Source organism: Malaclemys terrapin, chromosome 14 (genome assembly GCF_027887155.1).
Source record: "Malaclemys terrapin pileata isolate rMalTer1 chromosome 14, rMalTer1.hap1, whole genome shotgun sequence".
In the NCBI taxonomy this organism is placed as follows: Eukaryota; Metazoa; Chordata; order Testudines; family Emydidae; genus Malaclemys; species Malaclemys terrapin.
The window spans coordinates 13,478,050-13,622,228 of NC_071518.1; the positions used below are offsets into that span (position 1 = coordinate 13,478,050).

General features: G+C 41.4%; 1 protein-coding gene across 2 annotated transcripts; it reads left to right on the forward strand.

Annotated features, from left to right (window-relative positions):
- The first annotated feature begins 12,916 nt into the window (after nt 1–12,916).
- ADAMTS18 (ADAM metallopeptidase with thrombospondin type 1 motif 18) lies at nt 12,917–120,075 on the forward strand. Of its 2 annotated transcripts, XM_054048559.1 has the most exons (23): nt 12,917–13,178; nt 13,323–13,410; nt 15,242–15,558; nt 54,398–54,680; nt 60,118–60,317; nt 61,337–61,420; nt 62,272–62,431; nt 63,451–63,556; nt 68,644–68,781; nt 70,142–70,295; nt 71,371–71,466; nt 72,430–72,578; nt 79,160–79,332; nt 84,824–84,954; nt 85,087–85,210; nt 86,915–87,159; nt 101,148–101,289; nt 102,689–102,815; nt 106,639–106,843; nt 110,467–110,658; nt 111,263–111,475; nt 113,396–113,543; nt 118,038–120,075. In XM_054048559.1, the coding sequence occupies exons 1-23, from the start codon at nt 13,056–13,058 to the stop codon at nt 118,151–118,153; spliced, it is 3,714 nt and encodes a 1,237-aa protein (XP_053904534.1). In that variant the 5' UTR covers nt 12,917–13,055; the 3' UTR covers nt 118,154–120,075. The 2 variants fall into 2 exon arrangements, with proteins under 2 accessions (XP_053904534.1, XP_053904535.1); XM_054048560.1 differs by lacking the exons at nt 12,917–13,178; nt 13,323–13,410; nt 15,242–15,558 and having other exon boundaries at nt 54,612–54,684.
- Nucleotides 120,076–144,179: the final 24,104 nt, after the last annotated feature.

A 144,179-nucleotide genomic window follows, 5' to 3' on the forward strand; every position in this document is an offset into this window, starting at 1 on the left:
TGAATCAACAAAAATGTATGTTAATTTCAGTGTAGGGTCTTGGCATCTGACTCCTTATTGAAAGCAACTTTCTCAAAACTGGGCACAGATTTCCCATTCTAATACTCTGTCAACTTTTGTAGGAAATTTGCTTTGGTGTAAGAAAGTCTTAAACATACAGTATTTAAATGAATCTAACACTTGTTCAGCAGTTTCAGATCACCACATGTGAGAGAATAGATCCAAAGGGAATTTTCTTTTGTCATATGTTGTAATAAATATTGGTCAGTTCATTCTTTTCTGGTCTATTTTAATTATACAATGTTTGCAGTCACAATGAGGCTACAGGACTCAAAGAAAGTTTTTTTTCTTTTTTTGTGGCACCTTGGGTGCCACAAGTACTCCTGTTCTTTTTGCGGATACAGACTAACACGGCTGCTACTCTGAAACCTGTCAATTTTTCTTTTTTGCATTTGAAGCTTTGGTCTGTAAGTATGTCTGACATGGTATTCTGAAAAGGCCAGCAGTCTTGAAGTCCTGTAATAGTTTAGTTTCTGGGCAGCCCATAGGCAATAGATTAGAATAATCTGACTTAAATATGAAAGCCTGAACTTTAATAAGCATTATGATAATTCAGGGGCTAGCATATACAAGCCATATTTTTTACTTAATAAAAAAGCAAGTTTTAGCCATTACTACCTGGTTGCTCCCTTTACATCTATAAAGATAGTTGCCTTAAAAGTTTAGTGTTACAGACACTTTATGAAATCTTTGAATCCACAGAAAATGTATCCTGATGTGTTTTGTCAGCAACAAAAAAGCTATTACAAAAAACCTCTGAAGAACAACAAAACTCACATACTAATAAAGAGTTAAGCTCTACGTAGTGAATTGTTCTAGCAGGTTTTTCCTCAACCTAACAGGGCAAGTGTCTGCAGCTCCAAAATAAAGTGGGAAACCGAAGAAAGCTTTGGATTTCAAACATCTTTCAGTAAGGAATTAGTTTAAAAAGACATGCAACAATAAGCCATGAAATGAGTCCAGACACCATAATTCAGGGATGGAATATGCTATAAAACTGGCAGGCTTCCAGCCCAGAGCCAGGTGCCTATTTTGGATTAGATTCAAGTGGCCTTAGGCCACCTAGCGAGCTTTCAGGTAGAATCTGGAAGCTGCTCACCTCACTATGCCCTACTTTAGTTCTCTTTCAGGTAGTTGTAAAGGATTCCCAGATGGCTGGCCCCCATCCAAAATAATATGCTTTCAAATCGCATCATCTATATACTGTGATGAGGCAGGGTTGAGAAAGAATGTATCTGGAAAAGAAATACTGAACATGATGCTTTCTTTCTGCAGTTTGTAGTGTAGCTGGGAATGGTATTGTTTACACATGATTACAGTATTTGTAACTCATTATGCCTGATACACTTATCATTGAGGGATTGCAAAAGAAGTGCAGTTCCAGGGGGGAAAATATAACTAGATGGACACTGATGTTAAAAAAGTAACATTGTTTAGAAACAAGTATCTCTAATTTTGTTACTTATACTGCCATAGATTATTAAAAGGAAAAACATTTTTACAATCTAATTCACATTTTACATTTGTGCTCTTTGTTTACCTGTTGCATTTCAGTCCCCTTTGGACAATGAAATTAGGCTAGTCAGTTTCATGTTTGTATCTAGTCAATTTTAAATTTCTGGTTTTCAGAACTTTCCACAACGCTGTAATGCTTGCATTGTCAATGCTACAGAGAAAGGTTTTTTGCTTAGTTTTAATCCTGTCTTTGTTAAAAATAAAATGATTGAAAAGATAATGAAATCACTTCTATTAATATTAGGCTTGAACACAATTCATCAACAGAGTAGAACAGTAGTGGTTCCACTGCTTTTTGGGCTTTGCATGTTTTGCAAAGGAGAGGGGCAGGATTAGGCTATTAGGACTCCCAACCCAGCAAACATTTATGCACGTGCTTAAATTTAACCACGTGCATAAGCATTTGCACAATTAGGGTCTCATGCTGTGAGGCTGGGGTTTTCAAAGGAGCCTAAAGGAATCCATTTGAGCCTAATTCCCTTAAGCACTTTTAAAAGATAAGTGCTGAATGGAATACTTATCTTAACATGTAAGGTCCTGAACTATCACTATGCGACCCATTCTGCTCCCATTGAACTCATTTGGAGTGCTGCTGTTAATTTCAGTGTTGTAGGACTGGGCTCTTAATAGCGGAAACTAATTTTATTTCTTATTCTTCTACCCTCTGCTTCTTATGAATATTAAGATCTCAGGCTTGTTGAAATAAACATTCACCACCAAATGCCCATGCACTAAGAAATTACTAAATACACCTCTACCCCGATATAACGCTGTCCTTGGGAGCCAAAAAATCTTACTGTGTTATAGGTGAAACTGCGTTATATCGAACTTGCTTTGATCCAGCGGAATGCGCCGCCCCCCCCCGCCCCCAGAGCGCTGCTTTACCACGTTATATCCGAATTCGTGTTATATTGGGTTGCGTTATATTGGGATAGAGGTGTACTGCCATTGCACCACTGAGTTGTTAAAATAACTGCTCCAGTCATCAACATGCCAAAAAAAATCACTTTGGAAATCAGCAGTGCACAGTCAGGCGATAGTTTTGTTTGCCAATTAGGAATTTAAAGAAATGCTGTGGTAAATTAGAAGCTCTTTGGGGGCAGGGGCCATCTTTTGTTCAGTGTTTCTAAAGTAACTAGCCCAATCAGGTTCTGGTCCTTGACTTGGACTCTTAGATACTACAGTAATGCAAATAAATTAGTAATAATAAAATAATAAACAATAATTAGTACTACTAATAATAACATCCACAGCAAAACAAACGTTGGCAAGAAACTCTCCTCTCTCACGGAAACTAAAAATGAGCCTGAGCTAATGTAAGGTCACATAGCATTATTATTATTTTGATGGAAAAGAACCAAACTAAACATTTAAAGACTGATTCTCATTTATAGTTGGGCCCTAAAGTGAGTGTGTAGTGGGGCAAAGGGGCCGTAGTGAAAATGACAATCAGTCTTCAATTCAAAACAATTCTGCCTTTCCAATGGCCAATGCAAGTTCCTCTCCATCATAGTAGTGAAAGGGTGTGACTCTTTCGGCACATGACCAATGGAACGTCTATGCAGTTGCACCAGAAAAAACTCCCTCTCCATGTAGTAGAGGCCTAGAATCCATGTGAGCTGTTGTAACTCATGGGATATAGTAGCAATTGGGGAACAGCTCTGTGCCATGATTCATTCCCCCACCCCTTGTGAGATTAGGATTTGACTCACGATCCTTAGTTAGCCAGAACTCTTCTGAAAGGACTGGGAGTTTTTCCTGAGTAAAGAATGAGAATGGAGAGTGCAGTCAAAATCATTGTCCAAAAAGGACACACTAAGAACACATCAAGGCAGCAGAGGGGGAATCGCATTCCTATAGGAAACAGACTGCTACTTAACTGAAAAGGGATATTACAGATTATTTGTGGTTACAGCCACTAACAAGTATCTGGGCTGGCCTGAATAGACTCATGAACTTCTTTGCAATCTATGTTCCCAGCGAGAAGTCTGGAAGTAACAAAGATTCATTGATGTGAAAGAGAGGGAAATTTTTAATAGAAGAATCTCAGGAGCCAGCCAAAGAAGCATTATATTGTATTTATTAAAAAAAAATCCGCAAATGATGAAATTCAGAGGAGAGAGAGAGAAGCGAATTTTCTTCTTTGCCTGGCCTGTGAAACTAGTAACAAATAGAAGAAAAAACACATGTAAAAATGTTTGGAGATGAATCCAAATGGTGCTGCAGATTTTCAGTGCTCCTGAAAATCAAGCCGTCTCAGGACACTGAACTTTTCATCCTAGAATTCAGACACCCACACCGCTACTCAATAGATACAAGCGATCCCCTGCAAGAGAGCACATCAGGCATTCCGGTGTGATTCTAGAACTCCAGTATTTAGTGATACTAGGCACTAGACCACATGGCTGTTACAAATGGAGCAGGATTGTATAAACTTTGGACAGATCAGGTTAGCAAAAGTGGACTTTCCAATCTGGAAGTGCAATTGAATAGCAAGATAACAGCTCAGCCATGAGCAAGAAGCAACAAAAAGACTGGCAGAAATTGGTGGGAGAAGAAACACTTTGGGCTTCTGTCTGTAGGAAGCAAGTACTGTATATGGGCTACTCAGGGAGGATAGCCATGCCCCCTTCCTGCCTAGTACCACCCATTTTGGGGCCTGGGCTGGCCTCGTACATTCAGAAAGCTCCCCTGGGGTTTTCTGTCTGGGGTGTCCTTGTCCAGGGTTTATACTAGTGTAGATACTGGGTGAATGTAACTGAGACATTGTGCTTTCTTTCTAGCCACCTTACGCTGAAGCATTTTTGGAAATTATACCAGTGTCTTATAAGTAAATTGCAATGTTTGAGCTGTATCTTTGTGACTCCTGACGCTGAAGAGCCTTCTGTATATGGTGCAAATCAGTATTTAGGAAAGGTGTTTTCAAAGTGGATCTTTCAACCTGCTGGACCATGTGATTTCTCCTGTGCCATTTGGATCCATTATATAAATACGGAATTTGGCGTGTGCACGACACTATAAACCATATAATTGTTTTTATTAGAGTTCTGAGAGTTTGGAGGTACCTGTTCTTTAATTACACTTGGCAAACTTCCAAGAAAACTCTGCTAAAATGTACTACTTGCAAAGCCTTAACGTGGACCACCCACAATGACAGCTTTTATTTTCCTCCTATTAGTGATGGACATTTTTATTTAATTTTTGTCTGCATGTATGACACCGCCCGCGTGTACTGAAGCGCAGCTTCTCCCCTGTGCCTTTTCTGTCTATGGGTTGTGTCAGTATGCTACGGCAGCAACTTGTGATATTTGGCACTAGTCCAAATGAATGGTATTTGCCCACTTTCTAGGTTGTCTTTTTTGCTTCCTTGGTTTGGAATTCCCCTTTTAAAAAAAGGTGGTGACACTGGAAATGCAAGTCAGTTAATCTCTTCTAAAATCTAAGCATTAGCCTTCAGCAATCACTGAAAGAAAACTCCAGACGATTGCTTTGTGAAGATTCTGTTTATCAGCCACAAGTACCTAGAGGTACAGTCTTAGTTCTGGTCCTGAGCTCAGATCTCCTGTGTATCAGGCCATAGCAAGTACAATACTAACATATCAGCAGGATGACTGGATCTTTTCTCTCAATGCCAGAAAGTGGGATATCCAACAAGCACAAATAAATGTGTAGAACTAATCAAATTAGGATGGACATGCTGTGCAATACAGTGAAATTCATGGAAGCAGAAAATTGCTTTTAATATTTGTAATCAAAAGCTTTTATTCTGGACAGTAACAGCCGAGTGCTACGTGCTAGTTAGATGAAGGAAAAATGTAAACACAATCTCTTTGATTCCACTGGGAGTTTGGGGTGCAGTGGGAATGTGGAATCAAGTCCCTTTCCCGGTCACCATGATTCAAAAAATATGCAAAATTAATTTAGGGGTTTATTTACAGAAACTACTACAGTAAATGGTGGTGAAAGCCTATTCCACAGAGATTACTCTTTGCTGCTTGGAGTTTGTCAGGATTCATACGATGCAATCCTAGAATTGTGGGTTTAGAGCCCATTCGAGGAAATAGATTCACTTCTAACATGACGTTTTTGAGACTTCTGCAGAGTGTAGAATTTAATACAGAGACTGGGGAAACAGTGGAATTTTATTCTAGGAATCTTCTGGCCCATCAGGCTCATAAATTAATAGAGGAACCATATTAATTCAACCAGTAGATGTTTTTGTTACTTATCTGGTTTCCGTGTCAGCTGAAATATAGTTATCTGTAAACAGAATAGCCAGTGCCATATTGTAGCCCGTGCCATATGTCACTAAAGAATGCAATTAGCCATAATGCAAAAACAACATTAATACAGTGGCTCATGTTATAAATGGCACAATGGCAAGGACTCTTGAAACATGCTTTTTTTGTGCTTTTGTCAATACACCAGGCTACCTTTTCCCTTTCTCGAGATTTTCATAGATAGATTCAGACTCCATGAAAGTAAACAAACAAACTGAAAAACGCATCGCTCTCACTAAGAAGTACCTCTCTTTTAAAATTCAGGGTGGGAATACAGACTAGAAGTGGATGTGCTCATAACAAAGAGCAGTAGAACCGAGGGTAGAGGAAGGGGGTCTACTGCAACTTCTGTACTTTGGGATCATCTGGGGATCATTTGAGCTTGCCTGGTGGAAGTTAGAGCAACTTTAGTGTTAATCTGACCTTGGCTGGAGGTGTCCAAAGCCTCTGGGGATATGTCTACACTGCAGTTAAAAATCTGTGGCTGGCCTGTGCCAGCTGACTCAGGCTCGCAGGGCTCCGTCTGCGGGGCTGTTTAATTGCAGTGTAGCCGTCTGGGCTTGGGCTGGAGCCCAGGCTCTAGGACCTTGCGAGGTGGGAGGGTCTCAGGGCTTGGGCTGCAACCCGAGCCAGAATGTCTGCACCGCAATTAAATAGCCCCACAGCCCAAGCCAGCTGACACAGGCCAGCGGCAGGCATCTAATTGCAGTGTAGACATACCCACTAAAGGCCATGGCAGCCAAGAATAGCCAAAATGCAGCATGCTCCAGCCACGCTCCCCTTCATATCTAGTGTGTGCCCTCTATGTCTGGGGCTGAGAGGTAGGCCAGCATCTCTCTCTCTCTCTGCTGGTGGAGGAACCCCCTTATTTTGGGGACATTCCCCAATGGAATATGCCTTAGGCCAGATCCTCAGCGGGTATAAATCAGCACAACAATGGAGCTACATTGATTTATATCCATTGAGCATCTGGTCTCCTGCCTTTAAAGTGTGGTATGAAATGGCCTTAGGTAACACTGACTGTATTCCTGGCACTAGCGTTACATCACTGTGTAGCTTTCCTTTCACCTCTGTGCACCTCAGCTTACTCATCTGTTGCTGGAGTCGAATAATATTTACCTGCCTTGCAGCAGTTTTGTGTGAATAAACTACATAAAGTTTACAAATTGCCTTGAGATTCTTGCGTGAAGGGTGCGACAGAAGGGCAAAGGATTGTGATTAGCTGTAGTGTGTGTGACTGTGACTGTGTCTCTTCCGAGCTTGTGACACAATACTACAAGGACTCCGGAGGCAGCCCAGCAGAGGTTTATTGAGGGTGGTCATCCCTGTTGGTAGGGGAGTGGGGGGAAGAGCATTGACTGCAGTAATCCCATTCAGACCAGCAGCAAGTCTGAGGTAGAAAAAATGCCCCAGGTCAAAAAAGAAACACAATAGTCTTAGGTAACAGAGTAAACACAATAATCCCACCTTCCCTCAGGGAGGCTCTGACATCTAGCACAGTGATTCTTAATTAAGGGTCTGGGGCTACCTGGAGGGCCGCAACCAGGTTTAATGGGGTCCGTCAAGCAGGGCTGACATTAGACTTTCTGGGGCCAGAAAGTCTAATGTCAGCCCAGAAAGTCTAAAGCCAAAGCCCAAACACATGGGGCTGAAGCCCAGGGCCCAAGGTCCGCCACCCAGTGCTGAAGCCGAAGCCTGAGCAGCTTAGCTTCACGGAGCCCCCTGTGGCATGGGACCCAGGGCAATTGCTCTGCTTGCTACCCCCTAACGCTGGCCCTGGCTTTGATTTGCAGGAAAAAAGAAAAAGGTTGAGAACCCTTGATCTAGCAGTCTTTGGTTGGGTCCTGGCCCCAGCCAGGCCTTCTTTCAGTGAGCTAGCACAAGAAATCTGCTCTCCCTCACAGCCTCCTCTCAACTGAGCTGTCTTTCTTCTTTTAATGCCCCCCTCCAAGCCTGACAGCTCTTGCAGATGAAGCAGGATGGGGCTAATTGAGCCCAGAGCATCTCATTAACCCTTCCATGGCCAGTGTGGGGTTTGTACACTCTTATATCACACACTTTCCCCCTCATAAAAGTTCCCAGGGTCAGTTCTCCTCCCTGCACTCCTGGGTGAAATTCTCTGTCCTGTGTTATGCTGGAGGACAGACCAGATTATCAGAATGGTCCCTTCTGGCCTTAAAATCTATTAATCTATGAATTGATTATAAAGAGAATACTTTTCAAAGTCTTCACTTTTCAGGATGCCTAAGAGGGTCTTGACTAAGACGCTGCTCTGTGCAAAGGGCTTGATTCTGCAAGAGTCTGGAGCCAAAGAGTGCTTAGCACTTCATGAAAGCGCCCTGAGCCCTGAAGCATCAAGCCCAAAGAGCTCTTAGAGAAACAGCTGGGAGAATACCTCAAAAAATTCTCCCAGTATATTGCCCTTTTGAATACAAAGCCCACTTGCTTTATCATTGCTCATGCCCTGGTTGTGTTTGACTACCAGGAATATTCCAGCCAATGTGTTTCCTAGTAGGAAATGATCATGGAAACAGCTGATTGTAAGTAAAATTTGCAGAAAACAAATGCTGAATTAGCAAATGCCAGTCTTTGCTCTGATTCTAATAATTACAGTCCTCCATTCAGGAAACAGAAACAATACTATGTGACTTATGTGTCCAATCATAAGTAGCCATCATTGCCCCATTTTCAAATTTCATCACATCAAACTAATCACAAACAAGAAGAACAAAAATTAATGGTACAAGTAATCCAGACAGATTCTGAACAACAAATACACACATGAAAAAAATCAAACTCCTAGATAAACTGCTGAAAGAGGAAGAGGCTAAGACTGTAAAATAATGTAGTGCTATGAATTATCACTCAGCTCCACTCAGTGGCAACGCATGTGTTGTATGATAAAGAATTTGGTCTAACAAAGAAGCCAAAGCAAACACAATGGCACTTATAGTCAGGGCATATTTGTTCTGCATGCTGGTCAGTCCTGTTCCTGTTAATGTGAGCTCTGAATGTGTTTACAGCCCGTTATCATTACCCGACTGCTAGCACTCATGGATTCTTAGGGGAAGCGTTAAATAAGCAAAAAGTCAAGAAAAAGGAATATTTAAAAACGAGGAAAAAAGAACCAATCGTTTAAAACCAACCAACCAGTCCAATGGACTAGACGGTGACTTGAACTTCCTTTGTACACTAGGAAATATTTGTGAGTAAGAATCCCCTTACATCTCTGCATTGGCTACCCAAGGTATTGGGTGTGTGTGTGTGCATGCAAGAGTAGACAGAAGAGCAATTTGGAAAATTTTCATCAAAACAGTTTTCTGTGGGAAAATTCCATTTTGACAAAAACAAAACTGCGCTGATTCTGATGAAATTGCATTTAGAAAAAATGTACTTTTTGAATGTCAAAATAACCTGTTTTGACATTTTCAGAATTAAAGGTTTTTTATTTGTTTAAATGACTTTTCATGGTAAAGTTTACTATATTTTATATTAGTGTGTATACATATAGATATAAAATTAAAAAGTAAAAAGGGTCAACTTGAAACATTTCACATTTATTGAAATGAAATGTTTTAATTTACACAAAATTATTTCTTTTAACTTTTTTGCACTTTTTTTTTTAACTTCAGCTTTTAATCTGGGGCAATTGTTTTCCCCCAAATTTGATTTTTTTTTTTGGTGGGATGGAAAATCCATTATCTGCCTATCTCTAATACACATAGGTAGGCATCTTCTTGCACCTGCCCAAAGCAAATAGAGAGAGAGACCATGGGGAATTGGTGGAAGCTTGGCTCTACCTCCACAAGTTGTTGGCCAGAGCAGCTGAGGTGGGAGTGCGGTAGTCACTGACAGCTGGCATAGGCCATCAGTAAACTACTGCTCCCCAGAACCAGGGAGAATTGTGATTCACTGAACTGTGGTATGTTCCAACAACACTCTTCATTATGGGCTGTATCCTTGTGACAAAATTTACCCCAAGGACAGTGTTTAATTTGTAATGAAAGAGGTACAGGGGCTCAAGCAATTTTTTACATTCACAACTGATGCAACAAGCCTAGAGATGCTGGGGCTAAGCCCTGGCACAAATTAAGCCTGGCCCAAGGACGATATTGTTATTTGTATTATTGTAGTTCCTAGAGGTCATTGTACACACAGGCAACAAAAGATAGTTCCAGCGCCCAAAACACTTACAATCTAAATAAGAGACAAGAGACAACAGGTGAAGACAACAAATAGTCAGGGGGAAAGCAAAGTAATAACGAGACAAAACCAGGGAGCATGAAAAGTAGTGGTAACTCCAGCTGCCTAAACAGAATAACAAGTTCAATAACTGATTACATCAGTATATATATTATATACACCGCATATAATTCAGATATGGGGAGAATATGGGTTGACGATATGAATTGAAAATTACTGAATAGTCACTGCAAAAGTGTAGTGAAGTGATCATCAAGGGGTTAACTGAGTTACGAAGTGTATTACATGTTGGACACATGCGCCACCCTTTCCTTATTTGAACTTCCTGTTTAGTTAGTGGGTGTTTGTAGTTCAATAAAGCAGCATGTTCCCAACCTGCAGTAATGTGCAATTTCTGTGCATTGGGCAGTCCCTTTACAAAATGAAACTGGTATGTGTCCTTAATTTCATGATCCCAGAAAGATGTAGGTTTAGCAAGGTGCATCATTTTGCTACCTTGAGTCACAGTGTGATGTTTTTCTACTCTACCTTATTATATGGTAATTCTGTTTGCCCTAATTCCTCCTAATATTTGGGAAAATTGTACATACAGTCACACAATGATTGAATCAGTTCTCTTCTTTTATTACTATTACAAACTGAATGTGCTAAATCCCCAAGGTGAAATCCTGTCACCATTTATATAAATGGCAAAACTTCAATGGGGCAAAGATCTTGCACCTAGCACTAGTGGTTATAGGTTTTTATCAATTCCCCTGCCTGCTGCAAAAATTGTATTTTTTAACTCTGTAAATAAAATAAATAAAATTCACAGCAGCACAACCTACTGAAAACAACCAAACTCACCTGTACAGCCAGAAGACACAGTAGGTAATGGACAGTTGTACATAACTGGTCAAATGTATATCTTCTTCTATAGGCCACAATTCTGCAAGGCACTTAAGCATGTTTTTTAAGTGAATTTCTGAACTGGGGCCATGGAAAACTTGCATCCAATGATTTCTTTTGAATGTTCCCAGCGGGAATCACAGAAAGATCTTGAAGGTTCAGACAGAAGAAAAGATTGTGTGGTAATATATTTAGCAAGGTGATAATGCAAACCACTGGGAAATATAGAGAGGTGAAGGGGAAATTACATTCCCTGGCTGGGGAGTTATGTAATGTTTATAGACAGGAAACAGTCGGGGATATCCCCCTGGTCTGTGTGTCCAACCTCCTGCCCTCAACCAATTACAAAGAAAGCTCTGGTGAAGAGGTAGATAAAAGGCATGTCTTCTCAGATATAAGTTTTCTCCTTACTATGTATTAGTGGTACTGCCAACACTCACCTCAGACTCCATGTTGCTCCCTAGCCTGTGTGCCAACCTGAGCAGCTCTTCCTCTAGGAGTGGCACAAACTACCACTACTATTCTCACAATGTGATCTTTGAACAGGGCTTGAGTGAGATTTTGGATGTCCCAGTGAGATACACATTGGAAAACCATCCAGCACAAAAGGAAGGTCATGAGATGAGAGATGCTTCTCAAAGTGCAGCCAAACACATCATAAACGCGTTTTGTATCAATGAGGGAAGTCAGCTTCTTTATGGAAATCAGCATTCAACATTACAGTCCTCTCTTTCAATACTCCTGTTGTGGCTATATTTCTCTCTCCCCCTCTCCCCCCCACCATATAGTCAAATGAATGAAAAATAAGGGTATTCGCTCTCCAAATGAAGGAGACTCAGAAAGCTGTATTGTTATTACGGTGCTCTTTCTCCTAAACCAGCCAGGTTAACCGTGTGCTTGTGCACAATCCCAGCTCAATGATCTCCCCCTCCCCTGGCTTTTTTTTTTTAAATTTGGAAATAATTACAAATATTTGTGCTAATGCTGATAACGAATAGCCCAGTTACAAATCATAACTAACAATAAGGCAGAGATGGTTGTATTACCCTAGCCCAGGGGTCGGCAACGTTTGGCACGCGGCTCGCCAGGGTAAGCACCTTGGCGGGCCGGGCCAATTTATTTACTGCTGATGCAGCAGTTTCGGCCGATCGCAGCCCCTACTGGCCGTGGTTCGCCGTCCCGGGCCAATGGGGGCGGCGGGAAGCCGCGGCCAGCACATCCCTTGCCCGCACTGCTTCCCGCCGCTCCCATTGGCCTGGGACGGCGAACCGCGGGGAGTGGGGGCCGTGATCGGCCGAACCTGCCACGTCAGCAGGTAAATAAACTGGCCCGGCCCGCCAGGGTGCTTACCCTGGCGAGCCACGTGCCAAACGTTGCCGACCCCTGCCCTAGCCCCTGCGAGCCCAGTCAGGGACCCACATTGTGTTAGGTGCTGTACAAACACAGAACCAAAAGACAGTCTGGGATTTGCACTGGGTGTAGGGATAATCGTGCCTCGCGCTTGTGTAGTCTCCTCTGCCTGAGGCTCTCAGGGTGGGTTTGGTGGGGGCCCAGCGGGGTAAGCTGGCATGGCAAGGGTAAGGATCCAGGCTAGCTCCCACCCTCGGGCCCACTGAAAATCAATGGGGGGGGGGGGAGGGCTTCCTGTTTATGCCAGAGCTAAATTTTTCCACCCCCTCAGTGAGTTACCGAAAGGGTCACCCAGCAGGTCAGTGCCAGACTCCAGCGGAACCCAGGTGTCCGGGGCATCCCCCCCGCCTCTCCCCCTTTACCCCGGCAGCTCGGAGCGCACTCGGCTCCCGCAGCTGGGGAGGGAGGCTCGCGCAGCCGCTGCTGCCTCCGGATTGGCCCGCGCCCGCGCTCCCCCTCCCGCGTCCCCCAGGTCTGAGCCGAGCGGGGGAGCTGGAGCCGGGGCTGTCATTTGTCGGCAGCAATTTAAACCCTGCGCGCCGGCCGTGGCTACCCGCGAGCCTCTCCATGGGAGCCTCCGCCCCGGGGCACGCTGCGGGCGAGGCGGTGGCTCCGCAGTAAGCGATGCGGGGCTAAGAGCCCATGTGACCATGCGGGAGACCCGGCCGCTCCTGCTGGGTATCTGTGGGAGCAGGTAACATGCGAGGTGCCCGGAGGATCATGGACTGGTTCCTGCTCTTCGTGTGGACGTTACCTGTGGCGGTTCTCAACAGCAGCTCCATGCAATTCCTGACCATCCTGTGGCTTGGCGGCATTGCAAAGGCAGGTCGAGAGCACTTTCTTTTGCAGTCGCCTGGAGTGCGTACATGCCAGGTCGCGGAGCCGTTTCTGGTGCCTTCTCCCTCCCCTTGTCCAGTGACTCTCGCCCAATACCCCCTTTTCTCTTTTTTTCTCTCTCTCTTGCAGACCCTTCAGTTGTGCTGCCTCTGTTGCGTGTCTTTTGCAGCAGCTTTAACCAGTGACAGCAGCAGCAGCCTCAATGGAGTGAATCATGGTTTGTGTCTATATCTATGTCTATTTTAAAAGTGCATGCAAGCGTCTTTGTGAAACGGAACATCCAACCTAACCCACAAATGTTGGTCCTTCTTTTCAATGAATATAAACTGAACCCAGGCATGCTGCTGTAAGCCTACATGCAGATTTAGTATCTCTGGAGCATGGGCAAAATAAATAGGGCACAAGCTGAAAAATTAACAATAACAACAGAGACTATTTTTAAATGCCAGGAAAATAAAAAAGAAATGGCAAAGAAACAAAATTTCCATTCAATTATGGAAAAAAATAATAGAAAACCAGGGGGAAATAAACCATGCAACCCAGGCTAAGGGATTGTAGCAATCCAGGAAGGAAAAACAAAAACAACCACCTTGTATAAACAAGATTATTTTGTTGTTGTTGTTCCCACGTGGCAAAAAATAGTGTTTTGATGTTGTTACCTTTTGGAAGCTTGCAATATCTCTCTCTATATATTTGCACTTGCTGAGAGTGATAAGTACAGTGCAATGCGCACAGGTTTCAGGAAGGGAAAATACTGCTGCAACCCATGTCTGCTGGGGGATTCCCTTCTTCCAGCAGCTGCTTGCATTTTTGGCTACCAGCCTGCTTAGTATCCTGAGCTTCTGCCATTGATTAACACCACTTAAGGAAAGTGAAAGCCCTTGATGTATTGTTTCCACTGTCTAGAGCAAAAAGAAACCTATCACTGGCTACATTTTCAGTGTAATATGCACCCAATAAAATCAGTTCAAGGCAAGGAGATTAATAGTATGCAACATCAGCTACTATATAAGAACATATTTTTGTTCTTTATAAGGATGTATTTCAATTTAAGAAAAAAAAATTATCATCAAAGATAGGTATATCTTTAGGCATTCTGACCAAGATATACATCAAAAGGTAAGCAGTGTTAGGAAGTAGGCTACTTAATATAGTGTTTTAATGTAAGCCATGCTGTCACTTGCAGGAGTACCTGCAGTCCTGATTCAGCAAAGAACTTATGTACCCAATTTCAAGAATGTAAGTAGTCATCACCCTGTGAGGAGATCAATGGGACTACTCATGTGTTTAAAGTTAGGCGCATGCTTAAACACCTCACTGAATCAGGCTCTATATTCTTCTCTTCTCCAGATATTTTGTTGATCGTATTTTTCTTCTCCCAGATATGCACAGAATTTCTTTCACATAATTTAGCCAAAACAACTGAACGACTGAATAAAGGTTATGAGGTAGTATGTAATCTCTGTCGGCTGAAGGTCAGTTACAATTTGAAACCTAGTCTAATCATGACACTACAAAGAGATGAGGTCTGACTCTGTTAAGGAATTAATAAATTAATCCTTTAATCCAGTTGAACAAATGGAACAATTCTACATAATCTGTTAAACCAATACCAACGCTATAATATTTGCTACACTCTTGGGGGAAAAAAATAACAACATACAAAAACCCACTCTTCCCATGTGACAACAATTAATATAGGGGGAGGGGGAAAATCTGTAGACTTGCTGGTGATGACAAATGTCTTCACAAGAGTGACTGTGGGAAAGTTCACAGCTATGATAGTCTGTCCCTCTCAGTGGGGCAGAAAGAAAACAAACACTGTATTAGAGTCTGTGTGACTTTCACGGAACAGCTTGGAGTTGCTTTAGATGAATTTATGCATGCATTAGATATATGTAGCCCTTGGATCCTTGGTGCCATGCCCTAAATGAGGAAACTTCATGCCACAGTGAAAGTCTGCTGCATAAATGAGCGCTATGTTAAAAAATGACATACGCTTTATTCATTGAGTACAAAGGCTGATGGTCAACGTTTTGCCATTACAGATTACGTATTTGTGACACCTGTCGAAGTGGATTCCAGTGGATCATACATCTCACATGATGTTTTGCACAGCATTAGGAAAAAGAGATCAACTCACAATTCAAAGAGTTCCTTGCACTACAAATTTTCAGCATTTGGACAGGAACTGCACTTAGAACTTAAACCTTCTACCATATTTAGCAACAACTTTATTGTCCAGGTACTTGGAAAAGATGGCGTCACAGATTCTCAGGAACGTGAAGTCGAGCGGTGTTTCTATCAGGGATTTATAAGGAATGATAACACCTCTTCAGTAGCAATATCTACATGTGTAGGCTTGGTAAGTGTTTCGTTAAAGCAAATTTAGCATTAGATTTTCATATGCAGAAAATACTGATTTTGATTAAGTTGTCAGATTCCTGAAACATACAGCATAGTTTTCATGCCATGGACTATTTTACAGATTTTCCTAACATCATTAGCTGAACTAGCAACATCATGTTTAACAAGAGAGCTTTAATTCTAGATGATAAACTCTGTCTTTGTCTCATTACTGATGGGTTTTTTTGGGGGGAGGTCACAATTTTAAAGAAAAAAAACCCAGTTTGATGGCAGAGGTGTGTAATAAATCCAGGAGAATTTTCATCCATTCCCCTAGCATGCATGATAGCTGTATACGGTGTCTAATTGCTCTGATAAGGTAAATGCCCTTCTTGCATTTGTGAGTAGTCCGTATTCTTGCTTCTGTGTTTGGACTACTTATGCAGTAAAATTTGCAAGATCAGGCCATAAAATTATGAGAAAAAAATAAACATTGTCTAGGATTGTCAGGTGCTTGAGGGAGAAATCTGGCACCCAACTCTCATTGAAATCCAATAGGAGTTAGGTGCTTAGCTACCTTATACTACTTTTGAAAGTTTCAGCCTTCATTGATTAAAAGGTCTTAATTGGTGAACCCTGTTCTGAGTGTAAGTATTTTGCTTGCAGTATTTGCTGTTTACCACTATGTTTTCCAAAATGATGAAAAAAATCTTACTAACAGAAACTTTTTTTAGACTACATTCTACATTGTTTTATCCCTAAGGAAGTCTTCATTGATTCATTGGTACAATGCAAAAGAACATCAACAGAGTTGAATAGCTCTTGTTATGTCCTAGGATAAAGGTCTTGCTTTCCATGCAATCCTCCTAGAAAAAATGGCTGGTGTGCACCGTGGTAAATATTTGGATTGAAGCAATAACATTCATAGCATTAGAGTATCTGAGGGGATACATGGCTTATGAGGTCAGTTACGATCTGAAATCCAGATGAGGCGTTGCGTGAATCTCCAATTCCTTCATTGCAAGGATACTTGGATATATGACAGTCACTAATGTATGACAAGACAGAAGAAAGATGCATTGAAAACATTCATTTACTTTGAAAATAAATACAGTTGCATTTAGCATTTTTATATTCAGCTCCCTGGAAATGGTTGGTCCATAAGGAAGAACTGTAGGATGTTGTTGAGTGCTGCTTGAAATGGGCTGGATTATACTTTGAATGCCATGTTGCTTTTTCTTTGTTAGTAACAGCTACTAAAAGGAGTTAGCATCATCTATGTCATCCAAGCAGTTGGGACAGGGGCTTTTGCAGCAGGTGCTGGGAGTTGGAATGAAGTTTTCTTTGTTTTTTGTTATGTTTGTAGTGCTGATGATATCAATGACTGAGGTGTTGGTTTTGTTCTATTAGAGCGGCTTCATTTCTATGATCACTAACTTTCTTTATATTTGTTTGTAAACCATTTTCACTTCCCGTCATGTTTGTGGTTCCTCTGAGGTAGATACCATATCACTGACAATTCTTACATTTTGTTATTACATTGTTACATTGGGTAGGCTTTGTATTTAACAAATGCATTATTAGAACTATGCGGAATAATGTTGAAATGTGTTGATTCTTGTCTGGAGAACCAGGGCTCAAGTCTGCCTTAGGTCACAGGGAAACTGAGTTTAGCACTTTTACCTTAGTCTGAGATAGACCTTTGGTCTTGTACCACTGTCTCGCTGTACAAAGTGTCATGACTGGCAGTCTTTGCTTAGGAGACACCCAGAATTTGAACAGAAGGGAGTAAATATTGTGATTGAATTGATTTTATTTTGGCAGAGCATGAGGTGCTTTCCAGTACCAGGCTGTCTCCAGTCCTGTCCATGACTTTTCTGAATTACAAGGCTCACTAGATTTGCCCTAATAATAGATATTTTAAACTGACAATTGTAATTCATCTTCACTCATAACCTACTCCTAACATGTTATTAAAACTGCAACCATGCTTTTTTTCCAACCATATAATAACTTCTACACAACAAATGAATAGTAAAAATAATCAACAAAATTCTCAGTTCCTGAGTTTAGTGGGCTGCTTGGCTTAGAAATATGCCATCATCTGTCTGTAATGAAAACACCAAAATCTTTGATTGCAATCCAAATTCAGTAATCATACATTACGTCTGGACGCTGTGCTGTGATCAATGCTGCCTCGTGAATAGCCTCTATATCCTCTTTGCACCAACTACTTTTGTCACTTGGTTGCCCTTCTTTCCTATTTGCTTTGTTCACTGCAATTAAACCGAAAGTGGTGTTTCTTCTATATGGTTGGTAGCACTAATCTTTCCATTGTTCCTTTCATTAGCAGTAGCTTCCCTACAATAAAACTGCAGTGACCCATTCTTTCAAGCCTGGAACACCACAATGTGATTTGGAAGCAATTGCATTTCAATAGACTACAGGGACTCTTTGATCTAATTTTGTGGATGACCTACAGTATTCAGTCATTCAGTTGTCTGTTATGTGCCATTGCCTGCGGAGTGGCAATGGACTGTTAGGTTGAGTGACCCTAGTCGAACAGTAAAAAGGAGCAAGGATTTGTTGCTTTGCTGTAGACTTGCTAAGAGAAGTTTACATGGAACTATATGTACCTCAGCAAAACCTTGGCATATATCTTAGCAAGTAATAAAATAGTAGACCCACATTTTTTTCATGTTATTTGTAGACTGTGACCAAATTTTGCCTGCTGTATTAAAGTCAACTCAGGGATATGGATGTGACAGAGGGCAGAATTTGGCCGATGCCTTTAATTTGAAAAGATGGAAACTCCTATGTTCCTAATGTCTTCCTCTTTGACCTCCCTAATACCCACATTGCCCTCATCAACCTTATGCGCGCACGTGCACTCTCTCTCTCTCCAGCTTTGCCCAGCACTCTGATGACATCACCCTGTCTTTAATCCTCCCCCTTTGCTCCCCATTATGTATATACAGATTGTGTGTACTTGTCTGTAAGCTCGTTGGGACAGGGACTGTCTGCACTGTCTGAAGAACAGGGAGTTTAAGTGATTCATCTGAGGTCACCCAGTCAATCAGTGCAGAGTAGAAGAGAATCCAAGTGTTGTAACTCCCAGTCATGTCATTCTTCGTAATCAGCTATATTTGTCACATGTGGGTTTACAGAGTAGGACACATTCCCCAGCTACGCCAGTCCCCTTTTCCCCTATAAAGTCAAACCACCATAGAAAGTTTACGCTGTTGTCCAATACACGAGGCACTGAAAGTAGGGAAGGTTGTGAATGGCTTACTCATTTGTAATCACTTCTCATTTCTGTGGCTGTTACTTTCTCTGTTGGGAGATACTGTGTAAGAAATGTAACGTAAATGCCTCTGGAAGAGAAACCTGGAGAGAGAGATGATTTTTATATTGGTGTCTGACTAATAGGAGTTCTCCCACGATTGGTCATTTTGGCGGTTTCCCACAGCTAGTTTAAGTTAGTGAAAAGACTGCCTTTGACTTCAGTGGGCTTTGGATCAGGACCCTATCCTTGGGCCAAATTCAGCACTAAGCAAGTGTGACATCACTGAGGCCAGAGGAGTTGCACCTGCTTACACCAGAGCTGAATGTATGCCTTTCTCTCCCTTTTATTTACGTACCTCAATTAGGGTAGCGAAGAGCCAGCTTCATGCATTAGCCAGTGCCCTCCTTTGTTTTTGGTAAGATGTGATTGAATCTTTCATTACGAGGGGCCTCTTTCTCTTGTCTCAAGTTCTGTTGTGTTTGCTGGTGTCTAGTCAAGGGAAGAGAACAAGGAGGAAAGGATGAATCATGTTACAATCACTGAGCTGTCAGCGGAGTCTGTGAATAAAAGGGTGGTTGTAGCACTGAGAGATAAACAGGAGATGTATTAATTCAGTGGGAGTTGTGTGTGCATGTCTGAGGGCAGGACTTAGTTCACAGTATCAATGAAGCCACAAAATTAAAGCTTCTCAGTGCAGTCTGGCCACCAAAGAGGCTTGCAGGGAGAGTCATTCGCTTGTGCAACTGAATGACTGAGAAGAACCCCATATTAGCATTATTGAAGTGACTCCAACAACACCTGTTACTAGTAAAGGTTGCGTTTTACGTCCAATTAAATATACCAAGACAAATCCCATGGTACTTATTCAGTCAAACTGCCAGTGAAATCGATGGGCCAAATTCTGCTCTCACTTACACTGGTGTACATTGAAATTAACTGTTGATTGCATGAAGTTGCTTTAGGCTTATACAGGTGCAAAAGGACAGAATTTAGTCCAGTAGGAGGTTTGGATGATTAGAAACTGAGGAAGGAACTGAGGATTTGACTCCTTCCCAATAGCATTATTAGTCTATCCACGAGTCAGTAGCATATACTAGAATTATTTCTCCATTATACCAGAGCAACATGAACAATTTGAACTGCACTTGAAATGTACAATGTCCCCCTGAATTCACCCCATGCTATAATAGCATGAAAGAGGAGGAAAGAAATTTTCATTTGTCAGGGAAATCTTCCTGACATTGAATAGAAGCCGCATCCTTGGAGACATTTAAAATTGCACTGGGCAGATCACTAGACAGTGCATTGCAGGGCTGAGGGGGCTGAGCTCGATGTCTGGGCCAGTAACTGGCCTTTCCCATCTGTGTGTGCTTGACCCTGCACCCATTGATTTCAACAGTCCAGGATAAGGCACTCTGATTCTTCTACTGCTTTCACGGTGCTTATAACAAAAGTAATTGAGACTTAGGGTTTGGTAATCTGCCCTCAGTGGGGAGGAGGGAAAAATGTATACTGTACCTTCATAGTTGGGGGGCACAATGGCTGGGTTACTGCTGTCATTGTACATGAATATGGCACAATTCTACATGAAGTTCCAGTTGAGTAGGTGCAGGCTCTACATAGGGCTCTACATGGACAGAGTGGTCCTTGAATGTGGCACACATTCAGAGGACTCATGCTTATAGGAACAATTTAGCCCTCTGGGCCATATCTTTTCTTCACTACCTTTGTACTGCAGAAATGGCCCAGAGAATGGAAATCTGCTGCAGCTTCTCCTACAGGGGTGTAGAGCAGGCATAACTAACTTCTGTGCCAATTCTCCGTAAGCTCCCCAAATGTAGGAGGTGTGTTGGCAGGGAGAGGCCACAGCTGGAGTGCACTGAGCTTCCAGCAGTCCCTGATCCATTGGGGGTAACCAGTGTAATTTAGAGAAACCCTTAGGCTGTTCTGAGTTACACCAGGGACACATTATAACCAGTTTCAGGATCAGGAAGCACCACCGTTTTTGCCCACCGTCTCTCCCTTCAAGAGTCTGGCCCTCAGTCTTGATTTATCATTACTTCAGAATATGTGAAGGGGGTTTATATGGATCAGTTTCTCTGTCTAGCCACAAAAACAGTGTTTCGCTAGCTATATCAAAGACTTCCCATGCAACTTTGTTCCCACAGTTTTCCTAGCTAATTTCAAGGGAGATTACACTAAAATACCATACTAAAGGTCAGGAAAGGATGATATGTCTGGACAGAGACTTGACCTCCTAATGACGGGATGCCTTTGATGTAAATAAGGATTTTTATTTTAAACTGAATTTTTTTGACTTGGACTGTAGCATTTATTATCCATTGCTCCTGAGACTTGGGAGATGTTTTTATCTGCTCTTATTGTAAAAGATTTTCAGGAAAGAAAAAAAAAAAAAAAAAAAAGCAACAGTGTTTAATTTTAAGTGGCAATTTCTACAGCTCACACCAATAATTGACCTATACAGGATTTCATTTTTCCCACTTTCAAACAGTGAATTTAGTGCTTGAGAAGGAGCCAGATTAACAAAGCCAGAGAATAAAGCTGTCTATTTCCTCAAAACACAAAGACAGCCTGGGAAACAGTTGTTTAAGTTGCCCCTGTCACCCATTCCAACCTTGAGGGCTCTGTAAATGACACAGTGTGGTGCATTTTCTGCAGCAGCATGTTGGAATCACGACAGAGCATTGGTTCTGCTCCGTGCTCTTAATTAAACAGATTTAGTGGTGTCTCAGGCCTGGCCTTGGATGTAGCCCTTCCCAGAGCATAAGAGGGCAGTTCTTTCCCCAAAGGTATTAATTCCTTAACCTCTCTGTTAAGACAGTTCATCAATTATGATGCTAGGTTTTTGTGATTTGGACACTTAATTGAACTGAGAACATGACTTGGTTTCATATATGCCACCCAAGGGAGGGCATGTCCAGTGTGTGCTGTGATTGACAGTTCATTACCAACTCCCCGAGTCATCCAGTCCTTTTGGGGACTTATTTCTTGTAGTCTTAGTCATAGTTTATGTTTAAGAAATATATACCGTTGCCATCAAATCTTTGGATACATCATTCAAAGCTATACATTGTGTAAGCTCTTTGGGACAGAAACTGTCTTAGTGTTGTGTGGACAACACTGAACATAGTGGGGCTCTGATTCCTAATTGGGGCATCTAGACACTATCTAAATAGTGTTAAATGATTTATTATTATTTATTATTTATAAGATTTGTTTGAACTCTGCAATGTCCGGACATTGTCAGGATAAATCTTGGGACGGATGCCCAGCAGGTGTAAATCTGCATAGTCCCAAAGGTGCTGTAGATTTCCTTTTCTGTGCTGCTAGTTGCACATCTGACTAGTCAAGCTGGCAGAATTTGAAACACCGGATTGATTTGCCACGGTTTAGGCTCATTGTTTACTGCTTCCACCGCGTTCAGTAGCGAGAGTAAACAACATACTAAGTCGTTTCCACACCCTTTATATTTAATTTCACATTCTGGTTCTCATGGGTAAACTCAATGTTGCTGGCGTTTCCATTCACAACTTCTCAGGGGATTGTTTAAATTAAAAAAAATCTATTTTCAATTAATTTGTTTTTCATGATTGCAAGACAATATTTCTTTTATTTTTGGGCCACATCCTTAGTTGGTGCAAATCGATATTGCTCCACTGAAGTGGAGCTTGTGTTTGCTACAGAATTAACTTGAGTGGTGCCCCAACTTGAGTTCCATCCACACAAAGACCCTTAACTTGAGTGTAGTGGCACTTTTCACTTGCATTGGCTGGCCCATCGGGGGGCATAGGCTCAACCTCAAGTTGGCACAACTCGTCAGGCACTAACACAGCCACCCTGTGGAGCTCAAGTGAGGCCTGATGGAGCTCTGCCCATTGCCATCATATGAAGATCTGACCCATTATATTTTGGATTGGGAGAGCTCCATCTACTAGAGCCTCCCCTGGGCTAGTGCTTGGGGTGTGCTAGATCACTGGGATCCGATCTGGATATGGATAGAGACCTCTTTAATGGTTTTAATGAAGTAAATACTAATGGGAATTGTGTGATCATGGGCAGGGGTGAAAGTAACTGAGGACACTTACCAGTATGGGGGGGGGGGTCTCAGGTGGAAGGGGCAGGACTGGGGGTCAGCATCCCCCAGCCAGCCCTTGGCCCGCGCCGCCCGGGGCTCCCGTGTTGATTTAAAGGGCCCAGAGCTCCGGACGCTGCTGCTGCAGTAGTGGCATCCAGAGCCCTGGGCCCTTTTAAATCTCTGGCCCCAGGGCAGCGGCTCCCTTTGCCTCCCCCCCGCCTGTCAGCAGCTGGGGGGAGGGGGGACACAAGGGGCAGGGATGTTAAAACGCTGCAGGGTCCTGCCAACGGGGGGGGGTGCAGCAACATTAAAGTGCTGCTGCGGCAAAGGACCATCCTTAAAGCACTGCTGTGACAGCACTTTAATGTCCCTGCCCCTTTTGCCTCAGGGCCCCCGACAGGGGAGGCAAAAGGGGCAGTGCTTTAATGTGGGCTGGGTATGGTAGTAATAATAGGGATCAGATTTTCCTGGATGCGATAGCTGATGGATTCCTTCACCAAGTAGTTGCTGACCAACAAGAGGGGATGTCATTTTAGATTTGGTTTTAGTGAGGACCTCATAGAAGAAATGGTTGTAGGGGACAACCTTGGTTCGATCAATCATGAGCTAATTCAGTTCAAACTAAATGGAAAGATAAACCAAAATAGATCTGTGACTAGGGTTTTTGATTTCAAAAGGGCTAACTTTAAAAAATTAAGGATATTAGTTAGGGAAGTCAGTTGGACTGAAGAACTTGTGGATCTAAAGGCGGAGGAGGCCTGGATTTACTTCAAGCCAGGGGTCAGCAACGTTTGGCATGCAGCTCGCCAGGGTAAGCACCCTAGCAGGCCAGGCCAGTTTATTTACCTGCTGATGCGGCAGGTTCAGCTGATCGCTGCCCCCACTCGTCGCGGTTCACTGTCCTGAGCCAATGGGGGCAGCGAGAAATGGCGCAGGCAAGGGATGTGCTGGCCGTGGCTTCCCGCACCCCCATTGGCCCGGGATGGCGAACTGCAGCCAGTGGGGGCAGCGATCGGCTGAACCTGCCGCGTCAGCAGGTAAATAAACTGGCCCGGCCTGCCAGGGTGCTTACCCTGGCGAGCCGGGTGCCAAACGTTGCCGACCCCTGCTTCAAGCCAAGGTTGCAGAAACTATCAGAAGCCTGCATCCCAAGGAACGGGAAAAAACTCATAGGCAAGAGTTGTAGACCAAGCTGGATGAGCAAGCATCTTAGAGAGGTGATTAAGAAAAAGAAGGCCTACAAGGAGTGGAAGATGGGAGGGATCAGCAAGGAAAGCTACCTTATTGAGGTCAGAACATGTAGGGATAAAGTGAGAAAGGCCAAAAGCCATGTAGAGTTGGACCTTGCAAAGGGAATTAAACCAATAGTAAAAGGTTCTATAGCCATATAAATAAGAAGAAAACAAAGAAAGAAGTGGGACGCTAAACACTGAGGATGGAGTGGAGGTCCAGGATAATTTAGGCATGGCTCAATATCTAAACAAATACTTTCCCTCAGTCTTTAATGAGGAGCTATGGGATGATGGCAGGATGACAAATGGAAATGAGGATATGGAGGTAGATATTACCACACCCGAGGTAGAAGCCAAACTCGAATAGCTTAATGGGACTAAATTGGGGGGGCCCAGATAATCTTCATCCAAGAATATTAAAGGAACTGGCCTGTGAAATTGCAAGCCCATTAGCAAGAATTTTTAATGAATCTGTAAACTCAGGGGTTGTACCATATGACTCGAGAATTGCTAACGTAGTTCCTATTTTTAAGAAAGGAAAAAAACATGATCCGGGTAACTACAAGCCTGTTAGTTTGACATCTGTAGCATGCAAGGTCTTGGAAAAATTTTTGAAGGAGAAAGTAGTTAAGGACATTGAGGCCAATGGTAATTGGGACAAAAAACAAAATGGTTTTACAAAAGGTAGATCATGCCAAACCAACTTGTTCTCCTTCTTTGAGAAGGTAACCGATTTTTTTTAGTCAAAGGAAATGCAGTGGATCTAATTTACCTTGATTTCAGTAAGGCATTCGATACGGTTCCACGTGGGGAATTATTAGCTAAATTGGAAAAGATGGGGATCAATATGAAAATTGAAAGGTGGATAAGGAACTTGTTAAAGGGGAGGCTACAATGGGTCATACTGAAAGGTGAACTGTCTGGTTGCAAAACCGATCCATGAGGAACTCCACTAGTAACCTCCTTTCAGCCTATCTTTTTTAATCTTTGTATTACTGACCTTGGCACAAAAAGTGGGAATGTGCTAATAAAGTTTGCAGATGACACGAAGCTGGGAGGTATTGCCAATACAGAGAGGGACCGAGATATCCTACAGGAAGATCTGGATGACCTTGTAAAAAAACCATTTTGTTTTTTGTCCCAACTACCATCGGCCTCAATGTCCTTAACTGGAGTAATAGTAGTAGGATGAAATTTAATAGTGAAAAGTGCAAGGTCATGAATTTAGGGATTAATAACAAGAATTTTTGTTATAAACTGGGGACACATCACTTGGAAGTAAGAGGAGGAGAAGGATCTCGGAGTATTGGTTAATCACAGGATGACTATGAGCCGCCAATGTGATATGGCCGTGAAAAAAGCTAATGCGGTCTTGGGATGCATCAGGCGAGGTATTTCCAAGTAGAGATAAGGAGGTGTTAGTACCGTTATACAAGGGACTGGTGGAATATTGTGTGCAATTCTGGTCTCCCATGAATTCAAACTGGAACAGGTACAGAGAAGGGCTACTAGGGTGATCTGAGGAATGGAAAACCTGTCTTATGAAAGGAGACTCAAAGAGCTTGGCTTGTTTAGCCTAACCAAAAGAAGGCTGAGGGGAGATATAATTGCTCTTTATAAATAAATCAAAGGGATAAATATCAGGGAGGGAGAGGAATTATTTAAGCTTAGTACCAATGTGGACACAAGAACAAATGAATATAAACTGGCCATCAGGAAGTTTAGACTTGAAATTAGACGAAGGTTTCTAACCATCAGAGAGTGAAGTTCTGGAATAGCCTTCCAAGGGGAGCAGTGGAGGCAAAAGACATATCTGGCTTCAAGACTAAGCTTGATACATTTATGGAGGGGATGGTATGATGGGATAGCCTAATTTTGGCAATAAATTGATCTTTGACTATTCATGGTAAATATGCCCAATGGCCTGTGATGGGATGTTAGATGGGGATGGGATCTGAGTTATTACAGATAATTCTTTCCTGGGTGTCTGGCTGGTGAGTCTTGCCCACATGCTCAGGGTTTAGCTGATCGCCATATTTGGAGTTGAGAAGAAATTTTCCTCCAGGGCAGATTGGCAGAGGCCCTGGGGGTTTTTCGCCTTCCTCTTCAGCATGGGTCACTTGCTGGAGGATTCTCTGCACCTTGAGGTCTTCAAACCACAAGTTGAGGACTTCAATAACTCAGACATTGGTTAGGGGTTTGTTACAGGAGGGGGTGGGTGAGATTCTGTGGCCTGCGTTGTGCAGGAGGTCAGACTAGAAGATCATAATGGTCCCTTCTGCCCTTAAAGTCCATGAGTCTAGTTGACAATACTCCTTTAAATAAAACCCTGAATCTGACTTGAACTTCTTTTGATAAATACATTACAAGCAAGGTTTTCCTCTGTCTTTCTGATTATGTCACTGGGAGCAGGAGCTTAGGTTCTTTCTTGCCTTTTCTTATCCCATTTCAATCCAAATTCTGTTGCGGCAGGTCTAGCATAAATTACGATGTGCTAAAGGCATTTTCCATTGATTTGCACTGACAGTGATTTGACCAGCTATGTGATGGGCTGATGAAAGCAAAATTATTTTTGTTTCAAACAGTAGAGCCTTTTTGAAAATTTAGATGTAGAATTTAAGGAAGCTTGAAATCATAATCATAATACTTTGCATTAATAGAGTGTTTGTTAAATGGAAATCTCACAGCAATTTATAAACAAATTAATTAAGCCTCAATACATGCCTATGAATTAGATGTGTTATTTAAGAAGGTAATCCTGGCATATTGTTGTTTGGAAAAAGTCATGTAACATATTGTGTGCAGTATTGTAGCTGTGTCGGTCCCAGGATATTAGAGAGACAAGGTGGATGAAGTAATATCTTTTATTTGACCAGCTCCTGTTGGTGAGAGAAAGAAGTGTTCGAGCTTAGACAAAGCCATTCTTCAGGTCTGGGAAACATACACAGAGTGTCACAGCTAAATAGAAGATGGAACAGATTGTTTAGCACAGCAGTTCTCAAACTTTTGCACTGGTGACCCCTTTCACATAGCAAGCCTCTGAGCGCGACCCCCCCCTTATAAATTAAAAACACTTTTTTCTATATTTAACACCATTATAAATGCTGGAGGCAAAGTGGGGTTTGGGGTGGAGGCTGACAGCTCACAACCCCCACACGTAATAACCTTGAGACCAGGGCCGGCTCCAGGCACCAGCCCACCAAGCTTGTGCTTGGGGCAGCATCTGGAAGGGGGCGGCGCGGCGCTCCGGCCGCTGGGGAGAGCGGAGCCGCAGTGGGCTCGCCGCCCTCCCCCTCCCCCCGGCGCTCTGGCCACCGGGGAGAGTGGGGCCGCGACTGGGCTCGCCGCCCTCCCCGTGGCACTCCGGCCGCCAGGGAGAGCGGAGCCCCGTCCGGGCTCGCCGCTCTCCTCCTGGGGCTCCGGCTGCCAGCGGAGCCGCGGTGGGCTTGCCACCCTCCACCCTGCGCTTTGGCTGGGGACAATGACCAATGAGAATATCTGAGGTCAAGAAATATTAGTATTGACTTCTATAGAAGCCAGTATATACTTATTATAAAACAAATGGAATGCTGCAAGTCAAGTGTAGCATCTGAAATAGTCCACATCATACCAATTTTAATCAAAAAGTAGCTTGGCAACATGCCATTGGCTGCCCTTGCAGGGCTCTTGGCTATCTAAGCTGGTGGGATGTTGTTTTTTTACCCTTTTGTGGCATTAACGTTTCCTGATTCTCCATCTCTGTCGTATGCACACAATTTTAGCACATGTGGCTTTATCCTTTGAGGTGTTGGGTCTCTTTGTTCACAATGGAACCACTTTAGTGCATCTGGTTGCCCTACATCTGTTCAGTGAAGCTCTTCTGCATTGCAGCTGATTATTACTATTCATAGAAATGTATTTATAAGACTTTTCAATGGATTTACACAAAACACACTAGACCTACACTGTTTTCCTTTTGTTTTTGGAAACCACTGCACAGTATGGCATCCAACTCATTTAAGAGAGTAATAATACATTCTGTGCATAGCAGATACACAAACAAAATATGGATCACTCCTCAGACCTGTTATCTTTCTGCCATGAGAGAGAATTGTTTTATAAAACTGAAATAAAATTAGATTTTCAAAGACAAAATTAAAAACAGGTCTGATTTTTTTCTCTACATACATAATTATGTGAGTGAAAAATATGAGTTCTAGGCATTTAAAAATAACTATGTCTGGAACAGGCTTGTTTTATGTACCACATCTTCATTATTGCTGTGTGTTATTTTTGGTTTTTTTTGGTAGGAAGTAATTATCAGAACCATAAGTTTTAAATTAATCTAGTCAAAACCTCAGGAAACATTTAAAGTTAATATTGTAATCGGAAATGTAGTACTGTAGGTAAAAATGAAAATGGTCACAGTGAAGGAAATCTGTGAATGATGCAAAACTTCGAGAAAGTAGAGCGGTGGGAAAGTTTGATTTAAAGGAGCAAATTTGGGTTCGCAACACTTGTTTTCACTTTTGACATCTAGGAGTCCAGTGGCATTCACTGGTTCCAGTGAACATATGTATGGAGATTAGAGCTCCAGTTCTGGGATGTGGTGGAGCTGAGATTTCTGTAGCTTAGTGGGGGTGGTAGAGGAGACAGAGGGGACTGCATACGTTTGCACTTCCCAGACTGTACTGTCTGCAATAGCTCCCTATGTAGTCCTCCTACAGCCCAGGCTAACCAGAGCCATCTTCCGCCATCTGGCTTCTCATTGTTAGGAGGGCAACATAGTTCTGCTGTCCCTATGTCATCAGGGATATTGCCCAGTGTAGATAATTGCTGCCTTTCTAACTACTGTATGCCCACAGAGCTCATACTGGGTTGCAGAAGACCCCAGAATCAGGGCACTAAATGTATCAGTAATCATAATTGAATTCCTGCTTGAAAGCTGTGCCATAGTGCATCTTCGTCCAGCAGACAGGTCATGATTTAAGACATCAGAAGATGTGGGTTGTATTCCTGGCTCAGGCACAATCTTGATGAGTAAACGTGGGCAACGTGCTTAAAGCTTTATAAGCCTGATGTTCAGAGATTCTGAACACCCAGCTGACTCCAGCTGAAGTCAGTGGGAGAGCTGCAGACATGCTCCAAACTCAGACCCTAATCTGGCTCAGATTCTCATTTGTAACGTGGAGATAGTGATGTTTAATACTTAGTGCATTTATAAAGTGCTTTGAGAGCTACACATTCAAAACAGTCTATCATCAATGGCAATTTTTTGAAGTTTGCCATGAGATCTTGGATTCGACTAGTACTGTCAGTTTTTCCAAAAATAGGGCATTCTTATTAGGACAGTTCCTTAGATGGAAACCTCCACTAGTATGAGTTTAAGTGTAAAAATACATTAGGACACAACAAATAATTAAGCAAAGCAGTTCTATTTTCTCTGCAGAACAAGCAAGCATGAATTACATTTCCAGAGATAGTTTAATCATTCTATTTGCAGTCATACGGCAACTATGATAATTTGGAGGTGAATTTTTTTTAGCTTACTCCTGCACTGTACTTTAGGGAACAGTACTGCACTGACTATCATTTCTTGAATCTTTAGAATTCTGTTTTTCTTGAGCAAGCTAATTCACGTACCAGTCACAGTTGTAAAAATATCAGTAATAAATACATTTCCAAGTGATATTATATGCTATGAAATCAACATTAGCAGGGAAAGTGTGTTGGGGATATTCAGTAAAAGGTAACTACAGCCCAGCTAAATTCCACACATAAGCCAGATCCTCATAAATCAGTGTAGCTCCATTGGCTATCAGACTATTTGTCCATTAAATCTGATATCCTGCCTCCAGCAATAATAGCCAGTACTGATCACAAGAGAGGAAGGAAACGAAAAACAAAAAAACGCCAAACAAAAAAGTGCATCATTTTCAAAGACTAAGGTAGATACCTAAATAAGTGGTCTGATTTCTAGAGCTGCTGGACATCTACAGCTCTCATTGATGTCACCTGATCTATAGCCCTTTCAGGTCAGTAGCAAGACTCTTGTTGATGCCATTGGATTTTGGATCAGGTCCTACATAGAGAAGAGTTTTTCCTTCTGACCCTGCTGTGATCATGTTACACCTTGAAGCAAGAGATGTAGCGTTTCTGTAGCACCGATTATTACCTGTATTATTTAGTTTAGCAGAGAGACATTGTGCACAGCTGAAAAGATTGCTGACTCATCGAGAAGGTGTGGAATGCTGGTAGAAGGACCTGACACAGGAACCTCGTAAATAATCCAAGGTAGCACCTTATTCTCAAATTTCATTGAATCAGAAGTGAGACTCAGGAAGACAGCCTACTGAAGGACAGGGAAACCCATCTTGCAGGCTGACCCCGTCCTGTTCTCATGGACTGTCCTTACTGGCTAACAATAGGGAGAAGTGAAACCAAGCAGGAGGTCAGCCAGCCACCCTGAGAACCAGCTGCTGCTGCTACTATTGGTAGACTACACTGAAATGCTTGGCATTTGATATCTGGCCTTGCCAGATACACTTCAATGCATTACTGTCAATTGTATTGACAGTGCAGCCACAGTATAGCGAGAGGTTTCAGAGTAACAGCCGTGTTAGTCTGTATCCGCAAAAAAAAGAACAGGAGTACTTGTGGCACCTTAGAGACTAACAAATTTATTAGAGCATAAGCTTTCGTGGACTACAGCCCACTTCTTCGGATGCATATAGAATGGAACATATATTGAGGAGATATCCCTGATAATGTCACAGCTAACCTGGTGGCTGAACTTTGTGATTTTGTCCTCACCCACAACTATTTCACATTTGGGGACAATATATACCTTCAAGTCAGCGGCACTGCTATGGGTACCCGCATGGCCCCACAATATGCCAACATTTTTATGGCTGACTTAGAACAATGCTTCCTTAGCTCTCGTCCCCTAACGCCCCTACTCTACTTGCGCTACATTGATGACATCTTCATCATCTGGACCCATGGAAAAGAAGCCCTTGAGGAATTTCACCATGATTTCAATAATTTCCATCCCACCATCAACCTCAGCCTAGATCAATCCACACAAGCGGTCCATTTCCTGGACACTACTGTGCTAATAAGCGATGGTCACATCAATACCACTCTATACCGGAAACCTACTGACCGCTACACTTACCTACATGCCTCCAGCTTCCATCCAGGACACACCACACGATCCATTGTCTACAGCCAAGCTCTAAGATATAACCGCATTTGCTCCAATCCCTCGGATAGAGACAAGCACCTACAAGATCTCTATCAAGCATTCTTCAAACTACAATACCCACCTGCTGAAGTGAAAAAACAGATTGACAGAGCCAGACGAGTACCCAGAAGTCACCTCCTACAAGACAGGCCCAACAAAGAAAATAACGGAACACCACTAGCTGTCACCTTCAGCCCCCAACTAAAACCTCTCCAGCGCATCATCAGAGATCTACAACCTATCCTGAAAAATGATCCTTTACTCTCACAGATCTTGGGAGACAGACCTGTCCTCGCTTACAGACAACCCCCCAACCTAAAGCAAATACTCACCAGCAACCACACATCACTGAACAAAACCACTAACCCAGGAACCTATCCTTGTAACAAACCCCGATGCCAACTCTGTCCACATATCTATTCAAGTGACATCATCATAGGACCTAATCACATCAGCCATACCATCAGGGGCTCGTTCACCTGCACATCTACCAATGTGATATATGCCATCATGTGCCAGCAATGCCCCTCTGCCATGTACATTGGCCAAACCGGACAGTCTCTATGCAAAAGAATTAATGGACACAAATCTGACATCAGGAATCAAAATACTCAAAAACCAGTGGGAGAACACTTTAACCTGTCTGGTCATTCAGTGACAGACCTGCGGGTGGCTATATTACAACAGAAAAACTTCAAAAACAGACTCCAAAGAGAGACTGCTGAGCTAGAATTGATATGCAAACTAGACACAATCAACTCCGGTTTGAATAAGGACTGGGAATGGCTGAGCCATTACAAACATTGACTCTATCTCCCCTTGTAAGTATTCTCACACTTATTATCAAACTGTCTGTACTGGGCTAGCTTGATTATCACTTCAAAAGTTTTTTTTCTCTTAATTAATTGGCCTCTCAGAGTTGGTAAGACAACTCCCACCTGTTTATGCTCTCTGTATGTGTGTATATATATCTCCTCAATATATGTTCCATTCTATAAGCATCCGAAGAAGTGGGCTGTAGTCCACGAAAGCTTATGCTCTAATAAATTTGTTAGTCTCTAAGGTGCCACAAGTACTCCTGTTCTTCTTATAGCGAGAGGGGGAGTGAAAGGAAATGCACTGAGAACCGCCAGAAACCCTAGGAAGGGAAGCCAAAGAGTAAGTATAATCATTTACAGGGCCAGATTGTGCCCAGCTCCTGTTCAAATTCTACTGAAGTCAGCACTCCAATTCACTTCCTTGGCCTTTGGATCAAGCCACAAGTGTACCAGGGCAAGGAAGAGTTTTGCCTCTGGACAGTTGTACTCACATGAGTACAAGGACTGCACAAGGCTATTATGCCTAGCCAGCCTAATGGGAAAATGGAGGCTGCAGGACACAGCCTCAACATCTTCCTCACTGTGCAGGAGAGCTGGATGGCTGCAGAGGGGAGGAATGTTGCACCCTCTAAAGGAGTGCTGCAGATCTGGCATTCCATGCCAGGGAGCTCTGGATGGCTATTTTACAGTCTGAGGCACGATCGCTCCTGCAGCTTTCTGTGTCCTGGGCTATTTCCTTCAGCACAGTGCCATTCACAAAGAGTGCAGAAGCATTCTTGGCCAAGTAGCACACATTCAGTGCAAGTGTCATTGAACATCATCTTGCACCAATCAGATCGTGACAAAGGGCTGCTCTCTCCATAAGCCCGTGTGACAGAATAAATACCACTGTAAGGACAGTCTGGACTGAGTCAGCGAGAGAGGCTGACAGACTACAATGGTGCGCAGAATCTGGGGATCAATCAGACTTGGGACGTGATGAGCTTTACATTGCAACCCTTATATCAACATGTTTGTGGCCTTTGGGATGAGTCACCCTGATGACTGGTTTGGTTCTTTTTTTTTTTCATTTCCCAGCCTTTTCTTGAAACCCCGTTTTATGGTATCCAAAATAATAACTTGACAGTAAACAGGCTGGCAATGACTTTGGAGGAGTTGAATTTGGTTGTTGTGGCTGTTCAGATGTATCACTGAATAATTGTAAAGATTACCAAGTGAAAAAGTAAACATGACACTTTAATAAGTGGAGAGGAAAAACAGAAGGAAAGAGAATATTACTGCTCCCTTAACACTCAGTATATGAGTGCCCCAGAGAGAAGGACTCTGCTATATAAACCAGCATATATTCATGATATAAATCAATATACAGGGCAATATCCTTTGCCCTGTTTCCAAACTGGGTTAAGTTTGGGCACATTTGTGTGCAGACAAGCACAGGGCATTTGGCTGTGGTATTAGATTTCATAATCATCTCCATATACAAAAGCACCTAGAAGTCCTGCAAGATGCTACATCCTCTTAGTTAACCATGTAACTGCGTTAGTGCCTCTGGATATCCTACATATATTCAGTAAAGGTTTAAATGCTAGTCCCTATATACACACACACACACACACACACACACACACACACACACACACACACACACACTGTGCATCTGGTATGCTAATTAATATGAATGGAGATATATATTTAAATGGCACCTAGTATACCAGATCAATGCTAATCCTTTACTTTTGCAAACCACAGCAAAGTGGTATCCAACCCCTTTAAGACTCTAACATGGTCTGTAGATAACTCCCATGTAATGCTTCTCAGCACTGTTATCATTTTGCCATTCAACATAATTGGTATATCACCAGAATAAAATGAATAACGTTTTTAAAAATATTTTTTCTCTACACACATAATTATCTCAGTTAAAACAGTGATTTGCTGGGCATAAAGTGCTCCCTGTAGTAATTGAATTGATGCATAACCTGTGTGCATATTAAAAAAAAATTACAACTGCTATTACTACAAGGAATACTAAAAATGTATATTAAAGGAATCATAAAATGTCCATTAATTAGTCTTATAGCACAGTTAATGGAATTTATGAAGAATTAGACACATTTAGGAATGGCAAATTCATATGAATTCGTAGTGATAGAACACACTTTTAAAAAGAATGTGATTCTGTGGCCCACCCTAATCCTTTTGGTGAATTCAATGTATAAATACAAACTGGAGACAGTCAAATATGGTATCTCAGGGTGAAACTTTCAACAGGATGGGGAGTGTAGTTTAAACCCAGTCTTATCTCACTCTACTCCTACTGCATGATGGTTCTCAGCGAGGAAATTTTTGATTGATTCATAGCAACTGAAGTGCAGTTTAAAATTACACTGCTTTTAATTTCCTTGTTCCTGACAGATAAGGAGGGTGGGCATTTCCTGATTATATGGTATAAATTCAAAGCATTTCAGTTCCCCTGGGTGCTATTTGTGACTAATTTACTTCCATAGAACTTTTGCATTGCTGGTTTTATAGAGTGGGAGGAGTGTATGCTGTGAAGAGAGGAAATGTTTCACAACAAGTGGTCCTTCTGGATTTTCCTCTGTTTATGTTACCACCTGGAGAGAAGAAAAGGTGGAATAAATGACTGATGCTCCAGATGGACTGCCTGAACAGTCACATCTTTAGTCATGACACATTAAGTTGAGCAAATTCATACTGTGAAGTGGCATGATGGAACAGAATTACACTTTAACTTCTAGCAGCGCGACTAAAGATCACAGACCAAAACACACAGGGGCAAACACTGCTTTGTCTCTCACATGCCAGCAGTCCCATTGAAGTAAATGAGAATGGAATTCACTTTAGCCAGATAAAGACTGAATAATCTGCCTTTGGGTGGGTGGTGTGTTGGGTATTAGACTGAGGAGGTGAAATCCATCCAACCACCAACCTGGGCTGCAGGGCAGCTACCTTGTTGCTACTCCTTCCTTGTAGTGTGGGAGGGCCACTGACTTTGTGCAAACATGGATCCAGTGGCCTCTCTCCCACCTTGCTCCCAACCCACCTCCATTAATACCTGTTAGGCCAGTGCAAAGACCACCACTCTCCACATCCATTCTGCTGGCATATAACCCCTTCCACATAGTGCCACTGCAGGGCTTAACTGGGGCATTTTGAATCTTGACTCACAGAGCCACTGAATTAACAGGACTGCCTGTTTGTCCACAATGATTCCAGTGCCATTGAACTACAATAGAAGGCTTGACATTGTTTTGTTACCTCAGCAATGTTGTGCAGGCACAAAGGCTGGTAGTTTCAAGGGTGCCTGAGGGACTCTACTCCTAGACTATTACTATGAACACAATAGGTTAAATAGTTATGTTATAATATGTATTTGAGGTTAATCTTCAGTTTCTCCAACAAGAAATGTTACGGAAGTGTAGTATTTAGTACACATCCAAAGAAGGATGCACAAATAAAAATGCTGGGGTAAATTTTCAGCTAGGCCTCTCCGAGGTCCCCACATTTGTGAAATTAGGCGCACACATACTGGCACCCACATTTTGCAGGTGCATATACCCACTATAAAACCAAACTCTTGCACACTTTAAATATTCTAGCATTTGCACACATAGAAATGCTGGACTGACACCTGCAAAACATATGGATGGCAAAGGGTTTTGTGAGTACACATAGGTTATTAATGGACTTAAAGTACACGTGAAAGTCTTAGACCCTGTCTATATAGAGTTTCTTGCACCACAGTTTGAAACCAGAATGAGCCACACCAATGCAAGTTCTTTTTAACTCTAGTGTAGCAGTCCCACCATGGGAGTTTGCATTGAAGCAGCTGGTTATGCAGATGTGAGTACATCAGTGCACAAAGCCTATGTATGGACAGAGCCTTAGTCAATGCAGATGTTGGAACCTGTAAAGGGTGGATGCAAATATGATGTTGTTGTTCAAGTGATCTTTGCAGGTGACAAGCTGAGCAGAGCCTTTTTCACCTTTAAAGTTGGACGTGCAATGTTATGCATGCACATTTTTGACATTTTGTCTGTCATTCGTAAGGCCACTGGAGTGCTTTGGCACACTGACTTTTTTCCTTACTAGCACACCAAATACACCATGATTCACAGCTAGGTATTCCAGATGCTTCAGCAGCTAGGCCCTGCAGCACTTTTCCAACTGCCTTCAGCTCTCACACTGCTCCAAAGCCTTCCAGACCTTGACCCCCATTCCCCAGCTGCATGGAACCTTATCCCTTCTCCTGACCTATGACTGTTCAGCAGATGGAAGGTTAGACACTTTGGAAATTTGGTCTCCAAAGTGTTTCTGCTGAAGATTTTTAATTCTCAAGTGTTCTTAAAAGATACGTTTTAATACATTTTCAGGGATGAGGAAGATATTGCGTAAAGCAAAAGGTGGAATCTCTTCATAGACTTGCAGGAGAGAGGTAAAGTTACATGAATTCACATTTTCTGTGTTCCCCTCCATATTAAAGAGTGCAATCAAGATGCAGTGTTAGGATTTGTGATATTAAACAACAAATGAGGGCTTCAGAATTGGGCCCCAAATAATGACATGAAAGATGGGCCTAAACCCCGAGCCTCTGAATACCCACTGAATGTTAAGGATGTTCAGTATCTGAACCTATGTCACAACTGTACAATTGGTAGAATACTGTAGGGAGTTTGAAATCTGGATCCTTCTCCAGATTTGACTATTTTGCCCTGAACCCATCTCTTTGCTACATCGGTCCTCACTGTGTTAAACTGTCCACAAATTCCACACAAAGTATAGATGGTGAGACTTCCATATATTTGTACTGAAGTTAGAAACCTTTCCAGTAGATCTCTCTTCTTTTTCTTTAACCCAAACTGTTATTAGAGCTGGGCAAATAATGAATGTCAGCTGACAATTCTGAAAAATTGTTAACCTCCCACCCCTCAAACAACAAAAAAAAAAATAACCAAACAACTTTTCAATTGAACCCAAACCAAAAATTTTTGGTGAAGCAAAATGTCTAAAAAAAAATGTAAGTCTGTTTTGCTCCACCTGTAAATGAAACGTTTTGATTTCGTGTATTTAACATTTTAAATAAAAAAAAAAATAAAATTAAAGGAAATTTTGAAATAAAAAGTTGTTTTGAATAAAAAAAACAAAATGTTTAATTTCAAATGTGTCAACATGATTTTTCTCCCCTAAACAAACAATTTAGTGAAATTGACACAAATTTGTGAAATTTTTCAATTTCACTGAATCTGCATTAGTGTTGGTAGAAAAATGTTGCCCATTTCAACCTATTAGAGAGAGAGAGATTCCCTTGGAAAAAAATATTGCTTCCCAACCTTTTCCATATCATTCTCTTTCCATGCACTAGGAGTCTACTGCACCACTGCAGGTTCCACAGAGCACTGGTGGTCCATGTTTTGGGAACCCAATATACCAGACAATACATTTAGAAACACTTTACTGTGTAAATGTTTTCATCAAGTTTATGTGCTTGAACCAAACAATGTAACAAAGCTTTGCTAGATGCAATGGGAACTAAAGACTTTCCCTCTTGGACTGGCTTATGGACCTTTGTAGAAAAGGGGACTTTTATCTTCACCACTCAGCTTCTTTTCCATCCTCTGTTCCTCCCATCTTCAAATCTCTATAGGATTCAATGTGGCTGATCTCTTCAAGTGCGTGAAAGGAAATACATAAATGCTCCCACACAGTTTATCACACTTTTCATAACAGTCCCAGCCAAACAGCGTGTTGTAAAAGTCACAGAATGTCACAGACGTATACTCAGTACAATATGTTACACTGAACGTACCCTTTCATTACCATCTTAGTCTTGTGGGGCATTTAAAAAAATAGGCTATTATATGGGTCTGAATCACAACCACATGTCTGAAACCTGTAAACTTTGAGTGTTAGGAATCCAGAGATAGCTTTAGATCTGAATGATGTGGTTTCAACCTGTCTCTAGATACTCTGGGCCAGATTCTCAGCAGGGATAGACTCTGTGGTTCAGTTGATTTCAATGAGACTACCTTGATTTTCACCAGCTGCGAACCTGGGCAGCTGGTGAAATCTAATAATATTGTTCCAACAACACAGAGAGTTGCAGTGCAGTACTAAGCAGTTATAAATTCTTGGACAGTCACCATGTGATCAAACTTCTGCCTACTACAGAAGTTGTTCACTGGCACTTTATTGAAAATTATTTCATAGAAAGTTTTCCGGTACACTAATATTAATATTAAATACATCCTCAGAATAGGCCAAATTTACCCAGGGGGTAGCTTAATTGATTACAGCAAAATTGCACCAGGGATATATTTGGCTCATGTCATCCTGCATTTCAATTATTATGGTCAGTTTTTGCAGAGGGTGACCCGAAGTAGCATCTGTAATTTTGCACCTGTGTTTGAATTGTGGCAGCACATCTAATTACTTGCCAGTTGTAGCTACTCGATTCTGGGTTAAAATAAGGTCGAGGTGCAAGAACTCTTCTGTGTGCCCACAAATCATTTTGCTCACATAAAATCAGGAAGGCATACTTTAGGGGTGCAAATTGTTCTCTCAGAAATGTGGCTTGTTCATGACATAGAATCAAGATAAACATCTTATACATCCAGATTTTAATACAAAGCATGCACTGGAATAAGGGAGTTATTTGTTAAACTAAACTGGATACGTTTCATGTGGCTTACCATACATCTAAAAGCTACAGCTGTCATTTTACAGGTTTCTCATTTTGAAAAGCCATGAGAAAGGGATGAAATCTTATTTTAAATTAGGGGATCTTCAGCAAAATAATGGTGCTGTGCCGTGCAGATTTAGCACAACTTGAATTGCAGCCAAACAGAAATAAAGTTTTATCACTTTATCAGAATTCAAAATCAGAATGGCATTCAGCTGCATCTAGAGTTGTATGCTATTTCACATGGGTGATTACACGAAAACAGAGGGAGTGAAACTGAAGCCCCCTACGCAGATAGCAAGTAAGTAAGCTTTGTGTGGGGGTATGAAGTGGAATTACGTATCTTAGGTACATATATGGTTCCCATCATTGTAGTACAGGGGTCGGCAACGTTTGGCACGCGGCTCGCCAGGGTAAGCACCCTGGTGGGCCGGGCCAGTTTATTTACCTGCTGACGTGGCAGGTTCGGCCGATCGCGGCCCCCACTGGCCGCGGTTCGCCGTCCCGGGCCAATGGGGGCGGCAGGAAGCGGCACGGGCGAGGGATGTGCTGGCCGTGGCTTACCCTGGCGAGCCACGTGCCAAACGTTGCCGACCCCTGTTGTAGTATCTGAGCTCCTCACAATACCCCTATGAGGTAGGGAAGTGCCTTTTTACAGAGGGGGAACGGAGGTACAGATAGGCTAAGTGACAAGCCCAAGTCACATAGACTTTCTGTGGTAGAGCATGGAATTGAACGTGGTTCTCTTAAGACCCAGGCTAGTGCCCTAATTTCTGAACCATGCTTCTCTTCCACGTGTCCTCTGTTCCGGGGAGGCAGAGTGGTGGTAAACCAGGTGTGCTTGTTTTATGGGTGATACTCCAGGCCTACCTGTTCTCCACAGAGTGGCTTGTGGCCATTGTCTGGTATAACGAACTCATCGCAAGGGGTGTTTCAGCGACAACAAAAATTTAAAGGTTGGGAACCACTGATTTAACCTCTTAATAAGTAGTACACACAGACACACACATAACCTGAATTCATAGTCTGGCCTCTTTGTTAGTGGAGCTGGCTGAACTATTCATAGAAAAATAAAATTAGGTGAGTTTAGTTGGATGTGTTTCATTGCATGGAATAATTGCAGAGCAGACCCTGGCCCAGATTCTCTGACAACAGCTAGCAGAGTACCACTCTGGTGCTACACTGCCCACATCTTGCAGCCTTCAGTAAAGAGGATGTAGCTGAGGAAAAGGACACGAGGCCAAAGCACCCTTGTGCTCTGGCAATCTCAGCTGCAGGAACAGCCCCTTGGTGCCCTTGCAGCTGGTGCAGTTTAAAGCAGCCCTGGATTGAGAGCCCCCTTGTCTTCACAGACAATGCACTGCCAGAAGCCACCTTTACGTTATATCCAGGGAGATCTATTATGAGCACCTCTCCTGGTCGCATGTCATGGGAAGAGAGGCAGCCAAGTCACTTCCAGTTTTGCCAAATCTCACAATTTGATCATGAGTCTCATGACATTGGTTGTCTTTCTTAAACCCCCAACTGCTGGAATCATGTGTTTACTTGAGAATCTGAGCAGTCATTAAAAAACAAACCAAATACTAACAATAATAATAAACAAGTACATTTCTAGTCCTTCTGGTTGTAGAGAAAAACTTGAAAAAGCCCCTAAAGGCTTGGGAACCAGAAGGGAAATATAAAGAACCACTATTTTTTATTTGTAAAACATTTCGTGATTTATAAGCCATGATTCTGCAGAGCCTGACTCAGGATTTTCAGTGTCAGGGGTTGCATTTCTGATGCAGAAACACATTCCTATTTGGAAACATTAAAGCAAGCATCTGATGAATGCTAAATAGGCATTATGTAAAAGTATTTGCAACTAAGGTCTTTAACATCTGCCAGTAATTCTTTAGCCTAACTTGTTCATTTTCTATTTTATTATTTTCAAATAGTTTTTGTTACTTTTATGTCTATAACAATTATAACAGGATAAAATTCACAAAGAAAATTTAACATTCATAGCACACATCACAAAAACCATTAGGACAGATGTATTCCATCCATTTAAGAACAGTCAGCCATACACACCAAAGAAATATAATCCTAATAATACATTTTTGTTGCACCTATTCACTGGAGTGGACGGAATAATTCACAGCATATGCTTTATTGTGGGTGAAATTCAGCCCTGTTCAGAGGTCCAGCACAAGACCTACTCCTCATTTAAGTCCTGTTTGGAGGGCTTTAGTGGGACTTAAATGGTGCGCCAGCCTAGTGCTGGAACAGGGGTGAATTTTATAGTCTCTTGGAAGGTGGTGTTCTAATCATCCTGTTAGCACCACCTATAGGCCCTGATCCAGCAAACCACTCAAGCATATCCATAGCTTTAAGCACATGAATAGTCCCAGTGATTTACTAATGTACATCCTTAAATGGGCTGCTGGATCAGGGCTTTAGCTAACCTGCATCCTTATGTCTGGTTTTCTTAATGCACCATAAGAAATTAATCAGCTGTAAGACAACACATGACAAAAACTGCCTGTCTCCAGGGCCGGCTCCAGGCACCAGCCGACCAAGCACGTGCTTGGGGTGGCACCTTGTAAGGGGTGGCCAGTCTTGGTGGCAGGGGGCGCTTGGGTTTGTTTTGTTTTGGCGGGACGGTGCTGGGGGGGGGGTTGTTTTTGGTTCGGGGGGGCGGCGATCAGGGTTTTTGTTTGTTGTTTTTGGTTCAGTGCGGTGGCGCTGGGGGGGTTGTTTTTGGTTCAGTGGTGTGGTGCTTGGGTTTTTTGTTTGTTTGTTGTTTTTGGTGTGGCGGGGCGGCGCTCGGGGTTTTGTTGTTGCTGTTTTTGATTCGGTGGGGCGGTGCTCGGGGGGGGTTGTTTTTGGTTCGGCGGAGCAGTGGTGCTCGGGGGGGTGTTTTTGGTTCGGCGGGGCGGTGCTGGGTTGTTTTGTTTGCTTTGTTCTTGGTTCGGCGGGGCGGCGCTCGGGGGCGGGGAGGGTTGTTAAGGCACGGCTTTTTTTTTTTTTTTTTGCTTGGAGCAGCAAAAAAGTTAGAGCTGGCCCTGACTGTCTCCTTTCAGATAAAGTAAGTGAAGCATTAGTACATTCATATAATAATCCCACTGCTTCCTGTTTGTTTTGTGATGGGTTTCAGAACTGTCATAATGAATAGAATATCTAGATTTTATCTTGTCGTCACTGGGGCCTTGCTTAAACAGTCCATCCCCAACCACCTGCATAACTGTCAAACCTAACTTGGATCTGTTGCTCATAGCTAATTGACTTCTGGATCCATTAGATTAGAACAAGCAAGAGAAACATAGGTTTCAGCGGGCAAGTTTGCTTGTGTTCAGCCTGCTGTGTTGGGCCAACTGTGATAGATGCACTAATGATCCATATAATCTAGGATGCAACCCGTCAGACTTTTTCTCATTTACAGTACAATTTCTATAATTATATATATATATAATGTCATTTCTAATGTTTAGTCTGCTTGTAAGGCATAAGAGGTGCAGCTAGATATGAGCAGGAATCCTAATTTGCATTTGCTGCAAAGCAATAATCTTAGTATTATTTCTAGAATATGTCATCATTACCTTGCAATAAATGTCAGATTAATATATTTAAACACTGTTGCGGCAGTTCAATTACCTTAACCAGAAAAGCAAATTAGACTATTTCAGTATTTGCTACATGTTGATAGAAGCAGGATGGCACAAAGATGTTTTAAACAAGTTCAGTCAACTGCAAAAATACAAAGGCACTATTCAGAGATAACTTTGCCTTTGTTCATATAGCAATAATTAAAGGCAAGCAATTTTGTTACCTTGGTTCAACAATTGCCAAACGTTCAGAATAATACTCGTTTTGTGCAGTTTAACTGAACAGAGTAGTCTTTCATGATGAACTCAGAATGGGGGTTCTAAGGTCCCACTCTCCAGGGACCATTGATTTGTGATAGTAAAATGCTATGTTGTTAAAATATCTTAACATTTTAAAGTTTAAAAATATAGGCAGTAAGCTATGTTATGCTTGAAGAGAGAGTTCAGTATTTTTATGATTCATCTGGATTTTAAAGAAAACTTGGCTGCAGTCAACTCACAATCCAGAATCTGTGGCCAGTGGCTCTCATTTTAATTTCATGTTAAAAATATTTTAATAAGGCACGTTGGACATTAAGTTAACCTAAATATTCAGAAGGAGGGGGCAGATCCCCCAAGCTACTGGAAATTAGCATAGCTCCACTGAGGTTATTTTCACCAGCTGAGGACCTGGCCCAAGAAAGTATCTTCTGGACTTTTTAATTTCTTAATTCTGGTATCATCATCAACAAATGCTACCCACAGTGCAAAAATCTCAACACTTAGTCTGAGGGATGGGTGAATTTGTTTGCATAACATAAAAACTCGGGCAAAGTTTAGTTAACTTATACTCTCTGTTTCTGTGTTTTTCAATGCCCACATGCCTTAGCATTACCTGGTTTGGCAGGGGATCTAAATGGAAATGAAAATTCTGAGCATCACTCGTAGAATCTCTGACCTGAGTAAGACAAGTGTACTCTTGGAAATCTCATGAGAATCCACTCCTACAAAACCTCGGGCCAGATTTCTTGAATAAATTGGTTTGACTACATTCTGAAAAAGGACGTATGTGGAGAAGTCTGACTTCAGAGGGAGTTCCTGGGTGTTTGGTACTTTTAAAAGTAGCTCACTCATTTAGGAGCCTAAATATGGGTTTGGGAGCCTCACTTTAGTCGGCTATTTTTGAAAATCATGAGTTGTGTCCCTAAAATTTAAATTTGTAACCATGGTTCAAAGCCTACTGAAGTTTATCCTTCACTTCCTTTTCATGTCACTTAATTGCAAAGTTCAGTAGCAATGACTGCTTGTTATCAGCTTTGGTGAGCCACCCCTGGTGCTTTGCTCAGGCTGCTTTGCATTGGCTAAACCATGCTTCACCTAACCTACACATTCAGCAATTTAGGTTCCTACTTTCTGCTTTGCCAGATATGCTGCTTTTCATTTTCTTCCGAACCTGAATTTGCTGATTTGATTAGGCTAGCTAAAATGTTCATCTGTGGGCCCAGACCTGACAGGTGCTTAGCACCCCAGCCCTCATAATGCCATGTAAGGATTCCAGATCAGCTTCATCTATTTTTGTACTGTAATTTCATGAATTATTTCTCTTATGTCTGTAGTATCGGTTCAGTCATGCATATTTTAGAGACTACCAATTCAGCCCAACCCAAAGCATATATAGACGTGACAGTCAGCTTGATCACAAACTCTCTAAAGAGAGGAGAGTTTGTTATTGGATTGCTCACGTGGTGTTGGGCTGCTTTAAAGACCTTTGTGTTAGGATGGAGTGGCCACATGTCTGTGAGGGTCAAACCCAGAAGAGGAATGCTGGGTGACTCAGTGGGACTTAGCACCTCCCGGGGGCTTTCTGGGAGTGTGCATGCTCTAGTCATACCTTCATCTTTTAAGGGCTTGATCCAGAATCTGTTGAAGTCAATGGGAGTTTTTCCACTGATTTCAGTGAGCTTTTCAGGCCCCAAATGCATGCATAATGCAGTGCCATCTTTGCATAGTCTTATTTCCTATCCAGGGTCCTTCCCCATCTCTGTGAGGGGGATACCACCATCTGTGGCTATATCTTGAAGCAATGGCTCTCCTCCATTTCACATTATGGCTGATCCCTGCATAGAGGTACAAGTGTTATTTTGCAGAACTCTCCTTCTGTTTGCACACAGTCTAGCATATGGGGTAGGGGACAATGTTGGCCATAAGGCTAGTAAAAGTTGCTGGCAGGTAGCTTTAATTTGTGCATCTGGCTTAGGGTCCTATGGAGCTCCACCATGCCCCCATCCTGCCTCCCTCTTCCAGAGGGCAGACACAGGATCCAGACCTGTCATATCTGAGCCAGCAGGGAGTTCGCCTCTGACAAGGGAATTCTCTGATAGGCACTTGAGGCCCTTTGTGCCTTCTGAGTGTGCCAAAGGGCCAGAAACTGAGTAGAGAATCGCCGTAAAACTAGAACTTGAGTGACCAGGATGAAGTGCAGCCAATAGCATTCCCTCCAGTCTGAGTGAGAAAGCATGCGAGCATTCTGTGATGTGTCAGTGTCCAGATATTATTATGATGGGAATTCAAGGAATGCATGTACCTTCCCAGCTAGATTTCTGCTCATTTTGGATAAGAAAAGCTCTATTTTTTAGATCATCTTTCCTCTCAGGAGGTTTCTATTGCAGGGAAGTTCTTCATTTATCTTTTCCTTTTACTGTAAGCACAACAGAAAGTTGTACTTTTAAGTTCAGTCTGTTTCTGTTATGGGCAGTATCTTTTGTTATGGTTAATCTAGGTTTGTCTCGATATTGTTTTGTAGGAACTGTATGTTGTGGGAAATAGCACAACAAAAGGCACTGGACTGATGCCCATTGAAGTCAATCGAAGTCTTTAGACTGACTTCAGCTGGCTGTGGATCAAGCCCCAAGTCAACTGCTTTTGGAAATAGTGTGTGCAACATTAGAGAACATTTAATGGGTTCAAAAGAGCTCACACTTAACACTCCCTTAAGAAAGATTCTTCACGCTGATTGCATGCATCCCTATGCAATGTTAAATTGTTTATTCACTAAGTGCAGTGGTTGCTGTTAATAGATCAGGATTTGCTAACAGTTAAAACAAAGTGGTTATAGGCTTTTTAATAGCTTCAGATGTGCATGCATAACATAATATCAAATGAAGTGTTATAGGAAATAATTACTGTTGCTTAGAAAGTTTTTGTACATATATTTTAGTACTCTGGTACAGTCAAGGTGCTCATGTTATCATGCAAAGAGTAATTGTACTTGACATAAGTCTGTGCTAAGTAGTTTTATTTGCTTAGCAGATATTGCAGCTGAGATGTTTGATTGTCCTCTGTCCTTCGTTTTGAATTTCACATTGTTTCGTTTTTTACCACATTATCTGTGTCTGGATGATGAATCTGATGTAACTCTTAATGCATATGGATGAGCTGTTGCCTGTAATTTAATTAACACATAATGAAGGTGGCTTTATGGAAATATGAAATCCGTAGCCACAATGCTTTCCTCATGTGGGGAGGGGAACAGACTCCATCTCAAAATCTCAGTTTTTAAATATCGACAAGAAAACAACAGTTCTGAGAAGTCCACTCCAGGACGATGAGTCTTTCAGCTGCCACTGCAGTGCATATCAACTAAGGCCTGGCCTAAACCTAAATATTAGATGATCTAACTATATCGCTCACTGCTATGAAAAATTTTGCTCCTATGTCACATAGTTAGGATGACCTAACCTCCTCTGTGGATTCATTTCGGTCAGTGGAAGATTTCTTTTGTCAACCTAGCTACCACCTCTTGGAACGGTGGATTAGCTACATCGATGGAATCCCCCTTCTGTCCAGGAGAGCTGGCTGTATTTTAAAGAATCCTTATTGAGGTTGCAGGAACAAACCATCCCGATGTGTAGAAAGAATAGTAAATATGGCAGGCGACCAGCTTGGCTAAACAGTGAAATCCTTGCTGATCTTAAACGCAAAAAATAAGCTTACAAGAAGTGGAAGATCGGACAAATGACCAGGGAGGAGTATAAAAATATTGCTCAGGTGTGCAGGAGTGAAATCAGGAAGGCCAAATCACACTTGGAGTTGCAGTTAGCAAGAGATGTTAAGAGTAACAAGAAGGGTTTCTTCAGGTATGTTAGCAACGAGAAGAAAATCAAGGAAAGTGTGGGCCCCTTACTGAATGAGGGAGGCAACCTAGTGACCGAGGATGTGGAAAAAGCTAATGTACTCAATGATTTTTTTGCCTCTGTCTTCACGCACAAGGTCAGCTCCCAGATTGCTGCACTGGGCAGTACAGCATGGGGAGAAGGTGACCAACCCTCTGTGGAGAAAGAAGTGGTTCGGGACTATTTAGAAAAACTGGACGTGCACAAGTCCATGGGGCCGGATGCGCTGCATCCGAGGGTGCTAAAGGAGTTGGCGGGTGAGATTGCAGAGCCATTAGCCATTATTTTTGAAAACTCATGGCGATCGGGGGAGGTCCCAGATGACTGGAAAAAGGCTAATGTAGTGCCCATCTTTAAAAAAGGGAAGAAGGAGGATCCGGGGAACTACAGGTCAGTCAGCCTCACCTCAGTCCCTGGAAAAATCATGGAGCAGGTCCTCAAGGAATCAATTATGAAACATTTAGAGGAGAGGAAAGTGATCAGGAACAGTCAGCATGGATTCACGAAGGGGAAGTCGTGCCTGACTAACCTAATTGCCTTCTATGATGAGATAACTGGCTCTGTGGATGAGGGGAAAGCAGTGGATGTGTTATTCCTTGACTTTAGCAAAGCTTTTGATAGGGTCTCCCACAGTATTCTTGCTGCCAAGTTAAAGAAGTATGGGCTGGATGAATGGACTGTAAGGTGGATAGAAAGCTGGCTAGATCGTCGGGCTCAACGGGTAGTGATCAATGGCTCCATGTCTAGTTGGCAGCCGGTTTCAAACGGAGTGCCCCAAGGGTCGGTCCTGGGGCCAGTTTTGTTTAATATCTTTATTAATGATCTGGAGGATGGTGTGGACTGCACTCTCAGCAAGTTTGCAGATGACACTAAACTAGGAGGCATGGTAGATACACTAGAGGGTAGGGATCGGATACAGAGGGACCTAGACAAATTAGAGGATTGGGCCGAAAAAAACCTGATGAGGTTCAACAAGGACAAGTGCAGAGTCCTGCACTTAGGACGGAAGAATCCCATGCACTGCTACAGACTAGGGACCGAATGGCTAGGTAGCAGTTCTGCAGAAAAGGACCTAGGGGTCACAGTGGACAAGAAGCTGGATATGAGTCAACAGTGTGCTCTTGTTGCCAAGAAGGCTAACGGCATTTTGGGCTGTGTAAGTAGGGGCATTGCCAGCAGATTGAGGAACGTGATCGTTCCCCTTTATTCGACATTGGTGAGGCCTCATCTGGAATACTGTGTCCAGTTTTGGGCCCCACACTACAAGAAGGATGTGGAAAAATTGGAAAGAGTCCAGCGGAGGGCAACAAAAATGATTAGGGGTCTGGAGCACATGACTTATGAGGAGAGGCTGAGGGAACTGGGATTGTTTAGTCTCCAGAAGAGAAGAATGAGGGGGGATTTGATAGCAGCCTTCAACTACCTGAAGGGGGGTTCCAAAGAGGATGGAGCTCGGCTGTTCTCAGTGGTGGCAGATGACAGAACAAGGAGCAATGGTCTCAAGTTGCAGTGGGGGAGGTCCAGGTTGGATATCAGGAAAAACTATTTCATTAGGAGGGTGGTGAAACACTGGAATGCGTTACCTAGGGAGGTGATGGAGTCTCCTTCCTTGGAGGTTTTTAAGGCCCAGCTTGACAAAGCCCTGGCTGGGATGATTTAGCTGGGAATTGGTCCTGCTTCGAGCAGGGGGTTGGACTAGATGACCTCTTGAGGTCCCTTCCAACTCTGATATTCTATGATTCTATGAACGCAGTAAGTATCTATGCTGCAACAGCTCAGCTGCAGTGCCCTAGCTGCGCTCCTGTAGCACATTCCTACCATGGTCCTACGGCATCTGTGAGACGGTGACCATTCTCCACTCCCTCTGATGTCACAGTGGAAGTAGAGGATGTTTGTAACCTACTGGAAATGTTCCATACCTTGCAAGATCAGACATTAAGGGCGCAGTCCAGCTTCAATGGGAGTTGATTCAGATTCTAAGCACAGAGAATACAAGGTGTCTTGCATGCTATTTCAACGAGATGGAAATCACCCATTCTTGGAGAGAAAACATTTTAGGATGTGATCTTCAAACACATTCAACTTCGGTCTCTTTTACTGAAAACAGTGAAAGTTGTACCAATGACTTTAATAGGAGTGGAGTTAGACCGATGCTGAATGTTTTTGAAAATCCCACTCTTAATCCCTACATAGTAATATAATATGAGTGAAGAAATCCTAAAGCAGATTTGCTTTCTATAATCACCATCTCCAGCTTTCTTTATGAGGTTCCCCTTCCTTTTGAGATTTACCAGGAAAATCTTGGACAAATGCCTCAGTGTTAATACCCCAACAATATAAAATTTTATTAAGAAACATCTCAAACTGAATTTCTTTAACGGATCAAAGAACTAAGCAAACAATGAATAACAAATAATGTTGCCTTTTTTGTCATGTAAATTATTTGCAAATAGACTGCAAGTTTCTGATTGACTGATTAAGAATTTGCTGAATAATTTCTATGAATGAGTCTTGGTTTTAAGCTTGTTCACAAGCTAATACTGGATGCTTGAAATTTGAGCTGTTTTATTTAAACACTTAGGCCAACCTTCCCGCCTTACATATTCCATCCTAAATCCTATAATCTACCTTTCCAAAGGTCTGGGAGAGAAGATAGGCCTTACAGCGTTTCCAGAAGGATAGCAAATTTAGGTTCTGGTGGACCAAGGTGGTAGCATATTTCATTCAAAGACTCTTTCTGGGTCTTGCCTAGGTAAGCATTTTTCTTCAAACTTCTCAACTGGTGCCACTCCCCTTGTGACAGAAACAGTGAAAGTGTAGATCGTCTGCCGGGGACCGGGGACTTTTAACCACTGTTGTTTGGACTTGGTGAAAATGTCGATACTTGTAACACTGCTTCCTCTGGTGGGGCTATGACAGTGGGAAATTTGAAGACAAACTGTAGTGTAGTCATAGCCATGTAGAATGCCCTGCCCCTTCTCATCTTAAAGGGTTGGATCTAACACACACTTAAGTAAATTGAAAGACTTCCCATTGACTTCAGTGAGCTATGGTTAAGCTAAGATTGGGTATGCACTTATATTAATGCTGGTCCTGGCAATACAAAGACCTAGCTTCCATTTATCCATGATATTTTTTACTAATTATACCCACACATCTGCTGAAGTTGCTAATGAGGAGAAACATACTGGATTTAATTCATGACTTCACAGTTCTTTTGAAAAAGTTCCAAGCTAATAGAGAGATTGGGCTAGAGTCTCTCCCCTTGTTTCTGTCCCCATTGCACTGCTCTACCAGTGAAGGGTGGCCAGAACCTGCTCTTAATTAACCATCTGGGAGTTATTCTGGCATGGGAGAGTCTCAGATGACATAAAGGTAGCATAGCTGGCTCCCCACCTTAAACCTGGCATAGGGGATCATATCAACAGCGGACACATCAGGGGAAGGCATCTGTGCTCATTTCTCAACTGGCATATACCCTTTGAGGACCATAACCTACTAACACAAGATTGAGCAGCCCATATGCTACTCTCCTTTACATCAGGTCTGAAGCTAAAGTAGTTGCTGCTTGAGAATCAAGGAGTTGTAACCACATACCTAACTGACCACCTGAAATCCAGTCCAGTTTGTGCAACTCCAAGAAGGAGAGATCGGGGCCAATATTTTGTGAATTATTAGAGATCAGTTAAATATGAATACTGGAAAGTTGCTCACAAATTGTCGAAATGAACCAGCAGCCTATCTTAGAAAGACTGATCTGTGCTGCAAGACTGCATGAAACTAGATGTTGTCAGAAAAAAGAAGATATAATTCATCTTTCATAACACTTTCGAATTGGAATAATCCTTTCTGATTTACTTTAAAACCCAAAGGGAGTCCATCTCATTTGAGGATTCAGCCCTGGTCTCTGCTGGAGAAAAATTTGCAAGGGCTGACTGAATAAGGTTTTTAGGTCACTCACCAGCTAGTTACAGCACATGAAAATCATGCAACAAAATGAATTCAGCACATGGGCCAGAATTCAATTCATCACACATTTCTGGAATTCAGTCCACCCTTGTGATGTTAAATATAGAAATTACATTTGGGACTAAAACTTGATGTACATGAGAGATAGTTTCTTACAAGGAAAATGTAGAAAATCCTCTATTCCATATGGTTTGAATAATTTATTAAATGAATCCTGTAGGGGTAATTTCAGACATGGAAACCTTTAAAATGGAGAAATAAAAAACAGATTTACTATGTTTCTGTTTTCCAATAGAAGGCTGTAAAATCAGTTAGCAGATGCCTAGTTATCAGTGCTGAATAACAGATGATTGCATGGAAGGTCTCTTCTTGCCCGAACTGCATTTGAATTGTGTCAGTTCTAAATATCTGATGATATAAATCATAAGGATTAAAATATCTGTTCTCTCCTCTATGCGGAAGTGCTTTGGCTTGTCCTCTTGTGATCTGAGGATTGAAGATTGCCAGTCCATTGAATTGGGCAAGCAAACTAGCTAAATTCTATATGAGAAGTTCCTCAGTCCTGATCTTTCATTGACAGACATGTTATTGCCTCTTCCTTATAATATGTTGAGCAAATATAGGATGAATGTTTGTTCAATGTATGTTGAATTAAGGAAAGAAGAAAAATGTCTATCACCATATGATCTCTGTTTATGTTCACAGCAACTTTTGGGAAGCAGAAGATTCTCACAATTAGTGTTATAGGGAAGAGTTATTGTTAAAATCCTGGTTGAGCTGTCCATCTATAATAATTGGTAATTGACCACAAAGGGGAAAGCACTTATTTTCCCTCTATTTGGAAAAAGACAGTAATGAATGTCAATCAGAGGGCTGGTGTCTGATTGGTGAGCAGTAAGGACCTGTGTAACTAAAATTCCTGATAAATCTGTTTCTTATGGATATATTTGATATCAGTGATAGCATTAACTTAGTAGCAAACACTACAGTTAAAGCAATGAGGATTTCATTTACAACTCCCTATTTTCTGAAAAATTCTCCTCCTGGAATGAAGCTGTGGAAGTGCAGAAAGGTCCACAAATCCCAAAGAAACCCTGGTGAAATCAGGTATTGGTTGAAGTCCCTCTTCCTCTTTATCCTCAAGCCCTAGCCAGTCTGCACATAGGAGCTCCTGTAAGAAAAAAAAAAAATCAATTTCAAGATGGGTTAGATGGCGTATATCCAAAATGTGCAATGCTAGGAGCATAGCTCTACCATCTAACATCAGAAAGCATTCTTTGCAAGGAGCGGTGGTATCATGGGCTGAGAGCGCCAATATATCATACAGAGTGGTTGCACTTGCTTCTCTGCACATACTTCTGGAAGCTGTTCATAGAGCTGAGTGGTTCTCAGGGGGATGCCACTTTTGGCGAAAATGCCTCAGTGACCCAAAATAAACTTTGTAAGTAATATTACATATGTACTCATCTAATCCAATTTTTTCTTGCCCCACTTGGCTACTCATTAATATTTGCTGCCTCCATCTCTTGGGTTTTTACTTGGTAAAAAAGAGTGTTTATTACAACAGCTTTTACAAAACAAGGGAATGAACAGCACAACTGGTTTATGAGTTGAATGTAAATACTTTCTCATTGCTACTCACATTTCTGATGCTGCCTCTGATCCTGGAAACACTTAAGCATATGGGTAGCTTTATTCATAGTTAATGTACAAAAAATACAGTGTATTTCTCCCCAACCTTATCTCTGCCCTCTAGTCACAATGAAAGGGGGAAAATGTGCTAAACACAAAATGTGTTGGTAAAAATCATTTTCATCTTCTCTGGGACCACAGTACTAAAATGACCTAATCATAATCAAACTGTTACTGAGTAGCATTTCTTCAGGGTAGTGTTAAAATTGTTTAGCTGCTTTGCCTTTCCATACCTGAATGTGCTCAGATTTCTTTAAAACATCACTATAAATTGGAATTTCCTGCGCTTGCAGTACTTTGGAATAATTACAAATACCTCTAGAAGTTTTTACTCTTAATTTACTAATATGTACCCTCAGCCTGAACACCATTTTAACTCAGAGGGGTTTTTTTTTTTTGCCTTGGAAAATACATATATACTGGTATTCATTTTTAATATATGTTGTGTAGCAATCCTGGTTAATATTTAATGTGATGATAGTAGTTTAGTGCTGGTGAAAGGTGATGCACTGACAACCCTGCAGCCTGAACTCTTCTATGTATTCCACAGAACAAGAATTTTAGGGCTCGGGTTGCCCCAGTAACAGCTTTACAACATTGCCCCACTAATATGTCTACTCTATCTTGAAGGAACAGCCTGAAGGATGGAGAGGGTATTCCTTGGCCATACTGCTGGGTTTCTGTGCGGAGGTTGAAAAAAAAAAAAAAAAAAAAAGTGCCAATTAGTGGCAGAGACTTTTCATATTTTAGGACAAAATTCTGCTCTCTGATCCACCCTAGTGGCTAAACTTCTACCATTAGAGACGAAGGTTCTGAGATTCTTTGAGAGCAACTGCAGCATTGTCTTGGACTAGAGTCTTCTGGAACACAAGGAAATTGCTGGGGCATGGAGTTCCATGATTGGTCAGAATGCAGCACAGGAAGTGGAATGGAAGATTAGCTGCTAAGGAAATCTGTTGCTGTCAATTAGAATAGGGGGTTCAAAGATTTAATTTACCAGAATCTGATGTCACAGAGTGTTGTTTCCTATGGGAATCTGTTAATTGTATAGACCTCTTTTAAGAATCCAAATGGAATAATTTGCTTTGACAATATTCTAAGCTATGTTATTTTTTTTAAAAAGTAACGCTGTGCTTCATAAAACCATCTGTAGAGGAGCAGACTCACCCCTGCACCGCCTTCTGCTGGTCACTTCTGGGAATTAGCTCTTCCAGCCTCCGGAGCGCCCTCTGCAGGCCAGTGATCCGTCTGTCCTCTTCTGGCCCCCGTGTCCCTCCCAGGACCCGGTGCACCTATTACTGGGATGCTGCCCCCTGGCAGTACCCCACAGATCTGGGTCTCCCCTCCCTGGGGAACCCCCACCCACTATCCCTACCTCACCTCAGAATAAGGCCACTGCTAGTCACCAACTAGCCCCCGCTCCCTGGGACAGACTGCAGTATAGGCCACTCATCACAGGCAAGGAGGGTTTGGACCTGTTGCCTTGGCCTAGCCCTGGACTGCCCTCTGCAACCCCCAGTACCCCTTGGCCTTCTACTAGGCCACAGCCTGGGGCTTTCCAGGCTGGGGCTCCCCAGCCTTTCCCCAGCCCTGCTCCACTCAGGTACTCTGTCTCAAGCTTGCTGCAGCCAGGCCCTTCTCCCTCTGAAAGGCGAGAGAGACTCCTGAGCTCCTGGCTCCCAGCTTTTTTATACAGGCCAGCTGTGGCCTGATTGGGGCGTAGGCCAGCTGTGGCTACTTCCCCAATCAGCCAGGGTTTTACCTTGCCCAGCCCCAGCCCTCTGCAGGGCTTTTCCAACCCCTCCAGGGCCAGAGCAGGTGTTCACCCCGCTACACCATCTTTGTTCCGTTCTTGTCTATGCTGCACAATCTCATTCTTCCTGGCACTCTTCTACTGCTGATGATGACCATACATCCAGAAAACCAGTTTGCAAGCCTGACAATGTGCTAAAAGGCTTCTTTTTGTATAAGTGACTCCGCAATTAAGAGAATAGGATCAGCTACTTAGAAGGAACCTAGTGCTCACAAGTGGACATAAATATATTGTTGTCAAACTGTAAAATATAATGTTTGTTTTTTTTAATTTGCCCTTTTTTTTTTAGTCAGGTTTGATAAGAATGCAGGAGAACGAATTCCTTATATCTCCATTACCTCAGCACCTAGCACAGGAACACAACTACGCATCACCTGCTGGACATCACCCTCATGTATTATATAAACGGACAGCAGAGGAGAAAGTGCACCGGTACAAAGTAGATTCCAATTCCAATCACTTTTCCCCGGGTCATCACAGAAATCACACACATCACAAGTATCATGATCAGGCGAATGATTACCACCATGGAAGGTTTCAAAAGCAGCATTTTTGTGGACGTCGAAAGAAATGTATGTAAGGAAACTTTCTCTCTTTGTTTGAGATAGTAGTTCTTAGAGACTTGTAGGTGCTTCTTTTAGTGTGGTTTGCAACCACTGCTCTAATGGGGGCTGAGTATTTTAAATAATACTGTTAACAGAGGCAATGGCCAAAATAGAGGGCAGATACAAGGAGCTGGATCATGCATTTAAGTTTATGGCACTGTTCATCACTATTATTACAACTCCACCACAAGTCAGAGAGTGACTTTCTTAGGAATGTGCTGCTCAACTTAGAAGATCCCTCGCTCTGGTTTTCTTGAGACTGATATATCTTTTAATGGGCCATTTCTTTTTTTGCTGGTACTTTAACACCACCTCTTCTGTACAATTATTAGTGCCAACTCCCTGCTCTATTTTCTCTTCATCTGAGATATGTGATTAGTCTGGAAGATGGAGGAAGGGCAGTAGGAATCACTGATTTGGCAAAGGAGGGGGAATAGGTCTTTCACAATCCACCATTTGATAATGAAGTCATCAGCAACTGAGATGATTCAACCAGAACCTCCCAAGTAAATTGTTTAATAAAATTCTGGAGTCACCTCTTAAAAATGTATTGAAACTACATTATCCTACCAAGGTCCATTGTGAGGCCTTCATTAGGCCCTCAACTTGAAGAATATTTAGGAGCTCCTCAAGAATCCTATCGCTATACTTCTTATGTTCACTTGATTCTGTTTGAAAGCTGATCTGCCTCTGGTTTGAGTTTCAGAGCCCCAACAATTGAAAACAGTAACTGAAAGAGTTTCATCAGCTAAAATATGTCCTCCCCAATTCCTACTTGAGTTCGGGGACAACAAGAGGGTTCCTTTTTGAAAGGGAAAATAAAAAGGGTCTGGGGAATGGAAGGAGAGGTACCAAAGGGAAGAGAAGAGGAGAAAATGGGAGGAGAAAAGTGAAGGAGGAAGGAGTGAAAGTCTCTGAGCGTTCTGCAGGAAAATACTGATCTGGTTGAGAATTACTCTTTTAAAGATTGAGAAGTCTTTATATTTTCAATCACTTCATGTTTTTCTTCAATATTGCAGGTCTCTCTGCTACTTTCTTCCTCCTTCCTGCTAAATCTCCCCTAGTCTAAGAAGCCCCAGTACCTAATTCTTGTACAAACCCATGGTCATCCTGTTTCAATCCCCCCATTTTTTTACTGCTATACAATGACTAATGTGAATTGCTGACAGCTTTACTTTAGAAAGTGAAGTGAGGAATATTTCATTAGCTCATGGTCTTCTCATTTTCCATGACCATCATGGCATTTTTTTTAAAGGTTGTTCACTGATTACAAAACCCGTATGATATTGATGGCTTTGATAGAGAGAGTTCCAGGCTCTTCCACGTTGGCCATGTTATCTTATATGGTCCCTATTCTTGTAGTACCTTAGCACCTCACAATAGTCAATACATTTATCCTCACAGCACCCAGTTGAGGTAGGAAAGTGCTGTTCTCCTCATTTTACCAGCAGTGTAGAGGGTAGGTGATTGGTCTAAAGTCACAGAAGGTGTCTATAGCAGGGTAGGGAACTGAACCCAAGCCTCCCAGCCCCTATGCTAAAGTCCTAGTCAGTGGGCCTTTATCCCTTCATGTAAGGGACAGAAAGGACACACAACTCTCTGTACTTTCAAGGGGACAACACAGCAGGAGTAATTTGGACTTGTGGCTAATGCTCTTGCAATTAAAGTTAACAGGATTTTGAAAGTAAAAATGGTACTTTACTGAATCTGTATCCAAACATGGTACTTAAAGAGGAAAGGTGGTGCTGTACGGGGGTTGGTTACACTTTGAAGGTACGTAGTTGCTTATATTGCTGAATAAGTTTCACTGGCCTTTCTCCTGTTTGTGAAAGCAGTGGTTTCTCTACTTTTTCATGTAGCTTGGATATAGCTACGGCTCCCTCCCATTTAGCAATATAGAAAGGGAAGGACGGCCATTGCTACTTGACATCTATTTGCGATCCCAGGTTGAGCACCCCTATGTTAAGTGCACAAAATTAAACTTTCAGTTATGTTGACATTTGTACTAGTGATTGAATTAAATTTAAGACTTTACAAGCACAATGACTTTAATAATGCTGCGAGCAGGAATAAGGCGGGTTACAGGAATCAGGAACAAGACCTTTATATAAATAACCCCTGAAAACTATGTTAAAAGAACATTAAGGCTGCAAAGTCAAACACCCAGAAGTTAGGAAATGCTAGAACGATAGCTGATCAAACAGCCATAGTCCAGCCCCATTGTGCATATGCATTATGATGCAGTCTTTAATTATATGATCACTTGCTGTTTTTTCCATCAGACCCCTGCCTCATTCAAGTGCACATGATGGACAGTGCTCACTTAATGAGAAACTATTCAATATTTTATTTTCTCCTCATTGTTCAATCCAGGGCCCCATGCCTTGTTCACTGCTCTGAAGACAGAATTACTCATTTACTCATGGTTTTTCTATGGTGTTCATTGCTGTAGTAGCAAAGTGCTTCACAAATATTAATTAATCCTCACAACAGCCTTATGAAACTGTCCCCATTTAGAAGATGGAGAGCTGAGGTTAAAAAATGTCCACTAATTTTGGTTATCCAAGCTGATGCGCCCATGGCCTGATTTTTCAGAGTACTTGGCACTGTATCAAGCTTTTTATATTCAAAGCGCAGCTTTCATTGACTTCAATAGGTGCTCAGCTCCATGGCCTCAAGATAGGCCTATGTAAAATGAGCAACACACAGTTAGTGACCACCTGTGAAAAGTTTGATGTAAGTGACTTTCCCAGTATCACACAGGAACTCTGTGGCAAAGCAGGGACAGGGGACTTCAGAGCAGGGACTGCAAGTCCACAGTTCTCCAGGGCAGCATTCAACAGCCTTAAACACAAGACCTTCTTTTCTCCTCCTGCCATCCCCTGCCTCATTCACTACAGATCTTCCAACTTCTGCAACAAATGAAGCGAGGGGTGCTACATACAACAGCCATCTTCATTATACATCCCCAGAACAGGTCCATCCAGGGCATTGAATGAGGCAGGGGTCCTGTGGAAAAAAATAGGATGTGATGATACAATTAAAGCCTGTAGCATAATACATATGCACAAGGGGGCTGAATTAAGGTAGCACAGGCAAAAGGTACGTGACGGGCAGAAGGGCCATATCCCTGCTCCAACCAATGGTGGTGGTGGCTCTAGAGTTTCTCAATGACATGGTTATACATTTTTTTTATTATAGGCAAAACAATGTATTTTTCCTTTACCACATTCTTGGAACCAGATGAACCATTTTAGCTGAAACTCTCCAAAACATTTCAGACTCATGTAGACACCTGGCATGGATAATTTCAGCCCCAAAACAGGGTCTTCTAATTGGATGCACCAAGCAACCTTATCTGTAGATGGCCTATACAACAGGGTTAATTAAGTCTTCAAGCATATACCTCTGCAAGCAGCACCATACTAATAATCTCTTTTCCTATACTGCAAAAATGGTTTGATTCTGGATTAGGGATTAAAGCTTAACCCTTCTAACTTTCTTTAGTATCTATGTTGAGCGTGCAGTTTGTAAGCATGAGAGGAGCCGGTCAGCCATCTTTCAGATATGTCATCACAGGCTAAATAGTTTGGAGCACAAGCGCTGAACAGATAACGTTCTGTAAATCATATTTGAGAAGAGCTGCTTCTTCTGAATAACTTTTAGTAGTAGTAAAGCAGGTGCAAAGGGGAGGAGAGTCTCGGCTGTGTTGCTGATGAGAGCCACGTACAGTACAGGCAAATATAAAAGAGACTTTTTGTGAATCAAGTGCAAGCCACTTGTACTGCCTCCTAAACACGGAATTGCTCTACGTAGGAAATAAACTATGCATTTCGCTGGTAGGTGATGTATGTCTTTACATGCTTTCAAAAGAGGAAACTTCTCTACATTGTTAACAGGATAATAATTCTTGACTGATATTATAACTAAAACATCTTTCATTCATTCATTCGTGGTTTGAAATATAGTTCTGATTAAATGAATTCTCAGACGTAAAGCACTAGGGATATTGCATTGCTACAACTCATATCTGCTAAATACCAGCATATTGATGCCTCCATCTTGTTCACTTAGAATATCAAGGACCAGTCCAGCATTTATTACTATTATTTACTTTTTGTAATATCTGTAGTGCCTGGGAGCCCCAGTCATGGACTTGGACCCCATTGTGCTACTTGCTGTACACTACAAACACAGACCACAGAGACACTCCCTGCCCCCAGGAATTTACGGTCTAAGTAGCAACTAAACAAGTATAACATTCCAAACACCACAAGCCATGGGAGGCCATAGATCAAAGCTCCATCTGAGCATAACTTCTTCAGCTTTGAGATGGTCTGCCTTAGAAGACTCTTAAATGAAACTGATTTTGGGATTGACAACTGATGCAAATAAGCTTCCCTACTTACCATCCTGTTTCCCTTGGATTCCTGGTGTCCCCGTGTGACCAAGAAGGAGGTAGCTCTGTTGTTGGAGTAACTGTCAGACACAGTCATAGGCAGGGCTTCTAGACAAAAGTTGTTGTTACATTTTTTAATTACCTGGGACTCCATCACTCATATCATGTTTCCACCCTTTTGCCATAAAGATTTGCAAGGACAACTGTTGTTATCTAACTAGCATTTTCAAATAGTGACCAGTGGGCTGAATTCTGGTTGCCAGGGGCACATAGGCTTATGCGAGAAAATCCATAAGCAGGAAGAGTATGGAACAAAGATTTTCTGCCCTCATTCAGGCTTCCTCAAAACCCAGAGAGAGGGTTGACTCTTCAGTCCTTCCCTTCACAAATAGAAGGCATGGCAAGCTTTATTTCTCAAGAAGTATGGACCACATGTTTATGCACATGGCTTCTGATCCAGCAATGGTCATTATTTTTCACTCTCTGAATATCGTGCTCCAAGCAGGAGTAATCCATGTGGAGCTGTTGCCAGTCAAAATACAGGCGCACAGGAACTCTGCTTTTGCAGCATATCTAGTTTCTGTACCTATTTGGAGGCTTTTGTTAAGGGAAGCAGAATCTGGCCCCTACGCTATGTTTGCAGTCAATGCAGCAATGTGCAGGAAGGTGACAAAATGGTCAAATAGGATATAGCTATTCAGGCAGAAATACTAAGTATTTTCCCCTGCAGCACATGAAACTCATTTTACTAGATTATTTCTTTCCTCTGAATTGGCTTATTGTATTCAGTTTTTTTTCTTAAAGAAGAATGAATCAGATCTTAATTAATAACGTATTAGAAGAACTCACCATCTTGCAGGCCATATTAATCAATACCTGGCTCTTGCACAATATTGTAAATTCATTTAGGGCTCTATTCCCCAGGTGCTTTACTATCTAACCAAACTGCTCATAAAAATGACCCGTTTTGAACCCTTTCCAAAACTGTGTTCTGTTTCTCTTTAGACACACCTAAGCCACCCACCGAGGATACATACATCCTATCGGATGAATATGGAAGTTCAGCAAGGTTCAAAAGATCAGCTATTAAAACCCAGAAAAGTGGAAGTCTGAATGTTGAAACGCTTGTTGTGGCAGATAAAAAAATGTTGGAGAAGCATGGCAAGGACAATGTAACCACATATATCTTAACAGTTATGAACATGGTAAGAGCTGGTGTAACTGAAGTGCCATTGGTTTTGTACTCATCTACAGCTGTGGAAAACCTACAAGACAACCAGGAGCTGGGGCTTTAAGAAAAACACCCAACTTGGTGAGACTTGTGATAAAGTCACAAAAGTTGGCAATACTAAAATCTCTGCTTGTTAAATCAATTTCTGCAAGTCCACATGTGCCAGCCTAGAAATCCCACCCTGGTTTTGTGGTGTGGGAGGAGTTGGGATTTATAATTATTCTGAATGTTTTTGTCAATTTTGCTAATGTCATTTCTTTTAGAATTAGTGGGGTTATATATTGCTCATCGTAGCTTTACAACCTGCTCTGAATATAAGATAGTACATAGCAGATGGGGGCAGACTGGAGACTTCTATCTCAAAGCATCACAGTTTCTCCCTGACTCCCCACTTCCGCTGGAAGGAGAAGTGGGAGTAAGTAACTTCATCCCTACTTCAGCTGATGAGAAGGTGGGGTGAAGCCAGAGCTCCCCATACTCCTCCCCCCCCCACTTGTCTGCAGTGGGGAGTAAATAGTCAGGTAGCATGTCTTGAGTCACAATCTAAGCAGGGCCGAGCAGGGTGGTCAAGGGGACTCTACTCCCACTTACTTCCCTGCACGGCTGTCCTAGTGAGCAGAGTGGGTCGGCCAGCTCTCTTCTGCCCCGTCACAAAAGCTTTGCTTCATTTCCCCTCTTTCCTGCTGCTGGAAAGAGGAGTTATTTGTGTGGGCAGACACAAGAGGATTACCTGCTGTGGCTTTGATCCTGCAGAACTAGGGCCTGATCCAAATCCCATTGAAGGCAATGGGAATTTTTCAATTAATTTCAGGGGGCTTTTTGTCGGACCCTTCGTGCACATTTCTGTTAGATCGAGGTGGGGCTAATCCTGCAATGTGCTGAGTTCCTCTTGACTGTCATTGAAAGTTGGGTTGTGATAACTCATTAATTATCTTTAGTGTATTTTTATTATAGATGTGTTTATTTATTACCCTCTCCTACATATTCATGCAGGTTTCTAGTCTTTTTAAAGATGGAACAATTGGAAGCGACATCAACATCATTGTTGTGAGCCTTCTTCTTTTGGAACAAGAGCCTGTAAGTGGTGTCATTATTCTTTTGTAGCAGGGTGTATCTGATATTGTTCAGAGGGAATATATGGACAAGCCCATGCTATGCAAAGAAAATTCGACTGAGGGCTTGTCATGACATTATAAACCACAAGATTCAAGGGTGAGATTTTATGACATCACCAGAACCCTTGATGTTACATTTTCCATATTTCACTGCTCCTAGGTTTTTTTAATAATAGAACCAGGAGTTTAATTAACTCCCCCTTTACCCTTCAGTGTTTCTGACTATTACTATGGAATCCCCAAGTATTTTATAAGGGCTGTTGCCTTCAGTAGTTCTTCATCTAGGACATATTTTTATCAAGAAAACCAAATCAAGAGAACCAAAGACACTTGTACCTCATGCATGTTACCCAGTGAAAACTGAAATGGGCACAAATTCACAAGTGAAATAATTTCCAAAAGGGGAAGCCAAGCCTTGAAATCATTCACATTGCAATTGAAGTTTAAAAGAGTCACCTCTTGCCATTGAAATACTGTGGGGGATTTTCAAAGACACAGTTAGGTGTCCAACTCCTACTGAAAGTCTTCGGGAATTGGGCACCTAATCTCCATCCGTGCCTTAGAAAATATCCCTGGGCCTGAGTTTCTTCAGCTTCATTTTCTAATTATGATTGATTGACTTGAAATAGTCATTTCAGGCAGGTGTGTCAAATACATAGTGACATAGGAAATGGAGAGATGACATTTCTTCACATCTGGTCATATAACCAAAGTAATTCCCCTTCCCCCGACCCCAGTTCTTCTTTCTTCAATCACCTTCCTCAGCTGCCGGTAGAAGCATCTTATATTTCTGTGTCTATGAAATATCTGTAGGGTGGATTAATGATCAACCATCATGCGGACCAGTCATTAAATAGCTTTTGTCAGTGGCAATCTGCTCTGGTTGGAAAGAATGGAAAGCGTCACGACCATGCCATCTTGCTTACAGGATTTGATATCTGCTCTTGGAAAAATGAACCCTGTGACACTTTAGGTATGGTAAGAAAATATGCTCTGCAAAACTGATGAATGTCAATTGACAGCATCTCGATTAATAAAAAAAAGAAAATCCCAGTATTGTGGCTAATGAGAATGTTTGAAGATGTGGTAAAGGAATAGTCAAGGTGGAAAGTAAGATGTTAATGAGAGGAAGGATGGTCCATCCATTAGTTGAACTAGCCTAGGACTTGGGAGAATCACGTTAAGATCCCTGCCCTGCCACAGACTTCTTGTGTGACCTTGAGTGTGTCTTTTAGTTTCACTGTGCCCAAGTTCCCCACCTCTAAAATGGGGAGAATTCCCACTTTACAGATAGGAAACTTGGGACAGAGAGGCTAAATGCACTTCCCTATTTCACAGAGGTGCTAGGAGAATAAACCCATTAAAGACTGTGAAATGCTTTGAGATCTACTGAAAAGCTCTATATAAGAGTGTTTTAAAAACTTTAAACAAATAAAAATAAAAATAACCAAATTGCCAGTCTTTGGGCCACAGCCAGAGAGACCTTCAGAAGACATTTTTTAGGATCTCCACTGCATTCAGGGAATTTTCTCCATCACTGATCTCATTTTGCATTTCAAAAATACATCTGGGCCAAATGGACCTTCTTTGTTCTCCCTTCAGAAAGGTAGTGACCTTCAGAAAGGAGCTGTCCCCTTTTAAATGGCTTTCTCAGCTGACGTCAAGTCACCTGTGCTAAAAATGAGCCTGAGTTAAAACTTGTGTAGGCCAGCACCTGCGGAATGAATTCCTTCTGGATTGGGCCCAGTGTGTGCATATGTAGATGTGTGTATAGGCACATGTGTGCACTTCTTATACACAACTCCCTTTTTTTTTTTGTTAAATGTAGCTCTGCCTACAATTCCTGTTGCTCCAAAATGACCATGGATGGAACTTTCCCCACACACCAAAATAAGCATGTACTCACGAAAGCATGTAGTATCCATCACAAGGAGATGTATGTATCTTACAGTATTTGAAATAACATCTCTTCTGCCTTTCCCCCTCCCCCAGGCTTTGCCCCTATTAGTGGCATGTGCAGTAAATACCGTAGCTGTACCATCAATGAAGATACAGGTCTTGGCTTGGCTTTTACTATTGCCCATGAATCCGGACACAAGTAAGCTATTTTTCTCGTGAGTCCTTTCCCCTATATATATTATAGATAAATAAGTTTATATATATTATAGATGAATCTTTTCCTCCTGTATCTATATTATAGATAAACATACCAATGAATGGAAATTGAATATCTGCTGCGATTATGAAAAAGCTGATACCCCACTGAAAAATTCTGTAGATCATTTACAGAGAGGGGTCGTGTGGCTAGAACAGGGGACTGGTGGAACTCCTGGATTCTATTCCCATTTTATATGTGTATCCTGTTAGAATACAATAGATGTGTCATATTTTGTAAGCACCATAAGTCTAAATCATGATCATCCACTCAGCTGCCGTGAGTTGAGGAGACCTTACTGTGGCATATCTTGCCTGCGGAACACAAAAAGGGGGATCAATGCCACTTCCATGTCACTGTTCTTACCTCTGTAGGATTCTATGGAATCTCCTCTACCGAGTAAGAACTAGGGCTCCCTGGGATGTGAGGGGAGTATCCTGGAGTGGTAAGTGGAGGAACTGATGCCCATGATGCTGTTCTTCCTTCTTGTTGTGGCTATTCTAGTTGATAGCTGTGCCAAAGTGAATCTTGCCTGAAGTACCTGAAGTAACTGTACGGCATGAGTACACTCCCCCAGGGAGGGAGATCTTGTCCCAGTGGAGGATTGACTGCCTGGGTCTTGCCAGAGAAGGAAGGGACACCGCAGATAGCAGTGTGGAGGAACAGCCCCTTTGTGTGTGATTGGATCATCTCTGTCCCAGCAGATCCTGGGATTCATAGGGTTTAGAAGCCATTTCCCTACCATCCTCCTTTGCCTCTTACTCCTCCCCATTTAGGGGATGATTTGGTGGAAGGTAGTCTTTATAGAGGTTCCCAGGCCACTTGTCACCTTCTTGCACGTATTTCCACTGGACTTTGATTTCTATAGTAGTAATTCTTCCCATTTTTCTAAGATCTGTTGATCTTCTGCCACTAACATTAGGTGCCTGCCATTGATCTTCTATTCTCTTAGATGTTGACATAGAGCATCTATTCAGAACTTTTCCTTTGTCAATGACAGTGCTACTGGATTCTGCTGTTCATTTGTTACATGAATCCCTCTGATTCTGCATGACTGAACTGGGGCTATTCAGTTTTCATTGTATAAATATACTCTACAGCATACACTATGACCTAATGTCTACATGAGCGGCCCTTTCACAGGTTTCTGTACATCTGAAGGGAAACAAGGAATTAGGGAATAATCCGTCTCGTAATGAAGTCAGTGGGAGTTTTGCCAGTGATTTCAATGGGACCAAATAAGTAAAATATATAGGGCCTGATTCTTCTCACATCAGCACAACTCTATTGACTTCAGTAGAGTTCCTTCTGATAGTCACAAATGTGAGAGGAGAATTAGGCCCATGGCTGCTGTTCTAGAATTATTCTTCTCATATCTTAATTCTCTTTTCTTCTTGTTTGTTTTCTTTGTTCTCTTTTAAATAATATATTTGTAGCTGTTAAGTTTTCCTCATCATCTCTACTGCTTTTCTAATCCTTATATTCTTTGGCTTCTCTTTGATTTACTTCTGTATTGCTGCATCCTGACAGGAAGGATGTCTTTCCAAACTAAATAAATATAGCATCCTGGAAAGACTGCCATCTTTACTCTGCAATAACAGGTAGAAAATTTCCCTGCTGTCATTCATCCAAGCTTGTGTTCCTGAAAGAGCTTTGTATGGGAAAAGCGGAATTTGGCAGCAATGGTGCCTGGAAGCAGACCATCCTTAGAAGTATTGCCTGATGATCTTATTAACAATCAGATGGCAATACTAGGTGGGAAAGTGCATTTGAAACAAATACAAGATTTCATCATATAAATGCAATATTAGGCAATATTAAATTAAATATTAATATTACTTCCTTCTGAAAATCAATGTTACTACTAATGTAATCGCCATTTAATTAACAGCTCCAAGTACACTCTAAAGATTTGCATTTGTGAAATGGTGATTCACAGGTATGAAAAATATCCATAAATGAAAAAGTGTATCTAGTTTAGTTTTACTTTTGGGGCTCATGGGCATGCATTGCACATAACTTGCAAAGCTGTGCATCACAGGAATGAGTGGCCTATATCACTCTGTGAAATGGGGCTGAATGAGATTATGTAAGAACAGAATGTGATCCTTTACATATGATTGACCAATTCAATGGAATTTCCCTACCCTGTACAGGGAGAATACGCCTGTAGCGGGATTCATCAACTTTAGGGCAGGTTTGTACTGCTAGAGAAGTGCAAAGCACAAATATAGCTGAGGATTTGGCCCTGTAATTCCCAGTTTATAATGGTTTTAAGCAAGAATCTTCATTTATTTTAACATAAGTTTTATATGCAAATTTCCATTATTCAAGACTACTGAAAGCAAAAAAAAGAAAACAATACCCCATGAGAACATCTGTAGGTTCTGGTCATTTCAAATATTGCTCTCATGACAGACCAGTACGCGTTCATAGGAGTCAGCACAGTTCCTTATGCATTCAGTGTCTTTTCAAATCACTTATTATCTGACCCACCCCTCTCCCCCGATCTCGTTCCCATTGAAATCAGGGGAAAGTACTGACCCAGATCTAGGTCTGAACTTCATTTTTGCTCCACTCTCCACAGTGAACCTCCAGACTTGGGGAAAGTTCAAACCTCTGTCCAAAACCTGCTGCTTTTCTAATCCCTAATGATCCTCACTATAAATACTGAATTCATTAAAGCACACAGTGTGTATCTGATAAACTGGTGTGATTGTTCTGAAGTTGTTGAGGTTTATTGTGAAAATACTAAACTAAGGATTTCTTACTATGTGTATTATATACTCGGTAGATCACACTGGCTCCTCGAGAATGGCTATTATTGTTATACATTTTTATGGTCTTCTTTAAATAGTTTATGTTTTTACCTGAGCGTTTAATAGCTCTTTGGGGAGTCTATGCTCTATTGTGTCATTGAGCATTAAATCTGTGGATTCTTTGGCTGCAAAGCAAGTGAACTAAATTTTTATTCCACTAACTATTAATAAAATATTTACTCAACTGGGATTTTTTTGTCCATTTGCTGAGTGAACAATATTTCTCAGCAAGGCCAGATCTTCAGCGGGTGGAAGCAGTATGGTGGGCCTGCACTGATTTACAGCAGCTGAGCATCTAGTCCTCCCTCCTCCCTCCCCTGCACAGACACACAACCGCCAATGCACCAACTGAAGCAGGAGACCATGAAATTTCTATTCAAAACACAGTGAAATTCTCAGATGTACAGTATATAAAATAAATATAAAGTAGAGAAATAGAAAGATCTGAAACTGTTAACTTTTGTGTAGCCACAAATTCCACATTTAGCATTTTAATGGATGTTTTATCATTATTTATATGGGGGTAGTACCTACCCTATTCAAATCAGGACACTGTTGTCTAGACATCTGGCAGAACATCTAGTAAGAGACACTCCCTTCACCAAAGAGGTACAGTCTAAACAGACAAGATGTACTACGGGAGGAATAGGAAAGCAGGACAATGAAAGGAGAAGTGAATCGCCCAAGGTCCCAGATTGTGTCAGTGGCAGAGGCACCCTAAGCCAGGGCTCTGACTCGGGTTTGAGCCTAAGCCTCCCTTCCATCCATGCACAAATCAGTCTGACTCAGGTTAGCAAGCACTCCAGGCATGGGTGCTAGGACCCTGCTGGGGGGGATGAGTCAGAGCCCAAGTTCTACTGTGACTCCGGTCCAAGTCCTGTCATTTTGAAGTATGGATGCATTAGCACAGCCATGAGACCTGAATCCAGCAATTGTAAGCCAAGTTTACAATGTAGTGTGCACGTGCAAACAAGTTCCCAGACCCGAGTTTACAATGTAGTGTAGACGTACCTAAATAGAACAGGTCTCCTGACCCCCAGTCCAGTGCTCTATCCACTAGACACACTGCCTCTGTTGCATGCTGGTTCATATTTGACTGTAGTTGAATATGTTTGGTTACCCCCTCAAATTAGAGTGGCAGGATGAAGGTTCTCTATAAATAGACTGTGAAGATTCACAGTCTTGTAAGCTGAAAAGAGACATATGGGGTGAAATTCTGGCCCCAGTTAGTGGGAGTTTTGCTATTGAATTCAGTGGGGCCAGTACTGCACCCATGGATTTGTGTTGCAGTTTTAACATGTCCACTTGTGAATGAGATTCACCACTAGCATAACTCAGTCCACATCGGTTGTGTTGCATTTGTTTAGCAATTGCAGTAGGTTCTGCGGTGTGAGGGAAAAAATAATCTCCTCTGAGTAGAGCAGGGGTCGGCAACGTTTGGCACGCGGCTTGCCAGGGTAAGCACCCTAGCGGGCCGGGCCAGTTTATTTACCTGCTGACGTGGCAGGTTCGGCCGATCACGGCCCCCACTGGCCGCGGTTCGCCGTCCCAGGCCAATGGGGGTGGCGGGAAGCCGCGGCCAGCACATCTGTCGCCCGCGCCGCTTCTCGCCGCCCCCATTGTCCCGGGACGGCGAACTGCGGCGAGTGGGGGCCACAATCAGCCAAATCTGCCGCATCAGCAGGTAAATAAACTGGCCCGGCCCGCCAGGGTGCTTACCCTGGTGAGCCGCGTGCCAAACGTTGCCGACCCCTGGAGTAGAGGAATGAGCCCACCACCTTATTTCGCATGGGCCACCAAACAGATGGTAGATGATAATTGTTTCATTAGCAAACTGATGTGCAGGAAAGAGAACTTTATTAAGCAGGCTGAGACACTGATGTTACATGATGATGTTCTGGTGTTTGTGTACTGGCAGCCTGGGGGTTTGATTTATGTTCCTGAACCCCTGATGCCTCGCCAAACTAGATTTCCCTAGAAACTCAACCTTCTTTGTCCAGTTCCATGTATTGTACTCCAAGAATAAATTTCAATCTCTATTAACCTGGGCTTGACTAGTGACCATTTGTTGTGTTCATTTATTTCTGACTTGTGGACTTCGTTGATAGAATTACTGCTATAAAATAACAGCGTTTCTTTCTCCCTAAAAGCTGTCTCTTGTTTCTGGCATTTTGTTTCGGGTGCCCCTCTCATTTGTGGTTCTCTTTCTAGCTTTGGCATGATTCACGATGGAGAAGGAAATCCCTGTAGAAAAGCCGAAGGTAACATTATGTCTCCCACGCTTACAGGGAACAATGGGGTGTTTTCCTGGTCTGTATGCAGCAGGCAGTACCTCAATAAATTCCTCAGGTAGGTCAGATATAAGTCAGGATTTTCCAGAGGAGGGAGGCAACTTTTAGAATTGGCTTTCTGATGTAAATACTCATGATCAGAAATTAAAATTTTACTTTGGTTTTGTATTGGCCTTTTTCACAGAGATGAAATCCAAACCAATGTACTAGATGAGCCCACAAACTTTGGTTTGTGTGGGACATAAGTGGTACTATAGGCCTTTGTGCTGGCTCTCTTCATAGGAATGAATTTCATCCTCTGTGAATATGCTGTAATATTCACTTGCATTTCGTTCTTTCCCCAAACGTTCTTGTCAAACAGGTTTATTAGAATATTAGTGAAAAGTGAATATAAAAGGGGTGCTGACAGGGGAAATGAATGAATATTTGTGGATTTTTTCCCGACCTAGTCATATCTGATTGTCATGCCTTCAATAAGCGTATTTTACAGAGCTGCTGAAAAAAAAGGTATTCCATTATTTTCCTAGCACGTTGGTACAAACCATGTATGCTGATAAAGGAGCCTTTAGTTTTAGCATTTACGATCACCAGAATTGCAATCTCTACAACATAAGTTTTTGCTTTTATTACATGAACCCCACAATGGCATAATATGCATACATTGCCATTAAATATAGGAGTGGACACTTAGATACCAAATTGGTTTACCTGACTAGGGGAAAGGAAAGATGACAGAATTTGAGGTGATTTTCTCTGCCACAGTAAGTAATATTGCTATAGGAAAATTATTAATCCAAGTTGGGGCATTCAAGCATTTAGTATGGCCCAACAAACACATAGTTGGAAGGCAAATTGTAGGTAGATTGAACTTCCATACTCATGGAACCACAAGCACTAAGGAGGAAGAATGATGGATAATAATATGCAATTTTGGCTTTAACATGTGCGCAATCAGCCAAAAACACACAATGCTGATTGGTCTCTCAACTAAAACTCTGTGGCCTTTTTGTATGGCCTTTCACATGAAGAAAATGCAGAAATGAGACACTGCACATGTGGGTTCTGCATCAGATCCTGTGTTGCACTTCTGGAAAGCGTAGTCTAGGGAGATCTCCTTGCTCTTGGTTACACTCACATAAGGAAGGGAGAATAGGAAATTGACACCATTTATATCTAATATTACCATAATCCTAAAGCCTGGGAATTCCTGCTTCCTAAAACTTTGCAGGTCAGGCTACCAACAAGAAGTCAACATCTCTTGGCTTCTGCAGCAAGTATTCTCATTCAGTGCATGCCTACAATGCTCGTGAAAGGTACTGTATGAAATAGCATGTGTTTTTGCTGTTCTGTAGCAAATAAAAGTCTTTTTGATTAAAAAGCTCCACATCATGATTAATAAATATACGTTCTCATTATAGTACAGCTCAAGCTGCTTGCCTGATTGATGAACCTAAACAAACAGGACAATATAAATACCCTGATAAACTGCCAGGGCAGATCTATGATGCGGATACCCAGTGCAAATGGCAATTTGGAATGAAAGCAAAACTATGCAACCTCAGTTTTGTGAAGGTACCTGTTAATATCTTTTTGACAAAGTTAGAACTGACATTAGAAGACTGTAATGACCTATAACTGAGTGCGAGTACAATGAGCAACAAGGTCTGGATTATTTCTAAACCTGAAATTGCTTGGCATGCTTGTCATATGCTCTGAAGGCTCTAGCCTGTTAGGGAGTTTCATAACCCCAGAGGGAGCTTCAGAAGGGACTGTGTCTCTGAGATGCAAAATCTTTCCAGGATCCACAAAAAGCCCAGGCTGAATGCACAAGCTTCACCATTCATTAGGATGCTACAGCATGCTCTTTTCTCCAGTGACCAGGGTGGTGTGGCTACAACTCAGGGGAAACTAAGTGCTCCAATTGTGTCACTTGTACAGAGGGTGCAAGGAAGGGAAGATTTTATATGTTCCTTCAGTCCTTATGCATTTGCAAAAAGGCCTGGCACAATATAGCTCCTCTTGAGAAGATTATTCCAGAGTAATAAAAATGCAGCTTTCCATCCTTAGCTTTTTGATGTAGGATGTAGTCATATGAACCCATTATTTATGTAGGTGGCTGTTCTGGCCCTTCGATTTCTTTAAGAAAGGTGTTCTGTTAAAATCACAATATGGTCATTCTGATGATGTGTTGTCATTATTAATTCTTATGGCTATGCTGCAACATTTGGGATTATTTTATGTTAACCAGCATTTTGCCAGGTGACAACAATTTTTTTATACACAGTCTTTCCAAACATTTCATGTGTGTTTCAAGAAAATTGTTTCCCTCCACATTTTTAGAAGGCCTGTAGAGTTGTTCCTGTTCTGCCCTTGGAGTTTTAATAGCTAGCGGTTCTTTTATAGTCTCACCTTGAAAAGACAAGAAAATAATCAGAGAACCAAACTTGAAAATGTTCTAGAAATATGAAGTCAGTAGACCAGCATGTATCATTATGCTATAAAATGTAGAACTAGTTCTTCTTTGTTCAGAAATGGGTCTAATTCATAGGGCTTTTGTGAGAGCAAAGGAATGCTTTGATGAAGTGTCACTCATGAAAAACTTCTGGACATCAGCATACAATGGGGGAATTCTCTGATTTTTTTCTAGGATATATGCAAATCACTCTGGTGTCATAAAGTGGGTCATAGATGTGAGACAAAGTTCATGCCAGCAGCGGAAGGGACAGCTTGTGGCATAAGTATGGTAAGTTATTTAATTAGTGGAGCTACAGTATTCTAACTTGTATTAGAATACAGTGGACCAACGGCCTGATCCAACTCTCATTTAAGTCATTGAAAAAAATAGAATGCTTTTAATAGGAGTTAGAGCAAGGCTGCAAATTCATTCCTGGCAGAAGTAGCATATATTTTACTGTAGCTGCTTCTGCCCAGAATGAATTTGGCCCATAGTCTATAGATGTATTATCTTTATTGATCAGCCTATTGGAAGGAGTCTGAGGATATGTTCATTTGCTTTACCATGACACTGTAATTGCAAGTATGAGAGATAATAATAATCGTTGCTATTGGTGCGTGTGATTCAATAATTACTGATATTTTATTTTACCGTAACATGTAATTTGTATTAGATATTGTAATTTTCAAGAGCCTGATTTGTTTCCTTGCTGTATTTGAGTATTTTTCTTCATTTCCCCCTTTCTCTTATTGCAATAACAGTAAATTAATAGCTAGAGGGGAAAATGGCCTCTAATTTTTATATGCCCAACTCTGAATGTCTGGGGCTGATTTAGAGGTGCTAGGCACCAACAGCAGCTGTTAACATCAGCTGGAGTTTTTGGTACTCATCACTTCTGAAAATCAGACAGAGTATCTGAAGTTGGCCATCCAAAATTGAAGCACCCAAAATTAGAGACCACTTTTTAAAATTTGGTCCTCAGTCATTTCGACATAGGCAGAGACTCAAAGCTAGACAAGTGCTAGAGTTTTTCTTTTTACCTGTCATCTTATTTATCTTGTTACTACCCAGGGCCCCAGTCCTGCTAATACTTCTGTGAGCCATCCCATTGAATTCAATGGGACTGCTAATTTATATAGAGTTAAATGGATGCTTAAGTGATGGCAGGATTGGCACCTGGGTCTTTTCTTCTCAGCAGCCTACTAGGTAGCACCAGCTGTGATGGGACATTTGTTGACATTCTTTTGACAGTGGTGTCGAAGAGGTCAGTGTGTCAGATATGGAGATCATGGACCCAAGCCTGTTAATGGCCAATGGGCTGCGTGGTCTGAGTGGTCCAAGTGTTCTCGGACCTGTGGAGGTGGAGTCACCTATCAAGAGAGACACTGCAATAACCCAAAGTAAGACATTGATGTGGAAAGGTATTGTTTTTATAATAATTATTTCTGATACAACAAAAAAGGGGAAAGAGTAGATTTTGTTGCAAATTCACATGGGGATAGCTGCTTCTGAGACGCTCAGAAAGCTCCCCAGTACACTGTGAGTAGTCAGTTACAAATCAGTAGGATGGAGAGCTCTGAAAGAGGAAGGATATTCCGATATCAGGGACGAAGGGCCTGTCTAAAGCCCACTGACATAAGTGAATAGACACCCATTGACATCAATGGGTTTTTGATCAGGCCTGAGTGAGTTTTAAATAGAACTGGTTGAAACATAGCAAAATGTTTAGAATAAAAAAGGGACAAATTTTTGGCAAAATAAATCCCATTTTTTGACCAGCTGTAGTTTTAAAGTAGCTCTAATGTCTATTTTAATCTATATATTTTACTGTAATATTGTGTACATACTCCCACACGGCCTTCCCAGCTTTCACTAATGTATACCTTAATTGGCATTTCTGTCCAAAAGGCAAAGATTACATTGCTTATAGATTGAAAAAACCCTCTCATTGCTTAGAATTACCATTTCAGATGAGTGATGAAGTGCTATCGATCCAGCATCTTTCCCAAGCATTCAATTCGGTTTAGCTTGCAGGGAAAAAAAGGTTCACTGGTTTATTCTGGATACATCTCTAGACAGGCATAGACACACATGCTCTCCATCGTAGTCAATAAAATGATTATTTAAACCATGGCCAATAAAAAGACAAAATATGACAGATTTTATATGAAACTGTAAAGTAGCATACACACCTACTATATAATGTTATAGTAGCAACATTCACACTTCACATTTTATATTATGGGAACATGTGGGTTAGTTATAACAGTCTCTGTTGCCCTTCAGTTAATGGAACTAATCCTTAAAAATCTATGGCAGGGCACTTGCTTAACTTTTTCTGTTGTGTCTCAGTGTTATTGGATAGACACAGGATTCGTGGTATATATGAATTCACAGCAGTCTCTAGACGTGCACAAATGGGTTCTCAATGGAGAATCACATATACATTTGAATTTTTTTTTAGATTGGTCCATTTGTGTCACAATTTTAATGCAGATAGATAGAGTTTAGTTTTTATGTTGAAGTTTCCATGGGATCTATGTATATACTATCTATCTACTTAGTGCTCTTTTCTCAAGTTCTTGTATGGCTATCTCGGCACAGCACAGAATACAGAAGGGGGACCTCTACTAATTGAAATGTTTCAACTAGCTTGAGTACTTTGATTTACATTTCAGCCAGTGTTATAAGTAAACCATTCCAATAGGAACCGTGTGTGACTGCAATATATTGTATTTAAACCATCATTAAGAAAGGTGTGTTATGGATTCTGGAATGAACACATGTTATGTTCAATGCCAGTACTTGATCTTGTCTCTGCCTACTCTAATTACATTATGCTAATGATAATTCACTTAGAGCCAAGAGGAGTAACTATAAATCTCTATCAGAATTAGACTTATGAAACCCCAACACTATAAAAAACACTGTCTACAGAACATCCTGTTCCAGGATGAACAAATACACATATAGATGTATTTCACATCCCTGACCAATAGTGCTTTTAAAATAAAGGTGAATGCATTGGAAAGTAGTCGTTAAGTAGTTGCAATGTGGAAACTGTATTCTGTGCATGTGCACATGCACGTAATTCTAATGATTCAGACTTAAATCTTCAAAATTCCTAACAATCATTTCTGTTTCCCAAATCCAAACTGCATGTGGAAAACTAAATTTGTTTCTCCCACTTTGATTTTTCAAAGGTTTTGGATGACACCAAGACATTCAGCTAATTTAGCCTGAACTGTTGGTGAAATTCAGTCTTCAGCATCATGAGTATGCCCCTCTGAAGATTCATTTCAGCCCTCAAAATAGGGCTTCTAAATACATGGCCTGATTTTCAAAAGCATTGAGTCTCCAGTGACTTCAGTAGGAACTACTGGATGTTCAGTGAGTTTAAAGATCAGATCACTTATTTGGAGCTTAAATATGAAGTAAATTTAGATTCCTGGTTTTAAAAACCTTTTCCTGTTTGTGTGCGCACATCTGTGTGTGAGTATGAGTCTCTTCCTGTAAATAATACCCAACCAATTCAATTTCCTTTTTGTTGACACTTGTAACACAGTCACTGTGGTCCTGCCCTAGAGTCTTTTGAAACAGTCTGAATGACAGTCTGAGTTAAGCATGAATTTACACTACCAAACACCTACTGAGGTCAGCTATAGTACACTGAGAGCTATGCAGATTTGCTAAACTCATTACGCTTGTATAAATTGCCACAGCATAATTTTAGAGATCTCGTTTTCATACATCACAATATTGTACAATTAAGATAGTTTCCCAAGAAATAGATTACATAATTTAATAGTTCAGCTGGTAAAGGGCCTAAATAGTGCCCAAGAGATTTAAGTTAATACCTAAATCATATCAGTGGGATTGCGTCCTACCTGCTTCATAATTGTGCACTGGTTGCTAAAATATTAGAATACAGTTTTAGGCATGTGCATAATAAAAAGACTAAAATAATAATAATAATAATAATGTATTAACTAAAACAACTTTTTATTCTTTTGTATTCAATTATTTTAAGAATGATCACAAGCACTGAAAATTTAAAGTAATGATGCAGTTTGAAGCAGTAATTAATCAAATTTTATAAGGACCGTGAAAGAATTCTATAGACCATTGACTTCATATAGGAAAAAAAGGCACGTTAGCATTGTAATACTATTAATAGCATTTGGGCCTATGCTGAAGTGTGCACATCTAGATGTAAACTATTCCAAAATTTGAAGGAGATTGGAGCCAGCACTTCGTGGTCTAGTTCAGGGGTCAGCAACGTTCGGCACGCGGCTCGCCAGGGTAAGCACCCTAGTGGGACGAGCCAGTTTATTTACCTGCTGACACGGCAGGTTCGGCCCATCGTGGCCCCCACTCGCCGCGGTTTGCCGTCCCGGGCCAATGGGGGCGGCGGGAAGCCGTGGCCAGCTCATCCCTCGGCCCGCGCCACTTCTCGCCGCCCCCATTGGCCCGGGACGGCGAACCGCGGCGAGTGGGGGCCGCGATCGGCCGAACCTGCTGCATCAGCAGGTAAATAAACTGGTCTGGCCCGCCAGGGTGCTTTCCCTGGCGAGCCGCGTGCCGAACGTTGCCAACCCCTGGTCTAGTTACCATTATTAACTGTACTGCATTGAATACCATCTCTGTAAAGAGCAGTGTACAGATCATTGCAGTGTATTGTTTGTATTCCATCTGTCAGCTTCAAGTGAATAGTCATCCCAGATCTTTTAATTGTTGTCACATCTGCTCCAACAAGGTATTGACTACATGTCTATTTGTTTTTGTTTTTTGCAGAAGATGTGACTTCATAATCAATCATTTAGCTATTACTGTAATGATGGAATGTGCATATGGTAACACACATATATATATATACACCAGTAGGACTGCTTAAGATTATTTTGGAGTAGGGGCATTGGCTTTGCTATCGGTATCGCAGACGGGCAAATTCAGTTAAGCCACACGAATAGTATTGTAATACCTTAGGTCTTTTTTTAAATGTGTTATTTATTAGTACATTTACTGGAGTCTTTGTGCTTGAACTCTTTGAGATGGTTTATAAATTAGTCTTTGGAGTCTATTCTCTGCAGCCCCTACTTCAAAACTTCTTGGGTGGTTTGGTATTCCCTTCATTCTTCCGTTGTCTGAATCCAGAAAACACCTAGACATGTGAGAAACTTTACTCCTATGTGTGAAGTTATGAATGTGTGTGTGTGGATCAGGGCCTTCAATTGTAAGCTGTGTAGTACACTATTTGGTTCTGCTAAATAAACAAAAACAATAATATCATTTGATTAGTCACATAGTAACAGCTCAGGGTTAGATTGTGGTTAGCCCTAACTTAACACCTGAGTCCTCTTGGACAGCCCATATAAGGGCTTCCCAGAGGTGAAGAGTCTTCTAATTAGTTTCTCCCCTTTGGGAGTGACTCATTGATAAGGGGCAGAGACAGGTGAGGGGTAAGCAGAACCCTACCCATACCGTACCTCTCACTTACTCACTGACCAGCAGTTTGGTAGAGAGTGGAGTATTCCGCACCATTTAAAGGTCTGTAGCACAAATGGAAAACTAGAATGCTTCTCTCGGTGCTCCTCTAAGTTGGTGGAGCTTTTTACCATCCTCAAATGCAGGGCTGGGGCTAAAAGCCACAATCTAATCCTAAATTATTCTGTTATTTCGCTTGTTTGGTGACTTTTACTTGGGCAGGGACTTGCTTCCTTTCCCCCACTTACATATAGAGAGTCTTGTTCCCTAGGCCAGAGGAACTAAAATAAATCATACATGCTGTAAAGGAAAGGCATCTGAACAGAAATGAGAATGAGCCCAACAACTTTTCCTACTTTATTGAGGCAAAACTGCCATCTATTACACTCAGTCAACATGTATGCTCTCTGAGCTGAAGAATAATTTTGGCTGAATTGAACGGCTGCCAATCAGGATGGGAAGCATGCCTTAGTTCACTATAGGCCCAGTGTTAAGATGGCTAGTAACGATTCTAGTCCATCCCTGGGTGAGGTCAGTGCAAGATTGTTCCCTAGAGCACATTTCCCTAGTGCTCTGCCCAGTTTTAAACGGGCTAACAGATGGATTTCCACCATTTCCTTTGAGAGACTGTTCTGTAGTCCAGTATTCACTAAAGACTTCTGAAAAAGCCAGCTATTGTATTGCCTTCAAAGCAGTAATGCTGATTCAAGACATGAAAACAGACTCCAGCTTGTTTTACAAATGTATGAGGATTAGAATGTGGGAATAAGCAAATAGTATAAAATATAATTGCAAAATGCACCTGGAATCTCTTATCCATATTTTACCTAGATGTCCACTCAGCATCACTCCACAATGGATTCAACAGGAAAGTGTGTTAACATAAGTTACAAGATATACTGGACGTTTATAATACAGTGTGTAGGGATTTAAACAAACTGCTCCCATTATCTTCGTTAGGAACTGTGCAAATACTGCACCAGGTACATTATTCTGAAAGTGTTTCCCATGATGTTTGTGTAACATAGCCAGGCCATTCACTAAAAGACCATAACATGCATTCCAAGTGTGTATTTTCCCTAACCTCTTAAACCATCATTAGACAAATGTATGCAGGTGCAGAATTGGAACAAAAGTCTACTTACATCTTTTTCACTAGAAGCAAGGCTAAGTGGAATAATACAAAATACTTGACAATGGTTAGGCTGCTGGTTTGCTGAGAACACAGCTTATCATACTGACCAATACAGTCAGATTGTTTCCTTGTATGTCCCTGTCCATCTGTCTATATCCATCTATTTTCTCTTGTATTATATTTAGACGGTAAGCTTTTTAGGGTAGGGACTGTTTTTTTGTTCTGTGTTTGTACAGCACCTAGCACAATGGGGTTCTGGTCCATGCCTGGGGCTCCCAGGTACTATGAAAATATAAATAATGCTAACAACAATAATAAAATCATATAGTTTTGGGCACAGTGGTATACTGGAACACTGCAGAATTGTACATTGAAACCATAACATCAGTAGATTTCTATGTAGATCTGCAAGGAATAGAGAGGTGAGTGAATACAGTAATCAACTGATCAGCTCTGTAAACATTCTGAAAAAAAGCAAGGCTAACATTTTTAATTTGTTTATATTTATATACGCCCAACTAGCAGTTAAAAATCTGATTATATAATTAATATATGAATACTAGCAAACTAATGATATAGTTTATTTTCACTAGTCCAAATTTAGCAAAGCATCACTATTCAGAAGGGTATTCAAGTGCACAATTAAAGTCCATTGAAGTCCGTGTGCCTTAAACATGTGTGTAAAGTTAAACATGTACATAAGTGCTTTCCTACATCAGAACAACTGTGCACAATCCCTTGTTCTCCTGTAAGAGTTGAGCTGCTGGGTAATTATTTAAAGGAACATTTCTACATATCGTAGTTTTAACAATATCAGAATGCAATTGTTCATTCAGTGTATGTTTGATTAGTTTTATGTTATCTGTTATTTTTTCCTTTATTAACAACTATTATGGTAAATAATTATTGTTACATACATGAGAATTCCTGAATCACAGTAAACTGAAAACTGGCATATAGCAAGTCAGTACATTGATACTGTTTACTTCCGCAGGTCAGTAATTCTGAGATCTGTAATTGTGTTGACCGATCAGATGATACATGCAAATAAAAATACCCTGACTGGCGAGAGTTTAATTCAGTGAAAACAGTATTTACTTCTAGATGGGCACATGGTTCAATTGATATATAATGATCCAAGCAGATAGTGTTTGTTGACTACTTTGCTTGGTTTTGGTGATAATTAAAATTAATTGTATCTTGAGAGAAATAGTGACCTTTTGGGTCAATAAGTTGTGCTGTTTAGCTCAACAGAAGTCAATAGAATGGTGCTTCTTAACAAACTGTCATTGAATGTATTTAACAGGTGTCAATCACATCCACTTTTGGTTTTGCAAAATATTCTTTTTTCTTTCTTTGTAGGCCACAGTATGGTGGCAAGTTCTGTCAGGGCTCCAGTCGTATTTATCAGCTTTGCAATATTCAGCCATGTCCACCCAATAGTCTGGATTTCCGTGCCCAGCAGTGTGCAGAATTTAACAGCAAGCCTTTCCGTGGATGGTACTACAGTTGGAAGCCCTATACTAAAGTTGAAGGTAATTTGGCCATGGTTCTGATTGACAAAATAATTTGTGTGAGGCAGGCTACCTTGTTAGAATTCATTGATATTTTCTGGGCCAAATGCAGCCCCTCTGTGAGTGTGTGGAAATCCAGGGAGACTTCTGTGGAGCTGCACATGCTTTCTAGCAGGGTTGAATTTGGTCTTCAGTGTAACATCACATGTAAGAGCCTGCAAAGTTGGCTTTGATCGTGAATTTAGATCTCTATCCTCTGTTCCCTGACCATGCTGTCCCTCACTTTTGTTTGGGTTTGCTTTGGTTTTTTATTTTTGTTTTGTTTTAACAAAAAAAAAAAAAGGCAATATAAAACAACAAACCACCTTTTCCCACGAATTTCTCTATATGGGAACCACCAACTCCTACAATAACATGCCAGAATCTTCATTCATTTGGAATGTTCTCAGATTTCTAAATGTAACAGTAAATCAACCCTTTCGAGTTTCCTACTGGTATATTCTCATGAGAATTGTTGCTGGGGCTTTATAAGACTCATAGCTCAGTAAATATTCCTTCTCTGTTGCTCAAGTTTAAGTTTATTTTTCCTGCATAAGCCTCAATTTTGTAAACATCCAGTATCATTATTAGGATTTTATTGGGTAGTTAATAGCTACAAATGCTTCCCTGTAGTTTCAAAGCACAGTGAATATTTGTGATTGCTATTTCTTAAATGAAAGTGGCGGGTATATGTCATATTGTGGCTGCTTTGTCTACAATTCACAGAAGTTGCCTTCAAATATCTTGAGAGGGCATACTTTTACATACATATATATTTTAAAATATGCTTTTATTTGTGGTCTGTTTAAATATTCTTTAGAGGATAGTCAACATTAGCTGGGAATACAATGATTTAAGCCATCTTTATTTATACAGACATGTTATAAGTAGTTTGATTACTGGCTAGAAGCCTGCTTTCTGATATAGCCGTTGTGGGTGGGAGGAATGTGTAAAGTTAAAGAGGAGTGATCTAGTTGGCGTGGGTCTCAGAACTAGGTGGCAATGTCTATTGCATTAAATCCTTCATATGATGTATCTTGTTTAATATTTACTATCTGGTGACACATTTATGTTCAACAGATGGGCCAAGATTTTCAAAAATAGGAGCCTACTTTTAGACATTAAGGAAAATTTTTTAAAAAGCACCAGAGGGATTTAGGAGCACAAGTACTGTTGAAAGTAAACAGGACGTACACACCTAAAGCCCCATATGTGCTTTTCAACATCTCCCCCTAAGTCTGTATTTAGACAGTGGACTGATTTTCAAAACTGCTGAGCAGCTTTGATCTTCAATGGAAACTTCTGGGTATTGAAAATTAGAATACTTGGGGTATGTCTACACTGCAAAAAACCACACACCTAAGCAAGTCTCAGAGTCTGGGTCTACAGACTCAGGTTCACATTATAGCACTAAAAATAGCAGTGCAGATGTTCCTGCTGGAGCTGGAGCTTGAGCTCTGAGACATCCCACCCCCCTCTGAGTTTCAGAGCCCATGCAGGAATATCTAACACTCTATTTTTAACACCGTAGCATGAGCCCTGTGAGCCTGAGTCTGGAGACCAGGGATCTGAAACTCACTGACGCGAGTGTTTTTTCGCAGTGTAGACATACTCTTAGTTAGAAGCCTAAACATATATTTAGCAGTCTAACTTTAGGCTCCAGTTTTTTGAAATCTTGGCCAGAGTGCTTAATATTGATAGTAAGTGACTCAATAATACTGTCCAGTCTATGAAAAGCAATCATTATAATATAATTATTGAATTTTCCAATACAGAACCAATCAATTCCCTTGTAGGCATAATGTGTGTTCTGTGTATAAGAAGGACTTGATTGCCAGCTAACTGTGTGTAGGGATGGCCCTATTTCAAATGGCACCCCAAGCAAGGAGTGTCTTTGGCGCCCCTCTCCCCCGTTTATTAAACTTTTGAATACCTTATTTTTTATTGCATTTGTAGCCCATTTCACAACTTTGATGCACAACTTGCATGCATGATTTATCCCTGTCATATAAGACAATACATTTGCATGCCAGGATCTGTAAATCTGTATTTATGCATGCCATATATAAGCAAAGAAAAAAAAGTTTCCTCTAATCTTATAGAAACTTTTTAATTTTAAGAATAGCTGAAATGTACTAACATCAAGAAATTGAACTATGCATCAACGTTGGATGGACCAGTATTAAATAGTGTTACAGTAGGTGACAGCCTTAGAATGTTAACCCTAGTCCTTTAGTTCAAAAGGTCTGTGTTATTCTGTTTGTTATTTTCCCATCAAATTTGCCCCTTGCTGCTAACTAGATTGCAACTGAACTTTTCGCTTCCTATACTGAGCTCCTGAAGGCTTCTTTGTAGGCATCTTTTACTTTCTACAGGGGAAAACAGACAGCATTACGGAGAGCAAAAGTCTGTGTTCCACTGTCTTAAAGTCATCAAACATTACGTGTTAAGCATGGCAAAAGTAGTAACAGTATTTCTTTTATTTTGTTACATAGATAAAGGTTCAATAGAGATCTCTGGTGTCTCATTAAATATCTCCTTTATGAGTCACTATTTGCACTCTTCAAATTTTAAAACACAAGTACACTTTCACAATTACACAGTAAAACAAGGTTCACAATATCACATCTGGGCTCTCACTTCACTTCAGTTAGTAATTATATCTCACTGACTGACTGGCTATTTCCTGCCCCTTGTATACCTATGAGGGGATGGCTGACAACATTCTAGGAGGTTTACTCCTGTGGGAATTCTGCACCACTGCGCATGCACAGAATTCATGTCCCACCACTGCGCATGCACAGAATTCATTGCTTTCCCACAGAAAAATGACTTTCTGACAGGGAAGCAGCAAGAGCAGTCACGCACCACTCCCTATCAGCACAGGTACAATGTTTCAGGCACCCAGAGCAGCCGACAGAGTGGTAAATCACCACGGGGCTGGGGACATCCCACCCAGGGGCTCCTACCTTGAGCCAGGATCAGCTGCTAGTTCCGGCTGGGCTGGAGAGGATAGGACTTCCTCTTCCCCTGCAAGGAGTGGCTGGAGCTATGACAGACCCACCCCCAGAAATCTCCCTCAGCTGCAGGACGCTCAGCATCCACCCCCCGCTAAGCCTCAACTGGTACATCCAGAACCCCCTAGCCCTCCATATCTGAACCTCACTCCAATGAACCTCAACCCCTGCACCCAGACCCCCCTACCTCTGGACCACCCACCACTGCACCACCCCCTGCACCACCCTGAGCCCCCACTTCCAGACCCCCACACTACTGACCACCAACTAGCTGCACCCAGACCCCCACCCCACCAAGCCCCACTCTCCCACACCCAGACCCCTCCACTGAGCCCCAACAACCTTCACCTGGAACCCCCTGCAGAGTCCCATTACCCCTGCACCTGGAACCCTCCAACGAGCCTCTGTGCATCCAGATCCCCCCACACCTAGACCCCCCGTGAGCTGCCTGCACCCAGATTGTCCCACACAGAATCCTCTCATCCCACACCTGGATCCCCACACACTCCACACTTGGATCCTGCCTGGTTGAGCCTACCTGCCTCACAGCTGGTGTTTCTGGGATAGGCACAGGTCTTGTGCTGTGTTAGGGTCAGGTGCAGCCTCACCGCTGAGTCCATGTCCTGGGGGTGGGGAGGGCTGCAGGGTGATCTTTCACCTTCATGCAGCCAGTGACCTGTGCTCCCCATTGCCATGCTGGAGCCTCTGAATTGATTTATTGACAAATAAAACTTGCAGAATTTTGAAATATTGTGTGCAGAATTTTAATTTTTTTGGTGCAGAATTTTTAATTTTTTGGTGCAGAATGCCCTCAGGAGTAGAGGTGTGAGGAAAATGTAGTTCTCAGAAAGTCTGGAAGGTTCCATGAGATTCTACAAAGGTCCCCAAAATTCTAGGAGGTTAGTGAAAAATGAATCCAAATATGGAACACCTGAAACATGTTACTTCAAACATTCTATTTTCCCTTTTGTATCTAACAAAGCCCGCTGTCCCCGCCTCAAGCCCAGCACCCCAGGTGGTCAAATGGGTCACCTGCCCCTAAATCTGGTGCTGGCTGCGTGGATTCCTTTGGGGGAGAAAATGTTTTTGAATTGAAATGCCAGCCCGCAGTCTTAGCTTCCAAAATAGGCTGATCATTTGTGCCAACTTACATGCTCTCTGTTTTTAATTGAAAAGTTAAATGAAAATATTACAAATCCCCAGCCAATCTTTCTTAATAAAGAATGAAACTTGAAACTGTGGACAAGTGGCTCTGAAATTTGAAGCCACATCAGCAACAGAGGTTGGGGAGACTGAAGCAGAGCTAATGGAATTTACATGTTTTCATAATGGTATTGGATTTTAATTATATGTCCATGTGGATTGCCAAATCCATGTGTTAATTTAAAATAACAACATATAACCTTTCGTATTTGTCTGTTCTACCCATTCTGGGGTCCTAAAGACATGATAAACCATTCAAGCATGATCCTTATGGTTTCAATTGTCACCAAGACTGCAGGGTGGAATTCAAGCATTATAGGTGTATAATAAACATTTCATTAAACCCTAATATGAGTTAGATCAATACAGTCACACAGGAAATTCTAATAACCCACCATAGTTATACAATAACTTTTCCTGACTGACCACATCACATGCAGAGTTCATAAAATGTATGCATAGCTGCATAGCAGCTCCATGTCTATCACAATAGTACTTTGTACCTCATTGTGTAGAACATAAGAACAGCCATACTAGGTCAGACCAGTGGTCCATCTAGCCCAGTATCCTGTCTTCTGACAACGGCCAACGCCATGTGCCCCAGAGGGAATGAACAGAACAGGCAATCATCGAGTGATCCATCCCTGGTTGTCCACTCCCAGCTTCTGGCGGTCAGAGGCTAGGCATACCCAGAGCATCGGATTGCATCCCTGACCATCTTGGCTAATAGCCATCCATGGTCCTATCCTCCATGAAATTATCTAATTCTTTTTTGAACCCCATTATAGGTTTACCCTTCACAACATCCCCTGGCAATGAGTTCCACAGGTTGACTGTGCATTGTGTGAAGTAGTACTTTCTTTTGTTTGTTTTAAACCTTCTGCCTATTAATTTCATTGGGTGACCCCTGGTTCTTGTGTTATGTGAAGTACATAACACTTCCTTATTCTCTTTGTCTACACCATTCATGATTCGGCCATCTCTCCCCTTAGTCTCCTATTTTCCAAGCTGAAAAGTCCCAGCCTTTTTAATCTCTCCTTATATGGAGAAGCTGTTCCATACCCTTAATCATTTTTGTTTCTCTTCTCTGCACCTTTTCCAATTCTAATATAATCTTTTTTGAGATGGGTCGACCAGAACTGCATGCAGTATTCAAGGTGAGGGTGTACCATGGATTTATATAGTGACATTATGATATTTACTGTCTTATTATCTATCCCTTTCTTAATCTACTTGTCTCTTCATGTTTTCAGAGGAAGATAGATGTAAATTGTACTGCACAGCTGAAGACTTTGACTTTTTCTTTGCAATGTCCAGCAAAGTGAAAGATGGAACCTTATGCTCCCAGAACAAATACGATGTTTGCATTGATGGAATTTGTGAAGTAAGATAAACTGAAGTTTCTTTCAGTAACAATGTCATTTTTAAGTGAACAATTGACTCCTTAATAGAAAATGCAGCTGTTACTTGAAATTCCCTTGTGTCTGAGTCCTTCACTTCTGCCTTTTGCTTTCAGCAAGTAGGGTGTGATCGTGGACTTGGTTCAAAAGCTGCTTTGGATGCCTGTGGAGTTTGTAAAGGAGATAATTCAACGTGCAAGTTCTTTAAAGGCCAGTACTTGATCCAGCACAAAGCTAATGGTAAGGAAAGCTTTTCCACATGATCATCAGCTCATTGCTCGGCTGGATCTCCATGTAGCATATGATTCTTCGCTCATTAGGTCAGTGGCTCAAGGTCCAGATGTAAACTGAAACTCACGGGGAGAGTGAGAGGAGAGTTCATATCTCCGCTGTTCCTAGGCTACAAGAAAACTATGACCATAAGTTTTCCTTAGTTAAATTGCAAGTATTTTATTGTTACTTAAGCCACTTTCCACACTCACCTGTTTTTTAAAGCAGTGGTGGGCAACCTGTGGCCTGTCAGGGTAATCTGCTGGTGGGCCGTGAGAGAATTTTACACTGACCGTCCGCAGGCATGGCCGCCAACAGCTCCCAGTGGTCGCGGTTCACCGTTCCTGGCCAATGGGAGCTGTGGGAAGTGGCGGCCAGTATGTCCCCGCGGCCCGCGCCATTTCCTGCAGCTCCCGTTGGCCGGGAATGGCGAACTGCGGCCACTGGGAACTGCGGGCGGCCGTACCTGCGGACAGTTAATGTAAACAAACTGTCTTGTGGCCCGCCAGTGGATTACCCTGATGGGCAGTGTGTGGCCTGTGGTTGCCCATCACTGGTTTAAAAGGAAGAGGGTTTAAGGTCGCAGGTGAGTGAAAAATATCTGAAGTATTTTGTCTTGAATGAGATTGTGGAAGATATAAAAAGTTGTTCATAGACTAATGACAAACATGCAGGTGCTTCTTGTTCTATTAGGAACTAGAAAGAATTTATGTGTATTTTGTGATGTACCTTGATTGGAACCTTTCAGCTGGGTTCTGTGGATGGGTCAGTATTTAGTGTGCAAGTCTGGGACTCAGGAAAGTCATCTTCAGTTGAGAGAGGAAGGATGGGCCAGTGATTAAGATCCTAGTGGAGGGGTTGGGGAAACGCAGGTTGAATTCTTTGCTCCCCCACAGACTTCTTATGTGACTTTGGGCAAGTCACTTAGTCTACCTTAGTTTTGCCATGTGTGAAATGGGGATAATAGCACTTACCTATCTCACAGGCATGTTGTGAGGCTAACTACATTAAAATTGTGAAGCGGTCAGATGGGACATGTCAGTAAGTAACAAGATGTAGAGATATAGCATTCAAATGGCTTGAGCAATTACAGAAGCAATAAGCCACTGGGAGTTTATAGACCAAGTGAGTTGTAGTGTGTGACCAGATTACAAATGGGTGAAATTTTGGGTGAGGGCCAAGCATAAATCCTTACTGTATGCATAGGTAAAACACAAATTCATTCCAATTGAAATGGCCTGTTTATAAGGCAGATCCCCAATAACTGGAAGATCTAGTTCTGTATAAGACCTTGCACAAACTCTCTGCATTTTGTTGCATTTCACCCCAAAAGTGTATTGGTCCTGTTATATTATAGGTATTACAGAGAAAACCTGGTAAAACAACTGAAACAGATTGATTGTTCCTGATATGTATTTAAAAAGAATTTAATTTTTCTTGTCTTCAGTCAAGAAGAAAAAAATAATAGAATTCCAGGGACTCATTCACCCACTGAGTTGCTCTAATTATAAGCTGGTGTAGAACCTTTAAAATCAATGTTGTTACACCATCATAAATCTAAAGCAACAATTTGATGGATCAGGACCGCTGTCTATATAATCCCTGGTTTACTCAAAAAAGGGAACTTTGTATTATTACAATTGGGAAAAATATTGCTTAATTCTTTCATTGTAGACTATTATCCAGTGGTCATCATTCCAGCAGGAGCACGTAGTATTGAAATCCAGGAATTACACATCTCCACCAGCTATCTTGCAGTGCGCAACCTGAATAAGAAGTATTATCTAACAGGGGACTGGACAATTGACTGGCCCGGAAAGTTCTCCTTTGCTGGGACAATTTTTGACTATCAACGCTCTTTTAATCATCCAGAGAGTCTATATGCAGCAGGGCCAACTAATGAGACGCTAGTCTTTGAAGTAAGCTTTCTTCTGTTTATTCTATCATTGATGTCTATTACAGAATTAGCCACGACAGCTTTAGCTCAGTGCTGTAGCTCTCAGACAGATTAAAGAACAGCATTGAGTCATGGTACTATTCAGACTTAACTGTATAGTCATGCTAGACTGAAAGGCCTTTCACCAGTGTGTCGAGGTCTGGCATTTAGTAAACTGTCACAAGGCTAGTGAAAAGGAAAATGTGTAAAACACACTACACAGCATTATTTCTCAGTTGCCACACAATTGTAATGGAGATTATAGGTTCATTCAATAAATGTTATACAATAAAATTCAGTGACGTGCAAACTAAATACCAAACAGCATGGTAAAGCGTAAGAGCCACATTTTCAAATATTTATTCTGAAGCTATATGCACATACAGGCTTTTGTGCATGTGGATTAGGTCATTGATTGTCTAAACACTACTTGTGGGTGCCTATGCAATTTCCATTCATGCAGCTTTGTAGCTAACACCATGTGGGAAAGAGGGTGAAAAAAAGATTTTTCACAACCAAGTCATTATCGCCTGGTCTGTCTGCCACATGTCCTGAGTCAGAGATCAGTGCAGCAGAAAGTGAACTTAGTGCTCATATCATTTTTGGTTTGGTTTCGTTTTAGAATTGCAGCACTTTTGCTCTGGGTAAGGAAAATCCTTTTCCGACCGAGTTGCTTTACCAGACTTTCCTTTAATGTGTCCCAGAACACTTGATGGCCAACTGCTAGTTGATGATAGTTACAGAGGCCCTAGCTACATTATTTTCTCTCTTTCCCTGGAAATCTCTGACAACTCTCTGGAACCTCCAGCTTGTCCATTTGGCATGTTTTGACTCATCCTTCACTGTCAGAGAGGGGAAGCAGGTCTTCCCCTAGGGAATTCAACTCTTTCCCACCCCGTGCACTAGTGCTCAGATTAGATTTCTACCAAATGCATTATTTTGCCTTCAGTGCACATGTGGAGGATGACGTTCAGTGTTGTACATCTTTCTCTGAGGCAGCCGTGTCTGGTCCTACACTCCATTACATTCAAAATACTTGTAATTTGAAAAAAGTGGTATCCTGCTGAAACTTTGCAGCGATGATTAACAAGTCTAGAGCTTCACATCTCACCTCTCCTTCATTCCTTTGTGCAGTAAAATGAAGCCACAATAAAGTCTCTTTACACCACAGTGTGAAATTTCTGCTTTCTTGGCTTCGTTCAGTATTAGCCAGACCTTTACATTTATTTAGTATAGTTTTTATCTGGAATATTTAATAATTGAGTTAAGTCTTACTTAGTCTTTAAGGCTCTAATTCAGGGAAATATTTAAGTCTGTGCTTAATTGTGTCCTTAAATCCCATTGAAGCCAATGGGATTTAAGCCCGTGTCTGAGTGCTTTGGTTTGGGAGGGATTGCTGAAGGGGGCCAAAAGAATTTTCTTATATTACAGTATATCTTGATATTTTGTGCTTTTTAAAAGCTACTAATTTATTTCATTCTCTGTATGTTTGTCTATTGACATGAACGTTTTAGCCTTAGGAGTGAAACATTTCAGACGCGAAGCCCGGTCTGTGCAGTCATGTCCAAAATAGCCTTATACCAAAGCTACTAGTATATGTACAAATATTAAGAAATAGGACACTGAAATCTTGGGAATCTAATTCATCATAATGCAGTGTAATTTGAGCTATATTGTTATAACCCTGAAGACTGAAGTATGAATAGTAAATTGACATTGCATAATCTGCAACAAAACAGATCACTTTCTAATACTCTGCAAAAATCTATTTTAAAAACCTGGTTTTAATGCCAGATAACTCGTCTATTTTCATCCTATCAAATTATGCTGAAGAGCGTCACTTAGGATTAACATTTAACTTCAGGCTATTGCTCCTATGAGAGCTTATTTAAACTTCCCATGTATTTTTATTGAAATACCTACACTACTAGCATTGGCAACCAGGGATTTTAATGACTAGAAAAGTTACAGTGCATGTAGGGCTATGTATTCAAAAATAGATAATCTATGGACTGTTAATATATATATATATATATATATATATATATATAAATTATAGAGGGTAAATATATATAAGTGACATTCAATGGACTTTATTCTTAAGCAATGCGAAGCATGTTGCTTTCAAAGAGGTATACTATTTTGGCTACATCAATTACTCTAAGCTATGAAAAAGCCAATCCAAAATATAAACAAACACAAATCCATTATTAGAAACCAAGTGTGCCCCTAAAATGTAACATGAAAATTTACTATTTCAGTACAAATGATGAAGCAGATCCTGCTTCAACTATGAATACCTAAGATAGGCAGACAGCATATCACAAGCTTGGGGGCCCAACCCTGCCAACATTTTTCTCACAAGAGTAGTTTTTATTTCCATTAAATAAGCATTTGTAGGATCAGGCCCTTATATATTGACAACTTTTTGTCTAGAAAATTGAGTGTTCTTTTTAAAATGTATATGATACTTTATATACAGTGGTGTTGTAGCCATGTTAGTCCCAGGATATTAGAGAGACAAGGTGGGTGAGGTAATTTCTTTTATTGGACCAACTTCTGTTGGCGAGAGAGACCAGCTTTCAAGCTACACAAAGCTGTTCCTCAGATCTGGGAAAGGTACTCAGACTTCCCAGACCTGAGGAAGAGCTCTGTGTAGCTCGAAAGCTGGTCTTTCGCGTCAACAGAAGTTGGTCCAATAAAAGAAATTACCTTACCCACCTTGTGTCTATGATGCTTTATTATTGTCAGTATTCTTCCAAGACCCAAGAGCAATTCAATTACTAGTTTCTGGAGAAGATTTCTGTAGGAGGGCACAATGGGTGCTCTTGTAAAAACCCACAGTGCATGTATTACTGGCATTTGCATGTATAAATTGAGTAAATGTATGCACATATAAAGGCGTGAGGTTCCTACATCTGTGCATGCCAATGCAAGGTTTTGTGAATGCACCAGTTGCATCTTCAGTATGATCCTTTGCATGGTAGATCCAGATTGCTTGAGCTTACTTATCTGTGCATTCCAGCACTCTCCAAAATGTCTCTATGAGATCCAGTTTGTACAGCATGAACCATGTTTTAAGAGATGGGAAGGTGATTGAAGCAAGATGAATTCATATTACATTTTTTGTTTGCTGACAATTTTTAAGATCCCTGGATTGTTTTTCTGTCACATACCTACATTGTTTCCTTTTTAGTTTCAGGAGATAAAGTATTAAAAAATCACTGAAGGCCAGATTAAGGAATTACCACATTCCCTCAGTAAGGGGCATCACACACTTGCACAATTTGGTCCATAGTTCTCCTTCTTCCTCTAAACGGGAAGTATCTGGGATCAGCCCTTTATCCCATTACCTTAACCTGTGCCTGCCTGGCTGTGCTAGCTGCAGCCCTGTGGGGCCAGATAAAGGTTCCATCCACTCCTTGCCCCTGCCGCTTCATTCCCAGCTTATCTATTTAGATAAGGAGTAGCAGAAATGTGGATGCTGCTCTCCCCTTGCCTTGTGATGTGCAAGGAAGCAAGTGGGACCTTATGCCTCCTTACTTCCCTGCCTGGATACATTAAACAGTGACAATCTTGCCCTAAGATTCCACTAAATATTTCATGAAAAATGCACCTAAGGGATTTTGGTTTTCCAAAATCAGACTTCAGCTGAGCACTTCATTTAATCTAAAACTTTACAGTATTCATTAAAATACTATTCAAAAATTGGTGTAAGGCAAGAAAAGCATGATGCAGCGCTTTTCATATTTATATTGGAATATTACAAATACATATATAATTATGGGAACCAGTCATACCAAGGAAGACAAAGGGGAGTGAATCTATAATTTAGCTGGGTTGCGGGGGGAAAAATACGAACTTGCATGGCCAACTATTTTTTGGTGGAAGAGAATAAAATTGGGATGAGAACAAGGAATGAAATGCATGAGGGTAGTGGTGTTTCATTACACGCTTTGTTAAAATTGCAAGAGCTCAATGAGATTTCAAAATCCATCAGAGCTTTTCCAGATAGGGCAGTGCGTGGAATCTCAGGTGGTAAAGTGCGGCAGTTACTCTGTTATGCCAGTGCTTCTTGGAATCAGTGCAAAATCCTGAAGTTACAGCTAGTAATATTTATAGTCTGCTGATTGTGGGTTTACAGAAGCCAATGAAAACTGAAACAACAAAAGCCCAGATTCACTGTGGATTCACAACCTAGTTCCCCAAATGGCCAGATTTTGGCTGGATGAAAAAATAGACAAAGCTTTATGGTGGTAGAAATGTGATAGTTAAATGATAATCTGGGATCAGGAATTAATACTAGGCTTTTAACATATGGTTTTGGTAAGGCAATTGTGTCATCTTAAGTGGAGACATACTAGAATATTTTTAAATGAAGTTCAATGCTCGACACTATTACATTTGTCTGAGATTCAGACATAGGTAATTTAAGGTCACCTGGTTTCAATTTAAAGAGGTTGTCAGCGTTTTTCAAAGAATTTAGCAAGAGATTTAGTTCAAGAAAGAACTTATTGTGGGTTCCACACTCCATTTGCCTAGTCTTAGAAATCAGGCCTGACAATGGTGGGAAGTAAGCATTGAAAATATGTTCTCCGTATTAGGTTAGCATCAGTAAGCAAAACAGCAAGGAGAACTTGGTCATCAAAAATTATGCAGCTTTCCAAAGGAGCTTGCAATGGGTCACTGACTTCCAGTGGCTCAAAACACTCAGTCACTCTCCACCATTGGCTAGAATTGTGGGTAAGGGTTTAAACTAAATGCCACTATTTAGTGGGAAATTTATCATAGATGTCAGAGAATAAAGTAGCTTTACCATGGATGGATAAATTGATTGGAATTCAAGATAATGTGATAACACATTTGCCTGTTTATCAGTGAAATGTGCTACCGTATCACCTGCTTTATATCCATATGTGAAAGCACAGTGACTTTCTCAGGATGATATGACATAAAATAATTGGGAACATTAAAGTCTTCAGCAAACATACCTGAGATATTGAATCAAGGAAAAAATGAAAACTCTGTGAAAGAAGATGGGTTTCAATAGCAATAAGTAGCAGATGGATGGGATGTTTTACAAAGAGGCGAACATTCACAGGAAGAGAAGGTGAATGTAGCTTCAAAGCAGGAAAAGATGTCTAATTAAAACCAGTAAATCACTTCCTCTTTGTTGGATGGGGAAAAGGGAAAGGAAGCCAGGTGGAACGACTTTACTGATTATCTAGCTGCCACTGGGAGACAGCCAGGTTGCAGTTAAAAAGCGTTACATTTGTTATTAGCTACTAGATGATAAATTTGTATTGATTTCCCCTAAAGAGAAAGTGAGTTGAAGAGAGCAGAGATGTGCTTATAAGATACAGATGTAGATCCTACATAAGGGATAAAAGGATCCTGCTTTAGTGAAAAGAGATTAGCTGGACAGTATCCCTTAAAATCTTGCATTTAGCATGCAAACAGTAAAAAGAAGGAGACACAATAACAAAAGAAGATAAATCGGAAACAGCTGCAAGTAGGAATGAAATCATACAGGACTTTCCAAGGATACCTCTTGTTGATTTTTAAATGACCTTAGAGGAACTGGCTGAAGAGTCCTGATTTCTCACAAGCTAATTGTAAGATATTATGATGCCGTCTAGAAATTTTTAAAAGGATATAAACCCCTGTGTTTCACAGCTTAAGCCAACCACCAAATGACAGGTGGAAGAAAGACCCTTCCCCTTCTGTAGCTGTCCACTCCAGGGTTCTTGTGCTTTCCTCTGAATCATCTGGTATTAGCCACTCTCAGAGACAGGGAACTAGATGGACCACTCCAGTATGGCGTTCCTGTATTCCTAAGAGGTTTTTTTGGCAGACTCCCCCAGCATACAGTACATGAGATTCTGGTCTCCTTTACACCGGTGAAAACAGAGTAAATTCTGTAGAAATCAGTGGAATGACTCAAGATTTATCGAGGTGTAAATGAAATCAGAATCTGGCTCGGTATATTGAAAATTAACAGGAAGTCAAGTTTTTTTGTATAACTAAGCTGCCAAAGAAATGTATTCGATTTGTAACCTACTAGGAATGCCAGTCCATTAAATGTCAGATTGGTTCATGCTAGGTGAAAACTGCAATGATCTTTCCAAGAACACCACCAGTTCAAGAAGATACTAATTTTCCCCACACAGAAGCCTGCAGGCTTATTGGTATACCTATAGAAATGACCAGTCAGTCCGAGAGATGGAAGTGACCACAAAAATCTAAATCCATACTTAAAACTTCTCAAAACTTGAATCAGCATTTTGATTCGAGACCATCTTTGAACATTACACAGATGCAGTATGAGAAAATATCAAAAATATTTAGTGATGCTTGCTGGTTCTAAACAGTTGACAAAATGAATGATTATTTCCGTAAAGGGCAGGTAGGCAATAACTAGCATGATAGCTTTATTTGGTCCTTGTTTTAAAATATATTTATTACTAATTACAACTTTTGTCTACCTGCCCTTCACAGAAATAATCATAGTTTTCTCGACTAGCTACAAGCACCATTTTAAGTTGTCTTGTATATCATGCACTGTCAGGCTTTTATCTTAAGTCAATGAAATTAATAAATATATTACCAGTGGCTTAATTTATGTTTGTTACATGAAAACCCAGTTTAAAACTAAAAAAGCCAGTCATAAAAAGGATGCGTTGATAGGCATTTAAAAGGTTTGACTCACAAATTTAGGTATTACATGGGAAACCTGGGATAGCTATGAAAAAAGAGCCTTAAACAGAGAGGCAGATGCACAGCTGGTTTAGAAAATTTATTGTTTTAGCTTTGAAATCAAAATTAGCAGCAAAAGAAAAGGTTTATTTACTCAAGAGAATTCAATTTATCCATTGTTTTAACATTTTATGCCCTAAGCAAAAGCTGCAGTTCTCGTTCTTCAGAATAGATTTGGCAGATTCCAGCCATAGAGCCTGTGGTTTTCAGACTCAAGAAGCTGTAAATTTTATAACTCTGCGCCCTGCGGTCCGAGCTGCTGAGTGTTGTGTCTGAAGTCAGGTGGTTGGTGTGTTAAAGGTAGACATTAAACAGTTCTACAGAGGACCTGGAAATGTTTAAGAAGGTTGTTTGCCAGCTGTAAATTTGGGAGCAAATGCCAGTTGGCTGAAAAGTCTCTGGAATGAGTCCAGTTAAGTAGACTGAAGCTGGAGGTCTTTCCGAATTTGTAGGTCTAACAACTTGGCTATATATGCAGACTTTAAATATTGGGTTACTAAGGAAGGGCTTTATAGTGAATGTTTGAAAATATGACAGAAGAGCTATGTATATGCTTGTTTCTTTGTCAAATTGCAACTTTCCTTGATGATAACTTAGATGAACATTACACAATACGTTTAACATGAATGCCATGGAATATAAATTATATTTATGCAATTTTCAGTTGTACAATACCTGGTCCGCAATATTTTAATATAGCTAGATTATGTCCCCTGTTACTAGGCTGAGCAGGGGTATAAGGAGGTATTAGGTCCCTCTCTCCCCTTGCTCAGCATACCCAGCTCTGACATCCAAATCTGATGCAGAATGCAGTCCCTGTTCTCCCAGTATCTCCTCCTGTTTTCAAGTGATTAAGGAGGGTTCTGACTTATGCGGCTTACTGGCCAGAATAGCTGAGCAGGTATAAATAGGGAATTAACATGTAGCTTTTCATTGGCTGCAGTCATTTGTTCTCTTTATTCACCTTCCCCAACAGCTTCTAACACCTGTTTTTAAAACCATCAGCGGTCCAAGGCTGCATGTAAAAAAAAAAGCAAACATTTGTAGAAATAAATAATATGTGATTAGTATTGGCAGTGACACTTAACATCAGGGTCCTATTGTGCTGGGCACTATATAATATACACAGTGGACATGATCTTGTGTCATTGGCACCTTTCCTCTTGCGGGAAGGTCAGACAAGGTATGCTATTGTTACAAAAAGGGCATAAAGCCTTTATGAATCAATTTACATGTCATATGGCAGAATTTGGTCACCTGAGCAGGGTCACTGAATGGGCTAATCAGAGCTATTTCTGGAGACTGCAGTAAATATAAAACATCCCTACGGGTAAGGTCTTTGCAGCAGGGACTGTCTTCATTGCTTGTAAAACATGTAGCACAGAGGAGTCCTGGTTCATGACTGGAACGCCTACATGCTACTGCAATAGAATTAATAAATAATAATAATTAGTATTATTGAACTGCTTTTGTATGCCAACAAATCCTTCACAGTAGCCTTTCAGTTTCTTTTATAGGCAACCAGGTAGCAGTCTGTGGCCTGACATGACCCATTGTAAGACCCTTACTCAGATGCTTATATCTTTGCTAAACTTTAATCATTTGGGCTGAGGTTTCTACCTCAGGATTTTGCGAGGGGGGGTGGGGGTTGTGTTCTTTTTTGGAAAATTTCAGCCAAAAGAGTTTAGCCTAGGGTCGGCAACGTTTGGCACGCGGGCCGGGCCAGTTTATTTACCTGCTGACGTGGCAGATTTGGCCGATCGCGGGGCGGTGGGAAGCCGTGGCCAGCACCTCCCTCGCCCGCGCCGCTTCTCGCCGCCACCATTGACCCGGGACGACGAACCACGGCGAGTGGGGGCCGCAATCGGCCGAACCTGCCGCATCAGCAGGTAAATAAACTGGCCCGGCCCGCTAGGGTGCTTACCCTGGCGAGCCGTGTGCCAAACGTTGCCGACCCCTGGTTTAGCCATTTCTGAGTGAGGATAGAGGCGGGGGGGAGAGGGGGGAGAATAATGTTTTGACCATGTTAAAAATTTTTGGTGACCTTTACTTGGAAAGCTGTAGCACTCCTAGGCTTTGGAGCAGGGATTTGAAATTTGGCATGGAGGGGGCCTTTATGTCAGGGATTTTCCCTGTGAAAATCTGCCCAAATTTGGCCAAGTTATAAACCTTTGAAAAAAAAATCACAGTTTGTGCATGCTCAGAAGAGACCTGCCAGAGCACTGTAGCTAAATTCCTCAAAGATTCTGTCTGCACTGAGCATGCTTCAGCCAGGGCTGAATAGGACTTTCCCTGCAATTGTAGCTCTAGGATGCTGTGGGTGGGACATGAGCACCAGAACGGAGATCAGGATTCTCAATGCCCCCTTCTGATACCCAGGCAGCAGCGTGGTCAGTCGCACATTCCCAGAACACCAGACATGGGGTGCTAGTGGATATGGCATTGGCCTGCCCCTGCTGGCATGACCTCACACGCACAGTACATGCGAGGTCACACTGCACGAGGGATGCCATTTTAAAGACTGGGCATACCACTGGCATGGCCATGCACACATGCTGTGTAAGAGAGGTCATGGTGGCAGGGATGTGGGAGTGACACATCGTACATGATGGTGTCCCCCACATCCGGTTTTGTCTCAGTACCAGATGGGAGGACAAATATTACAAAAGCAGGACTGTCTGGTTTAAGACTGGATGAATGGCCTGCCTACCAGGCAGTGAGAAGGAGGAAATTGCCTGATTCAAATGCAGATGGGACAAGATTCAGACCTGGGAGTGGTGAGGGAAGTAGATTGAGTCAGGGAGTCTGGGTGAACGGGAGGGAGACTGCGACTGGAGGTTGACAAGAGCGTGAAATTGCACATAGGAGTTGGGGTGGGGAGTAGACTGGGGCTTCCTGGGCAAGGAGACTGGGAGTCAGTGAGGATAGAGAACATGGGTGAGGGCAACTGGAGGTTTGGGGGCAAAAGAGACAGATTGAATAAGGAGCCTGGAGGGGAGAACTGGGAGTGGTTGAGCATCAAGACTGGGGACAAGAAGCCAGCAGGGCAGGGGGAACTGGGACTGGAATGAGAAGCCTGAGGAGTGGAGACTGGCACTGGCAGGGCCGGCTCTACTGTTTTCGCTGCCCCAAGCAGCGCTCCGAATTGCCGCCGCGGATGGTGGGGGCAGTCTGTGTGCCATTAGGGCGGCACGCACATTTCTGCAGCAGCGGCAATTCGGCGGCAGCTTCTGTCTTCAGCCGGAAGACAGAAGCCGCCGAATTGCCGCTGCGGGCAGCTGAACATAGAAGCTGCTGCCGAATTGCTGCCGCTGCAGAAACGTGCGTGCCGCCCTAAGGGCACATAGACTGTCCCCGCTGTCCGCGGCGGCAATTCGGCGCGCTGCTTGGGGCAGCAAAAACACACGGACTGCCACCCCTTGCAGATTGCCGCCCCAAGCACCTGCTTGGAATGCTGGTGCCTGGAGCCAGCCCAGGGCACTGGCCAAGTGAGGAGAATGGGACTGGGATGAGGAGCCAGAGGTGGGAAAGAGACAGGACTGGGTCAGTGACAGGTTGGAGGGGATGGCTGAAGGGGTCAAGCTTGGGATAAATGGGCCCACTAGAGCACACTCCCTTGCAGAGGCTGGAATGGAACCCAAGATCCCTGCATCTCAATTCCTCTGCTGTCAGCAAATATTTGAGAAAACCACTGGAAAAGCTGTGTCTCTCATCCCTCTGTAGAGCTGGTCTAAATAGCAATTCGAAACCTACTATACTCTGGTAGCTGAGGTGACAAGGATCTTTGTGGTGGATCTAAAGGATCCAACCCTGCTGGTGGCTCGTGCAGGTGTCAATATGATGCTACATGATAGAATTTCTGTTTATTCAGTTTGCTTTTTAAAAAACCTAGCAAATTATACACATCGACACATTACAATAGCGTTATTAAGATTGCAAAGTCAAGCACATGAAAATTAGGAAATGCCAGAAATAAGGTTGCAACACTAATTTTTCCCTCCCGCACCCACCCCATGCATGTGCATTATGATACAGTCGTTAATGATATGATCATATGCTATCTTTTGAAAGGACCCCTGCCTCATTCAGTGCACAGAATGGACCTGCTCTGGGGACCGAATAGGGCTGTACAGTGAAGGAACGCGTTGTCTGTAAGACTCCTGCTCTATTTGTTACAGAAGCTGGAAGGTGTGTAGTGAATGAAGCAGGGCAGTGTTGGAAGAAAAGGGATGGTCTCACATTAAAGGCAGTAGAATGCTGCCCTGGAGAATTGGATTCTATCCCTGCCTGTGCCACAGAGTTACTGTGTGATGCTGGGCAAGTCACTTACACCAAACATTTCACAGGTGGCCACTAATGATGTGTTTCTCATTTTATGAAAGTCCAGCTTGAGACCATGAGGCTGATCTCTCTCCGCTGCAACTGAAGTCAATTGGAATTGTGCTTTCAACATATAACGTGCTCTATGATACCTACAGTGAAAAAATCAGTTCCTAGGTGTCTCACATCGGCACCAAAAATTAATGGACATTTTTGACTTAAATCTCTCTGTGCATCAGATTCCTATTAGTAAAATGGGGATGATACCATCCTGTGATTTTACTGGGGTGTTGAGAAAATTATTTAATGTTTGTGAAGCACTCACATGCTATAGCTATAGAAAAGTCGATGACAAAATGAATAGTTCTGCCTTCTGAGCATGGTTTGATCATTGTGCAGTAAATAAGGCACGGAGCCACACATTAAACAACGAGGATAAAACTAAATATAAAATAGTGGCTCATAAAGCAAACATCACCCGTTGTGTGCACCAAAAAAGGCAGGGGTCCTGTGGACAAATAGTATGTGATCATGTAATTAAAGACTGTCTCATAATATATATGCACAGAAAGGCCAAATTAAGGTTACACAGACAACCTTAATTCTAGTATTTCCTAACTTTTGAGTGTTTGACTTTGCAGCCTGAATAACGTAGTTTTTCTGAGTATTATTACGAGAAGGTGACACTTGATTCTATCTTCATATATATACTATAAACATTAATATTGACTATTCTTTAAAATGTGACAATGGATAATTACTTTAAATACTATTACACACATGCATACAAAACGTATCTTAGTGTTGTCATGAATCAAACTCATAGCCATATGTTGTTTCCACCGCTGGTTTCACATAAAATACCCAAACTGAAACTCATCTGAGTATTAGGTGTTTTGTATCTGAATCTTGCAATAAACCAGAGTATGCTATTATTCTGCTGGATAAATATATTTTGCCTGTTACAGTCCTGAACTCCTATATTCCCACTTTGGATCAATATCAAGATTCACAGACTGAAATAAAATATCTGGCTAGTAGCAATGGAAAATATATCATCCATTTTTTTTCCCTGCAGATGTAAATAGCACTCTGTCCAGATCCTTCATATGTTCAACGTTATTGCACTGGAGTTCGTGTACATTCCTTCTAAATTTTTCACTGTCATGGGTCATTTCTTTTTTCCAATATATACATTTTCAGAATAGTTTAAATCCCGTGTCTTCCTTTAAAAATTTTATTATGTTGCTCTTGATCATAAAAAGATAAAATAAAAGTTTGCTGCTGGTTTTTGAAACCCCTCTGTTTAGCAACGACTTCTACCTACATAGATCTACTTGTGCAGACATTTGGTGATACTGACTGCCCACCATATTTTACTAATGTCCCTGAAGTAAGTTATTAACATAGACTGGAATCCTGTTTTAAACTGTAATGCTTATCAAAAACTGTGGTTAGGAAGTGAAGTTAACTGCACCTGCTCTATATCTTTGTAGTGGCCCTATTGTTCAAGGAATAAAACTTAATAGAACACTGTAATTTTAGAAGTATTACATGCGAGGCACAGTTTCTATTGAACATGGATATTAGTGTATTTTAGCTGCCAAAACTCCCCTATCTAAAAGAAATGTTATAAAATGGAAATTTCTGCTTCAATTCAATTTTGAGTTCAAATATGTGTCAGGCTTTTATGAAGCTTGTAATTTTTGTTGTTGTTGTTGTTGGAATGACTGCAGTAAATTTTAGGAAGTTGTTCCCATGAAAGGTGCAATGTAATTCACCAGTAATACATTAAATATAGTGAAAACACACATTGAGGAGCACCACCAGCAGCCAGACCACCTGAATGAAGTGGCCAGTGCATTATTGTAATCAAAAGACATGTTTTCTATAAAATGTCTACTGTGCGCCAGGTCTTAGACCAAAAATAGGATGGGCGATATGCCAATGCACGAGGGAGCGATACAGACTTCCCCATCTTAGACATACTTGGGCAGATCCTTGGCTGGTGTAATTGTCATAGCTCCATTGACTTCAATCACCCTCTGCCCCACAGACTTCTCACCAGCAACTGCATTTGCTGTGGATTTACTGTGTGACTATAAGCATGTAGGAGTACCCGTTTAGCAGAAAAATAGCTATTTTGTGTCCCCAGGAACCAGAAGCAAGAGAGACATCTTCAACCACATCGACTCCAACCATCACCCACATTCCTCCTTCACTCACTCAGACTCCATTTCAGCAAGGTATTTAGCACTGAAGCAATGGGACTTAAATGCCTTGCTGAATTGGAGTTCAATGCTGGAAAGAATCAGCTAGCTTAACATCCTGCATAGCACAGGACATTGAGTTTCACCCAGCATCAGAGCCTGTGGCTTCAAGCAAGCAGCTGAATCACCACAAGAAAAGTCCAGTACCCGTACAGAGCCCCAGTGGATTCAGGGGTCCATGTTTTAAAGAGGCATTTATTCTGTGTAGCCAAAGAACATGAAGGGCAAGACCATATTGAGAAAAATATTTGTCATGGTGCTCTTGGTGTCACCTCATACTAGCAGATGCTATTTCCACTTCCTGAACCTGATCTAACTCCCACTGAACTCAATGGGCTCTTTCCATTGATTTCCAAGGGTGTTGAATCATGGCCCACATTGCATGCACTATTCCACTGTGTTCCCTGTTACATGAAGTGCCATCCCCGCCAAGGTTTGGAACCAGGACATTTCAATGTTACAAAGGTGCATTGTATCCGCTGGAGTTAGTTCTGAATACTCTTTCAGAAATGTAACATGTATAAAAATACTCCATATAGACATCTTTAAACGTTCTCAGCTACCTTAGGTCTTCCAGAATTTGCATATTTTTAATTCCCCTCTTTTTCCCCCCTAAACTCTTTAGATCCTGTTACAAGGCAAAAATCCAGGTATTGCTTGGGAATACACATTCCCCAAGATCATCAGTGAGAACAAGACATCTGCCAAAAGACATAGCTACTCCTGGGTGACAGTGCAGTCAGACTGCTCAGCTTCCTGTGGCGGGGGTAGGTAGCTCTCCTACATCCCATCCTTACTTTCTTTCATTCCTTTTTAAAACACGCTCCACTCCAAATCTCTGTAGCTTTGTAAAGGTCTAAAACATCATGTTCAGGAGGCAATATAGAGCATATGTAAATGTAATCCCAAATAGCTGAGTTCATCAGAGTCTATCTCTGAAAGTCCATGTAGCTGAATGATAAACTTTTTCTCTTGTTTTCCATGAAACATTTTATTATACATTTATTTATTTTTTCTAAATCCTGGAAATTCTGTCATTAAACCTAATTCTGGGACAAAGAGTGGAGACAGGCAATAGGCATGGGAGAACACGTAGAAAGAAAATCTAAGCGAGGCTCATGTAAATATTTTGTAAGTTTCATTGACATATTTACCAACAAATCAGTGGAACTATTCATGGAGTAAGGTGCTATTCAGCATGAGTAAGGGTATCAGAATCTGCCCCCCGGAGAGTAGCATACAGGTAAAATCTCTATTTAAAAAATAGATAGCAGTAGCCAGAAATGCCTCTGTATTTCCCAGATTTCTCTTTGTTGGGCCCACAGACTGTATGTGAAGTAAGTTACAAAGTAGAAAAGTAAATCTATGGAATGCTCTTAAACCATTTGCAGCCCCAAAATCAATGGACTATCTGTATATGGAATGAGCCTAGTACATGTTCCACAAAAAGTTTCAATGGGATTATTTGTGCGAAGTAGGGTGAGAAGACTTTGGCTCAGAATAAATTCACTTGCAATCAAGAGCATACAGCTGTTTTGCACATTTACCAGAGTGTGTGTCAGAATTGCTTCATCAATTCAGAAGGCCCTGAAGTTCCAAATGGTTTGGGTTCAGACAAATGCAGTTTTCCTATGATTAACTCTTAATATGTTGAACTCATAGGGAAAGTTCCCAATTGACTTTTTCCAACAAATATGGTTCAAAGTAGATATGCATCAGGAACAGCAGCCTCAAAGAATGTAAAGATAGCTATAAAGGTAGAATAAAAAGTTGACAAAAGGGTTTGATGGACAGTTTCTAAATACTCGAGAAAAGCTCTAAGAAATTTTCTCTGCTTGTTTCTGCAGGTAGATGGAACTCAAAGAGTGGCTTGGTGTTTGAGTCTTACATTTTGCAGAGATCCACCTGTGGTTTTAAATTCTGCCAATACACTGTTTGTCATAAAAATGTTATATCTGACTTCAGTGGCAGCCGTCACACCTATATTGCAGAAAAGTGAATTAACATTAATACAAGTGGCCAAATTGGCCCCACCCATTGATATCCATGGAATTGTACTAGGGATGAGTCTGGTCTATGTTATTTAACCTTCTACACTAGTATCCTAAATATAAGGAGAAAATGTAACAATTTATTTTATTGTATTTCTTTTTGATATCTCCTTAGGGCACATTACAGCAAAAGCTATTTGTTTACAAGATCATCGTACACGAGTTAATTCCTCCTTTTGTGGCCCAAGGACAAAGCCTTTAACTGAAACAAAACTATGCAATGCTAATCCCTGCCCAGCATAGTAAGTGTTATTTATTCCTGTAGCGTTACTGTGTGTTTGTGTTTGCCATACTTTCTGATAGGCACATAGAACTGTATATCCCTCTAATTGGCTGAACCCACCACAGCCATGATTGTTATATGAACTCAGCACATTTAGTGAAATTTAATGGGATTTGTTTCCCCATCCAGGAATATGTTGGTGGGATAAGTCAAAAAGTTTTGCACTGTGGAATGGCCTTGTTTTAGTTAAAGTTTATAGTTTGTAATAAATTTAACACCCTTAAAAGTGGTCCAGTAATCGTTTGAAATTTCCTGCAAAATTTTAAAATTATAACACAGGACATTAAATCCAAATGGCAAATTATACAGTAGAGGCACAAAAAATAGAGATAAGGTTTAAATAGCGGTAGCGTATCACATGAGAGCCCCATATGCCTGCTTCAGCAGTTTCTTTGGGTTGCCTTTAGCCACACTATTGTCTGAATACTAATTTTAAGTAATCTTCCTAACCAAACAAAATCTGTTTGTGTGTGACTTATCTTCTGCCAAATGTATTTTTATCCAATGGACTCAATTTCTTATAGACGGAAAAAACAATCTCTGATGTTTCCAGCAGTTTTTTTTAGTTATTTATAAATGCCTTCATTTTGACTTGGCATTGTCTTCATATAATGTTTCTAAAATATAACATTTATTTTAATCATGCAACAGGGCCACGTATGCAACTGCCTTACTATTAATGGGAGCTTTCCATGTCCTTTGAAGCTAGTATGTCATACGTACTGCTAATAAGAATTAATGGTGAATAAAAAACATTTTTGACATACAGCATCATTCGTCCATGCTGCATTAAATTGATATGCTCAGATTCAGTAGTTTAAGATTGTATAGGGCCATATCTTCAGCTGGTGAAAATAGCTCCCTTGAACTCAGTGGAGATTATATCATTTAAGGATGTTGTCCATAATGTTACAGTGTGCAATAGCTTCCAATCCACTCATGCTGTAAATGTCCTTAGTAATACATGACATTGAGAAATCAAAGAATAATAAGTGATAAGCAGCAAATAAAACACATATAAATTTGGTAGGCATAATAGGCAAGAGAGAAAGACAAATGTGTCTTACTTATCATTTAAGTCAATATGATATTGCCATGACATAAAAAAGAAGACAAAATTTTAAGGTTCAAGGACAAATCTTTACTGCACAATGAGAACAAAGAGTCATTAATATGAGAAGGAATAAAATTACTACTCAGTTCATGCGGTAAGAATACACAAAGGCATCGGAATTGCATACTATTATGATTGGAGTTAAGGGCTGCCAAATCTAGTCATAATTATTGAGCTTATTTGAACTAATGGACGATACTCTTGAAACATAGCCAAGATACTCTTGGAAAATGGCAGTTTACAAGCGGGCATAAAGCAGGTTTATTGCACTCTTCCATATGAAAAGGTAGATTTTCTAAACAACTACTGTACGTAAGCTTTTAAAACTATTTATTTTTGGCTGGTTTACGTATCAAACTGATTAGCACCATTAGTATAACTAATTAAAACATATAGAATTGATTAGACCCAGGACTTTTCCAGACGCATATGTTTCAAGGTAGGCTACAAAGGAGAAGACAGTTCTTGAAACCTAGTATTGACCAGATTTACTTGAAATAAGTGTTGTATTATTTTCCCAATTTGAAAAAAGCAAACATTTATTTCCTGACAATGCTATTGTCAAAAAGCAGAGAGAAAACCAGGCTGAGTGAAAGCAGGTTGTTAAGCCGGATGAAAGTCTCAGGTTTTTCAGATTCCCACTAGAGAGAGTTAAAAGGCAACCTCCATGTTTCTTTATTGCTTCCTTAGAAAAGCCTTCCAAGCTTTCCATATCTGTTTCCATATGTAGTCCAACAGCAGCAGACCACCACAGTCCTGAAATTGTATGGAATGCCTGACGTGTGTGTTAAAATTCCTTTGTCCTTAGATTTGGTAGCTTTAAACTTCCCATAGCTTTTGGTACCTAAAAATCTGGATTGTGATTCAGGAATTCTTCTTTTCCCAGAGGAAATCTTCCAAGGGAGGTGTCACGCATTTTTAAACATGCAAATTAATTTTGATTTCACGCAGATCTGAAATACAGTCCAGTGATATGGTGCTCAACTTCCACATAGTTACAAGAGTTCAAGTACTTTCTGTCTGATATAAGCAGCTGCTCTGGTTGCCTTAGGGCTTGTGCTGTGATAGTGATTGGGAGAGTTGGTGGCCCATGCAGTTGTGAATTAAAAGGGACAATCTCCATGGTTCATATAATGAAAAAGTATGAGAATTCCTGTTTTAAAAGATTCAGTTTAAAAGATTCAGTGCTTGATATTGGGAGAAGATTTTGAAGACTCATTAATTTGATTGGATCAGTTCATGGTTCTCCCATAGGCAGAGGATTTGTTTATATGTTTCCTTGTGCTCCCTCCATCTGTTTGTTGCATCCACTTGCTATCTATAGTCTTTCACGTAGATTGTGAGCTCTTTGGGACAGGGACTGTGTCTTTGCTATATGTCGTACACCTAGCACAATGAAGCTCTGCATTCTAGGTGCTACGGTACTACAAAGAATATTACTCATTTTCAAACGTGAACCCCGACTGTGCAGTTCAGCAATACATCTGAGGACCCTGTGTGATTTTTAGTGACGATATGCATCAGTGGACCTTGTCGGGTGATTGGAGGATATATTTGCCCAGTAGTAGTCAGCTGGTTAATTTGATATAGTTTTATTTAGATTTCAGATAATCTTGCTGGTTAAGCTGCCAAAAGTAGCTTGTCTCAGAACATCATCTAAATCCTCTGAACTCTAATGACAGGGTTGTTGAATTTAGCAAGCCATTTCTTTCTTGCTTTATTTTAAAGATCCACAGAACTTTGTAAACGCATTTATTATCCAAAGCAAAGACAAGATAACAATTGAGAGGAAGACTAGAATTGGGCAGCACCAAGAATATACGTAGGTCCATGTGCATTAGCCTCCATGTCTTTATACATTGGGGGTTGCATGCATAGAGGCTGAGCACCTGCAAAACAGTTTTTGAAAATTTGGTCCTTAGTGTTCTCCTTCTGCCATACTGGCTTCTCCTTCAGAGTCTGTTTTGGTAGGTCCTCTCTTTCTTTTCCTATACTTCTTTAGGGTTTCACAAGGTTTTGTCCTTGGCCTCCTCTTCTCTTTCCAATCTCTCATTTGCTCACAAGCCTTCAACTAATATCTCTACCTGGTCACATCTGACCTGTTTTACTCTACCATAACTTGTCCCTCTCTCGGGCTGCTCCTGCTGGAAGTCTCACCATCAACTAAAACAGAACATGGCTTGAACCCACCAAGTTCCACAATGTCCACCTGTGTAACACCATGAGAATTTAGCGTGCCCTTTGTTCCTCTCCTCTCTCCTTCTGTTTGTTGCACTCACATGTTGTGTCTTGTTTCATATTAGATTAAACACTTTTGGGGCAGGGAATGTGTCTCTCCACGTGGTTGTACAGTGTCTAGCACACTAGGATCCTTAATCCTGATTGAACCTTAGGGCGTTCCCACACTGCAAATAAAAATAATAATTACTGGAAGTTTTTCCTGAGCAAGAGCTACGAGATTTATTCTTGTTGCATTTCAAAATGTTCTTTGCAGATAGATTGCATGAGTCTTGCACAGGAATCTTGTCAAATTATCTAACAGCAACACCAGTCAAATGGATTGAATAGATTGGATTTTGCATTTGAACTTAGTCCTTGCTATACTGATTGTACAGGGTGCATTATAAGACATGTGTTTGTAAGAAATAAATTCATTCTCTCCTGTAAGCTGGTCGACAGGTGAATGGAGTGTATGCAGCAAGTCTTGTGGTGGAGGGCAACAAAGTCGCCCAATTCAATGTGTCCAGAAGAAGACTTTTCAAAAGGAAGAGGTGGTAGCACATTCTCTTTGTCCAGTCAGCACTCCAGCCCAAGTACAGATATGTAATGCCCAAGACTGCCCACCTGAATGGAGCCCTGGACTGTGGTCTCAGGTAATTTAGAGAAATAGTCAGAATGTTTCCTTTTGCCAGAATAATAGAAATATTGGTACTGAGTCCAGTGATAGAGGTAGCTGGAATGAACGTGTACAGAATAGTTTTCTTCACATAGTTATATCCTGCCTACTTTGGAAGGTCTGTGTAGGAAAATAATAAGGACAATCTAATTTGTTTTTAGATAGCGACCTTACTAAAAGAAAAAGCATGGCTGGTATAAGTGGATGCATAGACTTGCATCTGCCTACCCTAATTTGGGATTTGTCCCTCAATCAACAGAGGGAAAAGGAGGAGCTTCCTAGTACACACAAACACAGCCACAGGATTCTCTGGTTTTCTGAAGGACAAGACTCTGGTTTCCTTACAGTCCTAACCCCCACCCCCCACCCCTTTCTGACATTAATTCATACAGCAATATTAACATTTCTCAGAGAAGAAATATCAACAGAGGTACCACTAATCGAAAAAGAATAGGGTTAGAATGGCACATGAGTGCACATACACATTTTTGAAATGCAGGCAGATGAAGTTATGTTTTACTCAATGCTACATGTAGTAATCACATATTTACTTTTGTTAGTGTAGCCCATTCCAAGTAAGTAATTTAGTAGTGCAGTAAATTACTATTAGTGGCATAAGTCAGTAGCAATGGGCCCCCAGGCACATTTCTGTGTGTACACACCCTTTTTCAGAAATGTATGAAAAGCATGAACACTCTGAAGTTAAAAACTCATTTCTGCTACTTTTGCAATGATGCTGGTGCTGGCACATAGTGAATGTTAATTTAAGGGTAAATGAACTGCTGCGAGAACTGATACTGTGGATCTATGTCAAAAGAAGCAAAGTCCATTTTAAGTTCTTCTGTCTTCATTTAATGAGCTACAAGAGTGATATAAATCTGTTGTAAAAACTACTGTTTTTTAATTCTAGTACTCTTTGTGAGAGTTAGAGAGGACTGGATCTAGGTGGTCACTGTCACAGAAGACATAATGCCTTTTGAGGAGAACAGAACTTCTCATTATCCTAGCACATTGCAAAAGAAGAACAAAGCTACTCAGTGGCTGCAGTATTAAAACAGTCAAAAGGAATTACTATTTGTTTTTCAGTGTATAGGCAAATCTCTGGAATTCACTGTTGCAGGAGCTTATGAAATCAGATATTATGGCTAAATTTTTAAAGAATATGGACAATGTTTTCAACATTAACAAAGTTTGCAGTTACATAAACAAAAATAAAGGAAATAAAATATCATCCGACAGGACTTAAATTGAGTCCCTGCAATGAGTTGAGAAGGAAATTGGTCCACAGATACATGATTCCCTAATTGGCAAGATATATGATAGAGGTTTCTGAGACTTTAAGGTATATGGATATCACCTTTTCATGCTTTTCTCTGAAACCATGAGGCTAGAAACTTTCTTTATTAAAAAAATGAAAGCTGAGCTCATATATTCATGCAGCTCCAGCAACCGGTTCTTTAAGAAAAATCACCAGTTATCATACAAGTTGGTGACACTGGATTGGAAACTGACAGAAACTGCAATTATGCAAGATCAAATGAGCCAGTGGTTAAATGTAGTGGCTCTTCTGAATGATACTTCAAAGTTGGATCCATTTGGCTTTTCAGATAGATATAAAGATATTGGGTCTGATTTACGCTGCAGTACTCTGGTTTTATGCTGATGTAACTCCACTGTGCTCAGTCCCATCTTTTTACCCTTTTCAATCTCTTAACATCCAGGCATCCCAACTGGGAGACAGGACAAATATACTGTAAACCTGTAATTTATCTTAATTTTAAAAATAACAACGCTCTTCTCCCTTTGAATAATCTAAAGACAATTATGTTTAAAACTTTATTTAGCTTTGGTCCTGAGACCGAAGGAAAATATTTATAACCACAAAGGTATCAAACACCAAAAGACATGTTAAAAGGTTTCGTATTTGTAGAACTATTTTGTAAATGATTTGTTTCTGCATCTTTTTCTTAGAAATAAAAGTGTCAATTCTAGTCCCCAATACCACCACCAGCTGGGAGTCTTACAGGATGTATCTCTGATATCTTAATGAAGGTTTGGGGTGTTCAGTCTTTAACAAAGACTTATTTTGTCCGCAGTATTCATTAGTTATTGATGCTAAACAGTTATCAACAAAGATAAAAAAATCGAAGAGTATTTAACAGTGGGACCTTTCCCTTCTCACTTATTCATCTTTTACTTTTGGCTTTGGTGTTGTCATCTCACTAGTCATGCAGTCATCAAGGTTATTAAGGACCTGAATTTTTAATGTTAAAAACAAATATAAAAATAGCTTTTCTTTGGGGCGAGGGGGAGGAGTGGGCAGGGCTTGAGAACCTTTCAGATTTTCTTTTACATCATACAGAAGCAAAAAGAAAAACCCAATCTTTCCCCCTTTGCTATACATCTGTGAATTTGTTGTTTTGGTTTGGGATTTCCAAAGACACTTAGGAGTTTTGCCTAATTTTCTTATCAAAATATAATGGCAGTTGGGCACATAACTTCTTTAGGTCTCTCTGAAAAACTCAGCCTCTGTCTATCATGCTGCAAACTCCAAATAAATAAATAAATAAAGGTGTATCCCTCACAATGTCAAATCTCTTCACAGACAGCTAGGGAGAACGCAGTTCAGTTTATGGGAAGACCATAAATCCAAGCTTTTCAGCGAGCACAGGTTTTTGCGCACTAAGTTTGGTTAGAATGTTTTTAAAATGTCCATAGTCTAATATGCACTTTGGTAGCACAGTCCACAGGCTTTTACATGTATATTACTAACCCAATGAACTCTGGTAAAAAAGTAACAAACAAAACAAGTACAGGATGGTAGGAAATCTGCAGTTATCTCAGGGCTTTCACAATTCTGCAATTTCTGCTCTAGCATATATTCAGTTGGTCCATTTTGTTTCAGCCACAAAAAGCATATTTTAGATTTTAAATCAACATAGTAATAAACAAAAAAATAAGAATAACTCAATATTTATAATGTTTTCTAACCACAGCCAAAATGTCCCAAGTTCCAGTCATGGCTTTGCAAAATAACTTGCTTTGTGGCTTTGGCTAGTGCTGGCCCTAGCATAAATTGGAGCAGCTGGCTGTGGCCCTCAAGGGCCCAAACACTAATTGAGAATTGGAAGAGTACAGCTGCCATCTACCTCCTCCCATCCTCTATGCCAGGGTGAGTTCGGGTAACATAGGAACCCGCTAGTGTAGCTTTACACTTGTTGAGAGCTCCTTTCACTGGGGGGATTCTCAGATAGGTAGTTAGGGCCAGTTTTCAGCTCCTTTGTGTTGCCAAGGGCTGAGAGAATCTCTTTCTGTGCTTCAGTTCCCCATGTATAGGACAGAGAATGCTTATCTTCCTTACTGGAGAGCTGTGAGGGTTAGTTAAGGCTACACAATAAAATGTTTAACTCCAGGTTTGAAAAATGAAAAGTGCCACAGAAGTATGTTTATTACATTACATTTTCCATAACAGAATTACAGGTTTAAGTTAACAGCAGTGGCTACAGATAAGATTCATTATGGCTTCTGTGTTCTGCTGTAAATACAAAAATGTCAATTTTAAGTGCCCCAAACGCAAATGAATATTTCTTTCTGCCAAAGTGTTCCAAGACCTGTGGGAGAGGCATTAAGAAACGGGATGTCCACTGCAAAAGCACCAGCTCTTCCAAGCTGAAAATCTTACCAGAAAGTATGTGCAGCAGAGATCCCAAGCCAGAATCCCAACAGACCTGTGTACTAGGACGATGTCCCAAAAACGATCGGCTCCAGTGGGTGGTTTCTTCTTGGAGTGAGGTACAGTACCACAATCTGAATGACCGTCTTGCTCTCTGCAGAGCTCATAAAAGAGTACTGAAACACTAGCATGCACAGAGCATATGAGAGAAAAAAAGTGCTCTGGATTCAGTAAGGGTCATGATCTGATGAAAATACAAACTCTGGATCATTTATAAGAGCTTTGCCTGTAACTAATATTGTCTACATTTTAAAAAATGACTAGTAATTTGTAGCACCTTACTTTTTAGATGCCCTGCTTAAAACATCTGGAGAGGCCTGATCTTCAGAACGTGTTAGGGCACCTTCCTTCCCTTTAAGGTGTTTTCATTGGGCGTCTAAAGATTGAGGCACTCAAAGTCAATTTTGAAAATTTACGTCTTCATCTCTCAAAACACTTGGCTGTTTCCTGCTGTCAGTTTTTATGCCAGACTCCCACTGGCTTCACAGTGGTTTCCAAGATGGTAGAATTCATACTACTATAGAAACATTTTCCCATAATCTTTATGCTTTTATTTTCCACAATGCATTCATATTCCACAAAAGTTTGTCCAGGCTTTATTGGAACTGATATTAATTTACGGCAATGTATTATTTTAAAAGCACCCACTTCATTTTTTTTTAGTGCTCAGCCTCCTGTGGCCCAGGTATTAAAAAGCGGGAAATGAAGTGCAGCGAGAAAAGCATTCATGGAAAATGGATCACTTTCCCTCAGCGAAGATGTCGGAACATAAAGAAACTAAACATAGAACTAGAAGAAGCATGTAACAGAGGAGTTTGTCCATTGCAGAGGTTATACCGCATGGTGTCCGGATGGTACTCCTCACCCTGGCAGCAGGTATGAGAAAAAAAAGTCAGCCTGGGTTATTTGGAGAAGGTTACTCCTTTCCCTCCCACATCAGTGCTCTCCATTCCCAATGCCACTTTCTCTTCTGGCATTCATGGAGTCAGTAGGGAGTGTACAGTCCCTTCTGTGTGGTAGATCTAACATTGTTCTCCCACTATTGGTCACTGTGGAATGGAGAACCTCACATTCACCATGTGGGTGAATATACCCTTAATGACCAGACCAATAACCCTCCCAGTTCAGTCCTCTTTGAACACAACCACACATTGTAGTTAGCTAATGTCAGAGTTAGAAATATCAGGCCAAATTCTGTTCTCCATTACATCCATGCAGCCCCATTCGGTTAACATGGTAATAGGGCATGATGTAACCAGTGGGTGGGTATGGCTGGTATGTAGGGCAGTCAGTCCAAAGAGTCCACTGGGGCATGATGAAACTAGTTCGCAGGCAGCATGGGTGTTTGGTGAAACACCTTCTGAATCATGGGTAATGCCCAGGGAAACTGCACAAGCAGACCATGCAGAGTTGTGCAGCCATTCCAAAGAGAGGGCTAGAACATAGTATAATCGGCCATAATGGGACTGTTGCATCTTAATGTTGATAGCCCACAGGTGTCTTCTGCATATAGTCATAAGAACATAAGAATGGCCATGCTGGGTCAGACTAATGGTCCATCTAGCCCAGTATCCTGTCTTTCAACAGTGGTGGCATCAGATGCTTCAGAGGGAATGAAAAGAACAGGGCAATTATCAAGTGATCCATCCTGTTATCCAGTCTTAGCTTCTGGCAAATCTTGGACCATGCCGATATTTTGGTATGATGTAGCTGGTTCCATATTCCTGCATTTTAGTGGAGCTAGTTCCTTTATGCTAAAATTAAAGAATCTCACCTGTTACTTGTGGTGTCCCTAGCCTCTGTTCGCCAAAAGCTGGGAATGGGCTATAGGGGATGGATCACTTGATGATTACCCATTCTGTTCATTCCCTGTAAAGTATCTGGCATTGGTCACTGTTGGAAGACAGGATACTGGGCTAGATGGACCTTTGGTCTGACCCAGTATGGCCATTCTTAAGTTCTTATATGTGCTGCAGCTACACTACATTCTATGCCATTTCCAAATTCCGTCTTCCCATTCTTCTTGAAAGTGCACTGTAGATGAACTATATCTATATTCTCAATGTATTAGAGCATCTGCACAGATTGTCTGCATTCCTTAAATACTATGATTAATTACTGGATCAGCCTGTATTTGTTTCTACATTCTTGCAAACAAGCTTCTGTATTTCTGAAAGTTATCTACTTTATGAGTCACATCTATGAGACACATATTTGTTTAACATTGTATACTTGTTGTATACTTGCAACAATGTATACCTGACAGTTGTAATCAGATGATACCCATCACATCTTTTCATGAAGCACATGCAAGTGAAAGACTCACTCACTTCATAATACTTCAGAGATCTTCTTGAAAATACTTGTTTTTTCCCCAGATAGTTCCACAATTATGGCTTCACTGGGAATTTTACCTGCGTTGGGACAGCATAACTCGGCCCAGAGAATCAAGTTTCAAAATAGATCAGCACACAAAATTGGGGCTAGATTTTCTAAAAATCTCATCTCCCATTTAGGACCCTAAATAAGTAACCAGATTTTCAGAGGTGTTCAGTGCAAGTTGGATACTGGGCTCTTTTGAAAATCTGGCATTTGCTTTAGTGGCTCAATGGGAGCTGAGCTCACTTGAAAATCTGGCTCTGTGGGTGCTGAGCTCTTTTGAAAATTTGGCCCTTAGGCTCTTTACAATTTGTAGGCCTCATCCAAAGCCCTGGACAGTCTTTCCATTGACTTTCGAGGGCCTTGGAAGACCATCTGTGTTATAGAATGTGGCGTCTCATCTTTCCTTTTCTGCAGTGTACAGTAACATGTGGTGGGGGAGTGCAAATCCGGAGCGTGCAGTGCCTCCGGCAGGGGCAACCAGCAACTGGGTGTCTGCCACATCAGAAACCAGCAGTGTCGAGAGCCTGCAATACTAACTTCTGCCCAGCTCCAGAGAAAAAAGGTAAAACACCAAACTCTGAGTTGTAAATTACATTCAATGGTGGGTTTGATTGCTTGGAATTGTATAGCCCAGGGGTCGGCAACGTTTGGCATGCGGCTCACCAGGGTAAGCACCCTGGGAGGCCTGGCCAGTTTATTTACCTGCTTACGCGGCAGGTTCGGCCGATCGCAGCCCCCACTCGCCGCGGTTCGCCGTCCCGGGCCAATGGGGGCGGCGGGAAGCCGCGGCCAGCCCATCCCTCGCCACACCGCTTCTCGCCGCCCCCATTGGCCCGGGACGGCGAACCGCGGCGAGTGGGGGCTGCGATCGGCCGAACCTGCCGCGTAAGCAGGTAAATAAACTGGCCCGGCCCGCCAGGGTGCTTACTCTGGCGAGCCGCGTGCCGAACGTTGCCAATCCCTGGTATAGCCTGACAAACATCACCTTTGCCAGGAATAGGTGTGGGGGGGTTATTCTTCCTGTGTAAATCCCACATTTTTCAGTATCACCATTGCGCTCTGCAATATATTAAATTTGGAAGTGCATCACCTCTCTTTTCACAAACAGACATAAGGGGCTAACTTCTAGGTCTGATATGTTCAAGAGGGGACAGATATTTTTAAAAGCAGGAATAATAAAGGATATGTACTTTTTTTTTTTTTTTGCAGTTCAGGTTTGAGTTGTTTCTCCGTTTCTGGTTAAGTAACGATCGGGCTGCTCTGTGCATTACCTTAACTTCCACCCTCTTACAGTGCATTCTGTTGATGGGAGCATCCCATAGAGACATTGGCATAAAGTTAAAATAGTGACTTTTCTATAGAGCAGCGGCAAATTGTTCTTGCTGCTGCTGAGCAGAGGCCCCTCATAGCTTCAATTTTCTTTCATTTGTCTCTCTTTGGCTCCCAAGCCATGATGCATAATAACAAAAGTAAGACTCAATATGTACAACCCTGAAGTTTTTCCTGTAGCTGTCACTTATGGCCCAGTTATGCATTGTAGGCCCAGCTTACAGTGCTATTCATCCCAGCATCCCAAAGTACTTTACAAACAATTCTCAAAAGACCCCTGGTAAGGAATTTTAGCATTATTATACCCATTTTACAGATAGGAGCTGAAAATAGAGGTGGGTGTCCTGGTTAAAAAAAACAAAAGCCAGAGCCAGGTCATAGTTGACTTTCTTCATGTCCTAGAGCAAGATCATAGCAGCACTTGCACAAGAACACAGGCATCCTTACTCCCTATCTCCTGCTCTAACCATCAGACAATATTCTCTCTCATCCATATTGACTCCTGAAGCTTCACTGTGTGTGGAAAATCTGTAAAACACATTGCTATGTCAGCCACCAGGCCTTTGGGAAACATAATATTGCATGAGCCCAAGAAGCAAGACAGTTACAGAAATAATATCAATACTGTTGTATTTGCGGGGTGTGCAAAGTACATCCTCAGGATTCATCAGTCAGCTGCAACTAGCCTGGGTTGGAGAAATGGATGAATCAGGCCTAAAAGGGATAAATAAATAACTGACCGAGTTTGAAAAGTGACTAAACAGTTCTAAAGACTCAGAAGTTAGTTCCAAATCTTCTGGGAAGTTCTGCTGTGCTTCAGAATTTGTTTTGTGAATTTATTAAATCACTTTCTGTCATGGTATAGCAAACCCGTCACCCCCCAACATGCCTCCCCCAGCCATATTTCATGTCTGGGCTGGTATCTGTTATTCATTTTGGTCTTGGCCACTTTCTCTCCCTCCCCACAGCTGTAGAAGCTCTTTCCCCTGTTTTGTAACTGGTTCTTCAGACTCTGGAGATCAATTATCTCTCCACTGCTCTCTAACTCTCCATCCAAACCCACGCATGGAGAAGGAGCCAGCTGTGCTGCAATCACATGGAAGCAAATCACTCTCAATTAACAGCCGCACAGCTCCAGCTCCAGCTCTGTGAGCCATTAGGGAGAGATCGTGGAGAAGAAATAAACGTTTCAGGGAGTGTTATCATGCTCTCCTAGACAACTTGGATCTCCCCTCTAGCAATTTTTTCTCATTTTCATCACTGTACCAGAGACAGCAACAGGTACTGTAACATGTAGCCAGTAAATCCAAGATACTTGGAGCATCTTAAAAGGAAAACTGCATTTTTTTAAAGAAATTGACATTCATGAAAATGAGGGACCATACTAACTGGAATCAATGGGAGTCTTTCCGTTGACTTCAGCAGTCTCTGGATTAGGTCCTAAAAGCACTTCTTTTCAAGTGCCTAAATCCCATCTTCAAAAGGGACTTACGTGCCATGGGTTCTGTTATGTTCCATTGACTGTGAATGCTCCCATGTGCCTAGGTCACTTTTGAAAATGAGACTCAATCACTTTTTAAAATTTACCCTAAGTGACCTAGGAGCCTGACTGGGTTGGAGAATGTGCTGTGAGAACTTTCCAGTCATAATTCTGCATATGCCCCTCAGTCATCACTTGCAATGCCCTTCCCCCTCAAGTCATAGTCCTCTCTTGAGCATTCACTGTCAGACTTGGTAAACCGTGTGGTGGTTTTGTCTTGGTATGGTGGATAATGGGCCAAAAGATGCAAAGCTGGGACCATCTCCTTCCTACTTGACATTCAAATTGGAATTTGAATGCTGGTCTCTAGTGGGGAAATGCTGCAGCAAGGCATGTGCCACCTACTTCCCAGAGTGCAGTTTGTCCAGCACCAGTCTGTTACTATGTGACGTTGCTTGCAATGTGTTATTGGGGGGGAAAGCATTTTATTAGACAGTGACGTCTCATGTCAGATTATGTGCCTTTTGCATGCCATCTTTTGAGGGGGTTTCAAAACAAAACACTTAACCCTTCTTTAAAAAGAAGACAACACAGGGAAGTGGCAACTAATAAAACAGAGGGGTGTGTGGCTGTGTAACTCTGGTGTTACAGATATGAGGGAGTCTGTATGGTCTGAGAGTGAGATCATTTTCTCTGTGCCACCCCTTTAGTAGCTGATCTGAGAACACAGGCAACAGTAGCTAGATTTTTTGAGTAAGAATCCTTGTAAATTCCCTTTACTGACCATGTGTACAGTAGTTGTGAAGGCAGAATGGAATGTTTTCCCATGCTCATTTAAGACTTCAGTTTAGCTATAAATTTTTCTAAACCTCACTTAAAAGTCTTCATGCTTCTCATACGTTTTGAATTCGTTTATAAATCATCCATATGAATCATCACTGTGTACTTTAAAAGAAGCATAAAGCAGTGACTGCAAACACATAGAATGGGATGGCCATGAAATATTTTTAACCAACTGGGCTGTATGTGTGTGAATCATATACAGAAATAAATGAAGCAAAAAATTCATCTGCATTTTAGTGTCTGGTTTTTTTTTTTAAATTAAAGATGGGATTTTCAGACACACACAAAATTGGCCTAACTCTGCTCCCATTAAAGTCAATGAGAATGTCACCACTGAAGTGGGAGCAGAGGAAGGCCAATGTTAAGCATTTTTGAAAAATCCCACCCTAAATTACCGTGTCATATAATCTGATAAAGAGCTTGATTATTATATTGGGGCCCCTGTTCAGATTTTAATGAATGAAACATGAATATAAATGACAGAATTTAGATATCTCCCCATTTGAAGATGCAAACGTGGGGTCTCAAAAGTAGGGACCTTACCATAGATTTTGCTTTGTGGATGCAAATTTTAACCCTTCTGTGCACTTAGGCTTAGATAATTGAAACTGAACCCTCCTCCGCACACCCGTAAAATGTGGGTACACATAGGTACACAAGGAGTTTTGTGCACACACATACAGAGCTTGTTGTCTGAACATTTAGATTTATTTCTGTAGAGTATGTACATACACACACTCTCAGATCCTGAACTATTTTCTCTGCAGATCAAAGAAAGGGTAGAGTAATATTCATTAGCATAGGGCTTAGAGGTGGACCCATTTGTGTAAATAGTTGGTTTTATTGCAGTGGTTATAATCTGTAAAATAATATAGTGATAAGGGATGAAATCTTGGCTTCAGTAAAGCCAATGGTGAAACTCTCATTGACTACAGTGGGCCAAGAATGTCACCCTAGGATATTTTTAAAGTGTTGTGTTATAAACTATTTCATTTACCTCTCATAATGCCAGTGTATTACATCAAAAGTAGAGCTAATAAATTAAAAAGAAAGTGATACACCTCTACCCTGATATAACGCGACCCGATATAACACGAATATAACGCGGTAAAGCAGTGCTCTGGGGGGGCGGGGCTGCGCACTGCAGGATCAAAGCAAGTTCAATATAACACGGTTTCACCTATAATGCGGTAAGATTTTTTGGCTCCTGAGGACAGCGTTAGATTGAGATAGAGGTGTACTAAAAAAGAAGAGTGTACAAGGCCTCATTCTTCTTTAACTGGAATCATCCCTCGTGTTTATATCATCGGCAAGTGTGTACAAATCAATAAATTGAAGTACTGCCTAATTTGCAGAATTGCTGAAATACACGCTAAACATGTTGATTGGATTTCCCTCTTTCAGATGATCCCTCTTGTCTGGATTTCTTCCCTTGGTGTCATCTGGTTCCCCAGCATGGTGTCTGCAACCACAAATTTTATGGCAAGCAGTGCTGTAAATCATGCACAAGGAAGAACTGATTGCAATATTTTATTGCAACCCTGCAAGGGTTTACATTGAAATTCAATTGACTTTAAGGCAGGACCTAGTGCCACATAAGCCACTGATGGAAGAGAGACGTACGGCAGAGTAACTTTCTAGCGGACTATCTGAGGTACAGTAATTGTTAGATAAATGGTGATCCAGGACTGTTTTTTTGCTGACCTCCCTAAAGTACAGAGTAGTTTGGATCATTTGAACACTCCCAAGCAAGGGTCATTTCTTCCCATCACTCTTTAAATATGTCATTTTGCACTGTCATATGTGATAAGGAAGAAAATAAGGTAAGCAATGCTCATCTGGATAATTTTTCAGAATGTGAGCAAAAGAGATTGAGAATTCCATGCCGGAGGTTACAGTGTGGCAGTAGAATATATCTCAGTCTATCACCATTGCTTCTTTTCAGTATTTGTTATGATAATGTCCGTTCAAAGTAAGGAGGAGGTTTACTACCGTTCTCATGAGAGAGAGGTCCATATGGCTGTTGCTCGGAGCATGCAAAGTGTCACGCATCACAGGTGTTGTGATTACAATAAGTAAATAGTGCACTACTAAAGTAAATGGTGCTTCTGTATTACACTTGCTGCTGGAAAAGCAAGTTTGGCATCATGCTAATGTTTTTATTGTTTTGAAAAATTACACTTTCTGCTTAGTGTAGAAACTCAGAGGTGGTTAACTAGCAACTTGAAATGTATTCCTAGAAATATTCAGCCAGTAGAATATGTGGAACTTTTAGTATTGCTGTGTAATACAAGTAAAATAGAATTTCACATTTTGACTAACTCAAAGATTTATTGAGCTCAATGGTTATATTGTTTTCAACATTCTAAGCACGTTAGGTAAGTTATTTTATGGTTTAAACTTGATTTTTTTAAATAATAAAACTTCAAAATATGTTTTTCAGAAACTAAATTGTTTAAATGCCAATATGCTGAAGAATAACTTATTTTTATCTCAACTTTCTCTGCAAATTTTGGTTCATCAGTTAGCAAAAGAGAAATAGCAGGAATAGGATAGTCTGTTCAAAGAACAGACATCACACACACTTCTCAGAATGTTAACTCTTGATACATGAAATATCATCAATTGGAAAAAATAGTAATCTAATCAGAAAAATCAAATTCAATCATATTTTTAGACATTTTGATAATCTTCAAAATACACTTTTTTAGGTCAGGCTCCTTAAACATTTTATAGCACTTGCAATGATATTTGTAGTCATTCAGTATCCAGCAGTCAATAGATATCATATATCAAATGGTACCATTTAAAATGTTTCTGCATTGGAAAAAACACCCAATCTGTTTGCCAAAACCATTGTAACTGAAACAGGGCTGTGTCCTACTGTAATTTTCTGGGGAGTGGCTATAAGGGACATATTTATCTAATTCCACCCAGTCCCACAACTTCTTTTGATGAATGTAGCTCAATTTTCCTGCTTTTTAAAGTATCATTTCAAACTAGGATTAGCCATCTCAGCACTAATGCCAGACAGTGGTCAGTTAAAATTAGCAGTTCCTTTTGCAACAATTTAAATGAAAAACATGTATTCTCTGATACTTTAAGAAATGTTGATTGGAAACATATCTCAATCAGCTAGGCTCTGTCTTGATATTGGACTTTGTATAATTATAACTTTTTTTTCTTGGAAAACTGCAAGGGTTTTTGTTTTGTTTTTATAATTGTGTCCTTTTATTATTTGATGTAAAATAATTAATTTATTAATGCATAGCTTTTCCTTTATATTTCATCACTTACTTCCTTAAGTAAGTGACAACAGTTCAGAAGAGAAAATGATAGTGTCAGAAAGTATGGATTATGGTGTAAAAAAAGCAAAAATATAAGTGTAATATTTAATTATTTTATAAGTTTTATAATAAAGTACTCTAACTGTTTCACTATATTTGGAATTGTACAATTCTTGAATAAAATATGGAGGCTATAAATAGATGCAGAGTAATGTAAATGGTGTATGTGTTTATCTATACTAATGCAAATAATCCCAGATTGTTCTAGATTAAGACAAATACAGTATCCTAGGCTGACAAGACCTATGGCCCCTCCCTAACGTCATAGTCCCACCCCTGTGCTGTTGACCCGCCTCATGCTGTGGTAGAAGAAAGGCCCACCCTTACAAGAACTGTCTACTGGGCGGATGTAGGGGGAACGACCACTGCTGGCTGGGCCCTTCCCATTCCACACAGCATTGCTCCCTATCTCCAGCCCCTTTTATCCAAGACTGGGGCGGGGGGGGGGTTGAGAGAGATTCCCAACACCACTCTAGCAGAGCCCTGATGGGGTGGCTGGAGAAAGGGCCCTTGTCCAAGTCTCCTGAGTCAGGATGATGTTTGTGAGGGATTCCCATAGCAGTGGGTTTGAGTGTTAACAACTCATTATGATGAATGGGGCACAGGTCACTCCTCTCAGAGGTATAGTTTCAGGCTTTGCAAAGTCAGGTGGACATTACTGTATCAGTAACATTTGAGTCATATTTTCAGGCTTTCCTTTGCCAAAATGAGGGCTAGAAACAGTCCCTCCTCCCACCCCCCCATGATGCCAGATAAAGCATTCCATTAATTCTGAGGACCTGATCCTGCAAGTAATTAGCATGTACATAAATTTACATATAGGTATAGTACGGTACCATAAAGAGAGACAGGGTTTCATATTATGTTACAGACATATTAAGATAGAGTGTACGTCTAAGTACCATACAAGAGAGTCATGGGAGAATGGCTGGATTTTTTTACCCTTTACTTATATCCAGGACAAGCGAGAATCTAGAAGTCAGCTGCCAATATCATAGAATCATGGAAGATGAGGGTTGGAAGAGACCTCAGGAGGTCATCTAGTCCAACCCCTGCTCAAATCAGGAGCAACCCCAACTAAATCATTCCAGCCAGGGCTTTGTGAAGCCGGGCCTTAAAAACCTCTAAGGATGGAGATTCCACCACCTCCCTATGTGACCCACTCCAGTGCTTCACCACCCTCCTAGTGAAATAGTGTTTCCTAATATCCAACCTAGACCTCCCCCTCTACTGCTTGAGACCATTGCTCCTTGTTCTGTCATCTGCCACCATTGAGAAGTGGTGAGCCGAGCTCCATCCTCTTTGAAACCCCCCTTCGGGTAGCTGAAAGCAGCTATCAACTCCCCCCTCATTCTTCTCTTCTGCAGACTAAATAAGACCAGTTCCCTCAGGCTCTCTCAAGTCAGGTGCCCCAGCCCCCTAATCATTTTCATTGCCCACCGCTGGACTCTCTCCAATTTGTCCACTGTGTAGTGACTATGGATTACACTGAGATTCTGAGATGAAATTAAGAGAGTTGCAACTAGGACATGATAGTGGGAATTCAGTGCAGCAGGATTGATGCATAACTTTCAGGAATTAGGCCAGATATTAAATTCCACTTGAAATTGGAAGGACGTTCACCTTTCTGGTTGATCCATTTGAAATGTACCATAGTTTACTCAACAGAGTGAGTACAATGTTTCTGCCAATTTGACTATGTAGGGTAAAAGGTGCAGCTTGTTTGCATTACTATTGTGCAATGAATGGAGTTTAGATTTCAGACATTAAAAGAGCCTGAACTGATACACCTTCATGGTTTTATTAGAATGATGGCAGGACAATCACAAAAAAACCTCGTGTGTTCAGGAGGTCATGTTTGGTTCATTTGTTCTCCTTGGACTATTTGCTTTTTCATCAGTTAGCAGTTGCACTGGGTAAGAAACTGCATTTGCTATAAAGAAAAATCTCCCATTATCTTACTTTACTTGCCTGTAGAGCATCTTAATATTTTTCAGTAGGAACTTCCAGTTGTTGGGACAGAAGTAGCACCTGCGTGTGCTCAGTTTACATGCACAGAAATAAAATAGGTCACTGAGGTACAATTGCACACTTTGATGAAAGATGAAGTTGAATATAGTGACTCTCCCTTCATCACCATAGAGGACTCTGTATTCAATAGAACGTTATGATGCTCCAGTGTGTGTGTTTATCTGCAAGGCTGGGGGAGGATAGTGGGTGTCAGTCCCTTCTCACCAAAAAGCGATGGTCACCAGTATCTCCCTTTGCACCCCAACAGGCCCAAGTGTTAGGAGATGGGCCAACAGATCTGCTGTCTATACCTCCAATAGCTGTTGGGGCTACTGCCATCTAATAGCTACCACTGAACGCTTCCGAGATGTTCCAAAGCTCTGAGTCCCCTAGTTCACCGCTCAGCTATTCGGGCTGAGCACTATGTACAGGATTTGTTTCAGATGCACACTGCACTTCGGAAGAGACTGCGGTTTGCTCAGGGAGCTTTCCTATTTTAGCTTTTTCTCATTACTTATACTTTGATAACACCTCAGGGGGAATAAGAAACTAAGGCCCACCAAGCCTTTCCCATGACAATAACTTGTAGGCTGATGGAGATGCTGTTTGCATTATTTTTGTTACTATAAATTACCCTAATCAGGGGGTTCCAAACCATTTCTTAGGGTGGACTCTATCTGAATCGACTGTCCCATGGACCTCTTTCCCCACCCAACTGCATAGGCCACGCCCTTGCCTATTCACCATCATATGACATCCCTGTCAACACTTGCTTACATGGAACATTTATGTTAGGATGATATTTAATGTGCTGTTACTATCTTTTAATATTGTTTAGGTCAGGAGGTGAAAATAAAGGACAGTTAGAATAACGTGACCAACCATCTCTTGAATAACCACCACCAACTGCTCCATTGAGCACAGTTTAGGAGCCACTGATTTCAGTTATTTATTTCCACAAAAATTAGGATGCTGAATTGTGCTCTACTCTGGGACAGCCATTTGGAATTAAAATAGACTGACAGCTGCCAAAGAATAACAGTGCTGGAGCCAAACATTGGAAAAAAGACAATATTGCATAAATGTGTTTTGTTATGCTGATGGATAAACCCCACATTAACATATATCAATATACAGAATTGCTGAACCCTCATGCTGATATTTGGTTTAAGCTTGGCAATTTTCAATGAGTTAGTTGCTCCAAGGCGCACTTTACAAAGCAGAATGGCGGTTTTTGAAAGAGGAACACCTGCGTTTCCCATAGTCAGATTTCATCACACTGCTGAAACTGAACAGATAGTTAATCAATGGCTTGATTGTTTTAATCAAACTCAACTACCTGAGGTGTGTGGAAGTCATGAACTGTTGCTGGAGGCAGATGAGCATTTTGCTGTATGTGGTTTTACAGCTACAGGAGCCAAATTGCTGGTTTCCTTTTTAAAGTGAATCCTGTTCAAAAGCATCAACACAATAAATTACCGTCTTTATTATTTCTATTGTAATAGCCCATAGGTGCCGCACAATCAGTGACTGGGGCCCTACAGTGCACTGCACACATACAATGAAAAGACCGTCCCTGACCCAAAGAGTTACAATCAGTTACATGATGAGAAATAAGGAGTGGATGCACCAAGCAGACAGGAGGAGCACAAACTAAGTGAGATAATGATGATTGTGTAATAAAGCCCTGGTCATAGTACACCAGCTGCCTGGCCATCGTTAAGCATTTTGTGGGCCTCACAACACAGGTGAATTTTAAGTGGGGATTTGAAAGAGCAAAGTGAATGAACCATTGAGTAACGTAGCTTTGTCTTTAACTTTAGAAAGCAATGCACAACACTGCCAAGGTCTGAGAGGATAACTAAGGAGAGATGGAGAAACAAAGTGAGATAAGCAAAGAAGTGAGTCAAAACAAGAAGGGAGTTAGAGATGAGTGCAAGTTAGGTGCTGAGTCATAAATAGAGGTAATGACTATCAGGAGTGGAAATTAATAAACTTAGAACATTCAGGGAGTTATCCTGTCAGTAAACGGACTGCAAAGAGCTCTTGGCATGACAGGATGTCTCAGTTCCATCAAAAGACATTTGAAAATAAGAAGTTATAACTGCCGGAAAGAATGCCCTGAATACTTCACTAGCCAATCTCATGTGAACAAGAGCCAAATCAGTCTTGATTTCCTGCACAATGTATGACACTCTTCACAGAGGTTCTCAATCTGTTATTCTTCAAAACTGCTGAAGAATGTTAGTCAATGCTGAGATGTCATGCCTGGACCTTCACGTCTTTCAGAAGTTTTACTACTTGGGGTTCCAAACATTACTTGACTCCCATCAGCATAGCCATTGACAGACAGAATATAGGGCAGATCTGTACTTTTGTCTTGCTTCATCTGTCTGCTGAATTTCTGCAGAGTCAGATCCAGCAGGCCTTTTTAATGTTTGGACTTGCTTTTGTTTAACCTCAAGCCACTTTAGCTCATCAGCCCATAAAAGTGAAACTAAAGCAGAAGGCTAAATTAATCAACTCAATAGCTAACAATTTGATTTAAATAATGCAACTGAAAGACTAATATGGTATAAATAAAAGTGGCAACATAAGATGGCAGAATAAATAGTTTAGACAATTTCACTCGTTAGTAATGGCCATCCATTGTGGCTGCTTCCTTCCACCACTTATAGTTATGCGATTAATTCTAACTAGTAAAAATACATTTTTTGTCCCTCCAGACCATAGTGTGCATTCATTTTAAATCTCTCTTTAAAAAAAAAAGCAGCCCAAACCCAAGCCTACATGTAAATTAAGTTAGAGTCTGAATTAAAAACACAGCGTCAAAAACAGTCAGAATTCAGATAGCAATTCAGTCTTTAAGTTTCCTTTTTGTGTATAGGTATTGTAATCTGTAGGTGTGATACACTGTTGGGAGCAGGAACAGGGAATTAAAATGTTTTTGGGCCATTTCATGCAAAAATGGTAGACAGGAGGAGAAGGCTTTGCATTATCTGGAAAAGTAAAGGTATTTCCTTAAGAAGGAAGGCTTATATACCAGACCTCAGCTACGGGTCTCAAATTCAAGCACAAGGGAAAAATACTTCAATAGTTTCTAATGGTTCATGCCAAATAATGTAAGTAAAATGGTGAAACATAGTTTAGAAAACCACCTCCCATAAAAGAACTAGACAACCTCATTGAAGTGATTTGAACAACCACAAATGAGCCTAGTGGTTTGGGCAAATGATGCATATGGGAAAAAGAACACATCTGTAAAAGTGTCACTCAGTACCTCTATCTGCTCCCTATCGGAAAGAGATGAAAAAGACTGTATGGGTTGCAATGGACAGATAAAGAAATAACTGTACAGGAAACAGTCTTCTGGACCTTCATGGAAGAATATTTCAGATTGTGAATGACACAAAATTCAGTTGGTATTGATATTTGTCATTATTCATTTATATTGCAGTGGCTCCTGGAATCCCCCACCAAGACTACTTTCCCATTGTGCTAGACACAGTGTCTGTCTCAAACAGCTTACATTCTAAATAGACAAGACATGCAAAGGAAGTAGTCAATTTTCCATTTTACAGATAGGGAACTGAGGCACAGAGAGCATGAGTGACTTGCCCAAAGTCACACAGGAGATACATGGCGAGGCTGGGTTTGGATCCCAGATCTCCTGAGTCCCAGTCCAGAGGGTTAACCTTAAGACAATCCTTCCCCTTACACACCATGAAAAATAAGATCTATCTTTCCCATAGTAGTTATGTAATATTTCATGCAATGAAATGATACATTACATATTTTTATAGCTGAACATAGATAAAGTATTCAACCACAAAGTGACTCAGTTTTAATGCCTGAATTTTGCCCACAGAGGCAAAGACATTTAGATAAGCCTCAACATTTGGACTGATCCTCCAGGATTAAGTCAAGCCACTGTCACCCAATATTTCAGCCTTAACATGGAATTTCTGTGCTTGTCAGGATTTAAAATGGTCTCTTAGCATCATTTAAATGACTTCAGGTGGCTGAGGATGAATTTAATTTTGTTTTGGTGTGACAATGTTCATTAATCCTCTCAGAATGATGTATGAGAGCTGATAGCTTCTTTGGAAAAGGTTTATGGGGATTTTTATAATAGAAATATTAGCTCAGATCATTGCTTTCCATGGAAAAGCAATCAGGAGGGAGGGTGATAGAATCATAGAATATCAGAGTTGGAAGGGACCTCAAGAGGTCATCTAGTCCAACCCCCTGCTCAAAGCGGGACCAATTCCCAGCTAAATCATCCCAGCCAGGGCTTTGTCAAGCCGGGCCTTAAAAACCTCCAAGGAAGGAGATTCCACCACCTCCCTAGGTAACGCATTCCAGTGTTTCACCACCCTCCTAGTGAAATAGTTTTTCCTGATATCCAACCTGGACCTCCCCCACTGCAACTTGAGACCATTGCTCCTTGTTCTATCATCTGCCACCACTGAGAACAGCCGAGCTCCATCCTCTTTGGAACCCCCCTTCAGGTAGTTGAAGGCTGCTATCAAATCCCCCCTCATTCTTCTCTTCTGGAGACTAAACAATCCCAGTTCCCTCAGCCTCTCCTCATAAGTCATGTGCTCCAGACCCCTAATCATTTTTGTTGCCCTCCGCTGGACTCTTTCCAATTTCTCCACATCCTTCTTGTAGTGTGGGGCCCAAAAGGATAGGAGGAAGCTTCTAATAAGATTCCCTCCCTGAGATCTCCCCAGGTCATCCTGTCTAACAGGAAAGGCCTCGGCACCCACCCCAAATCAGGTATGCACTGCACAGGGATGCCTCCACATTAGTTGTGGACCACAGGTGCTCTATTGCAATCATGCTAACAGCGACTTGTCCAAATCACATATGAGGCTAGGATTGCAGAAGGGCCCCAGGATTTTCTGGCTAATTTTCAATGTGATTCAGCCAGCCTCCAGTGGTGGTCTGCCCACTCCCTGCTCGCTACCATTGTAGGAGACCATGTCAAGAGTTCTGTGCAGGGGCCACCGAGATGGGGGACAATGATATGGAAGCACAAAGTTCTCCTATGTGGAAGAGGGAGAGAAATCAACTCATATACTGTCCTGTCTGGATGCAGATCTAGGGACATGACCCAGACCATTAAGAAAAGCTACAGGACCCATTGAGAACTACAATGTGCCTATCTATACTGGAAACCTACTAGGGCAGGCTGAAATCTTCTCTTTTCTTTTCTTCTTTTTTTTTTAATTTTCAAAAACCAAAATTGTTTTGGTTGTTTTTGGTTTCCCACAAGTGAAAAATGTTCACTTTATTTCTGTCAGAAAAGCCAGAAAAAGTGTCCAAAGAAATGAATTTTGATTAAAAATAGACCAATTTTCCTTTTAAAAAACAATATATTTCATCCTGCTCTACGCAAGAGAACATGCCTGCCTGGGTTAGTCACAGTGTTAATGACCTATTGTTCTTTTTCTAAAACAATGGAATCACAAGACATTTACCATCGATTTTTCCCTCCTCCTCAAATAAGTGAACTCATTAAAGAGATTGAACTTTCAAAGCAACAATTTTAACAGTGTAATTCTCTGGGGATGGGACCTCCAGATCATGTAGTCTAACCTCCCGTATATCACAGGCCACCAACACCCCGCAGCCACCTACACACCAAACCCAACAACCAGAATTAGACCAAAGTATTACATTCTTCAGGAAACTAAACTACTGTATGCCACACACGGAGAACAGATGGAACTAAGATGCACTAATGTCCAGTTAATAGGACTGTCTCAGCATCAGCAGTTGCAACTTTTCCATCACCTGTAAGCAGAAGGGCATCTTCTTAGATTCTTTTTAAAATTAATTGTCAAAGGTTCAACTACTGTCTAACGTATTACTGGTAGGGATACTGACAGATCCTCAGCTGGTATAAATGCTATACCGACATCAGCTGAAGATCTGGCCAGTAATATTAAATATGCAGAAGAATATTAAGTGAAGTAGCATCAACAGCTTTCTAGCTGACACAACTGCACTTTTCTAGGGTTAAAATCAGAGCAGTTAGGGAAGATTGTTATTCTTGGGGCTGACTTTTATACATCCCCTTTCCTAATTTTCTCATTAATTTTCTGCACCCATTGCTTGTTGGAGCCCAGCCAGCTCCCTTCAACCACCAAAAGGCTGCTCTGAAAGGCGAGTCTGCGCTTCCGTTTTCAGGACATCTTTGTTCTTTGTGTCATTGTAAGGCTCTAAATAGATGGACGAGACACAAACTGGAGGCAGTTTCTTTTTGCATCTAGTGGTTTAAAACGTATTTGGCTGCAAAGAGATTTGTTAATAATCCATGTGTCGTCCAGTCCTTAAATCTTCGTGACTGTTTGGCGCAGAACTCTGTATATCTCTCTTTTAGTTCCATCCCTTTCTCAGTGCATTCCCTCCCTCCCTGACCCCCTTGAAACCGTTGGAGGGGGTGGGTTCAGTAGTGCAGTGTTTTGCAATAATCCCCTTTGACAGAGGAACTATGCTGATTTAAAGTCATGGCTTTGGAACAGTAAGCCCCCCACTGCCATTTATACTGGAATCCATGTACAAGACACTTCTCCCCGTTTAAATCATAACAGTCACATCTAATCAAGAGAAAAGAAATTTTTTATGAATTCCCTGAGAAAAAATTCCCCTCAGGTGTAGCTTGTAAGGGTTGATTGGCTCCAGTATCATGTTTTAACTTTTCATAGTAATCCTGCAGGTTTTGAGCCAAGAATGCTGGCTTTTCATATATGTATGGTGGAGAGACGAAAAACAACCCTGTAACTTACCACAGCTCCACCTACACTTGCAATAGGCAAATTAGTACTCATGGCAACCAAAGGCATTTATGTGTATGTGTAAGAGAGGAGTGCAGGTGGCTGTGTCATGCCTGGAAATGAACTAGAGCTGGTTGAAAATCAGAATTTCCTAAACGACTTCTCTCATGCTGCACCACAGTCAGCTATAGCGCATTGGTTGAACCAGAGCAGACACCATGGTGCTTCACAGGAGAGGCTGTCCAGGTAGGGCGCCCAGTCCACAGGGGAGAGAAAAGGCATGAGATACCGAAATTACAACTCCTATGAGCACCATCACAGTTCAGACAAACGCAGATGAAGGTTAAAATGACACAAAATGAAACATTTAGATTCAGCTTGACAAACTGAAAGGCTTTGATCTGGGTCACCCCCCCTCCAAAATGGAATATTTTGTTTAGAGGGAATATTGAAAACATTTCAGCTAACTCAATTTCCATTGGGAAATTTCAATTCTGCAGAAGCTTCATTTTCCTTTAAAAAAAATCTCAAAAACTTTGGCAGAAAATTCGTGACCAGCTCTAGAAAGAACCTTTCCTTTTGCTCCACACCAGTAGCAGACTACTACCGCCTATCAACTACCAATCCCATGCTGGTTCAGCTGTGCTAGCCAGCACTTCATGGGGAAGAGGCAAGACAGTGCACATCCCTGGCCCAAGTGCATGTGGAGATAGTGCAGGAGATGAAGCTCTTATAACTCTCCTGTGCCTGCAACAAAGACGTAGGGAGGCTGCACAGGGTTGCATTTGCATGTGGTCATGTTTCCCCTTTATGCTCCTGTGTCACTGGATTGAAGTCAATACGACACCTCATGGTTTTACACTTAGGTGCATACAGAAGTTCCTTGATGTGCTAAGGCTTCCATTCAGAAAAGCTCTCAAAAGTGTGAATGTTTATCCAAAGTTTATCTGAACTCTCTTGAGCCTCTGGGGTCTGATTCTCATCTCAGTTACATCTCTTTAAATCAGGAATGACACCACTGAAGCCAATGAAGTTATACCCATGTCAAACCAATTTAAGGTTGGAATCAAGTCCTTGGACACTGCCAAGTTAGATTTCCTCCAGGGTATTTGGGATTTCCTTGCTTCTGGAAGGGCTGGAAATAACCACCAAAACAACTTTCTTGTAATACTTTGGCTCTTCTATTTACACATATGGCTCCCTGTAGTGACTGTCCCTTTGGGTCACCAGATAGCAAGTGTGAAAAATCGGGACAGTGGGTGGGGGTAATAGAAGCCTATATAGGAAAGCCCCAAATATCGGGACTGTCCCTATAAAATCGGGACTCTAGTCACCCTATTGTCCCTTCAGCTGGGAAGAATGGGGGGAGGAAGATGGTTCAAGAGATGGGAGATAAGCCTCCCAATCCCCATTTCCTGATCTGGGCAAGAACCAGGGGCAATTACAGTCTCTGATCCTAGGGACTCACAGGGACTTCTCCCTCCATACATTTCCAGTGGTAGGAAGAGATAGGACAATAGTCCAGACTGTGCACCAATGAGTGATTGTGGCTCCTGCTCTCTCTCCTTGGAACCCACATCCTCAATACAGGGCCGTGTCTTAAAGGACTAGGTTGGCTGAAGGCTGGCACCCTGATCTATAGTGGTGGGAGCAAAAATGAAAAATTATGACCAATGTTTAGTACTCAAGAAGGGCCAGCCAAAAAAATTCATACTCAGTAATGACCAAACTCTTCTGTCCTCACAGTAGGTCCTATTCCACCTGGGTGCCAGTCAAATGGCTGGGTGAGTTCAGATTTTTCCAGGGCCCATCCCTATGTTCAAGCCCACAAGTTGCAATCTTTAAAAGCTACTTGTTAACTTACTGTCGCTGGATATTATAAGAGTCAATGTGCACTCAATATACATTACTTTTTGCCTTGCCCACAGTTTTCACTTTAATATGTCATAGAATCCTGGAAACTGGGAAGGCAGGGAAACCACAGCCAGCTCACCAAACACCAGTCTTTACAACATGGGAGGCGAAAGGTTCTTATCCTTTATAATCAACATGCCTATTCATTTTAATTCTGCCTTTTAAATTTTTTCCCTGTCTTGATAGCATGCAAGACTTCATTCAAAGGAATTTAATTTGAACTATTGATTTGGATCTATTGCTAATGCTCAGCAAGAGACAGCCAGTGTAGCTGGCATAATCTGTACCTCTATATGGTGCTTTTGATGGGAGATTGCACTCTAGTGTATGATCAGAATATGACACAATGTTAAACCCTAATATATTTTGCCAGCAAAAAAGTATGTGTGTTCCTAGACGGCCACCTAGTGGACATGCTTAGAAATGACCCTGGTGAGGACATTTAATAAAAAACTTTTGTTAGAAAATTGGAACTGCTCTATAAACAAAATAATATAACGAGAGATGATTTTCTGCACAAACACAGCATAAATTATTTTGAATTCTTTGAAGTTTAGAGACAGGATTTCTAATTTCTTTATAACTAACTCAGATTGTTTTTTCAGCAATTTATTACTAATAGGCAAAACGTTTCTAGACTTTTAGCCTAACTGAGGGTTTACTAGAAAAAACTAAGATAAATAGACACATCTATACTAGTTGCTGAAAGTAATTTTGTATCTAAGGTGCCTATCCCAGAATCTAAGCCCTGATGTCAGTTAACTCCCGCAGCAGATTATATAGCCAACATTTCAAAGGGGTCCTGCTCTGGCCTTCAAAATAGCCCTTTGTGAATTTGCATGCATACTATGTTTACATCTGCATATTTTTCATGTCAACATTTTTGCAATCATAAACCTCAAATATGCGTAATAGTTCCTGTCAATGTTCCCTCTAATTTTTCCACCCATGTGTGGAATCAATTTTGTTATGTGCACCAATATGAAGGTGACACATCACCTCCATATTGGTTCACATAACAAAATTCATGTGGTGGGGGTGTGGCCGAGGGTTTCTGCGTGTGGGAGGGGGCTCAGGGCAGGGGCAGAGGGTTGGGGTGGTGAGGTTGAGGGCTCCGGCTGGGGGTGCAGGCTCTGGGGTGGGACCAGGGATGAGGGTTTTGGGGTACAGGGTGCCATGGGGCTACGGCGGAGAGAGGCGGCAGGTCCGGGGCTGGGGGAGAGGCATCTCTCCCCACCGCAGTCTGAGCACCTTTGTGGCACTTAATAGGCTGCTGAGCGGCCGCACAGCTTAGAGCAGGGGTCGCAACCTTTCAGAAGTGGTGTGCCGAGTCTTCATTTATTCACTCTAATTTAAGGTTTTGTGTGCCAGTCATACATTTTAACATTTTTAGAAGGTCTCTTTCTATAAGTCTATAATATATAACGAAACTATTGTTGTATGTAAAGTAAATAAGGTTTTAAAAATGTTTAAGCAGCTTTATTTAAAACTAAATTTAAATGCAGAGTCCCCCAGACCGGTGGCCAGGACCCGGGCAGTGTGAGTGCCAATGAAAATCAGCTCGTGTGCCGCCTTTGGCACGTGTGCCATAGGTTGCCTTCCCCGGCTTAGAGGGAACTCAGGTTCCTGTAAATCGAATAGTGAGACTTCTTGCAATGGATACATCAGTTCTAGCCAACTATCCCTCCAACCTCCCCCTCCCCCCTTCCTGTGTTTACCCCAGGACCTGGAAGTGAAAATGCTTTAATGCCACTGATGGTTGACCTCCTCCTGCCAATGGATAAAGACCAGACATCCATTCTCATCCTCCTTGATCACTCTGCAACATTCACCACTGTCAACCATAAGATACTGCTGTCTCACCTAACAGATCTGGGCTGGGGGTCCAGGGTGATGCACTACAATAATTTGAGTGCTTCCTGAAGGGATCCACCCAAGGAACAGTGATGGTAAATGGTAACTCCACTACTAGACCCCTCACTTGTGGAGTCCCACCAGGATAGATTCTCTCCTCAGTCCCTTTCAACATCTACATGCAACCAACAGGTGAACTGGTCAGATGATGTGGATGAAAGAGACTGCAATATGTAGATGCTATACAGTGTGACCTATACTTGTGACCATACCACTACCACTGGGATGGCTTTTATGAGATCAACTCATGGATGAAGAACAGCTGGTGGAAGATGAACCTGAGCAAGACAAAGGTGATGCTTGTGGGCAGAGGAAACCATTTTGAAGAATTTGCAGCTAAAGTGCAGTCTCTGTGGGTTGAAGATACACTCCCATGATTGGTTAATTCAATCTGTAATTTAAGATTACTCCTGGATTCTTCACTGACACTAAGCACTTGCATAGCAGCATCCATGAGTAACACTTTCATCTCCATTTGGCTAGGAGACTCCATTCCATCCTGGAGGACAATAACCTGGCCTCAGTTATTCACACCTTCATCAGCTCTTGGCTAGACTACAGCAGTGCAATACTGGACCATGAAGCCTCCACTGTCTAGGTACCAACTAGTGAAAAACTAGTCCAACTAGTATAAAATTCTGTAGCATATTGCCCCAGGACTACAGGCTACTGTTAGCAGATCAAACTTGTCCTCCGCTTCGTACACTGGCTTCCAATGGGATACCGAACCAAGTTCAAGGTCTTGGTTCTTATCTTCAAGTAGTTCCATAACCTAGGCCCAAGCTATCTAAAAGACTGCATAGAGCTCTTGGATGAAGACTGTGGTTAACAACTGCACTCTGACACAATGGAACGCTCTATAATTCGGGCAAAGCTCATTTGTGTGGGAGACAGAACTTCCTCGGGGCAGTGAGACTGTGCAAGGAATTAAGGACCATCACAGATCTCACTGCCTTCTGCTCCAAGTGCAAGATCCATTTCTTTGACCTGCCTTCTGTAACAAACACAGAGCAACAGGTATATTAAACCAACAAACCCAAACTACCAAAACAAGACCTCCATTGTACATGCTTCTCCCACAAGGAAAGTATAAGAAAGCAAACAACATGTGACAGATACGTAGTCACATTGCTCAATACACCACTGAAAGGTGCTCAGACACTGTGGGGAGAAGCACAGTAACAGGACCTCTATACAAAGAATAGAACAGAACAACCCGTTCACACGAGCAAATAGTTTTCATGCACCCATCTGAGTTTTTGAGTAAGCAAAATCTTAAGTAAGCCTGGGAAAAAAAGTGTGTGTGTGTGTGTGTTTAGATAAAAGCTTGTACATAAAAGTATGCAGCTGCAGTTCTAGAGAATTTGGCCCATTATGTGCATCCAACAAAGTTGTGCATTTAAGGCTTGATAGCACTGTGTGGCCATTTTACAGCACTGTCTACTATATATAGGTTCCAATAAGCATGCAACTTTATCCTCATATTATACGTACTCAGTGAAAGCAGTATTAAGATGCAGCATCCCCAGAGGTTGCAGTTTGTTTCTCAAACGGTTACAGTTTCTGAGTCTGGGGCAGTAAAGATCATTCTCCATTTGCTAAAGCACTTTTGCTAAGAAACCTTCTTGTTATTTGGAAATTAAAATCTGAAAGTCAGATAAGCTCTCAGGCACTCCCACTGTACAGAAATGCTCAGTGAGACAAAGATGCAGTTGAAATGAAATATAAAAGTAATGGAAAACAGCATGTGCCTAAAATTCCTCGGAGTCTAAAAGAAAAACACAAAGATTCCCAATGTTTCACCCTCTATTAATAGTCCCTGACAAAATACTATTGATGGAAGTTTATGTTCACAACAACTAAAACATTAAACCCAGCTAATAATGTTATCATTAGAGATAATCGTTGAGATAACATAGAAATTAAAATTTCAATGCTTTGTGGCTTCAAAAAAGCAGGTGGAGAAATGCTGCTCAAACTCCAAAGCTATTTTCAAAGCACTGGAAGTACAGCTTCTTTGTCTCTTTAGCCCTGAGGTTTTGAATGGTTAAGTCCCTGGATATCACTACTGTACTAAAAATAGCTGGCAAATGCACTTTTAATTTTAATCCCACTGAGAACGATCAGCACTCTGCACCTAATTAAATGCACTCAGCACAAAGAAGTGCAAGGAGAAAGTCATCTCTCATGTGGATCAGCTGATTTTAATTAGGGCTCACTCTTCAGACCTTCCGACCCTCCTATGGTGCAGAGGGCTACAAAGAATTCAACCACAATGAGGCTGAATAGTCACAGTGCTCCCCCCACCCCCACAAATCTTCCTGTCTTCACTTCTGTCTCTCTCTCCATTGGTTTCTGATCTCCTGTCCTATTTGCTGTGTCTTTGCTATTTAACAGCATTTATTCTGACCAGTTTCCAGAACTGGGACTCGTAGCAGAAATTTCCTCTAAAGCTCCAAACACACCAAAGCTGCTGCTATGTGGCAATTTCTTTGCCATTAATGCTTTGGATTAAATTGGTCCCTGAACATGGTCCTTTTCTGCATTGGGAAAACTGAATTCATCTCCATACATTTGGGGGAAGAGGACAAGCAGGGTTTGCCCACTCAGCCTAAATGGGGTTTAATCCCTATAATGCATAGCTCTCAGAATCCAGCTTCCAGCACTGACCAACCAATATGGCAATACAGATTGTTTCTCACTGGTTCCTGCCCCTAAAACATTTCTCCCACACGCAGGAAGTTTTCTCAGTGTGGCAGGGGAAAGTATACAAGTCAGTACTGACTGCCAGTGTTAAATATTCTATGGGATCCCCACACTCAAGATTAACCTTTGTGCTTCCCGCACATCAGTCCCACTATTCTTCCTCCTTCCTGGGCACAGAGAGGGACCTTGTGCACAGGTCCAGGGAAGGGTGAAATAACCCCCTATAGTGGACTCACTCACCTTCACAGTTCTCCATCCAAGCATGCATCCCTAGTAGTTTTTGTCTGTTCTTGCACAGGCGAGGAGATTGTTTGAGCTTTTGTTCCTGTGGTGCTAATATTAATAGATATCCACACTGAAAGAACTTGTCTCTTGGGAATGCTCAGCCTGATTCGGATCTCACATTGGTTTTACTTTGCCATGACTCCACTGATTTTACACATTAGTGTAAGCAACAACGGAATCAGACCCAGTGTATGTGGGCCTGCACAAGAGAGTCATGCAGCTTCAAAGTTAAATTGGTAGAAATGGGAACCCTCATGGCTTCTGAGCCAGAAGATTGTGTATTGTCTTGAATTCTTACACCGGAGACTTGTGTTAATTCATTCCCAATGTTGCTGTGCCAGCCTGAAGAGTGCCACTCACTCTGACATGAGAAAGATACTTGACTTTCTATGCTTAGGTCAAACCATGTATAAAATGGAATAAAAACAACAACAAATTCCAGGCCCTTAAATCTCACAATTTTCTTGATTTACTTAAAAGAAAATAAAGGTGGCTAACCTGTAACCCTAGTCCCAGGAGGAAGTATGAATAACTCCTTGTCATGCAGGGGATGGAAGCACTGCTGATGACGGTGAAGAATTGTTTGTATCCCTCTGACACACTCAGCAGTGGCAACAATTGGCTAAAGGGGCTTACATCTACTCCTCCGTAGGTGGAAGGTGGGTTGAGCCTGACTCAAGGGTCTTGGGAGCATGGGTCCAACAGAGACCCCTCTTGCGCCAGGCTATAAACCAACCTCTAACTGATGGGGATTAGAAATAAATGTTTCCTGTAAACTGGTTATTCCATAACTGTCTGCAGCAGGTATTTTCTTTTACTTTCCTCTGAAGCTTTCTGGTACTGGCCACTGCTAGAGACAGGATATAGAATGAGATGGACCATGGGCCCGAATTTCTTTGTAGTACAGACACCATGGCAGACTTCTCCACCCCCGTCAAAGTATGTCTACTAAAACATCTGAGTCTTTTGTGGAATGGAAACTGGATTATTTGTGGATTATTGGGTTGATTCCTGCCCTAATTTATTAACTGGAGTTTGCTCTCCCAGGTTTTAAAGAGGGGCAGCAGCCTGGCACTACTGCATAAATTGGTGAGATCAGGTTTGGAACAACCAACATTTCACCTCCTGATGTTAGAACAAAGTCATCATATGGCAGTAGCACTAAACCTAACTGACCTGGGTGTGTGGAATTAAACATGTGTGGGAAGTTCAAAGCTGACACGCTGGCAACCTGGAATATTTAAAAAGTGTGTGGTTGTATTACTAGTAGATTTGATGTCAGATTCTTATGTTATTCTGTGAAAATGAGAGATGAAAGATGATAGCACATTGTTTTTCCATGAATATTCATTTGAATTTCTTGACAAATTCACTTCAGCCAGACTCGGCCCTTTGTATGTTTGGTTTTCACCAACTGTTTTGCATTTGAGATATTCTGGCATGTGGATCTTTGCAGAAAACAAAAATTCAAAGTCATGTTGAAACAAGCACCTACATTCACTGGATAAATTACTTGCAATGAATGACTCACTCCGTTCTAATGAAAACAATGTAGGGAAGTTGAGGATGTCTGACACTTTGTGGAGTGGTAGACAATTGACCTCTCTGAGAAATTGAGAGATATATCTTCTAATTTAACAATGTCACAGACAGCAACATTATGTATGTGTATATTGTGACAGACCCAGACCAGTGGGGTACAGGAGTCTGATAGAAGGCAAATATACTGGTCACTGGATGAGTAGTTTTCTGTTCTCTGAGTGACCAGAGCAGGGGCTGCACTAGAGTAATCAGGAACCTGCTAAAACCAGTTAAGGCAGGCAGGCTAATTAGGACACCTAGAGCCAATTAAGAAGAAGCTGCTAGAATCAATTAAGGCAGGCTAATCAGGGCACCTGGCTTTTAAAAGGCACTCACTTCAGTTTGTGGTGAGAGTGTGAGGAGCTGAGAGGGAGAGGACTGAGGAGCACAAGCGTTATCAGACACCAGGAGGAATGTCCTGTGGTGAGAATAAGGAAGATGTTTGGAGGAGGCCATGGGGAAGTAGCCCAGGGAGTTGTAGCTGTCATGCAGCTGTTACAGGAGGCACTATAGACAGCTGCAGTCCACAGGGCCCTGGGCTGGAACCCAGAGTAGGGGCTGGGCCCGGGTTCCCCCCAAACCTCACAATTGACCTGGACTGTGGGTTCTTCCAGAGGGGAAGGTCTCTGGGCTGTTCCCCAACCCACATGGTGAATCTCTGAGGCAAGAAAATCTGCCAATAAGCGCAGGACCCACCAAGATAGAGGAGGAACTTTGTCACAGTATACATAACACCAGATACCATACAATGCTAACAAAACAGCTGATAGAAACACACTGAGTGTGGAGATATCGGTTTCTGTCTTCCTGACATAGCTACGGCATGATTTTGAGCCTATCTTGATGTAGGAAAAAGTTCAATAGTCTGGATTTAAAAGAAAAAAATCTCATATTTTTTTATAAATTTAGGGGATTTCAAACAGGCAGACTGTGAACATTCATAGAAGTGAAAACATCCCACAGCTAATCCAGAACATAAAAGAGGTGTCTGCTCATTCTCTTTGATATTTTACACTCTTCATGTGAGACAGCTCTCTCCATTCATCTCCCCTAGTGGTCTTAATTTTGGAACGAAAGTGTTATATCACAGAGGCAGACTGCTTGGTGAGATGGTAGAGTAAGGACTGGAGATACACTTATGGCATATGGAAAAACTTTAAAGCACAGTAACAGATATTACATTACACAAGAAATGGTTAATAAAAAAATCATTTTTCCTTTGGGAAACAACTATGAAATGTGTTAAAGCAACTGTTCTCAAACTATAGTCTGTAAAGCACTTGCTGGTTGCCAGCAGAAAGATGACAGGTCACATGGTGTCGGCTCTCCAAGTTTCCCCAGCTGCTTGTGCAGATGTCCTTGGCCCTTCATTGCTAAAGGAAAGCCTTTCACAGCATCAGGAAATGAGAAGGAGAATGAGCTAACATAGCTGCCTCACTAGAGACCATTTCTACATAAGAAAAGGAGAGGAAACAGGAAGTATCCTCAGGAGTTGGTGCCACCTGTAGGAAGGGAACATCAAGGAGAACAGAAGAAAAGTATGTCCGGAGAAGTGAAACAAGAAAATTCATGCTCAAAAATATCACTCCTCATGAATAGTGAGCAAATGTGGCCTTGCCTTGACCCTAGCTCATCTGAAGCCATCTTTCACTTCAGTGGGGCCAGGATTTCACCTTTTGTCGTGATTTCCGACTTGTCTTCTGTGAGCTGCCCAACCCTTCTGTCTAAACTTCCAAGAGCATCATACAGTACATGGCAGTCTTGCTATTCCTTTCTGAGAAAGCTGGAGCCCCAATCCCCCTTAAGTGGTGCCCTACCCATTCCTGAATCCAATTGAAAATTTCCCACCAGGTGCTGAACACTCACCATGGAATCACTTCATTTTCATCTCATATCCCTCTACTTCTGAAGTCCTTCTTCAGCAGTGGTCCCCTCTCTGCTCACTCCCCTTGAGTTTTCAAACTTCAAGAGGTCATTATTTTATTTATGCTGACCTGGCCTCTCTGAAATACAAGCTTCCCCTCCTCCAAAAGGGAGCTCCCCTCGCTGCCTTTTTGTGTTATATAGTTAAGTTACCCAACCCCCAGTAACAAGCCAGCTTCAGTGAATCAAGATTCATGATGCACTATAGCCTTCTCTAGTAAATCAACTCTGACACCTCTTTAAAGTTGTCTTTATATATATACCTACAATAAATCCTATAATCCAAATAATCAGTCTGTTTAGTCCAGGGGTCGGCAACGTCTGGCATGCGGCTCGCCAGGGTAAGCACCATAGCGGGCCGGACCAGTTTATTTACCTGCTAACGCAGCAGGTTCGGCCGATCGTGGCCCCCACTTGCCGCAGTTCGCCGTCCCGGGCCAATGGGGGCGGCAGGAAGCAGCACGGGCGAGGGATGTGCTGGCTGCGGCTTCCCGCCGCCCCCATTGGCCCAGGACGGCGAACCGCGGCCAGTGGGGGCTGCGATCGGCCGAACCTGCTGCGTCAGCAGGTAAATAAACTGGCCCGGCCCGCTAGGGTGCTTACCCTGGCAAGCTGCGTGCCAAACGTTGCCGACCCCTGGTCTAGTCAACACTCATATACCAGCATGAGAGCTTTATGTGGGAAAGGAGATCATAACTACATTACAGTAGTTGGAAACATAGATCATTACCGTGGAATTAATCAGTTGGACAAGTCATTTAGGACAAATGTTTCAGAAAGTGTAAATAAGGGCCTGTGGCAAAATCAATGTATGCATGCAGTACATGGGTACCCATATTTTATGTGTAAGTGAGCAATTGCATCCATAAAATCTGAGCATGCAACTGTGGGTTTTGCATATGCGGGGAATTCAGTTATATGGCCTTTTAAAAAAAACATGCAAGTAGGATTCATTTCAAAGCAGGAATTGGCCCGTAAATTGCCCTTATGAAAATATTTCAGTATATTTGTATGTGTTCTTGCAACTTAGTGCATGCTTCAAGCTTAGATCGGAGTGTTAGCCAAATAATAATCAACACTCAGCTAGAATTAAGAAACCAGCTTGTCACAGTAAGGTGACGGAGAAGTTTACTGCTGGTTTCTCTCTATTTATAATAAATATTCCACACTCCTATCATGAAAAAGATGCAGAACATATTCACACCTCCAACCTCCCTTTTCACATACCATCCATCAGCTTGTCCTGGAAAATTCCATAAGACCTTCTGTTCTATTAATATCATGCCTCCTGGCTCAAAAGGGTCAATGACCTGCCATACAGTACGGCAGAACACACTGTATATCTTTGAAACTTGAGGCTGAATAGATCTAGAGTAGCAGAGGCATTTCCTTGTAAGGTCCATAAGAGGCACACAGACAGCTGTTTCAGTATTCTCATCTGAGAACCATGCCCTCAAAACTCCATGCACGGTGCACACGCCTGAACTCTTGGCTGGCTATGTCCATCCGTTAGGGTGGTATGGTGCCAAATTACAACTTAATCAGCCCCTTACCTAAGTGCTTAGTTGCCACGTGACTATGGTCTTGGACACATGACAATGTAAAGGTCATATCTTCCTCCTCCAGAACTGAGCTACTGGTGCCACATGGGTGGTGTCAAGTAATTGGGTCACATTGTAAAGACATTTGATCAAACAAATTCAATACCATAAGCAGTGGAGGAAAGCGTTAGGGACTGGCTTCAAAGACGTGCTATTGGCCAGAAAGAGGGAATGTGCTGCAGCCAGCAGTGGAGGAAACGCACAAATACCATGTGTGGAGTGAGAAATTACAATCCATTTAAAACAGGGAATTAACTGCATACACTGTTCTGTATCTGCAAATGGCACCAGCACCCTGGAGCAATGTGTTGCATTGATTAGGTTGTGATTAGTCACTGGAGTAACTTTCTGCTATCCCCATATTACTTAAAATAGAAAGTAACTGGGGCACTTCGGGTGCCACTCTCTGGTAACTAGTAAATGCTGGCTAATGTTGGTAACATTGACTATTGTGTACCACAATATTCCTGTTGAATGAAGACTCTGGCGCAGATCTTTGCTGCAGTGGAGATCTGCTCCGTGAAGAAAATGTGGGAGGTGGATCTTGTTATAGCTCTGTGAATATCTACCTGACCTTACCCCTAAAAGGCCAGCTGGAAGTGGTCTCCAAGAATATACCAGGGGCTACAAGGGATGGGGGTGAAAGAGCTTCTTCAATGGCCACTGGGGACTCCCCACAGCTGGGAATTCTCAGAAGGGAAGAAGGGCTAAATTTCATCCTATTTGCATTGTCAGAGTGGCACAAAAGGGATGGTGCAAGCAAGGGAATCTGAGCCCTTTCATGCTGGCATGGCTGGCCTGAATTACCCATGTGGCAGAAACACTGAGCTGACCAAAGCAACTGTTGTAAAAAATAAAATAAAGAAAAAAGGCTAAAAGTGAAACTGAGGAAGATGTTAGATATGGTGAAGCCAATGAACAGCACCATTAAGGCGCCAGCCTCCTTGCAACTGGTGTCAAATAAGGATGAGGACTGAAAATAGTTAAGCCAAGATTTCGGCTGCATGGTATTTCGCAGAGGTTAGTGGAATGGAAATGCCTGAAAATCAAAAAGTGATATTGATTTCTATAGCTTTGGGACTGCAAGACACTGGCATTTATCATGGAGCTGCCTACTGCACAGAAGAATTAGAAAGATTTAAATGGCTGCATTTATGCTCATATTTGATGCATATTATTCATCCAAGGAAAGAAAATAGGGCACAAATAACTACTTCTTTCTCTACAGAACATATGATAGCCACAACGGTACATTTTTTCCCCCTCAGCTACTAAGCCAAAAATTCAACCATGCAACTCTGGTGAACTTTCAGTGTCTCTGACAAAAAAAAAAAAAAAGTTTGTGGGGAAAAAAAATCAAGCTGCTACTAAGAAAAAGCACTTAATCCTGTAATCCTTACTCATGAAAGTAGTTCTTAGTCATGTGACTTCCATTAAAGTCTACTGGCATGAGGAAAGGTTACTTGTCAGAGTAAAAAGTAGCAGGATTAAATCTATAGTTGGGATTTAAAATTGGTAACAAAATAGAGTTTCTCAAGCTTGAGAGATAAGACAATTCCATACAAAAGCTTTTCATATTAGAACACGAACCGTAGCAAAAGCTGCTGAGAGCACCATGGCTGAAATGATTACGAGGGATTAGAGGAAGTCAAAAGAAATAAATAAGAATTTAAGGCTATTGCACGAAGCAGGGCTGGCTATACAGGAGTATACGGGGGCCTATTCGTAGGAAGGGACAGTGATTCTGGAAGTATGGGAGATGAGGAAAGGAAAGGGTTCCTTCTCCAAAGCAATACAAACCTTAGAAATAGCTTGGACCTGATGCAGGAGTTGGCAAAAATTTGGAGTGACTCCTGTTTTCTTATGAATCAATTCAATTTTTGCTAAATAACCACTGTGAGGACTCAGTGAACAAGGTGCAGAACAGTAAATTGATGAGTAAAACACTGATAAAGAGAAAGATCACAACAATGTCTCCAAGACATTGACTATCGTACCTCCGGGCCGTAGAAGAACCAAGAGTTTATCTGTACTCTTAAACCTTAGGAGATACTAAATTGAACCGATGACCCCAGGGATTCATACATTATAAGGCCAGAAGGGACTGTTGTGATAATTTATTCTGACCTCCTGTATAAAACCAATCATAGGAGTTCCCTGAGTTAATTTCCTTCAGCTCCTAGCCTCCTCCTGAAAACACCCATCCCCTCAGCAACAGAGCTGACCCCCTTTTAGCTCCCTAGCTCTCTCACAACTCCTCTGAAAACTCACCTCCTTGCCCTCAGCACTGTCCCTCTACCCTTGTTAGACACTCCAAAGTGATCATGAGGTACGGTCTGCTGAAAGGAAGTTAGTTTGTGCATGGAGCAGCACTCAGTGAAATGGTGACATATTTTGGATGATTTCACTCCTGTAAAATGTAGCTTTTTCACAAAGTGCACTTTTCCCACTGAAACATGAAGATATTCCCGTTTTCATGTTGTCATGTGAAAGCCGCTGTTCATCTGAACACAATTTATAAATAAAATGTCACATTTTTGCAATAGATTGCCACTCAAATATAATCCCCTCCCCCCCCCAACAAGAATGACTCTAGCAAGTTTATGGTGCTTTACTTCTTCAAAAGTCCTTTATGACCATTATAAAATTAATTATCCTTCTCCACACATATCGCAGTTGTATCATCTCTATTTTCCAGCTGGGAAAAAAAGGGAGGAAGTTTAATCAACACATGTAGGGTTGGAGTATTGGTATCAAAGGCAAGATTAGGACTCAGGAATGCCTTGCTCCTTAATCCTGAGTATAGTCATCAGAACTATGCTACATTTTGGCTTAAGTATTTTAGCTTTTGGTGCTGGCAACACAATAAAATCTTTCACTGAACATTTCTTTTAAAACAATTTTAAAAGGGGCAACAGGAACCAAGCAAACTGCAGACTGAACATCAGGACTCAAAACATGCAAGAGAAAGATACGTAGCATGGAAGACAAGAAAAACTCTCAAGCATATATGCTGCACTGTAGGTAAAACATCCTCTATATATTTATGGGCTACACCATGAAGCCCGTCATAGAAGGACTTTACAAACACATGAATAAATAAATTAAAACCACCCAATATAATCAAATAGCATTTTCCCCATGTTGGAGAAGACTAAGATAGCACAATGCGGCACTACATCGAATCTCTGACATTTAACAAATCACATGATGTAATCACTAAAGTCAGGAAAAGACATATGGAGACAAGTGATAAATGAATAGATGGCTAGACAGACAAAATCCCACCCAACATTTTATCTCCCATTAGTTTCTCTCTGTAACTGTCATTTATAGCACAATCAATCCAAACCTTTCTATGGTTGGAGGAAACGGGATAAATAGCGTTTGTTAGCGTGCATGGTGTTTAAAAACAAAAAATGAAAGCACTTGAGAGCAGAGTCTCTCCTCGATGGGAAGCATTTGTTTTTGGTTTCCTTT

Excerpts from the sequence above, each read along its gene's own strand:
- ADAMTS18 (XM_054048559.1), top strand. The coding sequence starts at position 13,056 with ATGCGAGGTGCCCGGAGGATCATGGACTGGTTCCTGCTCTTCGTGTGG. Across the intron at positions 13,411-15,241 it reads CCTCAATGGAGTGAATCATG|ATTACGTATTTGTGACACCT; the intron begins GTTTGTGTCTAT and ends TTGCCATTACAG. Across the intron at positions 113,544-118,037 it reads CCCAGCTCCAGAGAAAAAAG|ATGATCCCTCTTGTCTGGAT; the intron begins GTAAAACACCAA and ends TCCCTCTTTCAG.